The 144,179-nt window shown below is 38.5% G+C and overlaps 1 protein-coding gene across 4 annotated transcripts; it reads right to left on the bottom strand.

Annotated features, from left to right (window-relative positions):
- Positions 1-29,200: 29,200 nt before the first annotated feature.
- LOC149015797 (CLEC16A-like protein) lies at positions 29,201-127,570 on the bottom strand. 4 transcript variants are annotated; one of them, XM_089155673.1, is made up of 21 exons: positions 127,260-127,570; positions 119,737-119,788; positions 115,663-115,739; positions 115,435-115,568; positions 115,243-115,339; positions 115,076-115,133; positions 106,211-106,319; positions 105,993-106,116; positions 105,669-105,855; positions 105,215-105,537; positions 96,300-96,388; positions 96,152-96,222; positions 87,356-87,466; positions 84,378-84,446; positions 83,971-84,108; positions 55,150-55,255; positions 54,980-55,051; positions 54,846-54,892; positions 45,526-45,685; positions 45,208-45,374; positions 29,201-30,305 (listed from the first exon to the last, which is right to left on the bottom strand). In XM_089155673.1, exons 1-21 carry the CDS (start codon positions 127,310-127,312, stop codon positions 30,183-30,185), a joined length of 2,367 nt encoding a protein of 788 aa, XP_089011799.1. In that variant the 5' UTR covers positions 127,313-127,570; the 3' UTR covers positions 29,201-30,182. The 4 variants fall into 4 exon arrangements, with proteins under 4 accessions (XP_089011799.1, XP_089011798.1, XP_089011800.1 ...); XM_089155672.1 differs by lacking the exon at positions 29,201-30,305 and adding an exon at positions 30,313-31,025 and having other exon boundaries at positions 127,260-127,569; XM_089155674.1 differs by lacking the exon at positions 29,201-30,305 and having other exon boundaries at positions 45,287-45,374; positions 45,526-45,606; positions 127,260-127,567.
- Positions 127,571-144,179: the final 16,609 nt, after the last annotated feature.

Genomic DNA, 144,179 nt, shown 5'->3' with positions numbered 1-144,179 from the left:
CCTTTCGGGTAATGTTTCGGATCCTTTAGCTCCGACTTTCCAACTGTCCGTTCCAGTCGCCGAATCTTCTCCCTGGCATCATCCAAATCTGACCGAAGACGACCAATCATTGAATTCTTTTCTCCTGCCACCTCCCAAGCTAGATTCCGAAGGCGAGCAATCTCAACATCTTTAGCTTCAGAGATTCCCTGAAGCCTAGAAACTTCATTGCTCAACCTACTGAGTCTAGTAACCGCTTCCACTTGGTTGTGGAAGTTACCAAGCAAGACTCCTGCAAACAACTTTCGAGTTAGCGAGGAGCGAGAAAAGTAATTTTTCAAAATCGGAGGATAATGAAGAAAGACTTACATCACCAGGTGACTTCGTAAAGACTTCATCTGGAAGTTTGGAAAGAAGCTGCGCTCTCGAAGTCATTCGAGCAGCAAGACACCATTCCAACGCTCTGTCAAACTCATTTGACACTAATTCGAGCGAAGGATGAGAAGGACGAACTACACCAAGAGAAGGATGAGCTTCATCACTTGTCATCCGACGGCGCTTCCTGGTAGAAAAATCCTCCAACTCAGAAGGAGAGGAGGAGGATGCCAAACAAGCACCGGAGTTAGAAATAGGAGCAGCACCTGCTGGGCCACACCTTCATCGGACACCAACATAATTGCCTCGGATGCCCGAAGAGTCTCCTTCGGGGGTGCACCGACTGTGCTCACCAACAAAGCTCACCGAGCCGGGATTGCCGCCGGGACCATCGGCAACGGAGTGATCAAGATCTTCCTGGGAAAGACGAGCGGTCACTTCGGGCAAAGGAGGCGCAGGGACGGCATCAACGAAGCTGCGGGGAATCGACTTGAAGATTCACCACCAGCGATCGCCTTACGCTTGGAGGATTCACTAGCTGAAACCACCGCACGGCCCCAATCACCACGGACGGAACGCTATTCTTGCGAGATTTTGCTCGATAAAGTCGGGTTGATCTTGGGAGCCACTATACAAAAAAAAAAAAAAAAAAAAAAAAGGAACAGCCGTATCAGTACAGAAATAAAAGACAGCAACAATGGGGAAACCCTAGTTTTCTAAAGCATCCGATGCACCAACAAACTAAACCCCAAGTATAACTACTGTGCGCAGTTTACTTTGGGGGGAAGAGGGGAAAGAGATGAGAAATAAAAAAACTCACTTGTTCAGAAATGGATAGAGCTGTCGTCGAAGTACGAGGAATACGGAGGCAGGCCGAAGGACGAAAGGTTGCTTTGGCACTTTAGCAAATCTATCTTGCAGAAGTTAGGATAGATGGAGAGTACCCACGAAGGCTTTAAATAGCCTCAGGTATAAGACGACGGTTGAAGGCTAAGGACAACCGACGACCCAGATCGAAACGACGCTTCGAAATCCGTAAAAAGCAATATCAACGGTCGAAGGGATGCCACATGGGAACATGTGGAAGCGAGTACCTGGTGCAGAGAAACCTCCAATCGTCACACTGCCATTAAAATAATGGAGGTATTTCCGATTCATTGGAAACAGTGAATGGTACACAAAAGCAGGAAAACGTTTGAACTTCGCAGAAGGGAAACGTGCGGACTTTGCAATAAATGAAGTGGTGGGGAAGATTAACGCATCTTCCCGAAACGCATCTTCACAACATTTCTACAAGACCATTATTCGGCGAAGAATGAAGAGTTAAGTGATAAGTTTTATCATTAATACTTTGATATTCAAGGCAATACTTCGGCAAGAGATGGGGAAATTTTGAGGCCAACATGAGTAAAGAAATGTCTATTCATTAAAAGGAGGGTACATCTTTACAAAGGAACAACACCCTAAGCCTTTTCTTCATTGTTGCCTGAGGGACCCTGGTCGGGATGACTTTTCTCAGGATCCTGAGAAGAGCCTTCTGAATAGCATTGGCTGAATCCTCTACAGCAACAACTTGAGACTCGGCTTGTGATTTCTCCTCTGGAAGTGCCGGCTCGTCATCTAGATATGCCTCATACTGAGGGTCAGCTGAAAAAGGATCATCTACTCCCTGGGCCCAGTCTGGGAGATCCATACCAACTTTCCGGAAGACCTCCGGGTAGCATACCTCACGAAAAGGAGCAGTGTCAAAGTCAGGGATCGTTCCAAGGATCTGCTCCCAAACGTCGTTCTGCCCCATGCGATAAGCCTGAATGTTGTAGAAACCTAGCAATTCGGAGAAAGGTACGCTGTCCAGGTATTTCCGGATGCACTCCTTCCGAAGGTTTGGCTTTATATGCTCAGGCTTGCTAGGGATTGCCAACTTCAGATGTTCTTCGAGATCCCTACTCTTAATTTCAAGGCTGTCACCAAACAACGTGGCAGCTGCCTTTTGCTTCCTGGCCTCGCGCTCGGCAGCAGAGACACGAATTCTTGAAGCTTCAAGGGCTTCCTTGAGGGAGGTGACTTCTTCCTCATGCTTTTTTTGCAGCTCTACAGTAGCTGCAGTCAGCTGGTCTATTTCAGAATTGGCCTTGGCCAATTTCTCTTCACAAGTTTGCAGCAAGGAGCTGGTGCGACCAACACGGCTCAATGCTTCCATGTGTTGATAAAAGCTCAACACAGCATTCCTGGGAAGATGGAAGACATCAGAAGAAGTCATAAGAAATTATGAAAACATAAATAAGCAAGAAGACCGTTACCTTGTAGATTGACTCACAAGGGAGGTGTCATCCAGGGCTTCAAACTCCTGGCGATCAGAAGGAGCAAGACTGAGAGAGCTCCACTCTGCAGCTTTCTCAGGATCCCGAGTGACCCTGTCGATCATCTTCAGGGTCCACTGGGGGAGGAAGACTTCCTCACCATCCGTTGAAGCTTTGGATTTTTTGTTGGAGGGAGCATCAATTGTGTCATGCCTCCTCTTGGTTCGGACGGAGGAGGAGACGGTGGCCCTCTCCACCATTGGTTTCTTTCCTTTACCCGAAGCATCAGCTACAGGCCTGATATTCCTGATACCCCTGTAAGAGGGGTCGGGAGAGGGAAGAGAAGCCTCTTGATCTACAGTCAAGACCCTGGGCGATCGTTGCTCGGCTGTCACAACGGCTCTAGCGGCCTTCACCCGCAGGCTTTCAGGGGTCGTTCTGGGAGGCACTACAAAAAGAAAAGACCAGTAAACTTACTGATTCAGTGAGACGGAAGCTTGAGAGCAGGAAGGCGCAAAGCAGAGGACAAAGGTTCAAATTCTAGACAGGAAGAATGAAACCTACGAAGACAACGAACCGCTTTTAAAACTCCCGCACGAGTGTTCGGGAATCTGAACGATCGAGATTGATTCAAAATTGACGATCAAGATTCAAAGACGTTTTGAAAGTTTGAACTCACGAATCCGAAATAGGCATTCGGAAACCGTCGCTTGGATGACGTGAGCCACGACAGATCAACTACAACAAAGACATGTGGCCTTACACTCACAACGCTCGAGGAAAAGTGACCACCGCATTAAATGTGATATGACATTTAATTAAGCACGCAGAGATCATCACCTGACAACGAACCCAGTTAAAAACCAAGCCCTTGGGATCGACCGAACGCTTGGTCCTGGGGGCTCGTGATATGGAGAGTTTATGATCAGACCGGGTTCATACCTGGTCCGACCCCCGACCCCGGTCGAGACGGAGAAAACCGAATCGCTCCCGAGCGAACCGGATCCAGAAGATGGCTTGCTGAAGAAGAAAGATTATTCGGCTGCAAGCGTGCCCTAATCTTACTTATGGATTAGGGTAATCACCCTGATGATAGCAGACTCAAACTGACGGCTGCGGATAATCATCATCAAAGGGATAACTATCGCATAACCTAACGGTTATCTCAGGAGTCCTCTACTAGCCCAAACTAGTAGAAGTCTATCGCTCAACGGATCTTACTAATGAGATCCAACGACTACCCGAAGAAGGCTCGAGTACATCCAACGAAGGAGATTCGAAGGTACACTCTATATAAACCTCACTACTATACAAGGTGAGGGACGGATCAATCGATCAAGGAGAATACTATCTGAGACTCAGGTTCAGATACATACTGATAGACCTAAACTATCAGCGTCCTGCTATCTAGATCACCTTTCCCGTTTCTTCATTCATTAGCTCTGTGCTTCTAGCAGAGCCGTTTGTGATTAAGTTCATCAACTGACTTAGCCTTCGGAGGTGGACTCCCGACCCCAGCGGTCGGGCCACATCTGACGCTTTCGTTTTGCAGGACATCACGTGGAGATCCAAGGGCTGAGCAGATTTTGGACGCATCAATTACTAATGGCTATATTGAGTTATGATGTTTTAGTTCAAGATGAGAACAAGTGGACCAACTCCAAGTCAAAGCCATATGCAAGTCAAAGCCAAGATCATGCCAAGACAGACATGAAGATGGACATGAAGTCTAAGTCAAGATGACCATGCCAAGATGGACATGAAGACCGTTGCACAAGATCAAGTCAAAGACCAAGTCAAAGATCAAGACTTAGGCTAAATCAGGGCTTAGGACACCTTTGCATACACACACATGTAAATACATCCATAATATGTAATCCATGTTACTAGAGTGACCTAGGACATGTTAGTAAGGTGTACAACGCTTAGGATTGTCAAAACGATCCAAAAATCCAAGCCATATCCCAGCCCAAAGTTGTTTAGAAAAACAGAGCCCAGACGGATGTCCGTCTGAGCAGACGGACGTCCGTCTGTTTTCATAACTCTGTTTCTCAGGAAACAACAGAAGGCCAGACGGAATTTCCGTCTGGCAGACGGATGTCCGTCTGAGCCAGTCCAGGCCAGACGGATGACCGTCTGGGCAGATGGATGTCCGTCTGAGCCAGTCCAGACGGATGTCCGTCTGGCCCAGATTTGACTATAACGGCTAGTTTAAAGAGAATATCCTCTACAGCTGTTTGCAACGGATACTTTTGAGACGGATGACCGTCTGACTAGACGGACGTCCGTCTGGGCTGAAAAACAGGACAAAAATGTGTCCGTTTTCTATCCGTTGGGGATTGGGTTTTGGCACTCAAAGGTGCTCTATATAAACCCAATTCACCTCATTTGAGAGGTACAACACTCACACTTGATCACCCACTCCCCAAGTGATCCTAAAGCTCTCAAATTGCAAGAAAGCCTTGTGCTTTGCCTTTCACCTTCTCCCTAACCTTGAAGAACATACCAAGGTGTTAAAGTAAGCTTGTGGAAGTCAAGCTTGAGGTGATTGAAGGCTTTGGTGGTGCATGCATTTCATATCTTGAGCATACAACTCTTATTGCATCACACACACACAAGAGGTAAAGTGTCACACCTCTTGTTAAGGTAACATCCTTCTCTTGTAACTGTTTTCAATTCTAGTCTAGGTAGATTAGAATTGGTTTTGGGTACTCTTGCCCGTGAACAAAGATTGGTTGGGTGCTCTTGCCCGTGAACAAAGATTGAAGAGGGTGCTCTTGCCCTAAGATAAACAAAGATTGTAAAGGGTGCTCTTGCCCCGTAACAAAGATTGTAAAGGGTTTGATCTCTACCCATTGTATTGAAAGAGAATCGATAGTGGAATACTCCCTTGAGGCCAAGAGAGGAGTGGACGTAGACTTGCAAAGTCGAACCACTATAAAATACTTGTCTTGTGGTTGATTGTATTGTTTAATTTCATTTGAATTGTCAATTTACCTTGTATTTCCGCATAAACCGAAAAATTGGGACAATCCACTAGTTGGAACCTAATCACCCCCCTCTAGGTTGCACCAACATTACTCATTTGAGAAATAGTGTCTTATTTAATTCTTTTGACACACTTAGATCCAATAAAATTTGTGACGCTTGCCAACTTGGCAAACATCACAAATTACCCTTTTCTATTTCAGTTAGTAAAACTACTCGACCATTACAGCTTATTCATTGTGATTTGTGGGTTCCCACTAAAACTCTGTCAATTAGTGGATTCAATTCATATATTATTTTTGTTGATGATTTCAGTCGATTTACTTGGTTCTATCCTTTGCGATTTAAATCTGATGCAATTTATTGTTTCAAGCATTTTAAAAATATGGCTGAAAACTTGCTTTCTACTTCTATTAATTTTTTTCAAAGTGATGGAGCCTTAGAGTAAACAAGGGGAGCTTTCAAAAACTATCTTGATGAATGTGGCATTGTATCCAGGATTTCATGTCCTCATACTCCATAACAAAATGGAGTTTTAGAAAGAAAACACAGACACATTACAGAGATGGGTTTATCCCTTCTATTCCAAGCTCACATGCCCAAAGAATATTGGTTAGAAGCCTTTACTGCTGCTGTCTATTTAATAAACCGGTTACCTACACCAGTATTGCAGGGAAAATCTCCTCATGAAGCACTGTTTGGCTTCAAACTAGATTATTGTTTATTGAGAGTTTTTGGCTGCCTTTGTTACCCCAACTTGACACCCTACAGAGAAGACAAATTATCGCCAAAGTCCAAGGCTTGTGTCTTTCTTGGTTACAGTCTCTATCACAAGGGTTATAGATGCTTAGATAAGGACACTGGCAAGATATATTTATCCAGACATGTTATTTTTGAAGAAAAGGAATTTCCCTTTTCAAATCCCCCATCACACCAATCATCAAACAAACCATCAGTTGAACTTATTTCTCTACCTGTTTTTATCCCACACACCCCACCAAATGTGCCTCCAGTCACTTCTCATTCTTCTTCACCTATTTCAAACAACCAACCATCACAAACAACCCCTACAACATCATCACCAGCCATATCAATGGCAAATCCAACCCAAGATGTTAATCAATCCCCACCAACAATAGACCAACCACAGCCCCAACCATCTCATCATATGATTACTAGGAGTAAAACAAATTCCGCCAAACCAAAAACCCCCCTCTCTTTACTCACTATTAGACACCCAATACTTCAAACCTTTCTTACCACCATCTCCAACATCCCAATTGAACCTAAAACCTATAAATCAGCCTCAAAAGACCCAAAGTGGATTGATGCAATGCAAAAAGAATACAAAGCCTTGATAGACAATCAGACTTGGAACTTGGTGCCTTATTCCAAGGGTATGAATATTGTAGGCTGTAAGTGGGTGTACAGGATCAAGACAAAAAGTGATGGTTCCATTGAGAGATATAAGGCACGATTAGTTGCCAAGGGGTTCAACCAGCAGGCAGGAGTGGACTTTCATGAAACATTTAGTCCAGTTGTAAAGCCAGCCACCATTCGGACAATATTAACCATTGCACTCTCAAAGTCATGGCCAATACATCAACTTGATGTGAAAAATGCTTTCTTGAATGGCAACTTAGCAGAAGATGTTTACATGGAACAACCATAGGGGTTTGTTTCCACATCTAAATCAATACATATTTGTCATCTACGAAAAACAATTTATGGTCTCAAGCAAGCTCCACGAGCTTGGTTTCACAGATTCAAAACATACCTACAAGGAGAAGGTTTCAAGCAAAGCGTCGCAGATTCTTCCATGTTTACACGCAAAACCCGAGGTACAATAATAGTATTATTGTTATATGTAGATGATATAATATTGACAGGAGCCAATGAAGCTGCAATTCAAGAGGTTATTCAAAGCCTGAGCAAAGAATTTGCAATGATAGATTTGGAACACTTGCATTACTTCTTGGGAATTGAGGCTAATCGAAGTTCAGATGGTCTTTTACTCACTCAAAGTAAATACTCCATTGATTTATTAAAGTCTACATGAATGGAGACTTCAAAGCCATGCACAACCCCAATTGCAGTTGGAACAAAGTTATCATCAACAACAGGTTATCCTCTACCTGATCCAACACCATACAGACAATTAGTAGGAGCCTTACAATATCTGACGATCACTAGACCAGATATCTCCTATGCAGTCAATCATGTGTGTCAGTTCATGCAATCTCCCATAGAAGATCATCTACAAGCAGCAAAATGTATTTTACGTTATGTCAAGCACACTATTGGTGCTGGTGTTCTCTTGAAACCAACCCAACTTTCTTTCATAGCTGCTTATACTGATGCAGATTGGGCAGGATGTCCAGACACACGCCGATCAACTAGTGGGTTTTGCACTTTTCTTGGGGATAATTTGTTATCATGGTCTTCCAAGAAACAACCTTGAGTATCTAGATCAAGTACGAAAGCTGAGTACAAATCCCTTGCTGTCACAGCATCTAAGTTACTATGGCTTTCTTATGTTCTACGTGATTTGCAAGTACAACTTCCAAGAGGAATGGACATTTATTGTGATAATGTGTCTGTAACACAAATGGCTGCAAATCCAGTGCTACATGCTCGCACAAAACATATAGAAGTGGACTATCATTTTGTCCGAGACTTGGTTCAGAACAACACCATAAAAGTGCACTTTGTTCGGTCAGATGATCAAATTGCAGATGTATTTACTAAGGGCTTAACATCACAAGCTTTCTTCAAGCATAGAGACAAACTCTTGCACCTGCCAATGCATAGTTTGAGGGGGGATGAAAGACCATAACGGATCTGTTATGGTTTGAATTTGATTTTTGAATTTAAGTTTTTTAAATTTGAATTCAAGTTTTTAATTTTGAATTCAAATTTGAATATTGTAAACGAATCTTGTACAACAACCATGTTTATTTATAAATACATAAGACTTACCCATCAAGGTAAGCAACCTACTTATCAAAAACAAAGTTTTATTTGCATTCTTTTAATGGATGATTGTAAACTTAATATTTCAGATTTTATGATTTTATATTTAAACTTTATTTACTTTTGTCTTTGGATTGATGCTATATAATATGTTTATATGGAATTGTCACTGAACCTTGATCATGTAATGTATCACCCCCATAGGTATTCAGGTATGACCAGATCCGGCTGGGTGGGGTGTGACAATAATTATTTTGTCTTTTGCTTCGTCCACGCCCATAGTCATGACCACGATTATAATTGTCTTCTTTCATACGTATCATGAATTGTTGCATTTACTTCAAGGAATAGAACATAATCAGTAAGACAAGTTTCATGATTTTTCATTAATAATTTATTATTTTGCTCAGCCACAAGTAAGCATGCGATCAATTAAGAATATCTTTTAAAACATTTTTCATGTTACTGTTGTAATATCACATATGAAGCATGAAGCCACAAGTAAACATTTTTTTTTAGTAAGTCTTCATCAACAATATTTTCTCCACATAATTTTAATTGAAAACTAATTTTAAAAACTGCAGAACTGTATCTATTTACAGTTTTCAAATCTTGCAACTTCACATGCATCTGCAGAATTGTACTCATTTATAGTTTCAAATCTTGCAATTTCATGTGTATCCAACAATATTTGTGGTGCAAAACTAACAACCTCTATATATAATAAATAAAACCATCATGTTGAGATTGATTAATGATAAACCACAATTGTCAAAACAACCTAAAGTGTTGCACGACTGCATATGCTACTATAAGTAATACACAATACAATTTTATATGATTGCGTTTATAAGCAATATAGATTCCATGCCAATAAATAAATTACTGAATATTATGCTAGTGCAAATCTAATAGGATTGAATCAACATATTATAAAATTTAGCATGAGATATAAATTATATGTCAAAATACATACAGATACAACCAGGGGCGGACCCAGGATGTAATATTTTTTTTTGGGGGGGGGGGACGAAGAATAAAAGCCAGATAACCTTTCCGTTGGAGCAACACTAATGTTTTTTTGCCACACATATTGTGTAGGCCTTTATAAGACCCATTTGGGGTCCCACCTCTAAATTATTTTATTATGTTAAAGAATAGACCCACATATATTTTGAGGGGTCCACACGTATTTGGAAAAAAAGGTAAATTATTGATAATTATATTTTTGTCCGATAAAATATAGGTAAAATTAAAGCAACAATATAAAAAAATATATACACATAACTTCAACCTAAAAAGTTAGATGCAAGCCAAAATTTTCTTTGGTAATAAATGTAAACCATGTTTTTTTTAGGTAAGATACAAACTAATAGTAGTTAGTTACCTACTAATATAGACATTTTATTCACAATACAAAATTAAATAACGAAAATATTGTAGAAGAAATAAAGAAACACAAATATAAAATCAAATAAAAATAATAAAAAAAAAAAGAGAAAAAGATAAACCATAAATAAATTGAGAAAAAGAAAGAGTACCTAATTGTGGAGTAGATTTTTTTTTCTAAATTTTCTTAACCCATGCTTATAGAGAGGGAAGAGAATAAATAGGAATCACAATACAAAATCAAATAACAAAAATTGCATAAGAAATAAAGAATCATAGAATATAAAATCAAATAAAAAGAATAACCAAAAAAAAAAGATAAATGATAAATAAATTGAGAAAGAGAAAGAATACCTAATTGTGGAGTAAATTTTTTTCAAATTTTCTTAACCCATGCTTATAGAAAGAGAAGAGAATAAATAGAAAGAAAAGAAAAGAGAGGAGAGAATACATAGGAGAGAATAAATAGGTATTGAAGAGTTAGTTTCTAATTATGAATGACATTTTGATTTTTGAATACCTAATAAAAAAAAATTTCTTCTAAAATTTACTTTAACCCACATCTATAGAAACATAAGAGAATAAATAGGAAGAAAAGATGAGAGAGAAAATAGGGGATAATAAATAGGGATTGAGGAGTTAGCTTTTAATTAGGAATGACATTTATACCTATTATTTTACTTTAAAAACTTGTTCTCACATGTGGAAAGAGAAAAGACTGAAAAAATTAAAGAAATTAAGGGAATTGTATAAAATTTTAAAAAATCGGGGGGGGGGCGTCCCCCTCAGCCCCTCTTTAGGTCCACCCTTGTATACAACTAATAATTACCATGACACTTACCAAAAAAAGTGTCTAAAAACATAAAGAAAACGTAAGAAATGATAATAGCAAACATTTAACTACTATAGAAAAATTTAAAAATTTAAACCTTGAATCATATACCATATCTAGGGGTGTAATTAGTAATTCGAACCATTAAAACCGAATCGCACCAGCCCGTTATAGCTGGAACCAGCCCCAACCGTACCTTAATGTATGTGTTTGAGCTGAGGGTGGCAAAGCCTGCACCAGCTTGAACCCAAACTGCAACCTGTTATAATCCGTTTTACAATCCATTTTATTGTTTATATTAAAATATTGTTTGAATCATCCTAGTACCACTAGGTAGTTGGTATAGACTATTAGAAAAATTGAGCATGAATTCAAAGATCAAATAGTCATTCTACTACTTATAAGAGACAATTGGAAGGATTAAGTATGAATGTCCAATTGAATGTACTAAGTTTGTTTAAATTAAGTAAATATTTATTCATAAAACTCCATAAATAAATACTATTTATAATAATTTTATGGGTAAATATCACTTACCTCTCCTCTTAGCTAAACAAATAGCACTTACACCCCCTCTTAGTTAAATAATATCACTTACCTCCTCTCTTACCTAGCAAATATATCAAATACCTCCCCTCTGTTAACTTTTTCGGTTATATTTTTATTTTAAACCCTAAATTACCGTAATCACCCTAGCAGTTAAAATATTAAATTACCCTCAATTAAAATAATTATTAAAAACCAAAACACTATAGTTAAAACCTAAATTATCTTTAATTATTAAAAGCCCAACATACCCTTTTAAAAAAAATAAAAAATTATCAAATGATTAAGAAGGCATGTACTTCTATCAAGTAAAATTAAAAATGCAATTAAAAATTAAAAAAATGTATGTTGATAAAATTAAACACGTACTACTATTTTGGGTTTTTTAATTGTTTGATAAATTTTTTTTAAAAAAAAAGGCTTGTTGGGCTTTTAATAATTAAAGATAATTTGGGTTTTAATTATAGAGTTTTGGTTTTTAATAATTATTTTAATTGAGGGTAATTTAATATTTTAACTGCTAGGGTGATTACGGTAATTTAGTGTTTTAAATAAAAAAATATTTTTAGCCAAGGGTAGTTTAGGGTTTTAGAAAAATATTTAACGATAAAAGTTAAATTTAACCGAAAAAGTTAACAGAGGGGAGGTGTTTGATATATTTGTTAGGTAAGAGGGGAGATAAGTGATATTATCCAACTAAGAGGGGCGTGTAAGTGCTATTTGTCCAGCTAAGAGGGGAGGTAAGTGATATTTACCCTAATTTTATTTATTTTTGTGCAAGCCAATTTAATATAAGTAAAAATTGAGGTACCAACAGGGGTTGGTCCAAGTGGTAAGCAGCTTGGTTTGCTTAAGCAAGATTCCGGTATCCAATCCTTGTGGATGCAAAAATCCCCGTTGGGAGACTCACCCACCACAGTCAGGTGTGCGACGCGGGTCGAACACCGGTTTATAAACCGGGGTTGGCAAACCAAAAAAAAAATTGAGGTCCATACTTCTTAGTGGAGAGGTCGTGGGTTCGATCATTGTCGATAGCGTCTCCCCCCTGAGGATGTAATCAAGGTGCGTGCAAGCTGGCCTAGATGAACCTCAGGTTCCAAAAAAAAATAAAAATATTAAGGGTATAATAATAAACATAAATACTTTTATTTTATTGTTTTTTCATTTTCTCACTCCTAGACCTATTCTTAATTTTCATAATCATTTTTTTTTTATCAATTTTTTATGTTGACATATCTAACTTATTTTTCATTTCATAATTTATTCTAAATAAAAATTAACAAATAATTTTTTCACATTTGATCAAAAATAAATTATTATAAATATTATTTTAAATAGACAAAATAGAGAATGAGATCTGGAACCAATAAGACATTTAGAGACGGTCACAAATGATTTAATGGAGATCCAAAGCAATACTGCTTGACTGCTTAAATACAAAATGTGATTTCACTTCTTTCCATTTCCCCAGCTTGAGCGGTTGATTACTGCCTGTTTCTCTTAGGCTCTTTTTGGTATCAATTATCATTGTCAATTATGAGAAATTTTCATTATTTTAAATTGTTTGGCATCTATTCTTAATTTTATTTTTATTTAAAATAATAGAAAAACCTCTAAAATCCATAATGAACTTTTTGTCCATTATGGATTATAATGAGAATTTCATTATTTTCATTTGTGTAAGTTTACCTAAAGTTTTATAAGGAAGATGAGGGTAAAATAGTCAATACACATTCTTTTATAACAACCATACTTTTTCCTTCTTTTCTCACTTGTTTACTATCATTTTTTAACAATTTTTTTATCTTAACACCAAACTTATTTTTCATTTCATAATTTATTTTCGATAAAATTCACCAAACCATTTTTCATTCTTGACTAATAATGAATTATTGTACTTATTTATTTTAAATAGGCATAATAGAGAATGAGAATTGATACCAAAAAGAGCCTAAGTGACGAAATCACAACGAAAAAGAGAATCGAGAAGCTACGAAATTTTTTACGTGTCATTATGTATTCTAATTACTTACAAAAAACAATTTATATTCCTCAATTATAAGAAAATCTGATGAAGTGTGAGTATCTCACTTTCTATTTAAAACTAATAGTTTTAGACACAGAGAGACATTTATAATAGGAAAAGTCATGGGGGTTTGTAATATTCCAATAGTATCTACCTGGCCCACATTGCCTTTGAACCTTTCTACCAAAAGAAAACATTGCCTTTGAACCTTAATTAGAAGACTAATGGGTCTCTCTAATCCCTAAACCCAATGTCACCAACGTTCTAATCCATCTAAACGTGTAGCATGATGATGATGTGTCATAAGGTGTGACATTGGATCCAACACTCATCTCTGTCATCAAGTCAAAATTTTCGCTTCAATTCATAAAGTTTTAAAGGTTTTTCAGATAGGATTTGCACATCATGGCCAGGCAAGAAAGCACTATCTGACTCTCCAGGGTTTTCACATGGGAGGTGGTCGATAAGAATATCCAGAGATATCAGAGAAGGTGAGATTTTCACCTTTGCATGGGAACAGGGTCGAACATCTCATTGTCATTGTCATTGTCATTTAGGTTTGCTGTCACAATTCTATTAAGAGTTTTTTTACATGTTATTTACTTAAGTTGGGATAAAATTAATTTACTTAACTTGGGGTGAAATTCTTCTTGCCTCGCTTAAGTGGGTTTTATTACATGTAACTCAATTCAAATTTTATTTAGTCGCCCGGCCTTTACTTGATAGGGCTCCTTCACCAGGATCAATAGCCCAGCTACACTACTACTATTCGTAAGATAGAAGTAGGGCACTTCACTCACCTCAGAGTGAGTGAGGTGATTACAAAAAAGTAGTTTAGTCTGCACTCCCTATTTGTAATCAGTTCAGCTTAGAGTTGTTTGCTGACACATGCTACTATCACTCTGGTTGCTGCTTTCACTAGGATTGGATCAAGGCAGGTGCGGGACAAAGCTGCTTGCGAAAGAACTGATAGTTGCTGGACGGTTGGTTGACAGGTGTCTAGCTAGCGAAGAACCCGAAAAAAACTAGTTAAGTTCCAAAATGAAATAATCAAAGTACCTTTGTAATATTAATTTATTAAGTTGCCCTTGTGTTTCATTCCATACCAACTCTTAGGTGCGTGATTCATTTTCTTCCTACGCCTTGCCAAAAACCACTCATCACCGCTGGAAATCAACACAACCCCTCCCTGTGCCGGCCACTGGCCCCCACCTTTCCCTTGTTGAAAATCACCCACAATCTAGTAGCGACCCAATGAATCCAAGAGGATCGTTGCTTAGTGGTCGACGATTTCCAATAGAAAGAAGGTGGGGGCAGCAGTGGCTAGCAGGGGGAGGCAGTTTGGTGGTTTTAGACAGTGGTGGGTAAATTCTGACAAGATATAGGAAGAAGATCCCTTCATCCACCTCAATGTTTGGTTCCCCCCCCCCCCCCAAAAAAAAAAAAAAAAAGAAAAGAAAAAAAAAACTCCTCTTTTTTCTTCCCTTCTAAATTTTTGAAACGAATGGGTGCTCTAGCATAGTTTTGAGACAAGTTTGAAAACACCAAATTAATGATTCTTGTCTTTTTTACGTTGAAACTTAACCTTCTATTTTGAAACCTAAAAATTCAAAATTTCTTATCAGTTTCATTCATTTTTTATTATAATTTTTATAATTTTTTCCCCATATAATCATGTATAATTTTAGCACCTAGTAATAGTGAGAAAATAATGAAAAAGCATAGAAACATGAAAAACTATTCTTTACCCCGAAACAACGAATCAAAATAGGAACCCTACCATACAACTCCTTGGTAAATACATATGTGCTTGCTAGGCCATGGTAACCACGAAACATTGTCAAAATATTCAATATCTACCAAATGAGGGGGGGGGGGGGGGGAGTACCTTGAACCAGGAAGGTATCAATTGGGACTGGTAGTAGGTGCTAAACATGGATTTAGGAAACCTATTGATGCATTTATGTGTCAATAAAAAATGGTTGTTTTCTTTTCTAGAATTGAGGTGTTTAAGTCAGCTTACACGCACCTCAACTACATATCTTCAGGGGAGATAGCACTATATCCTTAGGGAAATAATTTTATATAGCCATTACTTTAAATACATGGCAAAATTTTACCCCTAACCTTGAAAATTTTTCATTTTTCGGTAGAACAAGAAAGAAATTTTTTAAATCATGAAAGATATCCTGTTTACAGAAAACTTTCAAATATTTACTTTTGTAGATTCTATAGAAATCACAATCACAAATCATAAAAAATCTTATAAGAAACAAATCTCAAAGAAATAAGGAAGAGACTTTTAAAATCAAGATCTAGAAAAAAACTGCATTGTTTACTCCAAATCTCTATATTATTTTTCTTCGTGAATCAAGAAAGAGAATTTTTAAATTGCAGAAAATACTTTATTCCCCAAAAATCTCCCAAAAACATATTTTCAGAAAAAAGAACTTCTGGTTAGCACGTTCATGAGATGAAGATTTGAAATATCAAACGACAGTGTGAACAGGTGAAATTAACGCTACTTGATTTTTTATTTATTGATTTCTTGATTTTTTTTGTTCTATCCAGATGTCGTAGATATTTTTATCAAACCAATAGAATGAGTTCTTTCTCTTTTCTTAAAGAGTAATTTTTTTTATCGCATTCTGCTTCTGTTTTTTTATGTTTGTGATTTGGTATCCAATTTAGCTTCACGAGTAGAGACGCAAAAACTTTAGTTTCAGACCCTAAGGAGAGCTTGTTCTCTCGTTCATTGCTTTGTGGTTTGGCCATGGTATTCATCTTGGGATTTTACCATGGTTTATCAGTGATGGAAGCAAATGTATTATGATTACGTGCCTGATATGGAGAAAATATAACCAAACTTGGTTCAATCTTGGTTCGACCCTTGACTCTGGTCGGGACGAAAGGAATCGACTCGCTTCCGAGTGAGCCGGGTGCAGGAGATAGCTTGCTGAGTGATATGGAGGAAATATGATCGGACCTGGTTCATACCTAGTTCGACCCTCGACCTCGGTCGAGATAGAGGGAATCGACTCGCTCCCGAGCGAACCGGATCCAGAAGATTGCTTATTGAGGAAGCAAACTTATTCAGCTACAATCACACCCTAATTCAACTTATGAATTAGGTTAATTACCCTAATGATGGTATACTCAAATTGACGGCTGCGGATAATCATTATCGAAGGGATAATCATCGCATAACCTAAAGGTTATCTCAGGAGTCCTCTACTAATCCAAACTAGTAGAAGTCTATCGCTAAACGAATCTAACTGTTAAGATCCAACGACTACCCGAAGAAGGCTCAAGTGCATCCAACGAAGGAGATTCGAAGGTACACTCTATATAAACCTCACTGCCATACGAGGTGAGGAGGACACACAATCTGAGACTCAGACTCAGATTTAGATACATACTGATAGACGTAAACTATCAAAGGCTGACGATCTAGATCACCTTTCCCAGTTCTTCATTCCTTAGCTCTGTGCTTCTAGCAGAGCCGTTTGTGATTAAGTTCATCAACTGACTTAGCCTTCGGAGGTGGACTCCCGACCCCCACGGTCAGGCCACATCTGACGCTTTCGTTTTGCAGGTCATCGAGAGGAGATCTAAGGGCTTAGCAGATTTTGGACGCATCACTGAGGAAGAAAACTAACTCAGTCACAAGCACGCCCTAATCCGATACTATCGTAATAGGCTAATCAACCTAAAGACGGCTAGCAATATTTGGCGGCTGTCACTCATCGCTATTATATGGATAACTACCATATAACGATCGTATTACCAAAGGAGTCATCTACTAGTCTAACCTAGTAGAGATCTATCACTCAACGGATTTATCTCAAATACATCCAACGAAGGAGATTCAGAGGTACACTCTATACAAGACATTACCTACTCACAAGATAAAAGGACACACACACGGATACAATCTGAATCGTATTCTCGTTATTCATTCATTAGCTCTGTGCTCTAGAGCCGTTTGTGATTAAGTTCATCAACTGACTTAACCTTCGGAGATGGACTCCCGATCCCAGCGGTCGGGCCACATTTGACGTTCGTTTTTGCAGGTCATTCTTATGAGATCTAAGGGCTGAGTAGATTTTGGACGCATCAGTGCCCAACCATGCCATCTCTGGCTTCACTCCTCAACTTGGAAGTTCAATTCCCATTTTTCTGTTTTAATTGTTTTAACAATATTTCTCTATTTCAATTTGTTTTCTCATTCCGATCAACAAAGAGAAATTTTGTTTCAACTAACAACCTTGTTCTCCTATACATACTAGAATTGCATTCAGATTTATCGGTGAATTTCCGTATTGAGTGATCGGACCAAAGACGCTTTGACTGGAATCCCTGCACTATTATGTTAGTTCACTTAGCCCTAGTTGTTGAATTCTTTCAGTCTGTATCATTACCTATTTCGTCACATGTGCGATGAATAAAATTGTATTTTCTCCCTTAGGTTACAATCAGGTGGATTTTCTTAGTTATTTTAAATATGATTTTCTTCTCCTAACTTTTTATTTTATTTTTTTGTTTATTTTTTTTTCTTTCTCTTATTTCTCATTCTTTTTTTCAAGACAAGAGCTGAGTTCCTTACTAAATATTCCCTTTCTTCGAATAAATTTTGAATTCTAGATGGTGATGACATGTTTCTAATCGAGCTTATATATTGATGCCATCTTGGATACAAAGTTACTCTTGAAGACTCATTTCCTCACCCTAAATTTTGGATATATATTGGTGTCAACATACATTTAGTTGCTATTGATTCTAGACTGTTTGAAGATTCAATAAAACTACCAGAAGTGCTTGTTGAACTAGAATTTCACAGTATAGTCACTTTTATTGGTGATCATAAATTCATCTATAATTATAAAAAGTACTTTTGAATGCAAGACACTTAGCAACTATGTCATATGTAACGTTTACATATCGATGCACTGGGAAAAAAAATCTTTCACTTTTTTAGTATTAAGGACCCAAGCACTGGTTATCAAGTCTTTGAATCAAATCCTGACTCCACCTGTTGGGCTTATTGGGTTTGGGTGTCTTGTATTCTGTGGGTCCATGTAATTATGGTTTTAGATTGTATTTGTAATTGAAACAAGGTTTGGGTCAATTACTAGTATTTAGGTAAAATTGTAATTACATTGGGATTAGGATTTTAAGTTTTCCTATAAATAATCTCTGTGGGATAATCTATAGGCATCAATCCCTGTAGGGGATTGGGGGTAAGCAAATGGTAGCACTTTGTAGGTGTGAGAGTGGTGTGAGGTTTCTTGGAAATTGTGGAACTCCTTTTCTCTCGGGTGGACGTAGGCAGAGTTTTGCCGAACCACGTTAAATTCTACTTGTGTGCTTTACTTGTGTTCTTCTCTGTTCGTGGTTGTTTAGACTTCAGATACAACTTTATACGTACGACAATATTATAGTGTATTAGTAGTATCATAAATACATAAGTTTTGATAAAATCATCAATCGTTTCTTTACCTTGGTCAAATAGTAGTTTTTTAACCCATGGATCTAAGTGTGTCAATTTCATTCTTAGGGATTACTATACTCTAAATTACGACAAAAACAAGTACTACCCTTTTAAGTGTATAGCTATAGAAAATGTAAGTTAGTTAATAGATAAATTTCTACATTATTGCTGAAAAACCAACTTAATTTTATAATATTTAATATATCTGTTTGCTACACACATTGAAAACTATGTGGAATAATGTGCAAATTTGTAAGACCAAAGATTTAATCAGATCAACTTCTAGCGTTAAGTTGACATTTGGTGAATGACGTATATATACAACTGTTGGAATTTATTAATATAATTAATAAATTAAATGACCAAGGGCAAATTTGGAAACTCACTATTAGGGCGGTTACAAAATAGGGTTATATATTTTGGTAACCACCGCATAATAGAGTGTGATTGCATTACGTAAGTTTTCCAGAAATGGCGTCTCCCATCTCTCTCCATTTCTCCAAGAAACGCAGGAAGGAGAAACCCATTGGAGGTTTACTTCCTTTGCTTTAGATCACTATCCCATCCTTTTCACACGGCATTTAGGTTGTGGAAATACTTCCCTTTCCTTGTGATTGTGGAATCATCCCGGTAGAGCTTTGGAGGTGGAACAAGAACGTGGATCCAGATTTACTTCCGCTGCGAATACTTCTTAAAAGGATAAGCGAATCCAGGTAAGGAATCTTTTCCCCGTCAATTAAACAATATTGATATATATGGAGTATTACCAACATTGGTATCAGAGCCATTGGTTCCCACGATTCTCGATTCCTCCCCATTGTTTATTTTCGTTGTATGGATCCAATGGGGAGGATCAAGGGTTTACGGAGAATCCAGGGTTTAATACGAAACCCATGGGAGAATTGATAGGGTTTTTGGAAACCCTTATGTTTTGGGTTTGGATCCCAATGGGAGGATCCTTGTGAATTTCCCTAATGAAGATTTGCACGAATTGATAATCCATGATGATAATTATTTTTGTTTCGTAATTAATGCTGGATTTTTTTCATGTATTTTTTGGATGATTTTTTTGGGTGAAAAAACGTGTTTTCCTTTTTTTGAAAAAAATTTCGTTCAAGAAAAATTGAAAAATCGCCGTTTTTTGGTCATGGTCAGACGGTCGTCTGTCTATTATCAGACAGGTCACAATGACCCAGACGGAATTTCCGTCTGGGAGACGGTCATCCGTCTGGGCCAGACGGTCGTCCGTCTGGTCACAGAATGCCAGACGGAATTTCCGTCTGGGCATAAAAGGCAGACGGAATTCAGTCTAGGAGATGGATTTTTTTTTGGATATTGGTCTGTCCATTTCAGAATGTGTTTCTAACTTACTGGACACCAATGGCCCGACAATCTGTGTGATGTTTGGGCATTAAGGGCCTAATGGGGCCTAGTGGGAGCTAATGAGGTGGAAGTGTTCTGTGTGAACCACCTCATAGCTTTAACATGATTGCATGTTTTATTTTAATAAAACTGTTTTTTATGGGTCTATCAATCATGTTTCTTGCACAGAATGAAACTAGTGTATAAGTCTATGTGGGTTTGCATGAGAATTTGATTGAATGTTTGTTAGCATCTCTTTTGGTTTAAATGCTTATCCCATAGGTTGACTATGCTAGTGTGATTTGCTGTTGCTTGAGTTGTGTTTTATGCTAGAATAGTTGAACTCATCCTAGTATGTAATGTCTCTAGAATAAATGGCTGCTACCAAGAGCATTGTTGCTAACTTCGCGAAAAGAGATAAACCGAATAAGAGGTATTATGACATTTGGCACCGAAAGGTGCAGTATCTCCCAAAAGAACAGAACATGCTGGAACCATAAACTAGACCATGTCCCCATCTAAGGAAGGTACCACTGCACAGTATTGCAGGAACCTTGAGCTTTACAATGCCTGGAAGAGGAAATACCAGGTAGCTAGGATTAGTATCCTAAGCACCATGAGGAATGACCTGATGCTTCGGTTTGAGAAGCATAGGACTGCAAAGTCTTTGTGGGAGGCTGTAAAGTTTTAGTATGGAGGGACTTCCACCACAAGAGGCTGCCAGCTTAGACTCACATTTGACGGTTATAAGATGCGCCAGGGTCACACCATGAGGCACAATATAACCATCATGTCTAACATGATTAGTGAGTTGAGCGCATGTGGGCGCCAGAAGACTGATGAGGAGCAAGTCTCTGCGTCATCAGGTCATTGCCTAAGTCTTGGGAGCAAATGAAGATCTTCTTGAACTCATGTTGATGAGGTCAAGACATTTGATCAAGCTGCCAAGCACCTTGAGCTAGAGGAGGATCGGATGTTGGCCGATGTCCCTCACACTGAAGTAGTTGCTGCTGAAGCAAGCACTAGTAAGGGTGCAGGCTTCAAGTGCAAGAAGGAGAGAGCTCAACCTCAGTGGTCTAGGCAAAGTAACAGAGGTGGGAACAGAAACAAGAGTGGTTTATGAGACATGGTTTTAGAGTTGTATTTGAAAACAATTCTTTGGTTTTGTATTTGGGTGATACAGTTTATGGTTATGGTTTTTTTCTGAATGGTTTCATTGTATTGGATACAATTGATTATTCATTTAATTCTAGAAGTGCTTTTGTTTGCCAAGATACTGTGTGTATTGTTTCTAATTTGTGGCATGCTAGACTAAGACATATTGGTTTAGATAGGATGAACAGGTTGGCAAGAGAAGGTCTCTTAGGCCAAGGTTCACTATTTGATTTGCCAACCTGTGAGTCATGTCTAGCAGGAAAAACAACTAGAAAACCATTTAAAAGGGCTTTGAGAGCCTCTCTTCCTTTAGAACTTATCCATTCAGATGTGTGTGGACCCATGAATGTGCATACTAGAAAAGGACATTCTTATTTCATCACATTCATAGATGACTATACAAGGTATGGTCACATTTATCTAATTTCTCATAAGTCAGAAGCTCTGGAATGTTTTAAGAAATTCATGAGTTAAGTTGAGAATCAGTTAGATAAAAGGATTAAAACTCTTAGAACGGATAGAGGTAAAGAGTATCTCTCCGATATGTTCAAAGGGTTATGATGAAAAGGGGATATCTAGACAACTTACTATTCCAGGGACTCCACAACAAAATGGGGTTGCTGAGAGGAGGAATAGAACCTTGCTAGACATGGTGAGATCCATGATGGCGCAGGCAAATCTACCCATCTCTTATTGGGGAGATGCTTTGCTGACTACGGCCTATATCCTCAACAGAGTTCCAACTAAATCGGTTCCTTCCACACCATATGAGTTGTGGATTGGAAGGAAGCCAGATTTGAGTTACTTGCGCGCATGGGGATGTGCAGCATATGTTCACTTTAATTCTCACCAATATGGAAAGCTTGGACCCAAAGAAAAAAAGTGTATCTTTGTGAGATATTCTGAACCCTCAAAGGGCCATGTCTTCATTGGACTAGATCAGAGTGAGAGGAGAACAGAACTTGAGTCTAGGGATGCAACATTCTTGGAGAATGATTTTCCATCTCTTTCAGGAGTTAACAAAGAATCATCGAAATTCTTTGAGATACAAGATAGTGGTCTTGTCACTCCAGGGATTCGGATTCTGGATAATGAACCTGGGGTTCATCCAGAAGATCCTAGTGGGAGTGGGAGTGCATATGTGATAGCTACCTTAGACGGTGAGCAATCTGACATGCACTTGCGCCGTAGTGGGCGCGGGCTAGTTCCTCGTTGACGTTTCGACATAGAGGATGAAGCCTACATGGTAACTCCTGAAGAGATCGACTGTGAGATGACTTCAGTCGATGAGCATGAACCAAAGAGCGTGCAGAAGCTCTTGCGGGGTCAAGCTCAAAGGAATGGTTGAAAGCAATAAAGGAAGAGTTGGAGTCGATGAAAGTTAATCATGTCTGGGACTTGGTTGACTTGCCGCCAGGCCGAAAGAAAATTGGGAACAAGTGGGTTCTCAAGATCAAAAGAAAGGCGGATGGATCTATTGAGAGATTCAAGGCTCGTTTAGTGGCTAAGGGCTACACCCAACGAGAGGGCGTTGATTATGAGGAAACTTTTTCCCCTGTGGTTACGTTTGCCTCGATTCGCCTCATACTAGCCATTGTTGCTCAGTTGGACTTGGAGCTTTATCAGATGGATGTAAAAACTGTTTTTCTCAATGGAGAACTTGAGGAAGAGATCTATATAGATCAACCTCAAGGCTTTGAAGCAAATGGACTTGAGCGCAAAGTGTGCAAGCTTAAGAAGTCCATATATGGCTTAAAACAAGCATCTAGACAGTGGAATGTGCGCTTCCACCAAGCTATGATGGAAAATGGTTTTTCCATACTTGAGGAAGACCACTGTGTATACACCAAGAGATCTGATAATAATTATGTCATTTTGACACTGTACGTAGATGACATACTTATGGCTAGCAATAGCAAGGAGCTATTGGAAACCATTAAGAAATGGTTGTCCTCCGTATTTGATATGAAGGACATGGGTGAAGCAAGCTATGTGCTTGGTGTCAAGATTGTCAGAAATAGGCAAAAGAGATTACTGGGTTTATCTCAAGAGACCTATATTGACAATGTCTTGACGAGATACCAAATGCACAACTGCAAACCAATTAATACTCCAGTGGAGAAGGGTTTGCATTTGAGCGTTGATATGGGTCCTAAGACTCCAGAGGAGAAAACCAAGATGGAAAGAGTTCCATATTCCAGTGCAGTGGATAGCCTTATGCACGCTATGATGTATACTAGGCCGGATATTTGTTATGCAGTGGGTTTGGTTAGTCGATACCAATCAAACCCAGGCATAGAGCACTGGAAAGCAATCAAGAGGATATTGAGATATCTCAGAGGAACGAGTAACTACATGGTGTGTTACCAAGGATTGTATTTGCGCTTAGTTGGCTATAGTGATGCCGACTGGGCTGGAGACATTGATGAGCGCAAATCAACCTCTGGATATGCTTTCTTGCTGAATGGCGGGGCCATTTCATGGTGTAGCAAGAAGCAGACTTGTATATCCCTCTCGACCATGGAAGCAGAGTATGTGGCATGCTCAGCTGCGGTTCAAGAGGCTGTTTGGTTGAGGAGATTCTTCGACATACTGGAATTTTCATGACATCCAAAGAGGCTTCCCTTGTCTACTGTGATAGTACGGCAGCTCTTAGCTATGTCAAGGACCTCAAGTATCATGGGAAGACCAAACATATACAGTCGAGATATCACTTTGTTAGAGACATTACATCAAGGAAGAAAATTGTACTTAAGCACATATCTACTAGTCAGATGGTAGCTGACCCTATTACCAAACCTATAGCCAATGATGTTTTTATTTCTCATGTAAAATCCTTGGGCTTGCGTAGATTGTGACTTATTTTTGTACTGAGACTTTCTTATTATCGAGTAATGTGAGTTCATTCCAGCATTTATTTTTTATTCACTTTCTGTGTGATTGTGTTTCTTCTAGCATAAAACAAGATATGTCAATAGGCAAGAGAATGGCTCACTCACACGAGCATTTGCCTCTGGCGCCTTGGAGGCGAGCAGAGATGAGACGGATTATGAATGACTTTGTGTAGGTCAATTCATAACCATGATGTCACCTTGATTTGGAATCAAGATGAGTTTCTCTATTGTGAAGAGAATCGATATGAATGTTCCCACTATTCATGTTGCCTATAGGAGCCAGGTGCGAGTACTTTATGTGGCGCTAGGGTGGCGACAATAAAGAAACTCGGGTTAGGCGCAAGGGGTTGCGACTGGACTAAGACCTGTATGGTGTTGAGATGGACATACGTTCTATTGTATATAGAATGCTCCACCATAGCACGTATATCATACTATGTGTGCTTAGCAATCATTAGAAATGAGAGGATGGATCCCTGCTCCTCTCATTGTGTGAGTCTTGGACCTTATGGTCCATTAGTGTTCTTAGTGACTTTTGACGACATCATGAAACGAAGGGTTGATGTGGCTACTTTGGGGTGTTACCTATGGTCATGATTGATTCGACCTAAAGGGACACTACCGGGAAAGGAGTCAATCCTAAGTGTAGTGATGGTCTGGGGCGAAAGGAAATGTTTGATTCAACTGCACCCTAAAAGTGTTTGCTGGCGCAAACTGTATGTGTTACAGTAGTGAACATTTTAATGACAAGAAGGTGATCTCTCAGAGGGATCGAGATACCTTTAGTCTGGTGAGTTTGAATAAACCTAGGACACTGTGTTATACTAATGATTATTTGATTTGTTTCTATGAGTGATGTGTCATTCGGCCTTCTTGGGAAGGTTTCTAGTTTGGGGCTCACGTGTGCAGGTATATCACCGGTCGCACAACCCATTTGCCAGTATGACTTGTGGATATTAGTGTCTGGGACACAGGTGGTCTATGTATCTGGGATACATAGAAAAGATATCAATATGTATATCTGGGATATACATGTGTGTCTGGGACACAAGAGGTCTATGTATCTGGGATACATAGCAGAGAGATTGAATATGTATATCTGGGATATACATGTGTGTCTGGGACATAAGAGGTCTATGTATCTGGGATACATAGCAGAGAGATTGAATGTGTATATCTGGGATATACATGTGTGTTTGGGACACATTGAAAAATTAACACTTGCCCTTGTGCAAGTGGGAGTTGTTGGAATTTATTAATATAATTAATAAATTAAATGCCCAAGAGCAAATTTGGAAACTCACTATTAGGGCGGTTACAAAATAGGGTTATATATTTTGGTAACCACCGCATAATAGAGTGTGATTGCATTACGTAAGTTTTCCAGAAACGGCGTCTCCCATCTCTCTCCCTTTCTCCAAGAAACGCAAGAAGGAGAAACCCATTGGAGGTTTACTTTCTTTGCTTTAGATCACTATCCCATCCTTTCCACACGGCATTTGGGTTGTGGAAATACTTCCCTTTCCTTGTGATTGTGGAATCATCCCGGTAGAGCTTTGGAGGTGGAACAAGAACGTGGATCCAGATTTACTTCCGCTGCGAATACTTCTTAAAAGGGAAAGCGAATCCAAGTAAGGAATCTTTTCCCCGTCAATTAAACAATATTGATATATATGGAGTATTACCAACAACAACCCTACCTGTTATAAGTTCTGAAATTATGAGCCATCAGAGACAACAACACAAATAAGACGACTAACAAAGATAACTCACACCTAACACTGATATATGTACAACTAGACATAACGTTCCTTCATCTACAGACCAATTTATCGACGACTATTTAAAAGAGTAGAGAGAGTGACATACATTTGCACGTGCATGTTCTAACTAGTATATATATATTATATGGAGTATTACCAACAACAACCCTACCTGTTATAAGTTCTGAAATTATGAGCCATCAGAGACAACAACACAAATAAGACGACTAACAAAGATAACTCACACCTAACACTGATATATGTACAACTAGACATAACGTTCCTTCATCTACAGACCAATTTATCGACGACTATTTAAAAGAGTAGAGAGAGTGACATACATTTGCACGTGCATGTTCTAACTAGTATATATATTATATGGAGTATTACCAACAACAACCCTACCTGTTATAAGTTCTGAAATTATGAGCCATCAGAGACAACAACACAAATAAGATGGCTAACAAAGATAACTCACACCTAACATTGATATATGTACAACTAGACATAACGTTCCTTCATCTCAAGACCAATTTATCGACGACTATTTAAAAGAGTAGAAGAGAGTGACATACATTTGCACGTGCATGTTCTAAATATATATATAGTATTAGAGCAATGGATTTTAATTAAACATGATTTTTAAAGATAATAGAAATGAATCCATTAGGGCCTCAAAATATTATTAAAATCTATAACCAAACAAAAAGAATGCTAGTTTGACCAAGACTATGTTTTCACGGAAATCACCCATATTCCATACAAATAGTACCACACACTCTGGAATTAAAGCTACTTGTTATGGTAATCATTCTCCTATATCCCACAAGAAATAAGAAAATGAAAATCATTGAAGTACCTCTTTTTAGGATGGTTGAAAAGAAAGACTTGACTTTCCCCCAACCTTTTAAGTAGTCTTAGGGGTTGAAATGGAAGACCATAATACACTTATTAATGCTTCAATAATTTAGAAAAGATCCCCCTCAGTATAATAAAGGTACAAACAAGATGTCATTGGGGGCAGTTATGTTCCCTTGTGTGGATAAGATAATATCAAAGTTGCCAATTAAAAAACAAGCATAATACCATAGTAATCATGAGGAATTTAGAAAATTTGACAATAAGAATAAGAATAAGAGAATGATTCTCTTCTTTTTGGACGGCTGAGAATGAGGTGGAAGTGCTTGAATTTGTTGTAGAAAAGCAAAGATTAAAAACTGGCTATAAGGATCTGAGGACAATAGAAATGGAAAGTAAAAAAAGCAACCGAAACCAAAGAGTCGCTCTTACTTTTCTTCAAGAATCTTTTTTCCTACTAAAATAATTTTGCCATATGGAAATCAAGGATATTGATTATTCAAGGAGATAAAAACAATTATTAAAAGAATAGCTTCGAATCCTTAATCCCTTATTTTAGACAATTTCTAATATCATCCGAATCTGCAAATGGTCGTCTCTATTAATTTAAAAAAGACGAATTGATGCCAAAAATTTCCGCACAAGCAGGTTCCAAGAAGGATTAGAAAATGGTTATCGGATTCAGGACAATAAAATGTAAAAGACCACTCAGAAAACCAACAATCCTTTTTTTTTTTTTCCCTAAAGAACTATGTTTTTTTTTTTTCTTTTTCGCTACAAGAATATATAAACCAAATGAATTCGATTGCTCAAGAAGATAAAGGCAAAGAAATATTAAAACAACAGCCTTCAATCCTCAACCCCCTTAATTTCCATAATTTCCACGATGCCCAAGGTTCCCATATAAGTAAGGGTGTCCGTTTTTTTTGGGGCCAAAAGTAAGGGTGTTAATCGGTATAGTTTTGGTAATTTGGTACGGTTTCGATACGGTACCAACTTTGAATACCGAAAACCAGAATCGTACTGTACCGAATTTACACAGTACAATACGGTTTCGGTATTTGCAAAAACGGTTCGGTACGGTTTCGGTATTTGCAAAAACGGTTCGGTATGGTTTCGGTATTAAATCGGTGCGGGAAAACAGTTTAAACATAATATCTAGTGCAATACAATTTTGATACGAACTAATCTATGCCACTTTTGTTATTAGTTCATTAAGATCCTAATGAAATTGCGATCAAACAATGGATAGAAAATAGAGATAAAGCACGTAAATCTAATTAATAGAGACGAAACAAGTAAATCTAATTAAGGATAGTACATTGATATCCCTTAAGTTGGTACGGTACCAATTTAGTACGGTTTCGGTACATACTGATTGTATGAGTACCTAAACTGGAACCGTACTGAAGAAATTCGGTTTCAGTACGTACTATACTGAATTTTGAACAGTGTGGTTCGATACGGTTAAACGGTTTCGGTACACAATTGACACCTTTACGTATAAGTAGATATCATGGAGATAATTTTCTATGCAGGTTACCTAGTAGATTATGCTAAGCAGCTGTTTCGATGCTTTGATCAATTTTGAAGTTGGTACAATACGATATCTCAAGGTTTGAAATTTTTTTGGACTATGAGTTTCAACCTGAATTATCCAAACCATGGTACAATGGTTTACCATACTTCAAATGATAGTCTCAGGGGATTTTAGGTATTTCTCCTAATATTACCTAATATATTGCTAATAAACACAATGTGAACGCTATATATGTTTTTTTTTTTCTTTCTACTATTTCGTCAGATTGGGTCAGCCGGGGTCCGGCCATGAAACTATAGGGGTCGATTGGGGGTTCGACCCCACGTGGTCTAAAACCATGGAGTAAACCACGAGAAGGAATCCTTGGTTGTCAAGGAACCAAACATGGGGATTCCTAGCGAGATTCACAGGACGTATCCACCATGTATAAGGAAACCTAATCCTATGACGGTTGGGACTAAGAGGTTGAAAAGACAATTTCGTTATTTGGAGAGGATTTGGAATCTAGAGTCCTATCAGGAATTGAACGATCCATGGTAAAGCAAGCCATTTCCATCCGACGATCAACATTTACTAGTTAACCTATATACCCAAAACCTTTAGTCTAGCGGTTAAAGACCCACCCTCTCATGGGGAGGTCCTGAGTTCGCACTCATTCGACGGCATATATACATATATAAGTAATTTAGTTCCCACCCTATGGTAAAAAGCTACCTTTCAAAAAAAACAAAAAAAACCCTCGCTTGTCCTAGATATTTCCTAAATGAAAACTTCAGTACTATTATCCCATTCTATTGGATGTTTAAAAAAAGAACACAGAGAATTAATGTAGTTTACACACCAATGCGGAATACTATGTTCACAGGCGAAGGAGAACTTTGCGCTGTATAAAGACCTTTCAAACAATCACCATAATGACGTTATTCTCACCCAAAACCCCAAGGCAAAATCCAAATCTCTCAATAACTTAATAAGTATATATTTCTAGCTTTTAATCGGGTAAACATATCAATCTATTGTCCCAAGCCCTTTGCTACCATTATGTGTCTCCTGACTCAGGTCATTTAGGTCACCCAAATATGTCGGTGCATGTCCATCTTTGAAATCCGTACAATAATTGGGGTAACAATATAGCATCCTAATATTATAACTTAAATTGGACTGCTGATTAAAAACAAATTGAAATTGAACAAAGTAGGTCAAATCAAATAAAATCGGAAGGCATAAAATAATACCTCACATAATCAAGCATGAATAGTTTTCGTCCTCAATCTAGTACACCCATGTTTTAGTAGACAAAGTTGATCGATAACCAGAGAAATCCAGCACATTATTGTCCAATCCATATACTACTATTAAATCTAGATTACTCTCTTAGAAGAAAGGTCTTCCTAATCCAACAACACATTAAGGTCCAACCCATATAATATTCTTCACCCCACGTTACTCACTTGGAAGAGAGAGAAGGTCTTCTTACGTGCCAGATACCGTAACGGGTGATCTTTAGATCCCAGCTACTGAGAAATATTCCACTCTACATGACAAAACTAAATGTAAAAGATTAACATTTAATTTCCCTTCCCTTCTCTTCTCTTTTGTTCGTTTTGTCTGAAAACAAGGTTTTTGACCAAATTATGTCCAACAGAGCAACTCGATTCAATTGGTCAACGGAAGATCATGTTAGAATCAGCACTGGGTAACACTGAAGATTTTACCGTAATTGACAAACAAAAGAATGGTGGATAGAGAGGATCAGAGGACTAAAAAGAGGCAATCGGCAGAGTTTGCAGGTTTCCCTTTGTTTTCTTTTCAAGCAGTGAAAGTCAAGAAAACCCTGCAGTGTATCCGGTGGACAAATTTACAAAATCGCATGGATAAAGATTCTTTGAACAGATGCACAAAAAGATTGCAATTTTACTCAGATAATCTCAAATATACATTTATGTTACAGAAATTACATTACAAAATGAAAAGAAAAACCCTGTGCAGGGACTGTTAAAGAATAACATATAAAAAGAAAAAGAAAAGAAAAAGAAAAAGAAAAAGAAAAAAAATTCATTGTGAAGGGGGGAAGCCTAGTGTACAAAGAATGACTTGGATCATCCCTGCTTCAATGGCTGAAGTGCTATTCTACATCTCTCTGTTTCTATGGCCAACTTAAAAGGAAACTACTAATATACAACAGGTAGCACATGATCCCCATTCTACCATGCAGTAAAACCTAGCATTCAAAAACAACCTATGAAGTATGTGTATATCTTGTGGATGAAGCTTTTGAACAAGTCTATGAGACATCTAGAGGTCTTTCCAAGTTGAGCAAAGGCTTTAATCTTCTCTCTACTTCACTACATTGCAAATCCATCTCCTCAAGTATCATAGACAAGGCAGACTTGCAAGCTTCCTCATCCCTGAATGCAAGGACCCACCTCCCATCAACCAAAGATTTTGTTTTCACTCTTCCAGGGGCTTCACTCTTGGAGGCTTCCATGAAGGGCAGAGTAGATGGACGGATGCGTAAGTGTAACCATTTTGAATGCTTATCATCTATTCTGGGCTGAAGCAAATAGATAGATAATATGAGTGAAGTGTGATCCTTGAATACTTGATATTTGTATTTCAGACAAAATGAAGGTTTCAGTGGGCCTCTCTTTCATATGAACTAGTTAATAAACAGAAACATAAGAAAGCAATAAATATCATTTCAAATCCCTAGAAAGGCCGAAGTTGATGAATTCTACTCGTAAAAAACATAACGTTCATTCACCAATAGAAAAGGAATATGCCACTACCCAAACTGAGAATCTGTATGTTGACTTAAAATGTAACAAGTTCCTAAAAAAAAACAAATAAAGAATATACAAAGAAATTCTGCAACATCATTGTCCTTCCTAGAAACGGGCATCAATACATGCAACCAGAAACTCAATTATAGAAAATCCTATCCAGGCATTTAAACCAAACTTCAATCCCTGTTGGGGCCCAATTGGTAACCTAAATTTCAGTCCAATAAGTGACCTTTAGTTTGTAACTTCGTAAACTTATGTTATGTTTTGCAAGTACAAGTTGTATCAATTTTAAGTCTACTCATTTAACTTGTCCCCAGTTCCGCTTTGTTATGACTGTTATACATTGACAACCTTGTTTTGTAAAAGTTTCTAAACTAGAAATGGTTAAAAAATGATTTGATAAGATAGATACTCCCAGAGGGGAATTGGTGACCTACCTCACTGGATGTCTGTCCTCCTAAATGCTTTCAGAGGCTGGATAGACGAATAACATGGAAGCAGGACCAATAGACCAGACCAGCTCAAGCCAGTCCATTCAGGCCAGCTGGTCTTCTAGGAGGACCTAAAGAGGCCAATCACTGTTGATGTTACTGTTCAAATCAACAATGCACAGCCCATGGACTTTAGTGGAAATACTCTTAGAAGATTTGGGGCGCCCTAAATCAGATTACATGAAGATTTTGTTCTTAGGATATCTATGAGCTCAGTTTGGTCTCAATATTGGTAGTTTCCATTTTAGTAATTTACACACGTGGCTGAAACATAAAGCCTAGTAGTTTACACTTTTAATCAGTTTCTATTTTCCACATATTCTATTGTAACTAATTACTAGGTTATAAATTTACCATTTTAACCTACTAAGTTTCTATTTCTTGTAAAGCTTTAACCAACCTACAAAATAATAGAAAAAGATTTTTGGAGAAATTAAATTGTTACTGATAGACTCAATTATGGAGTAAAATCCATGTTCAACAGCTGAGTCAGCTGTGAGGCTGAGATAATGCATCTGCCTATCCCCCTCCTTATTCATTTATGTTATTTCTTATGTGAAAAAGTTCTAATCATGGAGTAAATTCACAGGCAGCTGCTAATCAAGCCCATTTGGAAGACACTAGTTCTCCAACCCCTCTTTCCTCAGATAAGCTCCAGCATCTCCATGAGTTGATGACCAGACTCGAAATATCTTCCTCCATGCCGACCTCTAGTGCCAATGTTGCCACTGCCAATTACCCCTTCCACTTCAGGCATTTTCAGTTCCCATAGCATGTCCTCGAGCTCTTCCTTATGGATAATTGACTATGGAGCAAGCGATCACATGACTTGTTCATCCTATTTATTTCACAAAAATCTTCTGTCTACTAGTAGTAACACTCGGTACTTAACTGCAAAAAAACTTTCTTCCCTTCTCATTACATTTTTTAGGACTCGAAAATGGGGGCAAACGATTGGCAGTGACAGATGAATAGGGGCTTTACTTACTGGATAGTTGTCCATTGGTGTTGGCTACAGTCTCCAGTTCCTCTTCTCTTGTCTTATTTACTTTACTTCAGTGGCATCGTTGTCTTGGCCACCCTGCTTTATCTACTTCAGTTTTTTCCTAGATTTGGTTAGATGTTGTAATTTGAATGATTTTCAATTTAGCAAAGCAAAGCAAACATAGTTATCCTATTTCTGATGTTTGGGCTCCAACCCATGTTGTTTCTTCCTCTGGATATTGTTGGTTTGTTATTTTTATTACTTGTTGCACTAGAACCATGTGAGTTTATTTGCTTTACCAGAAGAGTGATGTTTTCTCTTGTTTTCAAGATTCTCACAAAATGGTTATCACACAGTTTAAGGCATCCGTGAAAATTCTTCGTAACAATAATGGGACTGAGTAGACAGTTGGAAAATTCCAGACTATTTAACTAATCATAGCATCATTCACCAAACTAGTTGCGCTAACACTCCACCTCAAAATGTGGTGGTTGATCACAAGAATAATCATCTCCTTGAGGTTGCTAGTCGTTGATGTTTCCTATGTGTGTTTCAGCTCATTTTTGGGAGATGCTGATGTGAACCAAAATCGGTCCTTGGCTGAAACCCTGGAGTGGACCCCCAAGGCCACTCCAAAGTGGCGCATCTAGGGCTAGCCAATCCCTCGTGGGGGGTAATTTGGTCAACCCAGCCCTAATTATTTGTAGATTCTAATTTTCAGAATTTTCATTTTATTTTTGGAAGAGTATTAGTCAGTTAGGAGTCCAGTTTGAGTCAAAGATGAGTTCTTGAGTCTTTGGGACTCTTCCTTAAAGATAGGCTTTTATCAGCCTTCATTTACAAGAAGAGTTCCTTTAGTATTTAAGTCTTTTGGGGAATTTATTCTCAAGGAGATTCCATTAGTTCTTTATTTCTTTATTTGGATGGTTGAGATTAATTGTAGGGGGATCCTAATTTATAAAGAAAACCCACTAAGGATGGTCTTTTAGTAGGTTATAAATGTACCTATTTTTCCTTGGTAATTTTCTTTTAAGTCTGAGTTTTGAACAAGAATATTTGAGTTGGAGACAATGGTTACTATTTGAGGGAGCCACGGTGGATTTAAGTAAGCTTCTTCGAAGATTAGCAATACACTGTCTAGCACTCTTCTTGCAGAAAGTCAAGCAAGTTTCCAAGTAAAGCAACCCCAGCCCCTCCCTCACCTCCCCCAAGCAAGGCCCTACCCCACCTCTTATGTTCTGCGCAGTCCTAATTCCCCCTTCCCAATGCTGCCGCACCTTGGCAGGTGCCTCCCTAGGACTCCATAACTGTACTATCCATTTGATTGCTAAAAGATATTGGGCAAACCCTCAATTTTAGGAAAATCATCAAGAAGCCCTAAGCCTAAAATTGGGTTTACATCAGATGTTCTTGCAACTGCCTATCTAATCAATTGGATGCCATCCCGTATACCGCAACAATGCTGTCCCCTTGAAGTCCTTTTAGGTTTTACCTCATTTAAAGTCCCTCCTAAGGTCTTTGGGTGTGTTGCCTTTGCTAGAAACCATTATGTTCATGGTACACTTAATTCTTGTGGGTAACAGTGCATTTTCCTTGGTTATTGCTACTCAAAAGGGTTACAAGTGTTCTCATCCACTCTCCATACAAATGCTCGTTATCATGGATGTAGATTTCCAGGAACACACACCCTATTTTACCCCTACATCCCTTCAGGGGGAGACTGAGTCTAGTGAAGACGTTTCAATTATTCTTCTTTCCATGGAAATTCCTTTTGATATTCCTGCTAATGATGCTCACTTGGAAGATGGAGTAATTGGATAGGAACAACGGCCAGTGGACAAGGACAATGACATGCAAGGGGAGCGACAGCTTACATTGTAATCTCCCCTCAAAAACTTATTAAAGAAGGGCAGCACTGGAAATTCCCACTACCATTCCCAGCCAATTGGAAGCTCCACTTCCTGGTCCTATAGGGACTAATCCAGGTCTATTCTTGACTCAATTTCTGATCCTTCATTAGACTTATTGATTGCACCAAGAAAGCAACCACGAGGATGCACTAAGCACACCCTATTTCTAACTTTGTCTCATATCAATCACTATCCCCAGTATTCAAAGCTTTGTTTCTTCTTTATCATCTGCTTCGACTCCTAACACTTGGCAAGAAGCATCAGCTCATTCCCACTAGAAAGAAACTATACATGAAGAGATGAGAGCCCTTGAAAAAAACAAACGTGGGATCTGGTGACCTTATCTACAGGGAAAAAGTCTAGGTGCAAGTGGATGTTTGTTATAAAGCACAAAGCTGATGGCACCATAAAAAGATACAAAGCCAAACAAGTGGCCAAGGGGTCCACTCAGACTTATGGGATTGATTACCAGGAGTCCTTTGTTTTAGTTGTGAAGATGAACATAATAAGGGTGGTGCTCTCAAGTGTGGTAAATCAGGGATGTAATCTTCAACAACTTGATGTGAACATGCCTTTCTTCATGGGGAAAATCAAGAGGAAGTGTATATGGATGTGCCACCAGAGTATACTTACTGCTAAAACTCACACGAAGGCGTGTAAACTTAAGTGTTCTTTGTATGGGTTGAACTAATCACTAAGAGCATAGTTTGAAAGATTCCACAGAGCTATGGTGTCCATTGGTCATAAACAAAGTAATGCTGATCACACCTGGTTCATCAAGAGGATATACTCTCATGTAACTGAAGTGTTGCTATACTTGGATCACATTGTCATCACAACGAGCAGTGCGGTAGAGATTTTGGCTCTAAAGGTATTCTTGGGGGCTGACTTTGAAATCAAAGGCATGGGGAAATTAAGATATTTCTCGTGGGCATGGAACCAGCAAATTCAGCTAATGGCATCTTTTTCTCAAAAGAATTACACTTTGGATTATTAACAGAGAGGAATATTAGGATGCAAACCAATTGAAACACCTATTGAGCCTAACTCACACTTGAAGGCCAAAGAAGGGTTACTCATGGACAAGTCCAACTATCAAAGACTAGTAGGGAAGTTGATTTATCAATCTCACACTAGACCAGACATCAGTTTTTGAGTTAGCCTGGTGAATCAGTACTTGCATGATGCTTACTTCACACATGTAGACGTTGTCTACCAAATTATAAGATATTTAAAGGCTGCCATAAGAAAAGGAAATTTGATTTCTCTTCATGGGCACTTGAACATTGAGACATTCATAGATGTCGATTTGGTAGGATGTATAGATGATAGAAAGTCTACTTCAAGGTGCAGCACTTATGTGGGAGGAAACTTAGTAACTTGGAGGAGTAAGAAAAAAGCAATAGTTGCTAGGTTCAGTGCTAAAGCAGAATTTAAAGCAATGGAACAGGGTATTTATGAAGTACTATGGTTAAAAGGGTTACTTCAAGACCTAAGTACAGAATCAAACATCCATACAGTTGTTTCCAGACAGTAAATTAGCAATCAACAACCAACGATTGTATAATTAGGCTCTTTTTGGTATCAATTCTCATTTTCTGTTATGCCTATTTAAAAGAAATAAGTACAAGAATTCATTATTGGTCAAAAATGAAAAAATGATATGTGAAATATGTAAAAACTTAATTATGGAATGAAAAATAAGTTTGGTATGTCAAAATAAAAAATTGCTTGAAAATGACAGTGAGCAAGTGAGAAAAGAAAAAAGAGAAAAAAAGTATGTTTTATTTTTTATTTTTTATAAAAGAATGTGTATTGACTATTTTACCCTCATATTAACTATAAATTTTAAGTAAACCTTTGCATAAATGAAGATAATGAAATTCTCACCATAATCCATAATAGATAAAAAGTCTATTATGGATTTTGGAGGTTTTTCTGTTATTTTAAATAAAAATAAAAATGATAATAGATGCCAACAATTTAAAATAATGAAAAATTCTCATAATTGAGAATGATAATTGATACCAAAAAGAGCCTTGGAGGAGTAAGAAAAAAGCAATAGTTGCTAGGTCCACTGCTAAAGTAGAATTTAAAGCGATGGCACAAGGTATTTGTGAAGTACTATGGTTAAAAGGGTTACTTCAAGACCTAAGTACAGAATCAAACATCCATACAGTTGTTTCCAGACAGTAAATTAGCAATCAACAACCAACATGACCCATAATCCAGTTCAGCATGATAGGCTCAAGCATATAGAGATTAACAGACACTTTATTAAGAAGTTTTGATCTAGACTGATTAACATTTCCTTCATTTCATCTGACAACCAGAAGGCTGATGTCTTTATAAAGAGTCTTTTAAGGTTTTTGGCAACATTACTAGGAAGTTGGGAACTAAAGATATCTATGCACCAACATGAGTGTTGTAACTATTAAGAATATTCTTAAGGGTAAAATTGTCGCTAGGATATTATTTGTAATAATCCCACATTGGGAGTTTCTCTTTTTTGTACTCTCATATTATTATTGTAACACCACCAAAATCCTCTACTGAGGTGCAACAATGGCCACAGGAAAAGAAGAAGAATAAGAGAATCAGGAGTAAGAAGAGAAGAAGAAACAACAACAATGGGCCATGGTTCTAGCTTAGAACTCTTATAATCGTAGCCTCTTATTTATAGGTCTGAATTGTCTAGATTACAACTTCAGAAGCAAGCCAGCTTGCCCTCTAAAAATGGAAATAATAATTAAACCATATGGACTCATTAATCTGTCCTAAATAGAAAGAACCAAAAAGGAAAGTAGATGAAATTAGAAAGAACTTGAAAATAGAAACTATAATTTCTAATTCTCCTAAGCTTTGATCACCAATGAAGCTTTTCCAAAGAAAAGAAAGTATGTAACTCAAATTCTCCAAAACTTATGAACCAAGTCACCATATGTAAAATTCGAAACTCAATAACTTGAACGCCCAGGCAGCACAACTCTCAACACTTCCCCTCAAGCTAAAGTATACAGAAAGAAAACTCTGGCTTGGACAATAATAATAAACATCAAAGGCAACACCAATATTGAACTTATGGAAAAATATTCGATCGAAATGGTCGAAATTTCGACCGAAATGCTTGCAAAATTCCAAATCGAAACGAAATACAGGTATAGGCACGAGATGTATCCTGTATCGATTCGTATCGGGCCGAAATGATACCTGCGTAAGTTATAAAATACCTTGTCTCGACCCAGTTTCGACATACCGACGGAATTTCGACCTACCGAGCCATATCGCCAGAGCCATTTCGAGTTGTGTTTGAATTTTTTTCTCATTTCTCTTGTTTTCATCCCCTTCTACACCTAATTTCTAGTATGCCATTTCCATCAAACACTTGATTTGCTCCTCCATTTGTGCATTTTCTCAAATCTTGCAAGGTGAGTAACCAACTTCCTCATTTTTTTATTTTTGTTTCATTTGTGCCTTAAATCATTTTAGATTGCTTCCAAATTTATATATGTTTACTTTAGAGTGTTGATCTATGAATTTGTAGTGTCAAAATTATTTTTTGATTCTTCCTACTATTTTTTTATTTTTCTGTTATTAAAAATTATTTACTAAATTATGTATATTGCTATAAATGTATATGTATAGTACATGTATAAGCTTCAAATGAATGTATGTGAGAGTTGAGACACCATATTGCTGTGATGGTGTTGAATTAATTTTTTTTCTTTTTTTAATTATGTAATTTTACTGTATTTATATTTAAATAATAAAAAATTATTTAAATATTAAAAAAACTAATTAATTTCTGTTTTAAATTTTAAAATAGCGAAGTATTAGTGGAAGCATGTATGCAATTTTTGGAGCATGTTGTGGATATTTTTAAGATAGTTTGTGTATTTTATATATTTTAAAATTATTTATACATTAAAAAAATACTTATATAGTTATACATATATTTTTTTCTATTTAAAAATAGGAGGTTATTATTAGAAGCATGTATGTCATTTTGGAGCATATTGTGGAGCTTTTCAAGATACTTAGTGTGTGTTTCTTGTATCAGGCACTCTATTTTAAAGATATCAGACATAGCTTGGGAACATGGGAGGCCACTAACAGTTGATAGGAGGAAGAGCGAGTGTAATTATTGTAAGAAACAAATAGGAAGAGGTGAAACCACTAGATTGAAGATGCATCTAGTTGGTGGCAACAGGGATGTAACAAGGTGCCCAAAGGTGCTCGTAAAGGTCAAGAGGGCAATGGCCTCATATATTACTGGTACAAAGCAAAAGAGGAAAGAGAAGAGAACACAGCGGGATGAGTTCGAGGATGCCTGCTTAGATGACCTTCCAGATCTTGAGGGTTATGGTAGGGATGAGCCAGGAGACAATGACCTGATCCAGAGGCCGATCAGCTGAGGAGGGCGATGATGATGAGTAGGGAGCAACAGAGGATTGATGACATGAGGAGGCAATAGAGGGGTCTGGGTCCTCTAGAGAGCCAGTAGGTATGGGAGGCACAGGTGGCTCCCAAGTCCCTATGAGGAGGTCTCAGAGTGTGAGGTAGGAGGCTCCTATCCCACGGGCCCCTACAAGGGGTCCAGCTTCCTCAGCACATCCTACAAATCCGGATCTTAAGATTCTTCGCAATGATCCGGCCCTATTTGTGAGGCCTGAGTATAAACAGAGAAAGTTGAAGCACATATGGGGGAGTGTGAAGGAGAAAGTGGGATGGCTTTCTCCAAATGGGCGCATTACCATAGTGTTCCAGCACATATAGCCCAGGGGCCCTACTACAGAGATATGATTGAGCAGATAAGCAGGGTTGGGAGTGGTGTACAGGGCCCCACTCCATATGAGATATATAATGTGTATTTGCCTAAGCATAAAGAGGACATAAATGAGTATATTAAGGGATTAAAGCCCATGTGGAATCATTATGGAGTGATGGCTGATGGTTGGACTGGTCCCACTAGATAGTCCATCATCAATTTCATGTTGAATTGTGATGGGAGGACAGTGTTCCTCAAGTCAGTAGATGCATCAGGTAGAGAAGAAGGATGCAAATACATTTACAAATTATTGAAGCAAGTGGTGAAGGAGGTTGGAGTGGAAAATGTGGTTCAAATTGTGACTGATAATGGCTCCAACTACAAGAAAGTTGGGTTGAAGATGCAGGAGAACTCCAGGTATCTAAACATATAGTATTAATTTTCATTTGTAAATACATATATTTACATTACACATATACATGTACACTTAATAAATTATAACTTTGTATTGATGGCTTGATGGATGGACAGATATAGGCTCTTTTGGACTCCTTGTTCAAGCTTGTGAAGAATACCATGGAGCAAGCTCGACATGTTAGCACCTTCATATATAACCACACCTATGCATTAAGGATGATGAGGGACAAGTGTTAGGGTGAGTAGTGAGGCCAGGCATAACTAGATTTGCTACTAATTGGATAGCACTGCAGAGCTTTGAGAGTAGGAAGACTGGCCTTAGGAGTATGTTTGCATCAGAGGAGTGGTTTAACTGGGAGGGTTCTTCATCAGTGGGAGAAACGAGAGCATAGTTGACCATCCTAGATGAGACTTTCTGGCACAATGTGAGGATAGTGGTGAAGATGCTTGAGCCTGTGGTGAATGTGTTGAGGATGGTAGATCAGCAGAGAAAACCTACTCTACCACACATATTTGTTGTAGTAGATAGGATGAAGCAACAAGTAGCTCAGGTCCACCCACGCGGCAACAAGAAAGTCCTTCAAATCATCAACAGTAGATGGGAGTCTATGTTGCAGCATCCACTGCATAAGGCTAGTGAGTTGTTAAGTCTAGTATTTAATTTAATTTTCATTATGTTATCACACTATTAAGCATTAACTATTCCCTTTTATGACATACTTTTTCTTACACAGCATACTATTTAAATCCCAAGTACCATTACAAGGACAATCTTGGGATGAGGCAAGATTTGATGGATGCTGTCCAAACTGTAGTGGAGAAGTTCGAACCGGATACAGCTAAACAAGCAACTATCCTTATGGAGGTGAGATAGTGATTTGAATCATTTGATATTCACAATTCGTAGTTTTATACTAAGTCATTAACCTAGTAACTAGTTATTGTTTTTTCTCTTTATATATTAGATAAAGGCTTTTAGGGATGCCAATGGGAGCTTCGGTCGTGCTGTGGCAATATCGGGACGGGAAACCGCCCCTGTGGATAAGTTCATTCATTTATTTCATTATACATTTAATTATTATATTTTATCTTTAATTTAGTTATTTAAGTATTAAAATGACTTGGAGTCTATGTTTGTTGCAGCTAAGTGGTGGTTGCAATTTGGACGTGACTCACACCACTTGAGTGTGATTGCAAGCAAAGTGCTCTCCCAGACATGTTCTGCCACTGGTTGTGAGCGAAATTGGAGCACCTTCAGCCTCATTCACTCGAAGAGGCGCAACCGATTGGGTGTGAAGCGTCTAGAGGACCTTGTTTACCTACACTATAATATGAGACTGAGAGAGGATCATATTAGATAGGGGATGGATAGAGAGAGCACCAATATCGAGTTGGCCGACATATTTAAGATGGATGATGATGATAACCCAGTAGTTGACTGGATCAGGGACAGTGGAGACGGATTGCTGGATGAGGAGGGAGGTCTTCCCAATAGACAGTTGCCAGAGGAGATGGGGGCTAATGTGGGGGACTTTATGGCCCAGGAGGGGAGGCCACATGCAGAGCCCGCCCGTCCCTTCGTGCCATACCCTAGTGCATCCACCCAGAGTGAGGATTTGATTCTCTGGTCCGACACTGAGGATGAGGTGACAATGATGGTGGTGATGATGACGATGGCGATGGCGGTGATGATGGAGGGGATGAGGAGGGTGTGGGACCTCGTGATCAGGATTCAGCTGATCTTAGGGATAGACCACCACCACCACGACGTGCGAGTCAAGGGAGGGGAGGACAACCACCGAGATTCACAGGCGAGAGTCAGTTCACCCACGCGACACAGGATTCAGACCATACTGGAACTGCATCTCGAGGCAAAAATGTTTCCTCTACATATTCAAGGAAGGGGAAGGGGAGACATCACGGCTGGAGCACAGAGGACACGCCATCATATGGGTCCTACCGTCCATTCGATGCCGAGAGCTTGGTGGGACCTATGAGATCGATGAGCATTGATGATGCTAGAGACTCCTCCACCTCCAAAGGATTCGGATGGCATAGGCCTGCAGAGTCCTCATATGATTCAACACATCCTGAGTAGACATAGAAAGTCTCAATCTCCCCCCACCCCCACGTGTAGCATTACACGATGACAGTTAATGACAACTAATATCCAGTATGAGAAATTCCCAAACGAATGAGAATGACTTATAAAGGAAAAGAATGTCAAATCTGTAAATATCACAAAATTAAAACGAGAATGGCACGAATGTAATTAGAGAAATCTCCAGAAGGAAACATTGACTCCAAAAAAAAAAGAGGCAATGATTAGAGCACTCCATTATATCATTCAGATAGATGGGGGTAAACTAATGAGTTGGATGGTCATAATAAAGTTTACAAGTCGTTTTCAGATGTAATTGAAGGCAAAGAAGGAAGATTTCGCGAGACTCTACATGGAGCCCAAAATAAAGCAAGTTTAGGAATCAGGAAACAATCAGAAACCAGAATCAGGAACAAGATCCGAAAACTGAATCAGAAACCAGAATCAAGAACAAAACCAGAGAACACAATCATAAACCATAATCAGGAACAAAAGAAGAAACTAGAATTAGGAATAGAATAGAGTTAGAAAACAGACCAGGATTTGAACTACAGTTGAACCCAAAAAGTAAATCAGAATTAGAACCAAAAGCTGAACCCTTATCCAATCTCTATTCTTAAATCAGCAAACCAAACCACACTTGAACCACTGAATAATTTATTATTAATTTTTTTTTTGGGGGGGGGGGGGGGGGGGGAACCACCACATATCAATAACCAACAATTAATCCCTTTTTGTTAGGTTCTGTAAATTAGAAGTAAACCTCTATGAGATGATGCACAAGTTAAAGAAGATGCAGATTCAACAATTGACACAACTCTATCATGCAATTGACTCCATCAAAGCTTCCTCATTCTTCTTGTTCTTCTTCTTTAACCTTTATCTTTTATTTTTTATTTTTTATAAATCAAGAAAACACCAACCAAGAAGACGACCAAGAACAAACTTCAACATAGAAAAGATCGCAAATCCAAATCTCAGAACCAGGTTGCAGATCTCTCAATGAGCCCAGATTAGAGGTGCAAATCACAGAAGATCTAAAAAATCTCAAAAATCAAAGCACAATGAAGCATATATTGCACAGTACTGCAGAAATATCCAAATCATATATTGCAGGATTTTTTTTTCTCCCTCCTCCTTTGAAGAACTTCGAAAATAAAAAATTCAAAATCACCAAGGCCAAGTGAAACCGCAAGGCAAACTTCTGAAACCTCCAAAACACAGCTCCAAAAACTGCAAATGAAGTACTGATATTTTTTTATTTTAATTTTTTTTTTCTGGCATCTTTATGGGAACCCTAGTTCAATGAATAGTATATCGTCTTCATTGAACTAGGGTTCTGTTCTTCAAACTAAAAAACAACTCTCAAAATAGCAATAAATTATGGCTCAGATACCATCTGACAACATCAAAATCCTCTACGGAGGTGCAGCCGTGGGAAAGAAAGAAGTAAGAAGAGAAGAAGAAAGAGATGAAGCAGCAACAATGCGATGCGGCTTTCACTTAGAACTTCTAGAATCGTGGCCTCTTATTTATAGATCTCAATTGTCTAGATTACAACTTGAGAAGCAAGCCATCATGCCCTCTAAAAAGGGAAATAATAAATACATCTCATGGACTTATGAATCTGTCAAAAATTGAAAGAACCAACAAGGAAAGTACATGAAATTAGAAAGAATTTGAAAATAGAATCTCTGTTGAAAATATAAACCATACTTTCTAACTTTCCTAAGCTTTGATCACCAAGGGACCTTTTCCAAGAAAGGAAAGTTTGTGACTCAAATTCTCCAAAACTTCTGAACCAATTCACCATCTTTAAAATTAGAAACTCAACAACTTGAGCACCAAGGCAGCACAATTCTCAATAATTGTTGAGAATAAAGACTGACCATGTCTCTCTAACACAAGTTAGAAGTTCTCAATATCATGGGCAAACTAGAATTGAAGGTTTTTGTTGTTGTTGGCTAGGCAGGATCAACAACCGGATATTGCATATTCGTTGGAGGAAAAAGCAGAGCGCGCTTGCTCATTGTAGTTCTGAATTAGAATATAAACCAATGACCCAATTGACTTGTGAATTGATGTGGGTATATGAACGTTTATCTGAGTTGGGCTTTATAGTGCCTATACTTATGCAATTGTGGTGCTATAATCAAGTAGTAATTCATATTTGCTTACAATCTATTGTTCCATAAGAAAAGAAGCACAATGAAATTGACTATCACTTGGTCTAAGAGAAGATGCAAAATGAGTTGACTCTTCCAAGCCAAGTCATAACTAGAGAATGACTCGCAGATACTATTACCATTGTTTGAGATTTCATGAAATCTCATGAGATATCTTGCTTTTTTAGCCAAGAGAAAAGAGCCGATTGGTGAGAGAAATTAACAAATCTCACTGAGATTTCAATCATATCTTGGTTATATTTTGGGTATCTTAATAATATCTCAGCTACCTTGGTCATACTTCGGTACCCCAATCAAATTTCGGAAAGATCTTGCTCACATCTAAGCAAGATCTCAATATATCTTGGAATTGTATCATAATTTATTGCTTCCCACTCAAATTTGGCTTTGGTTTCTCCAAAAGGAAATTATCCAACTCAGAGAGATCTCATCCCAACTCACTTTTTCAAGGGAGCAAGTTGGGCATCAAGATTGAGATCTTGGACCATGGTTTTTACTAAGTCGGTAATCAGAGGACTGAACATACTTTTAAAAAGCTGGGCATGAAAATTATATATGCTACAGCTTGAGGGAGAAGTGTTAGCATATGTATCTCTAGAAAAGGATTAATTTCAGGTGCTATTCCTGAGATTCCTCTTTGCGGGTATTTTGGTCTATATGGTCTATCCCTAACCCTTTTTATGTGTTCTCCCTTTATTTTCTCGAAATTAATTGAAGACTACAGGTTTGGCTGCAACTAGTTCTTTTTTCTCCCATGCTATCTTCATTCTCAACTCTTATTTCCATTATAAATGAAAGATGCTACCGTGGGAGAGTTCAGTGTCTATTCTTTCATTAAAAAGTCTTCTCCTCCATCTCTTTCTTCCTGTCCTTGCTGTCTTTAGCAAATTTGTCTTCTTTATTTTGTAACATTTCGCACAAAAATTATATATGCAAAAAGGAAGGGAAAAAAATAAAAGAAGGAAATATTACTAAATTTCGTTCATGGTTTCAGTGACTGTTAACATGGAACAGAGGAAACTGTGGTTGAACAAGCACCAGAGAGAACCACACTGCATATAGAAACTCAGAATTGTAGACAGACATACATACCATAGAGCCAGCCAAAGGCGCAGCAACACGGATAATTCCAAAATTCTGCTTGAGGGGTAATTCTTCTACAAGTAAAACCCAGCCGAGTGTTCCCCTTGATATTGCTAAAAAGCAAAAATGACGTTCTTTTCCCCGCTCAAATGCAATTCTACACGGCACAGCATCAACTGCATATGGCCACAAGCAGCATGATTTATAAGTGAAAGACCTTAATAAAAAAACCCTTTGCAAAAATAGAAGACATTTTCAAGAAATAACTCTTTTGTTGTTCATTCAATTCGTAGTAAGTTGAATGATCAATTAACACAAAAAACTGACCTAATTTTATCTCAGTGCCAGGTTTTGGACTCAAGGCATCCAGTCCAGCAGTTTTAGCCCGAGAGGTTGTTGGGAGATCAGCTGGAGAAAGAATAGAGGGCTGATCAGGTAATGTCCTTCCAAGGGAGAAGACTTGAAGTTGATGAAGAAGTACAAAAACCTATATGTGAAAAAGAAAAAAAGAAAAAATGTTAGCTACAGACCTGTGGATAAGTATAGTTGAATATCCACCAATTCAAGGTATAGAAATAATGTGCATGTAATAACATTAAGAAATGCCCCATTGAGACTCATTTCAGATAGAAAAATACAAGGGGCAGACCCATCTTCCCCATTTTGCACTTTATACACGGAATGGTGAGGAATGGCCATCCCCATTTTGTACTTTATAAACGGAATTGGAAGGAACGGCCATAAGTAACTGATGCATATGCGTATATAAAGAATCAAAGGTTCTAATATGTTGGTTGGGGCTGGCATTCTTTACTTTCTGTGCTTCATTTAGGAGAGAGAATCCACTATCTGTTGTCTTCTTAGAAGGATTTTTGTTAGCATGTCTAGATTTACCAATGGAAAATAAAGGACAGACTAGAATTTTGTAAGCAACCCTTTTATAGTTTCGTTCGATATTGGGTAAGTATACCATATTCTCTTATTGTTTTGTCACTCATTTTGTCTGTTGATTTGAATTTCATACCCTCTAAGATTAGACTATTGTTTCGCTATTATCTTTTTGTTGGCTATTAAATTTAATACCTATTACTCAATGTTATTACTGTTTGTTACTAATCTTGCCCATCCACCTACGGAACATACTACTATTTGTTCTCGGTCCAATCTCTGTTCATCTCCTAGAAATATAACAAATTTGTAACTTAATTTGCTAAAATTATTATATATCTGATTAACTGCACATATCCAGCTGTTTTATTGTGTTTGGCATGACGCATTGTTGCCTTGATAACACTAATCATCGCTATTTGTTCAGTTTGATGGATTTTTGTACCATACAGCTACCTTGCATTAGTAGTTTATACCCTTTTGTAAATCTATCTACTATGTATCAAGTTTCTTCTAGTGGTAAAACAGATGTGGCACCAGCACTCTATATTCAGCCGGAAAATGTATGCATTGGTTTGCATCTACGGAAAGGTGTACAAAGTGTTCTCGTCCTTCCCCAGCTAGGGCATCCCCCTCATTTGACGCATTCCGTTGACAACTGGATGTGGGAATTAAGTAGGCAAGGGAAAGTTAGAGGTACTATGCCAACCCAGAATCATAGAATTGATTACCGTCCTAGAACATTAAATCAATAATGGGTAAGATCCTACAGTTGATAGATGCTATAAGGATACGAAGTATTAGCATAGCATGTATCCAAGAGACTAGATGAAAGGGAAACAAAGGTAAACTGATGGACGACTTCGAACATTTGTATCTGGGAGACCAAAGTAATAGAAATGATTTGGAGATAATGGGTGGATAAAGATCTAAAGGAAGATTAGTGAAGGTCAAAAGAATGGTGACAGGATTATAGACTCACATTAGTGTTGGAGAAAGAGGTTGTCAGCGGAGCTTGTGCTTGCAAAACCAGATCCAATTGGATGAAAGTATCAGTTTGATTTTGAGACGTCACAGATGATCTATTATGGAGTTTTGCACAGGACGAATCAATTATTATTGGAGGTAACATGAACAGCCACGTCGGGAGCAATTACAAAGGATATGAAGGTTTATACATGGAGGCTTAAAGGTTGGGGAGACGAATGAGGGGACCACAATCCTAGACTTTACAGTAGCCTGTGATCTAGCAATTGTGAACCCTTTGTTTCCTTTTGTTACCTGCAAAAATGGGAACAGTCAAATAGATTTCTTCTTAACTGAAAGGACAGGCAGAATGTTGTGTAAAGATTACAAGGTTATTCCCAGAGAGACTTAAAGAACCTAGATTGACTGGTGGTCTTGGATATGTGCCTTAGTCCACAGAAGCATACGAGGAGGGACAATGCACCCTAAGATATGATGGTGGAGACTAAACTAGGAGTTTGTAGGCACAAATGTGCTAACAAGGAAAATGGGACTTTGAAGGAAACACAAACTTTATGCGGATCAAGATGATGACTTGTACAAATAGGGTAGAAGTTCTAGCAAAGGCAAAAGGGTAGCCATTAGAACCCCAGGAAGACTTGGTGATGGGATGAGTGATTGAAGGACAAAACTTCCCCCTGGCCGAAAAGGCCCAACCAAGATGGCACAATTAGGGGCTGGCCGAACCCCTATGAGGCCAATTTGATTCCATCAAGAAGTTCTACAAGGGCTTGGTGGGTATCGAATGGAATAGGGGCTAGATCAAGTAACTCTCCTAGTGTCACTTTGAAAATTGTGAGCAGCAACTCTCTATCTTCCAACGTTAAGGACATGGTGAGCTTCTAGTAGAGAAGGTATTTCTTTGAGCACATCTCTAGCTGGTGTTATAGTTCCAGCCATGTCCTTGTACGCTTTGGTAGCACCTTCTTCAACTGCCATGGCCTTGTCATCTAGGGCTTGAGTCAATTATTGATCCTTCACTACTTTAGCATTGTTATCCTTGTCAGTCTCTTCTGGCACTAACTTCAAAAGGAGCTTCTGGATAGGTGGAGAGGGTCCATCCTCTGGTCATGGAGTTAAGCTCTGGTTGCTTTATTGGTTAGATTCTTTAGGTGGAACTACCAAGTACTGTGGTTGGGTATTGGAGTCCTTCTGACAGGTTTGGCCCATTCTTTTTAATCTCTTCAGGAAGGTTTAGAGGATGGAGGACAATTTTCTGGCCCTTATGAACAATTTACAAGTATTTTCCCTATCCATGATGGTGTGACTCATTACCCTACAACCAAGGCTCTATATGATAACATCAGACAACCTCATTGGAACCACATGTCACCAGATCTCCTTAGTAGGAAATGGAGACTAATGGGCACTAGGGATCTCAATTTAACTTTTAGTTGGTCATCATTGGGGAGAGATACTTGATAAGGTTGGGAATGGTCTTCAGTTCTGAGTTTAGCTCCCCGTTAAAGAAATTTTCAAATACTATGTAACACCACAACCACTGTCCACAATTACCTTGGTTGGGAATTCTCTTGATTAGAGTCTGGGATAGAAGACGCAGCTTCTTCTCCAGTCTTCTACTTCAGTTTCCGCTACCAGGATTTTAGACTATCCAAAGTACTTTTCTTCATGATCCTCCAGTTCTTTTCTGTAGTTGTATGTTTATTCACCCATGGCTCTAGCTATTGCTAACTCAATCTAGCTTTGATACCATATTGATGTGAACCAGGGATCTAGCCATCTAGGGTGTAATTGATTGATAAAAGCCCTAAATTCAAGCTCACCTCAGGATCCTCTTCTAAGAAAATCAGCAGTAAACTAAGGTTTAATAACCTTTTAATAGGGTCTTTCAAGGTATACATCGCTCAAGACATAATACACCTTGCAATTACGGTTTCTTGAGGACTAGTATTATGGTTTAGGGGAAGGGAGAATAGGGTTTGGTCAAGCTGAATAAGGATGGGGAGTCAAGGGGTTTAGTCAGTCTAAAACTTAACTGTATCTAAGAGATGTAAACCTAAACCCAAACCTTGGTCAACACTATCTGGGCTTAATAAGCCCCATTATCTCAATCCATATCATTTTGAGGTTCTTCCAAGCTTGACTTGCACGCATTGATTTAATTACCCTAACCAAACCCTGATTTTTAACCCATTGAAAACTGAACACGTAGCATAAGTTAGTGGCCACAAGAAGATCTAAAATCCAAATGCAGCATAAGTTTGTGCCCTGATACCTTAGGGTTGTTAGTGGAATACTTGATTAATTACTTATCAATTTATAAATAATTCTAATTTAACTAAGTTAACATATGGTCTAGTAGCCCCAGCAGGGTCTAGTAGGGTTTCTTAAGTTCAAGGGTTTCTAGGGGTTGAGCTAGGACTAGGGTTAGGTTCGAGTGTCAAGTAGGGTTAGGGAAGATCATCCTAAAAGGGGGTTAGGTTTGGATGAGAGGATAAGGAGAATCAAGGGTTTCCAGTTTTAGGGTTTCTAAAGAAGAAGATGAAGATTAGGGATTTCAAGGGTTTATGGGAACGGAGGGGGCTGCCTTGAAGATCGAAGGGAGGGTAGGGGAAGGGTGGTCTAATTCATAAAGGAGCTGGGTATTTGGTAAGGGGTTAGAGAAATCTAGATCATTGGTTTCCTATGCTGCCACAAGCTAGGAGGAGGAAGAAGAAAAGAAAGAAGAGAGGGGCTGGGAGTGATAAACTAACATTGGGGATTGGGTGAGGGAAATAGTGTTGAGGGAGGGCTAGGCTTGCTGCCACATGGTGGGGGGATGGGGAGGGATGATTTTCCATGGGAGAATAATGCTGTACTTACAGGATTTAGGGTTTGGGCAGGGAGCTTGTGGATGGGAGAAAAGGAAGAGAAAAGACTAGGACTGGGGTTGGGTTTATCATAAGAGTTACATATATCTGCAGAAAACTCTCTCAAACAGTAGCTAAAAGTTCCCCTCTAGGGAACCTGTGACTTTGACTTTGCTCCAAAATCTCAATTTCATTCATTAATCAATATCTGCCTTTTACAAGCTTGTAAGGCTTTTATTTATAGCCTTACATGTGTGTAATTATATTAGGGCTCAACAAAAGAAGGTGACTCTATAACTAGACTTGAGACTCACATTCAAACAAAGATTCTATCATATCTCATCCTAGGATGATCCAAATTGCCAAACAAGCATAGATCTGGAAACCATTTAAGAAGTGGACTGTAACTAGGGGAATGCCTCTGTAATTGGGACACCAAACCTAATTGGGACCTTCAATAACTTGACCAAAACAAAACCAAATTCAAAAACCAAAGTAGGAATTGGGATCTTACTAACATATTGGATCCAATTAAAGGAATCTTTCTATAATTAGGACTCCTAACTAGACTAGGACACTTTTTACATAACAACCAATGACCCAAATTTAAAAATAGAAACAGATCTAAACTCCTAACAGGACTCTGAATCAAACTAGGTCAGATTAGGTTTGACTAGGGGACCAAATATGACCAAAATACCTCTATGCTGGCCGAAATTTCTGGGGTTGCTGTTAGGGATTTAGGGGATTAGTAACCTCCCTGGGCCTTCTTTCGGTGGTCCTGAATTCAGTTCACATCATTTTAGGATTACACCAAATAAGCCCAAAGCTACAGTAATCCATCCCTAGGACCTGTACATCATTATCACCATCAAAACCTTAAAACAGTCACTTCTTTGAGATTTGAATCCCCTTGTGTTTGGTTCTGGTTTATTATGAAGCATTCGGCCTTGGTTGACCCTCAATCCATGGGTACATTAGGAGGCCAACTTGGCAGACTAGAAAATTGAGTTGGACCTCGATCTTGCCAAGTAACGGTAATTTTCTTTTTCCGTCAAAATTGCAGCCAAATAAAGGTAGGAAGCATAAAAACTACAGTAAAATTCCAACAAAAAGCACACCAAGACTCAACTGAGAATCTGAGATCACCAAAAATCCAGAATAGGACCAAGATATCCAAGACATTACTGAGATATCCAAGACCTCAGTTGGGTTGGGGAAATGTAAGGTTTATAACTTCATCTCCTCTTCATATCTAAAACTATTGAGATATTATCAAGATCTTGACAAGTCTTGGATCCATGATCAATAGTGAAATGCTAGATGAATGGAGGAGAAGTGTTGTAGTTCCTATTTACACAAATTGGGCTGTTGTCTAAGGCTACAATAACTATAGAAGGACAAGGAATGAGATATACTATGGAACTTCAGAAGAAGGTTATTGAAGCATGATTGAGAAGACAAATTTAAATCTCAACAAACCAATTTGGTTTTATGCCAAGTGGATCTACAGCAAAAGGTACCATCTACCTCTTGGGTAGGCTCATAGAAAAACATAGAGGTAGCAGGAAGGATCTCCATGCAGTTCCTATGACAAAGTTCCTGGAAGTATATAATCCAGCAGGTTCTAGTGAACAGAAGGGTGAAGAATACTGATATAGATGAAATTAAAAATAGACACCTTAATGCATTGGCACGTCTTTTTCAGTTTCAAAAGCATCCGTCCCCTTTTCTGTTAGAATGGTTAGAAACAGAGACGATAAAACCATTCTACCCTTCCACAGAAGGGTTATGACTAAATATAAAGACCATATGCCCTCTTCTGTTTCTTCTTCTTCTTCTTCTTCTTCTTCTTCTTTTTCCCCCTTTTTAATTAAAAAAAGGGATAATTACTATTGCCCCCTTGTACTTTGGTTTTATTACTAATCAAACCTCTTTCTTTTTGAAATTACTATTGCCCCCCTCACTTCTAACGGTGTTAAGTGGCTGTTAACATCAAATATGTAATGTCTATTTTGCCCTTCATTAAAATTAAGAAGTCAAAAATATGACATTACCCTCATTTATAAAAACTATATAGAATGTCAATTATATCCTTAAAATCTTGTATTTTAGAATCAATTTTGGATTTGGTGGGACCTCTCCTATTCCACTTAAAATTTTCACAATCATAATAATGGAAGTTTTACAAATAAATTAGCATACAAGATGTTAATTGATAGAAAATTTGGTAACATGCATAATGGTTAGCATATATCAGGTGATTTTCAATTTTGAATTTTGAATTACATTTGATATTTTCTAATATTTTAGTTTATATTTTAAGTTTTATTTAATCACATATTTCATTTATTCGGTGATTCCTTTTTAGAAAAGAAAAATCAAATCTTTCCTTTATTCAGTGGTTTCTTTTTAGAAAAGAAAAGTTAGTTAAAAGTTAATTTTTCCCCATAGTTAAGGTAGTATTATAACTTGACAAAAGAGTAAATAAAAAAAGAGATAACTGCAGGGTTATATTTGGGATTTTGAAAAAATATATAGATGCCACATCATCAGTAAACTAATTGAGCTTAACGGTAGGGGGGCATTAGTAATTGTAGACAAAGTTAAAGGTTGGATTAGCAATTTTAAAAAGTACAGGGGATAAAGTAGTAATAAAATCAGAGTACAAGGGGGCAACAGTAATTATCCCTTAAAAAAAACATTGGTAGCAGGTTTTTTATTTCTGCAGTAGAAGTAGAAAAGGGGGGGGGGAGGCAATTTCAGACAAGTTAGAGGGTAGTAGAAGAGATATTCTGGAGCAAGTAGCACATTCAACAAGACAGGACATGTTGTGTTCGCAAAGGGATGAGAAGAGATATTCTGGAGCAACCCTGGACCCTTACAACTGCCACCATCTTTGTTGTGAAAAAAGAAAAGAGTTCTCTTAGAGGAAGTGTGGAACGAGCTAAGAAGTGGAATTTCAGTTGATTAAATGCATTCTCTCAATCTCTTTCTCACCTTAGGTTTGTAGCTCTGGCTCTGCCATGTCCAGGTAACAGCTTCAATCTCTATCCATCTAGGCACTTGCAAATGAAGCCGAGACATTTCCATGGAATTTCATGGGGTATTGGGAAATAACTCAAATAAGAACGTAACTCATTAATCTATAGCAAACCTAGTTGAACCAAGCTGTTTCAGCTCAGCAAGTCTGGATATTTTAACTCTCAAAAAGTGCAGAGAAAACTCTCCAGAGGTTGAAGTAGCCCTCTTTGCTTTATACTAGCCTCTTAGGTGGGTAATCTCAAGTCCAATTCTGTGTTGAGAGCAAAATGACAGACTTCTTGTCTTCTATTACAGGATTAATGAACTGTTCCTCGTTCCCTCACAGAGAACACCAGATATTTATTTAAATATGTCAAGCAAACTGTTTCCAGAAGCAGAGAGGAATCAAAAGAAGAAGACAACGTGGCTTCTTATTTATTTTTCTTTTTTCCATTAATTATAAATCCAAGGAGATTAAGGTGAGGGTTGTTTAGGAATTATAAAAAATAAAATGATGGCTTAACGGAAAATGTTAACAGATAGGATCAATGTGTCCAAAGTAAGTTCAACTTTGGGTGACTCTGCTCATGAAACATAAAATAGAGTGTTAGTGTTTTAAGGCCTCTGTTTTAGGGTGTCAGAGCAAGTTGCTCTTAAAAATATGTATGTGATGTGGTGACTAGTTTGAGATCTACATGAAGGCAGAGCAAGAAATTCACAATCATGGCTGAATTGCATCAAGGATCAACCCAAATCCCTTATTCCATTGTGAGTGAACTAACCAAGAAAATCCATGACAAGGTACTATAGTGATTAGTGTATGCTGTTCACTGATGAAATTGTTTTGGTGGATGGAAAACCTAAGTTACAAGGTGTAGAGAGCAACCTAGAAACAAGAGGCTTCAAGATTGGTTGGTCAACAACAGAGTAATAATAAGGTTGACAATAGTATTGTGAGACCACCACATCTCCTAAAAGCTTAATGCAAAATTCTACAGGATTATTGTTGGATCAGCAATGACGTATGGGGCAGAGAATGTTGAGTAGTTAGACAAGTGCCATGCATTGAAGTTTCTGTTGCGCCCCCCACACCGCCTTCCCCTTGGTAATGATTATTTATTCACCCAAAAGAAATTCATGTTGCAAAAATGAGGATGCTAAGGTGGACCCACAATGAACTTCGGAAGGATAAAGTGAGACGAATTTGAGCTGCTAAGGAAGCAGCCCCAATTAGTGGTAAGCTCCAAGAACATCTTCAAAGGTGGTATGGTGATGTACAATTTAGGCCAGGAAATGAGCTAGTAAAGAGGAGTGCTTTAATCACAGGTGAGGACCATAATCTTGTGAAGAATGACACATTGTTTGGGTCTGGTATCAAATGATCTAGAATAAAGACCATCAAGGAACCACATCATTGATACCATGTAGTTAATGTTTTGCTGATTTTCTTGGCTATCCTCTTTTGTCTTACCTTCATCCTTCAGTTTTCATGATTCATTTCTCATGGTATGTATTTCTTTCATCATTTTTATGGAAGTATCCAAGCAGCTGACACCTTACAGTAGTGAATAGGCTGAGTTCTTCAGTAACTAGGCAAATCAAAAGGGGAAAGACTGAATGCAGTCCAGTCATCACTGGCTCAGTTGGTGCTTGCTTTATGTTGTCGGCCAATTTCTACTGCTTTACTGATCAATCAACTCAAGGGAGTTAGTTCATGGAGCATATTGGTAATGGGATATACTGGATGGCAATAGAAAAGCAACAGTTGTGCTCCTAGCGGATTCATTGTGCGAACGACAAAACTGAATGGGCTTTTAAGATACTTAGAGCGTTATTACATGAAGGAAATAGTTTAACACATTTCAACCAAGAATTAATTGAAGTCAGTGTGAAAGTCACCTTCACCATTTCACACATTCTTTCTCCCAGAGAAACTGACGATTCACCTGAACAAAATCCTCTTATTAGACAACATCATTAAATTTCTAGAAAGAGCAGGACAAAATTTACAAATACAAATTTGATGATAGAACCTTGTATATCACTCTTTTCTGATGGCAAGAGGATGTGCCTTGGTTCTTTTAGTGGAGATGAGGCCTCTATTGCTGCAATTAGAAGTCAGGAAAACCAATAAGCATGAACACAAAGCAAACCAAGAAATGTGTTTGAATCTACCAGAACAATATGAAATTTAGTTATGCACCTCTTTTGCATTTCTTCCACTCATCAATGAGGACTGTTATAAGTAAATCTGGCCATGTCCCCCTAATCTCCAGGAGAAGACCATTAATGCAATTCTTATAGGTGTCCTGTCAATTAAAAATGTCCTTGTTATTCCATACTATCATATCGTGGTTATCAAAGCAATTAGGCAACCATGACATATAAGGGCTGCCATAAGCGCTTTGTTGATTAGGTGGCTGCATGGCATCGCTTTGGCAAAACTGCATTGTCATTAACAACCATTTTATGTGGCACAAATAGCATAATAAAGTCAGAATTCTACTTATAAGCTAAACAAACATTAAAGAGTCATAGTTATGCAAAATTATCATAAAGAAAAAACAAATTAAAGTAAGTTCATCTCCTTCATAATAAGACTCAAATCAATTTTATCCTTTTTAGGATTAGGTCTTTTTCTTCTTTTAATGTTAAAATAATAACATACTTGATGAAAGCAAAGTGAACCACCGATAATATGTTGTGTAGGGGAATAAATTTTGATAATGTAAAAGAACCCCCCCCCCCCCAAAAAAAAAAAAAAAAAGAAGAGCTAAATACAAGATGTTATAAGAGTGACTGCCAAGCCCATAAGGCCATGATAAGCTGTACAAAGTGTCCCCTGGCTTCGCCTAGAAACACAAAGTGTACATGTTTTTTTTTCTTTTGCGCAATAAATAAATAAATAAAATGGATGAATGACAACCAATGTATTGCAGCGATGTTTAATAACAATGTATCATATATCACATCAGCAAGAAATATGTTTTTAGAATCAAAATGGATGAAAACAACCAATGACCAATATGTTATTCATGTTACCCACACAACAAGAATCATTGACATGTTTGTTATGCATAAAATGTCTACATCGCATGACAATTAACTTTGCAATGCTGACAGTCAACATTAAAACCAGAAAAACAGAATCAACTGTATTGTAAAACTAAATATCATTGCACTGAAGCTGATAGATGGAGCTAAATTTTAATATGTTTAATATTTAAAAAACTAATAATAACCCCAACAGCGTAGTTGGGTTGGCAAGGAATCATAGCCTAAGGAAGCGTGAGATCCTGAGTTTGACTCCAATTGGGTTCTGTTTAACATGTAACCATAATGACCTTGAACATAGGTAATTAGGTTGAGTACAAAAGTAGCTTCTTCATCTTTGAAACGATAAGTGGTTAAATTAGGTTGAGTGCTATTACCTCTTTTGTGATTCATATTGTTTGTCTTCAGAAGACGAGGCAAATTACAAGTGATATGAAAATTATTACTAAAAATCAATTGAAAGAAAAGTAGCCAGACCAGCCTGGTCCTATTTTCCCATCTCCATCTATGCCTCCTGAGGTAGATACCTGCCACAACATGATAATCTATGCCTCATCTGGTAATATCTCCTCTGCATCTGGTTCTGGTGATGATGGCTTTCTCGTTGCTATTAGCAAAGGCATCAGATCATGTATCTTGCAATCGATTCTGATTTTTGTGTCCAATGAGTCAATTATCATCTTAGTATTGTGCCTCTATGTCCTCATTATCCTCTTTATCTATTCCACATGACAGGAATGAATCTATCTTAGAACCAAATTGAAAGAAGTTAAGGTTCAAGAAATGCATGCCTTTAAGAGGAATGATATACTTTGCAACTGGTTTCTTGTCTTGATGAGAAAAGAACCACTAGGCTGCAAATGGGTTTTTACCATCAGACAAAAGGTATATGGTACCACAGTACTGAGACGAAACCTGTGGTGAATCGAAACCTACGAGATTTCGGACGTTTTAACTCGAGGCTTTCGCGAAGGTTGTTTTGACCCCAGCCCCTTTTTTGTTGATTTTTTGTGCTTTCAAAACATTTTTCAACCCAATTTCAGTCACTCCTTTGCCTTCCATCACACGATTTGCTACTCTTTCGGGTATTTTGGAAGGTTTTTGCAAGGTTTGTTCCAAACTTCCCCCTTTCTTTTTTTGCTTTGTTAGGCTTAAATGATCTTGTATGGCTATGAGAATAATATATGTTTAGTCTAAGACTATGATTTACGATTGTGAGTTTTTCAATTTTACAAAGTTTGTATTTCTCAGAACCTTTCATGTGTTAAAAACGAAAAAAGCATAATGAGAAGATTTTTCAAAATAATTTGTTCTTTAATCAGAATCCACTAGTCCACTAGGGGTATTTATAGAGTTACACCTGAGGAAATAAAAGCAGAATTAAACTAGAACAAAAGGGGTTCAACCACAGAAAGAAAAGGAAAAAGGACAGGGAATCATCCCTCTCAAAGACTTAACACTAGCACTAGCTAGTACAATCCTAGGAGGGATTTTTCCCTCCTAAACTACCCTTCACAACAATACAATACAATACAAGGCCAAATTGGTGGCCAAGATGCCTTTAGTATTGTTGCGAAAATGAACTACGTTTTAGCAAGACTAACTTGTGCTACTCCTACAAACCTGGTGACATCCTCCCACGGTCAATAATTTATACCTGGTATCATTATACTTGAGACATTATTCAAAACTAGCAAAAAAAAATCCAAGTCTAATATAAATTACTTATAAAACAAATTCTAAAAAGGAAAAAAAGTCAACCCCCAGGTAAAGAACAAAAGCTGGACTTTCAATGGTAAGTTCATTTTTCAATTTTCTAATGTTGTTGAATTTAAAATATTCATAAGTCTTAATACAGTAAAACATTGCTAAAACCCAAATGTGTGAAAATATTCACAAGTTTTTTTATGTATAAAAGAATACAATCATTTAGAGTGATTCTACATGGTATTGCGCACACTAAATTGAGTTCTATTGGAAAATAACTCCTTCAATATTATAAATGAAATTCAACCAATCTTAGATTTGTTGGAAAACCTTCCAAACAAGCTTTTACAGAAATCAAGATTAGTTAAATCTAACTTATATTTATGGAGTTATATTCCATTCAAATATTAACCACACCATGCCCCAAAAAAATATACAATATTAAATTGAGTCAAACAAGAATTATTTTGAGTATTTTCTATGAGATTATTTCATGGATATGGTCAAACATAAAAAACAAGTAGCAAAACAAGAAGAAATACCTAAAAATATAGACACACATACAAGCCCCAAAATTCTATATTTTAACCAACCAAGACTTTCTCAGTCTCTGGCTGGTCAGAAACAGTGTTGAAACTGAGATTTATAACTTCAATCATGCTCTACTAGGCGTAGTTCAATGATAGCAGCAATATTATTACTAAATCTAGTACTAGTTATCTCATTACCCCAATCATGTTTGCCATGATTCCCCTAAAACGTATGAATAGTATGGTTTTGCTTTCCACAATACGTGCAATGGCAAGGGGACTTATCAAACTGCTGTCCTAAGCTTTATCTAGCAACTCCACACTTACCATCTACATTGATAGGTCCCAATAGATCTAATGCCACTCATGATGACTATGCTATGCTTCTCAATCTCTTCAACAACCTGAAGCCCCTAAGGCTTCCACTACACTACTACTTAGTCCACACAAATAACTCTGCTTTCACTTCATCTATTACCACTCTGTGGATCATTGATTTTGGCTGTTTCTGTCATATGATGATTAACCTTAGCCTGTTTTATTTATGTGAAACCTCACTAACTCTTCCTTAGTATTCTCGCAGACGAGTTGACCACTAAGCCTATTTTGGTAGCTAAGAGAAGAAAAGAAAGGGGAAAAATATTAAGACAAAAGATGATGATTCAGTGATTGTCTAATGTATCTACCTCTACTCCATGATTCTCTCTCTAATTCCATGAAATTCTTCCCTTTTATTCTGCTTCTTAGGATCTGCAGAGCAGGATGAAGATTGGTGGAGGGCTTGGACAGTCAAAGCATATAATACTTAATTGGCACTGAAGCATCTAGTTGCATATTTTACTAGCACTCCTCTTTGGTAGCATTTCATCTTGTGGACATTGTCCTCTATCCAAACTTCAGCTCATGATTTCAAGTTCTGGGTCTATGATTACCTTGCAACATGAAGCATGTGAATTGGAAAAGCATCATATATCTTCATTCTCTAGTCATAGTATAGCCTGTAATTTCTCTTTAATTTTATTAGTTCATTTTAATTTTTGGGGTCCTTTTTGTGTTAGATATAGATTAGGCAATTCTTACTCTGTCAATTTGGTAGATGATCATTCCATGATGACTTGTGATGTAGATCCAGCAACAAAGATGACTTCTATTCTCAGAAAAAGACCTAGGTTCTTATATGAAAGGGATGGGCCTTCATTGACTGAGTTTACCTTGTAATCAGCCAACTTCATGGACACAAAACAAGGGTACATCGATAGGATACCAAACATTTCCCACAATCAGTTTAATTTTTTAGGTCTTACTTAAAAGCCTTTTATGTTAGCTGGTTGGACAACCCTGTTGGTATAGGTTAAACTAATCTTGGGTCCAATTTAAGCTGTAGTAGGATTGTCAAATCATTTAAAATTAGTAATATTTAGGACTTCTGGTTGCACTCCATGCAAGAGAAGTTACATAATAATCTTATAAGTTCTTTTGGAGTCCAAAATTATTTTGGTCAACTAGTGATATAGTATCAAATCAATGAGGGGGCCAAGGGGCAACTACAAAGATTGTTTCAGAGAACCAACTAAAATGGGTCCAAGAAAGGTTTTTTTTTCTAAATTTTGTTTATGGGGTCTCTATAGTGAACATAGGAAGTAATCTAAATGGGTTCCTAGGATGTATGTGCATTGAGTATCCAACGGCATGTTTGTATCGTAATCTGTAATTTGTGAACAATTTGGGGTCAATCCAAAAACTGGTACGGGGAAATGGGTGCACCTTAGAAATATAGGAAGAATACTTTGGGGAAGAGGAACAAGGGTCCACAGTGGTCAGAGTGGGCTAGAACTTTGAGGGAATGTAGATAATGATATAATCATCCTCTAGGTTTGGTAGGTTTAGATGGCTAAACTGGATGGTAGGAGGTTTCCAGGTTTTAAGGAGTACGGAAATTTGTGAAAATGTTTATAGCTTAAAATTAGATGCTCATAACTTGGGTTGGGAGGATGATGTGCCTAAAGTTTGGAATAGATCTAATGGTTAGATTGGTGTAGATTTGACCTCAAGGTTGTCAAGGCGATTGGGGCTTTGTCTAGGCGATTAGGTGACAAAGTGGCGCCTAGGCGACAATAAGGTGACCAAAGCAGTTGGGTCAAAAATTTTCAATACAATTAGTTTTAAACTACTTTTTATAATAAGCTAAACAAGAATTCAATAGTCACATTTATCCAAAAAAAAAGTATTCAAGAATCATTATTATGAAAAATTATCCAAAAAATGAACACAAACATAAGTTCATCTCATCAAGCATCATAACAATGAATATATACTAATAGGGCCAACATGATAAATTAATAGATCTCATTATTCCAATTTCAAAGTCATTGTCCATTTAATAATTCATTGATTCTCGATGTTGAGCATGACTCATGCTTCACATACTGTTGTCAACAGGCACGAGGTCCTGCTCCTTGATGAATGGGCGAGGGTTTAGAGAGGCTGCCCCGACGAGGGTATGGTCCAGTGCCCCTGGAGCTTGTAGAGGTCCTATGTCACTTTGGGCCTTGGAGTTCCTTTGCAATTTAGGCCTCGATTCCGAAATGACTAAGCTATTAAATTTATATACAGCTTTGTAGTATAAATTTTGATTTAAAAAAAGAGTTCTGAAAAAAAAATATTATGTACAAAATGTCAAATAAGCAGCTACTTCAGCGTCTAAGCAACAATAAGGCACACAAGGCGACAAAGTAATAGAGCTGAGGCGAAAAGGTGGGAAAAAAGCGAGTAAATTAAGCGGTTCAAACAAGGCGGTTGAAAAACCGCCGAGGCGGACGCTTTAACAACACTGTCTGACCTTGAATCTACATTGTCATGACTTATCAATTCACATGCTTCATGTTGTACTTGAGATACATCTACATTGTCACTTAACTCATCTAAACGCAGCATATAGGATCTTTTGGTATTTAAAGTCCTCTCGAACAGAACGTGTTGTTTTTTCTCCTCAAAATCACTTACGAATTGAGGCTTCTACCCATGTAAAGGTCCAGAGGGTTGGCATCCACCTCAAGTTATTGCACCTTTTTAGAGGCAACTTGGTTACTTGTTGGAGCAAGAAGCAAGGTGTAGTTGCTCAGCATGGTACATGTGAAGAATTCCTTTGGCTTCAGGTACTCCTTCTAGGTTTAGGTGTTCATGTTGAACTACCTATGGGAATCCATTGTAAAAGTAATTCAGCAATCAACATATGAAATAATCCAGTCCAACATGATCGCACAAAGCATGATGGGATGATGATCACTTCATCAAGAAAAAACTGGAACAATTAGGTGATATACTCACAAAGTGAATTCATACTAAAAGTTTTCTGTCGCAAGTAAGTTGGACATTTTTTATATTTTTCATTAACTTGTCTGGAACTACGGTGATATGGGTACAGGCATAATTTTATCCTTGTAGTATTCTTGAAACCTAGCAAAAGAGAGCTCGAACTCAAGGATAATTTGGCGACTTTAAAAAAGCGAGTAGGCTTGAGCATGGTGGGAGATCTCGCGAGATCTCGTGAGATATCTCGTTTTTTTAGCTTGGCGAGACGAGATGGAGGGCGAAAGCAGCGAGTTGGGATATCTCGCTCGAGATCTCGCCATATCTCACTGGAACTCTCAATTTTTACCTTTTTTGTGGATTTTGGCTGAATTTTCACTTGCAACTACTCTTAGCACATCTACAACAAGGAAGATCAATCATTCTCTACTTGTCTTATGAATTTATGATTTAATGACTTATATAGAACTTCTAATGGTTGTATAATTATTTTATTCTTGAAAATTGAGATTGTGATACTCATATGGATGGAATTTTATAACATTTAAGTTAGTTGATGCATTTGATATACTTGCTTTTCATTTATATGCCTTAAAGGTTCTATATTACATGTTGTATAACATTGCATTCCCTAATCCTACTAGATTTCGGTTTCACACTATGGGTAGAATTAGAAATTATACATAGGGTTGTTTCTAACAAATCCAAGGCCACCAACGTGTTCAAAAGGCCTTAAATAAGCTAAATACCAAGTTTCAACTCAATTGGGACCCTAAAACCCACCGAGATGGGCCACCGAGTTGACGCCAAAAAGTTGTATATCTCGACCGAGATCTCACCGAGATGGTCCAGATCTCTCTTTTTCATGGTGGCGAGATCTCTCTCGAGAGTGAGATCTTCTACCATGGGCTTGAGATCCCAAAGAGATCTCACTAAATGATGTAGCCTTAATTAAATGAGGACCGGCCAAGCTGCCAAGACTTTCATGTCAGAATTAACACAAGGTTCCAAAAAGAGGGTTAGGGTAAAATTCACATGTGCCTTATGGGATGGCTTATGGGATGTGGCTTCATCTAGATTGGAACTGTGGACCTCTAAATCTATGGTTGTTGTATCAGAGTGAAGTGAACAAGGGTTCCCCCTGCCAAAACCCTGGAGTGGGCCCAAAGGCCACTCCAAAGTGGCACCGCTACAACTGGCCAAACCATCATCCTAAGGGGGGTATTTTGGTCAATTCTAGCACAAAAAATTGCTGGATTTAATTTTCAGAATTTTTTCTTTTATATGTTCAAGAGTCTTGTTTAGTTTACAAGTCCTATTCTGGGGTTGAGTTCTTGAGTCCTTAGGAGTCTTCTTTAAAGGACTCTTACAAATCTTTATTTACAAGAAGAGTTCCTTTTCTCATGTTGGGATCTTAGTGTCTTAGAAGCAATCTATTTTCAAGAGGATTCCTTAGTTGTTTAGTTTAAAATAAAATCTTTATTTCTATGACTCAGTGATGTGAACACAGATTAACCCCCCCCCCCCTGTCCTAAACCCAAGGTAGGCCCAAGGCACACCCAAGCAAGCTGGTTGAACCCTATGACAGGGGTAGTTTGGGTGTTTTAGGCCTTATTTTATTGCTTGAATCTAAATTCCAGAATTCTAGCTTGATTAGAAGAGTCCTTGTCCATTTTTTGTTTCAGTTGTGATTTGAGTTATTTTCCATTAGTTAAGTTGTAGATAAGATAAAACTCTTTTATAAGAAGAGTTCCTATCTCTTAGGAGTTTGCATTTGATTGGAATTTGTCTTTACTACTGGTTGTAATTTGCTTAGGTAGTGAGTCTTTCTTTAAAGAGGACTCTAATAGATAAATCAGTCTTCTATTTCAAGAAGAATTCTTTTATTTAGGTGGTTGTTAATTAACTATAAAAGGGTCTCCTAACTTGTCGATCTAGTACTTGGGCCATAAGTTACTTGTAGAGCAAGTCAGCAGTTTTGGGATATTAGTATTTGGCTACTTTTTATTGAAATTTGGAATGATATTTACTTTCCAAAATAGTTTAGAATTGTATCTCTCTATTAGAAATAAAGGATTACAAGAGGAGGAGAGGACACACACAAGACCTCTCTCTCCATCTTCTCTTTCTCTCCCACCATCGTCTCTTGATTGAATTCTGTTCTAGACTGCTTCATGGCATCAGAACTGTAGTTTGATCTAGGGAGTCCTCTCTCTCTCTCTCTCTTCTGATCGACTTCAAAGTTCTTGTTGTTCTCTTGGATGCAGCACCACAAAGCTGCCTACTACGCTGGTTTGGTGCTATTAAGATACAAAAAATACCGATAGGTGTTTTTTATGCACCATTAAATCTTCTGTAACCTACCTCTTATCTCTACCCCATGTTTGAAACTACAAAAGTCGAATCGTTTTAGATTCAAATCACCACCAACAAACTGAATGGCGTCGGTAACCATTTACCAATGTCCCAATTGGAGCTTCCCTTCATACGTGCAAAAGGAAAAGAAAAACATCTGACATGAGACCCACCAAAATTGGAGACATCGAATGAGAAATCTGCTACAGAATTAGAAACGTGGAATAGAGACGATTCCACCATTAAAATCTGCATATAGAACAGTGTTGAGCCACAGATTGCTAACAACAGCATGTTTCATGCCACTGCCAAGAATACCTAGGATGATATGAAGGAAACCTACTCTGCTGAGAAAAATATTTTCAGTGTCTACCATCTCTATGAAAAGTGGTTCAATATTATACTAGGAGTCTAGGAGATGAATCCCTATTCCCTAGTTGACTACTATAGTGCATACAAAGGGATACTGGAAGAATTGGCTGTCTACAAGCCTTTCACTACAAATGCTGAAAAATTACGAGAACAAATGGCTGAAATACAATTGGCAAAATTCCTAGCTGGTCTTAACGCAGATTATCATCCCGTTAGCAACAAAATTCTGACAAGCGAAAAGGTACCATCTCTATCTGTAAGCTTCTTCAGATTACAACGCATGACTCCTGTAGGGAATATTGCTGCCCCACCTAAAGACAATTCAGCAATGGTGGCTAGTCGCAGGTGAGGGTTCACATCTAGAGGTAGAGGAGAGGAGCCTCAGTCTGTGGATGTGGTAGGGGAAGAAATTCAGCATACTCTGAAAGAGCATCAAGGACATGTACCCACTGTGGCAAACAAAATCATACCGAAGAAACATGTTGGGCAAAGCATAGTAGCCCAGGTTGGGCAGACAATCATAACAATTCGTATTGGTCTGAAGCTGCAAACACTGTTGAAGCACCTTCAACTTCAAATCCAAGTAGTTCGGCTACTAAAGACGAGATAACTCAGATTCTTCAACGCCTTCAACAAATTGAAACCTCTCTTCAATCTACCTCAACTGCAACATTGACACACTCAGGTAACCTTGTTTTCCTTTCTTCTAGTCCTAATTCTTGGTTGATAGACTCTGGAGCCTACTCTCATATGACAGGAAATTCCACCCTACTTTCTAACCCCAATGAAATTTCACCGATTATATTGGCCAATGTCACTACCATACCTGCCACAGGAATTGGAGATGTATCTCCTCATCCCAATTTCACCCTAATATCTGTACTTTCCATACCTAATTTTCCTGTCAACCTTTTATCTATTAGTAAGCTTTCCCGTGCTTTTAATTGCATTGTTGTTTTTAATCAAGCTTTCTTTGAGTTTCAAGACAACGGGACAGCGAGAATGATTGGTTTAGGAGATGAACGAGATGGATTATACTATCTGGAATCATCTGCCTTAAGTTTTATCACTGCTAATTCTGTGTCAGAACCGAGTGCCTTTACAATGGCATAGACGTTTATGTCACTTATCTTTATCAAGACTTAACTTGAAGTTCCCTTTTGCAAAGATGTTACATCTCTCGAATGTGAAGCTTGCGAGTTAGGAAAACACTATATAAGTTCCTTTCCTTTGCTTTCTAGTCATCCAAAGTTTTTTGATTTAGTGCATTTGGACATATAGGGCCCCCCTGTAAGATTTCAAATCGATTCAATTATGAAAATTTTGTGACTTTTGTTGATTATCATTCTCAAATGACATGGTTATATTTAATAAAATCCAGATCTTGATTTATGATGATTTTTCAACAATTTTTTACAGAAATTCAAACACAATTTGGCAAAACAATTAAAAAAAATTGATCAAATAATGCTCTAGAGTATACCAAAAATGAGACTTTTGTGTTATGTGCTTCAAAAGGGACCATCCATCAAACAAATTGCTTTAACACTCCACAACAAAGAGGAGTCGCCGAGAGGAAAAACTTACACCTCCTAGAGGTTATGCGGTCACTTTTGCTGCACATGAACATTCCCAAAAGGTTTTGGTCTAATGTCGTTTTAATAGCCTATAAACTGATTAATTCCATGCCCTCATCGGTTCTTCAAAACAAAATCCACTTTCAAGTGGTTTATCCAGATAGTCCACTGTTTAGTCGCTTACCTTGACTTTTTGGGTGCATCTATTTTGCTCATATTTTTCATCCATCAGATAAACTGAGTCCTCAGGCTATCAAATGTATGTTTTTTAGGTTACTCTAAAACCCAAAAAGGATATAAATGTTTTGATCCTAGTACCGGTCATCAATATATTTATGCAGGTGTCAACTTTTTCGAAATACTCCATATTATTATTCCCAACCTAATTCTGAAAGATTTGATCTTCCTCTTCCTGTGATACCTATACCTCATGAGCCACCGGCTGAGACACATCCAGTTCCTATACAGACTTATCAAAGAGAGAAGAAAATGGCAAATGGTCCTAAGGCAGAATGATCAATCACATGTACCTGCACCAACTGCACTTCATGTTACTAACAGTTCTGCAGACCTACCGATCGCTCTTTGGAAACATAAGAGATTTTGCACTCAGAAAAATACAACCAATGTCTCCTACCCCATAACCAACTTTGTAGCTACCTCTCATTTACCTTTGGCCTATTAAGTCTTGATAAATCCCTTAATGATCACCCTATACCCACTCCTGTAACCGTAGCCCTAAATAATCCTGGTTGGAAGGTTGTGATGGACACTAAGATGGATGCTATGCATTCTTGTAACACTTGGACATTAGTGGACCTACCTCCAGGAAAAGAAAGTGTGGGGTGTCGATGAGTGTATGTAGTTAAATACAATGCTGACAGGACAGTTGAGCACTTAAAAGCGCGTCTTTTGGCCAAAGGATATATCCAAACATATAGCCTAGACTATTTTGAGACCTTCTCAACAGTGGCAAGATTAAATTCAGTTCGCATTCTTCTTTCACTTGCTGCGAATTTGGATTGGCCCTTGTACCATTTACATGTCAAAACAACATTCCTATACGGTGATCTTACAGAAGAAGTGTATATGGAGTAATCTCTTGGGTATGTTGCTCAAGGGGGGAATGCTACCAAGATATGTAAACTCCATCGCTCCATCTATGGCTTAAAACAATCACCAAGAGCATGGTATGATGAGTTTGTTTCCTTAGTTTCAAAAATTAGCTTCCAAACATGCTACTCAGATCATTCAGTGATGGTAAAGAAGGACGAAGACAAAATTTTGGTTTTAGTTGTCTATGTAGAGGACATCATCATATCCGAAATGATAGGGAAGGCATTGATAAAGTAAAAACTTATTTACAGTAGCAATTGCAGATCACCGATTTGAGCCAACTAACCTATTTCCTGGGAATTAAGGTGGTGAGAAGTCAAAAAGGAATAAGCCTCTCCCAGAGAAAATATGTCCTTGATTTACTGGTTGAAACTAGCAAACTTGAGTGTAAAGTAGACTAACCAGTTGAAACCCCAATGGATGGAAAATTTAGCCTTGATGATGATAATGAGGAGGACTACGAAGACCCCATAGAAATCGGAAGCTTATGGGAAAGTTAATTTATTTAACAGTCACGTGGCCGGATATTCCTCATGTAGTAGGGGTGGTGAGTAGGTATATGCAGTCACACAACCAGTTATTTCTTATGCAGTGGGGGTGGTGAGTAGGTATACGCAAAAACCTTAGAAGAAACACTAGGGAGCTATATGTAAGATCTTGAGTTATTTAGTGGATGCTCTAGGAAAAGGGTTAATTTACAAACCCAATGCAAGTATTGAAGTTCAAGCATACTTAGATGCAGACTGGGTAGGTCCAACAGATGATCAAAAATCTAACATAGGTTATTGTACTTGGTGGAAATCTCATCAATTGGCGGAGCAAGAAAGAAACCATGGTGGCACTTTTTAGTGCAGAAGCTGAACACAGAGCAATAGCTCATACAATGTCAGAATTACCTTGGATTAATGGGCTTGTGCAGGAACTTGGATTTAGAATGCAAGAACCTATAAAACTATTCTGTGACAACCAAATGGCAACCTACATAGCCAGAAATCCAGTCTTTAGGAAGCGCACTAAGCATATTGAAGTGGATCTCCATTATGTCGAGATGAAGTACAAAAAGGCACCATTATTACCATCTAATCCAAACACATGATCAATTGGCAGATTGTTTACTACAACAATTTATGGACCCTCCTTCCAATCTAGATGTGTTAAACTTGACCTTGGTAATGTAGATGCTCTGACTTGGATGGGGGGGGGGCATGGTAGGAGATCTCACGAGATATCTCGCTATCTTGGGATAGCGATACAAGAGGAGAGACAAGAGGGGAGAGATGGGAGATCTCGAGCGGAGAGATCACCAAAGATGGTCCAACCACCTGGTTTAGGGGGTTTTAAAACCCCCTAGCTCGCTCAAGAGAGGCATATCTCACCTCTCTCTCTCGCTACAACCCTCAAAATTTGCCGGAAACTTGATTTTTTTGCCAAAATTCGTTGGGGATTCAACTTCTAAACATCTATAACATCATATTATCATCATTCAAGCCAATTTTCAACTAGATTTTCCCCCAAATTTGAATTTTTTTCAAATAGAATGTTCAACAATGGGTGTGTGAATGTAATATAAATATATGTTGATCTACTAGCTTTGATCTATACTTTCATGGAAACAAATTTAATTTTTTGTTATTAATTTATTTTTTGAATTTTCGTATTTAAAAAATATTTTATCTACAAAATTAAAATTAAAATTAAAAAATATAAAAAAATACTTATAAAAATTATCACTTATGTTAAACTACAATGAGAGGGCTACAACCCCATGTATTCATATTTAGATTATCAAGCTTGCTGTATTTATTTTTATTTTTTTTATTTAAATAATGAAATAAAATAATTATGAAAATAATATTTTATTAAAAATTATATATATATTTTTTAAAATGATGCTCATAATTATGTAGTTTATTTTAAAAATACCAACATGTCTGTTTAAGCATTGTATATACATTATCTTAGAACAAAGTGTGTGTTTTGTTGTTTTATAAATTGTTTTTACATGTTTTTATTTATCTAAAAATTATTCTAATGATTATTTGGGAACATTCATGTATGTATTTCAGTGTTGTAGACTTGTATCTTAAATAAAAACCAGTGGGAGTCGCGGCATTGGCAGTGGGACTCAAGACATTGCTTGGCAACATGGGGATCCATTGACTGCCGACAATAAAAAATCCCAATGCAAGTATTGCCGCAAGACCTTGAATTCTGGTGGTTCAACTAGATTAAAGGAACACTTGGCTAGTGGTTACAAAGATGTTTCCAAGTGTCCTAAGGTTCCTTATAAAGTGCAAAAAGCAATTGCAGCAACTTTAAAGAGAGGGAGACAAAAAAGGAGGAGATGACACAAAAGCAAAGGGAATTTGAGAATATAGCGCGGGCTAGGCCTTTTGTTGATGTTGATGTTGATGAGGAGTCGGACGACGATGAGGAGAGGAGGAGGGATATGGGTATTGAGTCACAGGCCGAGTGGAGATAGATGAATGTTGCAATGGAAGCTAGCAGACAATCCTTACATTTTGAGAATGTAAGGCAATATGAACAGACAAGAGAAGCAGGTGGTTCGGGGTCAGGGGCATCCATGCCACCTAGACATAGTTTTCATGGAAGTGAGAGGACCAAAAGGAGGAGGAAGACTAGACATTATGACGCCACATTTAAGCAAGACCGCTCCCTCTTCAAGCATCAAGACACCTATCAAAGAAGCATTCCATGCTGGAGGTAGAGAAGGAAGTAGGGAGGAGGAAGCTAGGTTGGCAATCAGCAAATTTATGCTCTACAACAACATTGCAGCAAATGTAGCCAAAAAACCATAATATCAAGGAATGATCAATGCAGTTGCTAGGGCAGGTGTAGGGGTTAAAGGCTCAACAGCTTGGGAAGTAATGAATAAATATTTACCAAAGGTGAAGTAGGAGGTGGAGGAATACATTGGTTCATTGAAGAAAAGATGGACTACATATGCTATTACTATGATGGCTGATGGATGGACTGGTCCTACTAGACAGTCCATCATTAATTTCATGCTAACCTACAATGGAAAGACATCCTTCTTAAGTCAGTGGATGCCTCAGATAAATCAAAGATGTTAACTACCTTCACAAGCTTCATAGGCAGGTGGTCCTCGAGGTAGGGCCAAACAATGTTGTCCAAATTGTCACAGATAACGGAGCTAACTTTGAAAAAACTGGTGAAATGTTGATGAAGAAGAAGAGCAGTACACCTCTTTTGGACACCATGTGCAACACACTCAATTGATCTTATGTTGAAGGACTTAGGGAAAAGAAAGTCAATCAGTGTTGTGGTTGATAGGGCTAGAAGGGTAAGTAATTTTATTTATAACTATGGTTATGTGTTGAAGATGATGAGGAGCCATTGTAAGGGTGATCTAGTCAGACCTGGATTGACTAGATTCGCCACCAACTATGTAGCTCTCAAAAAGCTTCCAAAAGAAAGTGGTGGGTCTACGGCACATGTTTGCAAGTGAGGAGTGGTTTAATTAGCGTGGATCTAGCCATCCTGATGCAGTAGTAGTCCAACAAACTATTGCTGATGATTCCTTTTAGAGGCAGCTGAATAGGACAGTGGGCATTTTAGAGCCTATTGTGTTTTGTTTTAAGGATGGTGGATTCAGAGAAGAAGCCCACAATGCCCCACATATATGCTGCGCTCCAGCAAATGAAAGAGTTGGTTAGAGCTGCTGCCCCTGACTCCTTCAAATCCTACGAGAGGACCATCGATGATAGATGGGAGACGCACTTAATGCATCCTTTGCACTTGGCTGGTGAGTCACTTTTAAGTCTTTAAGTTTTTGTTGCATACTTTAATTTACATTGTTAATTTGTTATAAGTTATAACTTATAATTCATAAACAAGTAAACAACCAAACCACTAACCAAATTTTTTATTTCCACAATACAAGCTTACTACCTCAACCCAAAGTACCATTACAAGAATGATCTGGGGCTTAATGTAAGGTTGATGAATGCGGTGCAAGACGTGGTGGAGAAGCTTGTGTCAAATCTCGTCATGTAAGGGACAATTAATGGAGAGGTGAGAACTTATTCAATTGTTTCTTCAACTTATTGCATCAATGCATATATAGTAGTAAAAGTACAATAATTGAAGAATCGGTGTACAGATCAAGGAATTCAGGGATGCCTCTGGGAGCTTTGGAAAGCCTGTTGCGGTTGCAACTAGGCAAAAAAATGATCCTCGTAAATAGTCCATTACTATAAGTCTACAACTCTGTAAGTGATAAGTTATATAAGTATTAAGATTTACTTGCCTAATGCATTCTTATATTTGGTTATGCAGCTGACTGGTGGGTGCTATACGGAACTAGTTCATCAAATCTCAGGGACATAACAATTAAAGTACTCTCACAGACTTGCTCACCCTCTGGTTGCGAGAGGAATTAGAGCACCTTCTCGCTCATCCATAGTAAGGTACGGAACAGATTGGGGAGTAAGAGGCTCGAGGACTTAGTGTATGTGAATAACAACATAAGATTGAGAGTAGGGCACATAATAGATGATATAGAAGACGAAAATCGGGAACCGATTGAGTTGACTGATATATTCCACAAGCCCCCCCAGAGGATGAGGAAGATGATGTCATATATCAGTGGATTAGGGATTGAGGTGGCCCAGTGCTGGATGGGCAAGGAGGGTAGCCGGATCCTACCATTGCTGCTGCTATGGGCCCAGATGTTGTGGCTTACCACGTGTCTTCTGATGAGGGTCATGCTACAACATCAGTAGGACCAAGTGTACCATTTGTGGGCCACTTGGTCGACTTGAAACAACTGCGGTGACGTTTAGTAGTGGGAGTTCAGATGATGCCATTGATACCAGACGATCAAGTGGCCCAAGTCAGCCATCGAGTCATGGAAGCAATCAGGTTGGTGGTGTTGCTAATGGAAGTCAAGGTCAACAAAGGGAGTCACCTCCACCAGGTCCGAGTCATCCAACATAGGCAAGCCACAGTTCCCCTATCTCCCAGACTCATACTAGAAGTAGGAAGAACAGATCAAACCAGGGGCAAAAGAATGATGATGCGAGCATGCAAGATCTTGAATTGAACATGGAATGATGACGGTCATAATGGTTCACAACAACAAAATTTGGCCAGTTGGCAATCATCGGGGTACCTATCCGGGGATCACAGCACCGGGACAAATTACACTGGGTATTATTCTTATGGAGATCATGCTATTTCTCAAGACCCTACACCTGGAGAGTACACATATGGGAGTGAAGGTGGGTTGTTAACTGACTAGTTTAGAAACCCCTACCCATATATTTAACAGCAACAGCAACAATGGTCTTTCACCAACCCACGATTGACGGTTATCCCAAAGTGTTATTCCTCCAGTATTCTGACATAGAGACATCGGTTCCATATAAACCGATATGTGACATACTACAGTGATGAGTTGACTTGGGAGTCATATGTGGCCACCGTTCGGAATCAGTTGATGCAGAATGCTGAGTGATACTATTGTTGTCTTGTAAGTTGTAAATTATCTTGTACTCTTGTGATTGTGAACCTATATATGGATAATGATTTATGACTTACTAAGGCTCTTTTTGGTATCAATTTTCATTCTCTATTATTCCTATTTAAAAGAAATAAGTACAATAATTCATTATTGGTCAACAATGAAAAATGGTTAGGTGTATTTTGTCGAAAATAAATTATGGAATGAAAAATAACTTTGGTGTCAAAATAAAAAAATTGTTAGTAAATAATAGTGAGCAAGTGATCAAAGAGGGAAAAAGTATGGTTTTATAAAAAAAATGTGTATTGACTATTTTACCCTTTTCTTAACCATAAAATTTTAAGTAAACTTGTGCATAAATGAAGAGATTGAAATTCTCACCATAATTCATAATAGACAAAAAGTTCATTATGGATTCAGGAAGTTTTTCTATTATTTTGAATAAAAATAAAACTGATAATAGATGCCAAACAACTTAAAATAATGAAACAAATTCATAATTGAGAATGATAATTGATGCCAAAAAGAGCCTAAAAGTCTAAAACTTCTTATGGTTGTAAAATTTTGAAGACATTTAAGTTCTTTGATAATTTGATGTGTAATGTTAATGTATTTGATACTTGATAGTTGATAACTTGAATTACTTGATATCTCTACATTACATGTTGTCTAACCTTGCATTTCATAGCATTTCGGTTTTACACATAGGGTCGATATAGAAGACATACTTAGGGTTATTTTCGCACAAATCTAAGGCCACCAATGTGTTCAAAAGGTCTTAAATAGACTAAATACTAGGTTTCAGCCCAACCGGATCCCTAAAACCCACCGAGATGGACACACACAAGACCTCTCTCTCCATCTTCTCTTTCTCTCCCACCATCGTCCCTTGATCGAATTCTGTTCTTGACTGCTTCATAACTTATAAAGTAAACCCTAGTTAAGTTGGTCTCTAAGTATAGGTGACTCAATATACAGTACTCCAATTTGAGTTGAGTTCTCTCTTTTGATTTAAGGATATAAATAAGCCAGCTTATGATTGTAAACTTTGGTTTGCATTTAATAAAGATTGAATATTGCGTGTGGAAGAACAAGTCGGGGTTCTCTTTGGGAGGGCCCAGCGGATTATAGTTATGGATTCAATTGCAGCAGCTTCTCTTCAACAAATCAGTATCTCTCTCTCTCATCACCAATTTCAAGTATACACAGCCCCAGCCATTCCCCTTCCTCCCTAGGCAACCGCACCTTTCCCTTCCCCTCCTCTCTCTTACACAATCCCTAGAAGACACCCCACCCCAACGCAGCCCCTTCCACCCATCTCCCTGCATTTACAGCAATCCCTACCCCTTCCCTATCCCTCCCCAGGCTAACCCAAGTCACTACTGCCTCCCTCCCCTTGCTGCCATAGCTTGGCAGCAAGCATCCCAGGCCCCTACAACCTTCCCAGTCCCCTCTCCCACCCCCACAACCATTCTAGCCCCCCCCCCCCGATCACTATAGGGATGTCCCCCTCCTCCAAACCCAGCGGCACCCCTCCCACCCCCTCTTTGACTTGCGGCAACCTGAAAGAGCAGAAAACAGGAGAGAGAGAGAGAGAGAGAGAGAGAGAGAGAGAGAGAGAGAGAGGGGGGGGGGGGGGAAGGAGAAAGCAAAATGAAGGAAGTAAAAAAAGAAGAAAAGGAGAAGTTGCCCAAGATCTTCAATCCCTTGAATTGCTTTCCCTCCAAAGTTTTCCCAATTTTGCCCTTCAACCCATACCCATCATAAAATCCCTTCTTCAACCCAATTGTGTTTCTTTATTTTCTTTTCAATTTCCATCAATCCATATGATCCCATAAGATTATTGGAATAATTTGCTGGAAGATTCTGGGTGAATCCTTAAATTCTAGCGAATGTTTCCAAGAAACCCTAACCCTAGAGTTGGATTCACAATACTAAGATTAATTGTAAAAGAGATCGTTTACTACAAAGTATTCTTAATTAGATTGAAGTCTTTAGTAGGCTATAAATAAGCCCATCTTTTATTTTAATCTTTAAGTCTGATTATAATCAAATTGAGTTTGACTTAGGGTTGAGGATCGTGGCCTTGTTGAGGATGCCACGGTTGAGTAGTTGAGAGTTCTTATGCAATATCAGCATCTCCTTCAAGATTCCAGCCTCCTTCCAATTTCTAGCATCTTCCAACAGTCACAGCAACTCTCAAGTATGTACAGCAAGCCCCATCGCCTCCCCTCCCCTCCCCTCCTAAACACATCGCACCCCTCCCCAGTCCCAAGTCCCTTCTGCTTCCCAGGCCCTAGAAACCCCTCCCTTCACCCCTAAAGGCCATCCCCCACCCCAAAAAAAAAAAAAAAACTTCCATCTCTCTTGTGACAGCAAGGAACCCTCTCCCAGCCACTACCTCCCCCCTTTCTTTCCCTTTCTTTCCCTTTCGGCCCCCTCTCTCATTTTTTACTGACTTGCAGCAGAACAGAATATAGAAAAGAAGGAAAAAAGAAAGAAAAGAGAAGAAAGAAAGAATGAAAAGAAAGAAGAAAGAAATATCAAAGATTGCCCAAGATCTTTTCCTTCTCTCAGAGATCAAGCCCGTGGTTACCCAAAATCAAACCTAAACCCCTCCAAACCCAATTGCCGAATTACGTAGGCAGTCTGGACATCACATATTCACTCCTATCTTGATTTGATAAAACCCTGATTTTACCCTTCTTCCCAATTAAACCTTACCCATTTGATTTTTGATAACTGAATTTTCCGATCATCCTTGGTACCTTAAGAGTATCCCCGTTGACCTTTAGAGATTAATTGCTAGAAGATTTTGGGCAACCCTAAATTTTAGGAAATCCTTCCAAGAAACCCTGACCCTAAAATTGGGTTTCCATCACAGACGGAGGCTGAAATGAGTATGTACAGGGCAGATTTGTTGAGTTCAAAGGGTTTAAAGTAGGTCTCAAGTTCAAGACAAAAGATGAAGATGGCTGATATGGGGTGAATCTCTTGAGTTGAGTTTGGGGTACATAATAGATTTAGAATGGGACAAATCTCGGACTGAACCTAGTGCTGTCTCCTAGTCTCTAAGAGTTGCATGGATTGATGGAGATGGAGGGTAGAAGGCTATCCTTTAAGTGACAGCACGGATCAAGGCTTGATCTTGCCTTGAACCTTAATGTTTCTTTGATTTTAGAACCATCTCTGACCAAACTGAACAAAACAGCAATTGCAGCAGCAAAGACTCACAATTGGGAACTCAAAGCTGAGAAATTTTATTAATAATCTTACTTGCAGCCTCCATGTAATTGGTTGGCCTAGTAATTGACCAAAAAACACCAGGAAAAAAAAACCAAGAGTTTTAGTAGCACTACTGCAGTATTACTCTTATCGAAGAACTAGGACTCTCAAGTGAGTTAGATTAGGAAAATAAATTAAAGAACTAAGAGGCCTTTAAGTTAGACCCTTACATGGACCAGGACCAAAAACGTGGGCCTCTTTTAGAAACAAAATGCTAGCTCTAAATTAGCTACCTAAGGGATCAACTGCCCCTATGATTTTGCAGAATTACAAAATTGCCACTACCAACCAAACTTCAGTAAACAAGAAAAAAAGGGAAAATTTCTGCTCCCCCAAACACTTTATCTACTCTTACTCCCCTCTCAAAAGTTTCACTTCTGATTCCCCCAAAAAAGTGAACTATTACCTCTCCAAATCCCATGATATTTCAAAATGGCTTAATTACCCTTCATTTTTACCTCTTTAATTATTTATGTTGAATTTTTCATAATATATTTTCTTTGTTTTCTTCTTCCTTTTCTTCCTCTTTTGAGGAATCTAATATACGTGATTAATGTATTTTTATTTCAATTTTTTTTTTTTTCTTCATTTATCTTGAATAGAAACTTTTTATTTTTATTTTTTTCCTTAATAGGAATCCAATAGATGTGGTCAGATGTATCTACTTGTTTTCCTCCATCTTTTATCTGAATCCATCAGACATGGTTAAATGTAAATTTTAATTTCTCCTCTTTTATAAGTATCCAATGAAGGAGAAAGGAAAACAAAAAATAAAAAATTCCTATAAAAGAGGAAAGGGAACAAAATACGCCTAATCAAAAGAAAGAAGAAAACCAAGAAAATAGATATAAAACCAGATTTGTAAAATTGCTTTTAATCAAATAAAGGGACAAAAAGAAAGGGGTGTAATCTGGCCATTTTGAAATACCAGGGGAGAATAAGAGGCAATAGTTCAATCTTTTGGGGGAATCAGAGGTGAAGTTCTTCAGAGGGGGTAAGAGTAAATGGAGAGTAAGTACAGGGGAGAGAGAGAAAATTGAGTAAGTACAGGGGAGAGAGAGAGAGAGAGAAAATTTTCAAATAAAGAACAAAGTATGTACCTAGATCAATAATTCAAGTGCTGATAGGAAGCAGCCTTAGGTGCTAGGCAGCAGCCCTAAGGGTTATTCCTTGTCTTGACCGTTTATTTGGAAAGGATTGTCTACTGCATCAGCCAAGTTTTTATTACTTAAGCCCACCAACTTAAAGGGTATTAATGATCAGTTTTGGCTGAAACTCGATGTCCAGCCTATTCTAGTGCTTTTGAACACATTGGTGACCTCAGATTTATGAAAGAAGTAGCCTAAATCTGAGTTCTAGTTTGGACCAGAAGTCGAAACCCACTCCACTTTCATGAAACCCTAAAGTTACCATTTGTAATACATCATATGCTCTTATATTAATGCTTAAAGTTCAACTTTAACAAGTGTAATAAATTCCTAACAAGTTCATAGTTAATTATGAAGTTCAAATGACATTATAATCTCACACATATAAAAGGTTTGAACAAAAGCTTATTGAAAGAAAATAAAAGGAAAAAAAAAAACAAAAAAGTAGATGTGGAAGAAATGGGAGTTACCTTCTTTGTACATAGCTCAGATAGTGGGCAGAATGAGGTATTGAAGGTCTAGGAATGCTAGCAATCATACCTCCAGTAGAAAAAATTAGGTTAAGTGAAGTGGCAGCAAGAAAAATGCTCTTTTGGGGCAAAACATCCTCGTCTTGACAAGATAGAGTGAGGATACCTCAACAACATCAAGTTGAGGTTTTAGTAAGGTTGGTTTGGTTCGTCATTTCAATCTAACCAAGATCACAACTTAACCGAGATCTCAGCCATTCTACTTTCCTGTCCTGCGTAGGTCTTGTTTCACTCTTCCAAAAAGAAAGATATCTTGTGAGATCTCACCAAACTATGCTTAACCAATAATAAATAAAGAAAGAGTATGACTAGAGTTTTAAGCATCATTTTATATCGTACCATATAGGCCTATACTTGTTGGTATCAGTCACTACTGATACCATATAATGATACCATATATACCAATATGTTTCTTTTGTTTCTATACGATGGCATGTATTGGGTTGTATCAAAATCTATTAGCTGATATGGGCCAGTACAATGCGGCATGGCCAATACTGCTCAACACACTGGGACACTCAATATAGGGTTTTGTTCGTACACTAATATGTATCGATTGTAGCAGTATGTATAGACTGATACAATATGATTCTATCGCAACATAAAGATTACATATAACATACCATTCCTAACTCTGACAGGGAGAGAACTGGAACAAACACACTGGCAATGTCAGTAATGACTGACCAGTTCTCGAGGTTCAATAATGGCCATGCTAGCCTAGGAGTCACCAAGATGGACCACAGACTATGTTCTAACACAATCGTGCAGCAGTCGCCAAAGAAAGCAGTAAGATGATAGAGAAGCATAATGGCACACACACAAAGAAAGGAACGGTACACACAACAGAGGAATGACAACAACATAAAATAAATATCATGCTGGGCCACAACCACTAAGGGATAAGAGCAAAAACAGAGAAGAGAGTAGGACCCCTTGATTAAACAGATCCATTTATCTTTTTATCATTTTTATCTAGGAGTGAGCATAATCTAGAACTTCTTCTTCCTCCCTCCAGTAGGTATTTATTTGTATACTCATCACTCTTCAAGATGATCGATATTAATTTACGTGTTTCAGTCATTTTGGGTGTCCAATCAATAATTATTTGGAAAATGGGCGATCAAAGCTAAAGTGCAGCCTACAAAACCTTGATCAAATGCACCAATAAACCTTTTTGTGAAGTCTTTTCTTAGAGGAAACAATCCAATATTGGATTCTATGGGTAAATTAATATGTATTGATATGGATTAGCCACTACAGTTTGGTAACCCAGGATATATCCCTATTCATCTCAAGACATACTGATGATTTAGTATACACATGATACATCTAATAACAAAACTTTTTTGATGCAGGTCTAGCATTGGATTGGCCTATTCCCTCTGAAATCAACCAAGGGTTGATAGACATGAGGGTTAGGCCTTTGTTTAATACGCTTTTGTGGTTATGGGCCCTATGGGCCTAGGAGTTTAACATCTAGGCCAAGTATGAAAATAGGCTCATTTATTAAGTTTAATTGGTCAAATTATGTAAATTTTGCCCAACGTAAGTTAGAAGGGCAGAAAAATCTCCTCTTTCTGTCATATTTTAGTTGTAGGAGTCTACATCCACTAGGAAGGTACATAGGCAAGCTCGAAAAGAGCCCCAGTCAAAAATTCCCCCACACCTAGTCTAAGTCAGTTTCTAAGTTTACTAGGACTTCTTATGTAAGGCTCTAAATAGAAGGCCTGTGCATGCAAGTATGTAACAGAACAGAGATTTCAGAATACAATTAATAAAGAAAGTGTTGATGCCTTAAAGAATGGTCTTAGAGCTTCTCATCAGTGGTAAGGAACCTCCATGTGATCTAGTAAGCAACCTCATTTGAAGGATGCTCCTTCAGCATTGCTTGCAGCTGCCTTCACTACTGCATCATCATCACAACCATTACTAGACTTGTGTTACAGCTAAGTAACTGTTATAAGGCAGATTGAGTAGTAGATTTAGATTAACTTTCCATATTGAGGGTAGATTTGTTAGGATCTTTGATAGGATCTTTCAAGATCTTTTAGTATAAATAAAGCTCCTGCTTTGACCTTTAGACACAACAGAAGTAAGGATTTCTCAAACTCTTTCAACAGAAACAAGTCAGAAAATATTCCATTCTGCTTCTACCCTTCTGATTTTCTGTTTTGAAAACCCTACCCACTCAACCACTTCTGCTTCTTCATAAACCCTAGAATTCATATTTGCTAATAACTTCACCAGAATTCTACCATGTTGCAGATTTATTATCCCTCTACCTCCACTGTCACTCAATTCCAAGCACAGCCCCGACCACCCTTCAAAAACCCTAATTCCTTGTGGTCCTATATTCCCAAACCCCAACCCTAGATCTTTAAAAGTTAAAACCCTGACACTAAATCTATAAACCCTAGTCCTAGATCTCCAATACCCAATCCTAAGACCCTGATGCTGAAACTATAACCCTAACTCTGTATTTTCAGAAAAGTAGCTCCACAATTACAAAGCATGCTTTCTAGGACCATAACACTTTAACCCCAACCCTGAAACCATAATCAGTCCCCTTTACAGCACAACTGAGATCTCTAAGAAACCTAAAACAGAGGACACATGAATCCCCTTTAACCCTAATCCTGAAACCCAGATTAAGAATATCAGGTCAGAAATTTGCAATACCAGCAAGTCAGAAACAGAACATATTTGAAAAAATAAGTACAGATTTATAAAAAACTCCACCAGTGTTTTGCTGCCGGTCCCAAGCCCGGGTAAAGGAGGAGGGTTGGTGCGTCAGGTCGGCAGCCGGCACCGGAAAAAATCTAGCCAAACCTTTTTTCATGGATTCGACCTTATATGATAAAAGCTATGCTAGGGCGTTCCCCGACAAAAGAAGCGACGCGCTACACTATGGCCCGGGTGTAGTGATAAGTGGGCAAGGGTTAGCTAGGGCGTCCCCTGTAAGCGATGAGTCGCATCGGCGTCCGGATGCGGTGATAAGTAGGCAAGGGTTCCCGCGCCGTGGACGAGTGCGGGTAAAGAAGCTAGTCCATAAGCATAGGATTAGATTGGCATCTTGGAACATAGGATCTCTAACTGGTAAGAGCTTAAAATTGATAGATGTTATGAGGAGAAGAAGGATTAATGTAGCTTGCATTCAAGAGACTAGATGGAGGGGTAAAAAAGCCAAAGAGTTGGATGACTTTAAACTTTGGTATACTGGGGATAAAACAAATAAAAATGGAGTGGGTATAATAGTGGATAAAGATTTAAAAAATGATGTGGTGGATGTTAAAAGAGTGGGTGATAGGATTATTGCTATCAAGCTTGTAATGGAGAAAGAGTTCGTAAATATAATTTGTGCATATGCACCTCAAGTAGGACTAGATGAAAGTCTAAAGCTAGAATTTTGGGAAAATATGGGTGGATTACTGCAAGGAATTCGTCAAGGAGAAAAGATTATCATAGGAGGTGATTTAAATGGACATATTGGAAAAGATCAAAGAGGATATGAGAGTGTTCATGGAGGTTATGGTTTTGGAGAAAGGAGTGACGAGGGGATTTCAATTTTGGATTTTGCTACTGCTTTTGATCTATCTATTATAAATACTTACTTCAAAAAGAGAGATGAGCATTTAATTACTTTCAAAAGTGGACAGCATAGAAGCCAAATAGATTTCTTCCTAACTAGAAGGACTGATAGATTGTTGTGCAAGGATTGCAAGGTGATACCGGGGGAAAGCTTAAGCGCACAACATAGACTTGTGGTCTTGGATATGTGCTTAGTCCCAAGAACACATAAAAGGTCTAAGGTAAACTATCCCGAGAATAAGATGGTGGAATTTGAAAGGAGAGTACTCTAAATCCTTCGTTAATGAAGTAGTCAAACAAGGAAAATGGGATTTTAAAGGGGATACCAATGCAATGTGGAATGAGATGGCTATGTGTATTAAGAAGGTGGCTAAAGATGTTCTAGGTGAATCAAAAGGAAAGATCCATTCTTATAGAGAGTCGTGGTGGTGGGATAGTGAGGTTCAAGCTGCCATTAGGAATAAAAAAGCTAGTTTTAAGACATGGCAAAGAACTAAGGATGTTGAGGATCTTCAAAGGTATAGGTTAGATAGAAATGAAGCTAAGAAAATTGCGGGAAAAGCAAGGGAAAGAAAGTATGAAGAGTTATACAATAAGTTGGGCACAAAGGAAGGGGAAAAATCTATTTATAAGATAGCTAAGATGAGGGATAGGAAGAGTAGAGATCTTGACCATGTTAGATGTATTAAAAATGGAGAGGGTAAAGTATTAGTTTGTGAGGAGGATATTAAGAAAAGATGGGAAACCTATTTCTCTAGTTTACTAAATGAGCATTCTTCAAGCACTTATGTTTCAGACGATTACACTTTTCACCAAGGCACTGGTGTCCGAACTTATATACGTAGAATTTCGATGTCCGAAGTAAAAGAAGCTTTAAGGAGGATGAAACTCGGCAAGACACAAGGTCCTGATGAAATCCCAATTGAAGTATGGAAGAGCTTAGGAACCCATGGACTAGTTTGGTTGACTAAGTTGTTTAATAAGATTATGAGCACAGGGAAAATGCCAGATGATTGGAGGAGAAGTGTTGTGGTTCCAATTTACAAAAATAAAGGAGATATTCAAAGTTGTAATAACTATAGAGGCATTAAATTGATGAGCCATATGATGAAATTATGGGAGAGAATAATTGAAACCCGGTTGAGACACTTAACTACAGTTACGGAGAACCAATTTGGGTTTATGCCGGGAAGATCTACAACGGAGGCTATTTACTTAATTAGGAGACTTATGGAAAGGTATAGAAAATGTAGGAAAGACCTTCATATGGTATTTATTGACTTAGAAAAAGCTTATGATAGAGTCCCTAGAGCGTTAATTTGGCAAGTACTAGAGAAAAGAAGTGTTGCAAATAAATATGAAGATATAGTTAAGGATATGTATGATGGTTCGGTGACTAGTGTTAGAACAGTGGGGGGACAAAGTAATGAATTCCCGATAACAGTTGGGCTACATCAAGGGTCAACTTTAAGCCCATATCTATTTGCACTGGTAATGGATGAATTAACCAAAGACATTCAAGATGAGGTCCCCTGGTGTATGCTTTTTGCGGATGATATTGTGTTGATTGATGAGACCCAAGTGGGGATTAATACCAAATTAGAATCATGGAGAGTAGCTTTGGAATCAAAAGGCTTTAAACTTAGTAGATCGAAGACAGAATATCTAGTTTGTAACTTTAGTCATGATCGGGCGAGATGATGAAGTGGTGATACTTGACGATAAAGAGATTCCTCAGAGTGATTGTTTTAGGTACCTAGGTTCAATCATAAGTAAAAGAGGTGATTTAGAAGATGAGGTTTCCCAAAGAATTAAAATAGGGTGGATGAAGTGGAGAGGTGCATCCGGGGTCTTATGTGATCGGCGTATTCCATTAAAGCTTAAAGGAAAATTTTATAGGACCGTTGTCCGACCAGCTATGATGTACGGTGCAGAGTGTTGGGCTGTTAAAAAGAATCATATAGATAAACTCAGTGTAGCAGAAATGAGAATGCTAAGATGGATGAGTGGCAAAACTAGGATGGATAAGATAAGAAACGATCATATTAGAGTTGGTCTGGGAGTTGCTCCCATAAGTGATAAGCTTAGAGAAAGTCGTTTGAGGTGGCACGGCCACGTTCAACGGAGACCTATAAATGCTCCTGTTCGGAGAAGTGATATAATCCATATTGAAGGAACTAGAAGAGCTAGGGGTAGACCTAAGATAACCTTAGGAGAAGTGGTGAGAAAGGATATGTGTAGCTTAGGCCTTGTATCTAGCATGGCCTTGAACAGAACTGATTGGAGGGCAAGAATCCATGTAGCCGACCCCATTTAGTTGGGAAAAGGCTTATTGTTGTTGTTGTTGTTGAAGTACAGATTTATAAATCAGAAAAGAATGCTTTGTTTGGGAGTTCAATTCCCAAGTCGAAATTCTGTTTTGGCCCCAAACAGCAGCTTGATTAAGTCAACCCCAGTTTATTTAGTTCACTCAAATACTTGATACAATTCATATTTTAATGGGAAAACAAATGAAATCACTGAACCAGGAGTCTGAAATCTTCAATTCGACCCAAGTTTCTTCACACTTTTGGTACAAAATGTGAATTAAGGAGTGTTAGATCATCATCCAATATCCTTCATGGCCATAAAAACTATCACAAAATGCATGAAATCTCATCTTTTATTTAACTATCAATTTTATGCACTTGTTTGGTTATATAGCATACATCATAATGTTTATGCATGAAAATTGTCATATATTGTTTTTTGTTCCATAATGTATTTTGAGTATTTCCATGCAATTTTGCCATTTTTGACATGCATCTAAATGGGATACAATACAATATGTCTCCTAAAATCACTTGACAATAAATCTGATGCAAGTACTTTAAACCTCGGTTGGGACCATAATCTCATAAGTTACTCCAAAAATCAACATATATCAGTGCTATGAGATTCTTACTTTCAGCAGTTTAAGATGATGACTGTTGAACTCTGCCTCACTATAAGGAAGAAGCTGACGTAACAGCCACCCACCACACCAGAGTGTCTCTGCAGAAATATTTGACCTGCAAAAGAGGCTCACCAATGCATCGAGCACCTAGAGAAAAATATTGTTACAATTTATAATGGTAAACATTAAGTTTTATGTTCATGTGAAAACAGAAATTCACGCTTTAAATTGCATATAGGCGGTAAAATATCGAAGACTCTGACATAACATGGTTCTAATCATTTCAGAAATTTCAAATGCTCAAAGATCTATTTAAAGTGTATCTCTCTAGAATATGCAACACAAAGTCAACCAAGTTAAGTTCATGGACCATTAATAAAGCAAGACTGCAACAAAATAAACTGTGAAGTAAGGACCTGAAACCTATTTCCACGAGGGCTGGCACCAATTTCACTGCTGCAACAACACAACAATCCATATTGATCCTGCACCAAGCCAAAAGGGGACAAAAAAGAAGCAACAAAAATTAGTCAAGGAAGATACAGAACTGAGTAAAGCTCAAAACCTAACTTGGAGACGTTTATTTACTTAAGAGTTTAGATTCTTTCCAAGGTCAACCCCCAAAGTGATTGCATTGCACTGGTTGAATAAGCATCATCCAGCATGAAGGTCCAGACACAAGCTTGGGTACCCAAGAATGTGAAAGTGGTGGTCCAGCAACATTATTACAGATCACATTATCTATTTTCTTGGGTTTCACTGCGATGAGCCCAATTTTTAAAGCCCATAAAGTGGGGGTCATGTGATTTTCTGAAATAGTTGGTTTCCAGAACCAACTTAGGAAAGCAAGTACCATTTTGCAGAACCAGTTTGTCTGTCTGCTAAGGAAGATCAACAATGACACAGAAATGTAAAAAAGGGTAAGAACTCTCCCATATGGTTTTTATTGACCAAGAAAAGCCTACAGTGGGCATCTACTAAGAAGAAAAGGGTGTCATGTAACTATGTAGGCATATAATTAAGGATATTTATAATGTGATGAACCGATGATATGGTAAGTAGTGACTAGTGAGTACTGAAAGAACTGTGGGACTCAGGGTAGTGAGAACATAATTACAAGTGGGTTTCATCAGGCATCAACCTTAGGACCTTATTTTTCATGATTAAACATTGATGATTTGACCAAAGACAAAATATGAGGTTCCTTGACTGATGATCTGTTGGTGGATGAAACAATAGAAGGCATTAACTCCAAGTTAGACCTGTCACCATTGGGATCGACATTGTAAAAGCTATTAGGATAATTAGAAGTAGAACAAATAAATATCAATGCTCTGTAGCTCAAAGAACAGTTTAGACACTGAGGAGCTGGTGAATGTAGATGAAGGAAGTCCACAAAAGGCTACTCTCTGTAAATAAATAAGGTTATAAAGAGGATCTTTGTAGCTGAACCCATACAGTCGGGATAAGGCTTGATGTTGTTGTTGTGTAAAGGATGATGTTGCCACAAAGAATTAAAATAAGATAGATTACGTGGACAGATATGTTTGTAGTGACCTGTGTACTCCTTTAAAGCTTGAAAGAAAAGTTTAGGGCTGCCATAGAACCAGCTATGACACATGATGCACCATAGCTCTTTTAACTCCTTCAATCAAGACATATCAAAAGTCCCTACAGAGGAATCCTTGGGCATTGGTATAGGAAATGCGACCTCAACTGAGTGTATCTGAGCTTGCCATTGTCAGGCAAACTCCTAACTCTCTAGCACACACATTCCTTACTTTATCCTTCTTGGTTTTTTGACACAACCATCTAAAAATCCATATCTGTACAACACATAGCTTCTCAATACGACAATTCTTGATTGCCCAACATTCTACCCCATACATCGCCGGTCAAACAACAGTCTTACGGTTCCTTTCAGATCTAAGGGAACACATGGATCAAATGATGGCCAAGACACACCACTCCACTTCCAATGTAGCAACGTGCTATCAGTAACTTAGTTAATGCATGCTCAAAAGTGGACCCAAAGATGTTGTATACCATATTTTCAGAAACTTGAAGTTCTCCCCAAAGGAACATTTTATGATAAACACAGCCCCTCAGAAGACTTCAAGATATAGGTTGGCTCGGATGCGATTCAAGATAGGTCAACAAATAGTAATTGCATTTGGAGGAAGTAACCTAATCTCATGGAGAAGAGGGGGGGGGGGGGGAAGAATTAGGAATCCTATTAGTTGGTTGAAATTAGTTTTGAGTCCTTATTTAGTAAGTATTTGTTAACTTAAAAGTCCAAGTAATGAGGTAGTTGGATTGAATCCTTAGTGAAGTCAGTTTGGGCTTTAAAGGCCACAAATAGCCTAATCGATGGTTGTAATTGGTAGTTGATTTTGATAAATAAAATATCAATTGAGAATTGGCTTTGAGAGAAAGTCGTGGCTTGTGGAATCCCTTGGGGTGACCTGCAGCTGGGTAATTTGTCATTGTTTCTGCAATTCTGAAGTTCGTTGGCTCCTTCAAATCTCAGTAGCAGCTACCTCAGACCTCCCTGCAAGTAAGTAAAGCACCCTTCCCTTTCTTCTTTCCTGCGATACAGCACACGCCTCCCCCAGTTCTGCCTTGATTCCCAGCCCCTTTAGCTCCTCTCCAACCTTCCCTAGGATTGCCCCAAGCTTTAGAAACTATTCCTACAGTTAGTTGCCCAATCTGCCATATTTACCATAACCTGGAAAATTCTGCACTCTTCTTCTTTGAGATTTCTGCAAAATCTTAAAACCTTAAGTTTGATTAATTTTTAGACCTAAAACTACCAGTTACAGCGGTATTTTAAGCCTTAGAACAGCCCATAACCACCTGTTTCTGATTTCCTCTTTGGCTGGAAGTTCCTGGGCTAACCCTAAGTCTCGGGAAATTACCAAATTACCCCTAACCCTAGACCCAGGTTACATTATTGGTATCAAAGCTAAAAGAGTCAGCAGTAATCGATTAATTTTCAGACCTAGAACTACCAATTACAGCAGTGTTTTGAGCCTCAGAACAGCCCATAACCACCTATTTTCCGCTTTCCTCTTCGCTGGAAGTTCCTGGCCCAACCCTATCTAGGGAAATTACCAACTTACCCCTAACCCTAGACCCAGGTTGCATTACTTTTACCTCCAGGAAGATGTGTAATTCCCTTCCTTATCATTAGTGAAGTAACATAAGTGTCCTGGAGAAACACCCCAACACACAACATTCGACCAGTCTCCTATTTTCCTGTTCGACTATGTCTTCAACTTCAACACCCCCTACCCAACTTTTTCCCTTCTGTTAATGAAAATTTTTGTTCATAAAAAAAAAAAATTACACAAATAAATTTGGAGAGACATAGGTAGTTTGAGACTCTGAATACCTTCAGTTTTTGGAGATGGCTATGAACCTCACTATGAACACCATCTTTTAGCAAGCTAGCTTCAGAGGAAAAAAGCTGCTCCTCACCTAAGCCTTCACCAACCAAAGCTTGCTGCATGTAGACAAAAATAAGTATCACAATTGAGCAGAACACATCATCCTGGAATACATACAGTTCAGAAGAATAGCAGCTGATCAAATAGGAATCTAAGATAGGTAGTTTCATTATACAGTCTCCTGCGACAAATATCACAACCAAAGAAACAGAACATGGCATGCAGATTATTTCATTGGAAATAAAGTTCAAACCACATTCAGGCATTCATCTTATATAGGAAATTATTAGATGTAGACAGATGTAGTTTCAACATGAAAGCTAGTTTGGTTTGACATTTTGCGAGATATCTCATTTTTTCCAAAAGCTGAGATAAGATATGAGGTGAGACCAGGAGAGTTAAGAACCTCAGCCGAGCTCTCAGTCAAGTCAGGGTCAAATATCTCGGTCAAACCCTTTTCTAAAAGCACCAGATCTCGACTCCATCTTGGCTAGATCTTGGAGTTCTTCCCCCCCCCTCCCCCGCTAACTGGAGAAGCTTAAGCCTTCATCAACAACAACAAGCCTTGTCCCAACTAAATGGCATCGGCTACATGGATTATTGCTTTTCAATCAACATTGTTTCTGGCTATACTTGATACAAGGCCTAAGCTATGCATATCCTTTCAATCTGGATTAAATCACTTTAAAGGACAACTTGTAGGGCAACAATTACAATAAGCAAAAATAAAGAAGTGTAGCCAACAGTCTTACAACTGAGATAGAGAAAACAAGGGGGGTACTATAAAGGAGGGAAAAACAAAACACAACACAAAAAAAAAAAAAAAAAAAAGTGACAGCAAGAGAATAAAAGAAAATTTCTATTGGCAGAAACTGTAGCAGGTTCATATCAAACAGAAGAAAAAAAAAAAAAAAAAGAAACAGTGGAAGAAGAAGCTAAGTGCAAAGGCTTATTGTAGGGAAGCAAGAAAATAGCAGCTGCAGAAAATAAGGTTACAAGAAACAAAAGAACTGAAGAAAGAAGAAGGTCAGCAGGGCTGCAACAAAAACCAAAGAAGAAGGCCAATGGCAGCCAAGATTTCTGGCAGAAGAAGAGAAACTCAGAAAAGAATTAGGCAGTAAGAGAGAAGAATGGATGTCGCTAATCCAGGAGAGACTGCCGCTGTTTCATCCTTTTTTTCTTTTTTCTTGTTTTTTTGATTCATGCGATACTCATTAATAATACTCTTGTGTGTGTTCAAATAGCAAATAAAAGAAAACCCCATGCCCAAGATACCCCTAATGAATTAAAGAAGAACATCCCTAAACTACTCTTACAACGAAATAAGATCAAAAACATAAACCAATGTAATAAAAAAATAAAGAGAACAAAAATTCTCAATCAACCAAACAAAGATTCCAACCTGGTCGCCTACGCCTCTAGTAGTGGCGCACGATGGGTGGACGTGTGGCGCCTCTATGTTCTCTCTTCTCGTGAACTGATTGCGTCGGCTAATATTTTTCATGAAGAAGAGGATATGAAATATCAGTGAGTGAGGGGTCGATGTGCACTAGTGATGGAACAATTTGGAGGGATGCCTTATCCCACAATGGTTGATGTTGTGGACCAAGCTGATGTGGAACTTCAGAGGAAGGTTTAGTACATCCACAAGCAGCAACACAACTTCTTGTTACATTCGAGTAACTGTCTAGCTAACCTGTTAGGCTGTTAACACTAAGAGTTCTAGTGGATCGAGTACAAATGATGAAGATGATGTCCTTACTTGTAGTTAGAGAGCCAATGGTATGAGTCTATGCTGAGTATTGGTTGGGGATCCAGCGTAGAGGGCCAATGCAGTCACAACCAATTGAGCAACGAACAAGTCAAATTTTAGGTCAATTGTAGTTTACCCATGCTACGCAAGATCAAGACCATGGTTCCCCTGCTACTTATGCAAGGTTGAACCGGGACATACACTTTCCAAAGAGCAGAGTGATATCAGCATATGGTTGTCATGCATACTCACCTAGGCAACGCAATGTTGCCTTGCTTGGCGTTGCCTTGGTCTTCATTGCCCTCAATAACCTTGCAACGCCTTGTCGCCTTGACAATCATGGATATGAGTATGCATGATTTGGTTAAAAAATAGTATGTGAAGTATGAGCATCAACACCACTACTATATAGCATCATCAAACATGGCAATCATCATAAAAGTATCCATATAGTGACCAGAGTACAGGTTCTAATTATAGTGCCAACTCTCAGTAGTTAGGCATCAATATCCTTATAAAGCAAACCGACATCAACATGAGAGTGAAGGTGGTTAATTGGGTTACTATTTTAGAAAACCATACCCACTTACTTAGGACAATGGCTTTAAGTCTAGCTTAATGCTCGCCATTGAACATTATAGTTGTTGTTCCTTGAGTTTGCAAATCACAATACATACATAAGCAATATAGACAACAATAGTAGCATCATCATTATCATCACCTGTGGAGGTCCCACTCTCATCTGCTATAACAGGTCGGCCAGGTGGCTACTCAAATGGATCAACTAGTTGTGTAGATGTTTGTGCATCCACCACACCCTCATCAAAAAGTATCTGGCTGACCTGCTGGCTGATCCATAATTAGTCCAACTCGATCCCTAACCCAATGGTATATGATATCATCATCCTCATCCTCTGAGGGTAGCTGGAGGAAAATATTTGATAGCTCGATTGGGACCCAAGCTTCATTGTCCATATCGCCACATATTTGCCCTACTCTCAACCAAATGTCATATTGCACATACATGTATGTCATTTTTGGAGCATATTGTGGAGCTTTTCAAGATACTTAGTGTGTATTTCTTGTATCAGACACTCTCTTTTAAAGATGTCAGACATAGCTTGGCAACACGGGAGGTCACTGACAGCTGATAGAAGGAAGAGCGCGTGTAATTATTGTAAGAAACAAATAGGAGAAGGTGGGGCCACTAGATTGAAGGTGCATCTAGCTGGTCTAGCTGGTGGCAACAGGGATGTAACAGGGTGCCCAAAGGTGCCCGCAGAAGTCAAGAAGGCAATGGCCTCATATATTAGTGGTGGAAGGCAAAAGAGGAAAGAGAAGAGAACACAAAGGGATGAGTTTGAGGATGCATGATTAGATGACCTTCCAGATCCTGAGGATTATGGTATGGATGAGCCAGGAGAGAGTGACCCTGATCTAGAGGCCGATCAGCTGAGGAGGACGATGATGATGAGTAGGGAGAAACAGAGGGTTGGTGACATGAGGGGTTGATGACATGAGGAGGCAACAAAGGGGTCTGGGTTATGGGTCCTCTAGAGAGCAGGAGGCTCCTATCCCACGGGCCCCTATGAGGAGGACTCAGAGCGTGAGGCAGGAAGCTCCTATCCTAAGGGCCCCTACAAGGGGTTGAGCTTCGTCAGCACATCCTACAGATCCGGATCTTGAGATTCTTCGCAATGATCCAGCCCTATTTGCAAGGTCTTAGCATAAACAGAGAAAGTTAAAGCACTTATAGGGGAGTGTGAAGGAAAAAGTGGGGATGGCTTTCTCCAAATGGGCTTATTACCATAGTATTCCAGCACATACAGCCCGGAGGGCCCTACTATGGAGATATGATTGAGGAGATAGGCATTGCTAGGAGTGGTGTACAGGGCCCCACTCCATATAAGATATATCATGTCTATTTTTCTAAGCATAAAGAGGACTTAAATGAGTATATTAAGCGATTAAAGCCCATGTGGAATCATTATGGAGCGACTGTGATGGCTAATGGTTGGACTGTATGGCTGATGGTTGGACTGGTCCCACTAGACAGTCCATCATCAATTTCATGTTGAATTGTGACGGGAGGACAGTGTTCCTCAAGTCAGTAGATGCATCCAGTGAGAAGAAGGATGTAAAATACATTTACAAATTATTGAAGCAAGCGGTGAAGGAGGTTGAAGTGGAAATGTGATTCAAATTGTGACTGATAATGGCTCCAACTACAAGAAAGCTGGGTTGAAGATGCAGGAGAACTCCAGGTATCTAAAGTCTAAACATATAGTATTAATTTTCATTTGCAAATACATATTTTTACATTACATGTACACTTTATAACTTTGTATTGATGCCTTGATGGATGGACATATATAAGCTCTTTTGGACTCCATGTGCTGCTCACTACATTGACCTAATGTTGAAGGACATCGGAAAGGTCAAGCTTGTGAAGAAGACCAAGCAAGCCCGACAAGTTAGCACCTTCATCTATAACCACACTTATGCATTAAGGATGATGAGGGACAAGTGTCAGGGTGAGTTAGTGAGGCCAAGCATAACCAGATTTACTACTAATCGAATAGCATTGCAGAGCTTTGAGAGTAGGAAGACTGGCCTTAGGAGCATGTTTGCATCAGAGGAGTGGTTTAACTAGGAGGGTTCTTCATCAGTGGGAGAAACGAGAGCACAGTTGACCATACTTGATGAGACTTTCTGGCACAATGTGAGGATAGCGGTGAAGATGTTTGAGCCTATAGTGCATGTGTTGAGGATGGTAGATCAACAAAGAAAACCTACTCTACAACACATATTTGCTGCAATAGAGAGGATGAAGCAGCAAATTGCTCAGGTCCACCCACACGGCAACAAGAGAGTCATCCAAATCATCAAACTTAGATGGCAGTCTATGTTGCAACATCCACTGCATAAGGCTGGTGAGTTGTTAAGTCTAGTATTTAATTTAATTTTCACTACGTTATGTTATCACACTATTAAGCATTAACTATTCCCTTTTATGACATACTTTTTCTTACACAGCATACTATTTAAATCCCAAGTACCATTACAAGGACAATCTTGGGATGAGGCAACATTTAATGGATGCCGTCCAAACTGTAGTGGAGAAGTTGGAACCAGATCTAAATAAACAAGCAATAATCCTTATGGAGGTGAGATAGTGATTTGAATAATTTGATATTCACAATTCATATTTTATACTAAGTCATTAACATAGAAAGTAGTAACTAGTAACTAGTAACTAGTTATTGTTTTTTCTCTTTATATATTAGATAAAGGCATTTAGGGATGCCACTAGGAGCTTCGATCGTTCTGTGGCCGTATTGGGACGGGAATCCGCCCCTGCGGGTAAGTTTATTCATTTATTTCATAATACATTTAATTATTATATTTTATCTTTAATTTAGTTATTTAAGTATTAAAATGACTGGTAGTCTATGTTTGTTGTAGTTGAGTGGTGGTTGCAATTTGGATGTGATTCACACCACTTGAGTATGATTGCAAGCAAAGTGCTCTCCCAAACATGTTCTGGTTGTGAGCGAAACTAGAGCACCTTCAGCCTCATTCACTCGAAGAGGCGCAACCGATTGGGTGTGAAGCGTCTAGAGGACCTTGTCTACATACACTATAATATGAGACTAAGAGAGGATCATATTAGACAGGGGATGGACAAAGAGAGTACCAATATTGAGTTGGTCGATATATTTGAGATGGATGATGATGATAACCCAATAGTTGACTGGATCGGGGACAGTGGAGAGCCATTGCTAGATGAGGAGGGAGGTCGTCCTAGTAGATAGATTGTAAAGGAGATGGGGGCTGATGTGGAGGACTTTATGGCGAGGGAGGGGAGTGCACATGCAAAGCCCGTCCGTCCCTTCGTGCCACACCCAAGTGCATCAACCCAGAGTGAGGATTTGATTGTTTGGTCCGACACTGAGGATGAGGTGACTCAGGCCTCCGGCGATGATGACGATGGCGGTGATGGAGGGGATGAGGAGGGTGTGGGACCTCGTGATCAGGATTCAACTAATCCTAGGGACAGAACACCACCACCACCACGTGAGAGTCAAGGGTGGGGAGGACAACCACCGAGATTCACGGGCGAGAGTCAATTCACCCATGTGACACAAGATTCAGACCATACTGGAACTGCATCTTGAAGCCAAAATGTTTCCTCTACATATTCGAGGAAGGGGAAGGGGAGATAGCACGGCTGTAGCATAGAGGACACGCCATCATATGGGTCCTACCGTCCACCCGATGTCGAGAGCTTGGTGGGATCTATGAGATCGATGAGCATTGATGATGCTAGAAACTCCTCCACCTCCAGAGGATTCGGATGGCATAGGCCTGCAAAGTCCTCATATGATACTGTTGTGGAGAGTCTTGGTTCTACCGAGTCGACTTATGGTTATGGACCATATGGTGTCACTGTCCCTCTTGGCTATCAGATTAAGGGTCATGCCAGTCAGCCACTAGGGGAGCCTTATGGATATGGAGTAGCCTATAGAGCTTATGGTGTCCCTCCCACTATCACCTATCAGAGTCAGCCACTAGGACCTTATCATTATGGACCTTATCCTTCTTTTGAGAGACATGATGCTCTTTCATTTGTTGAGCAGATCTTTCACTATATTCCATAACCACAACGCCCACCACCACCAATTCCTTGTTTGGAGATTCACAACTTCCCACCGTCAAGAAATCTTATGCACATGGATGAGGCCACGTACAGAGATGCAGTTGTTGACTACGTCCAAAACCATATGGGTCAAACATCATGGGACTTGTATTGTCATTTGTATGGGGTGCAGACGGAAGAGGGAGATGAATAGAATAGACAGGTAATTAATAACATTCTCGCTTCTTCTCTGATGTACTATATACTTGGAAAGTTGGATGTTACATTTTCAGTGGTTTTTTTAGTAAAGTAGTAGTTCTATAGTGTTTATTATGCTTGAAATAGGTAGTATGCAAAAATCCAAATCAATTTGAGTGCATATGAGGCCCAAAATTGAGGTTCCAAGAGTCAGATAAAAAATGTCCAGTTTCGGCCGAAATTTTCATTTCAACTGAAATTTCTTCCTTGCTCTACACCCATACTCCTCCTTGTAACCACATCATCATCTGACTCCTCATCGACATCCATGATAGGTCTCTGTAAGACTACCTCAACAAACTCCCTCCACTATCTTACCTTCCCTCCTTTTAGATTGGTTGCAATGGCTTGTTGTACTTCATAAGGCACCTCAGCACAGTTGGCCAAATCCATGAATCTCCCACCAAGTGTTGTTTTAATCTGGTTGCACCACCAGAAATTTAACACCATCAAGAAATATTTACAATTTGACTTCTTATTGGTGGTCAGGGCCTCATCATGTTGCCAAGCGGTGTCTTACACCCTAGTAGTTGTACATACTACTATCACTACTAACTCCATGATCAGCCATTTAAATTGATATACATCACAAATTCCCACATATCAATAGAATAATCAAAGTAAACAACTAAACCATTCCATCATACTAATATATTCAACTCTAAACTATTATACTAATATAATAACATATCCAACATCCAAAAACACTAAACCAAAGGAAAAATATTTTTTGATTAATTAAAAATATAAATTATATATACATATATATTATATATATATATATATATATATATATATACACACACACACACACACACTTTGTTCTAAGAACACAAACATAGAATGCTTATATATTAACATGATCATACTTCTAAAATACACAACAAAACATAAGAATCCCCTTCCAATGGAGTCTAACATATATTAGAATGAGTTTTATAACCTAATTGTGTTTCAATATTTTTATTTTAAAATCCTAGAAAATAAATTTTACTTACAACAATTCAAAATAATAATAATAATAGAGAATTAAATATTTTTCCATGAGAGTGTAAATCAGCAAGATGTTGAACCGTGAAATTTGATTACATGAGTTTGCAACCCTTCCAATGGGTCAAAATTTCACCTTATTTGAACTACTCCTTCAAATGGCCTTGATTAATCTTCTTTTCATGATGTAGACATGAAAAGAAGTGTTGCAGGTCAAGATCCAGCAAGAATCCGGCAAAAGATCTAGATAAAATCCAACTTGGGAATCTCTCAGCGAGATGGAAGCCGAAAGAGGCAAGACAGGGTTGAGATAAGACTGACTCTCGCCCTGTCTTGATAGAAATGTGATTTCTCAATTGAGATTTCTGGCTTTTTTGAACCCAACCAGAGTCTCATCTCGACATGGCCAAAAATCAAGATCTTGTGAGATCTCTAACCATGCATACAATGGTACAAGAACCATCATCTAGAGCAAGCAGAGGTAAAACAAATTGGTGGCAACAGAAAATCAATGATTGGTGACAGACTGAAACTAGAGCCAGGGTACTTATTGGGCAAACTTCTGTGGTGTGACGAAGATTTTGCATCACGGGTAATGGGTAAGAGAAAAAGCACAACTCAGGGCCTAATCCACAATTGTAGAAAAAGGACAATGGGTATGGTTCCAATCAAGAAATTAATCATGGATTTTGAGATTGATAAGAAATGTTATTTTCTGTAAAACCATTAATGACTGGCAACCCAGGAAATTTGTGGTCACTAAGCTTAATCAAGGAATTTTCGGACTTTTAACTTGTCAAAGCAACTACTAAAGTAACAAAACTAAAAAAGGTTATCCACCTACTTTAACGAATATGTTTGTGTTCTTGATTATTTTCTACCAAAGTGATTAAAAACCAAATACTATTAATGCACACTGTTACAAAACCACAAGAGATCATAAAAATAAGCTGTGTTCAAACTAAATCCTAGTGCAGTGATTCAAACAGATAACCTGCAAGTTCCAATCACAGAACATTTAATAGTAATGAGACATTAATAAATACTATATACAGAAACAAAACTTGGAACTGGAGATGAATAACTGTCAATATCACCCACCAGTAAGAGTTTTTTATGTTGTTTTCTTTGTGGAAGAATTCCAAGTGCATCCAGCATGGATTCGTCAAGTTCTACAAAAAGAAAGAGAAACTTCTAAAATATGAAAATGCACAGAGTACTAAAGTCATTGACGTTCAGTAATATTAACCTTTTGTTTGCAGCAGCGTAGCCAACACGCACAAAGAACTCAAAACTTGTGTGTCACTCCCACTAAAGATGTATGATAGCAATGATTCCCTACACAAAAGATGAGTGAATCACAACAAAGAATCATTCAGGCAGATAAAAATGAAGATGTTGATTAGATATAAAACTAGGAGGTAAAGAGGTTGAAGAATGGAATGGAGAAAAGAATTTCCAATCAAGCAGTCATCTTTAAATCATCATAAACATCCAATAGAAAAGGGGCGAGCAGTGACACTCTTAAAGTCCACTGAACACTGAGTCATTCACTAGTATTAGAGAGAGAAACAGGAAAACAGCCAATGAAGTCTCCAAATTTCTATCTGGCTCAGACCAGCAGCTGAATTGGGGATTGCAACTAAGTTTTGATATATCAAGTAGCATACGTAGTAACATAGAACAAAATTCGGTCGAAACTCGCGAAATTTCAGTCCCATTTTGAGAACCTCAAAACAAAAACTTGGGGACCCAAAAAAATTCCAAGTTTCAATCGAAACCGTCAAAATTTCGTCGAAACCTAGTTCAACCCAGCTGGACCAGCTGGTTCATGAGAAAAAAAAATTCCCAAATTTCGTGGAAACCTGAGACTTTTTCTTGCAAGTTTCGTAGCTTTCCCAAATTCTACTTAGTTTAAAGCCTCTTGATTCCAAAGATGCTCTCCATGATTCTAATTTGGTATTAATCCCCACTTGAGTCTCATCAATTAACATAATATCATCAACAAAAAGCATACACCAGGGGACCTCATCTTAAATGTCTTTTGTTAATTCATCCATTACACGTGCGAATAAATATGGTTAAAGTTGATCTTTGATGTAGCCCAACTATAATTTGGAATTCACTACTTTGTCCCCCCACTATTCATACACTTGTCACCAAACCATCATACATATCCTTAACTATGTCTACACATTTACTTGCAACACTTGTTTTCTTTAGTACTTGCCAAATTAACGCTCTAAGAACTCTATCATAAGCTTTGTCTAGGTCAATAAATACCATATGAAGGTCTTTCCTAAATTCTCTATACCTTTCCATAAGTCTCATAATTAGGTGAACAGCCTCCGTTGTAGATGTTCCCAGCATAAACCCAAATTGGTTCTCCATAATTATAGTTGAGTGTCTCAAACGGGTTTCAATTACTCTCTTCCATAATTTTATAGTATGGCTCATAAATTTAATGCTCCTATAGTTATTACAACTTTGAATATCTGCCTTACTTTTGTAAATTGGAACCACGATATTTCTCCTCCATTCATCCGGCATTTCCCTGTGCTCATAATCTTATTAAACAACTTAGTCAACCAAACTAGTCTATGGGTTCCTAAGCTCTTCCATACCTCTATTGGGATTTCATCAGGACCTTGTCTTGCCGAATTTCATCCTCCTTAGTGCTTCTTTTACTTCGAACATCGAAATTCTCCGTATATAAGTTTGAAAATTGGTGCCTTGGTGAATGGTGTAATCATCTAAATCTTAGGTGCTTGAAGTATGCTCATTTAGTAGAATAAAGAAATAGATTTTTCATCTTTTCTTAATGTCCTCATCACATACTAGTACTTTACCATCTCCATTTTTAATACATCTAACATGGTCAAGATCTCTACACTTCCTATCCCTCATTATAGTTATCTTATAAATAGATTTTTCCCATTCCTTCATGCCCAACTTATTGTATAACTCTTTAAACTTCTTTTTCCTTGTTTTTCCCGCAATTTTCTTAGTTTTATTTATATCCAACCTCTACCTTTAAAGATCATCCAACATCCATGATTCTTTGCCATGTCTTAAAATTAGCTTTCTTATTCCTAATGGCAGCTTGAACCTCACTATCCCACCAAGTCTCTCTATAAGAATGGAGCTTTCCTTTTAATTAACCTAGGACATCTTTAGCCACCTTTTTTATACACATAGCCATCTCATTCCACATCACATTAGTATCCCCCTTAAAATCCCACTTTCCTTGTTTGAATACTTCATTAGCGAAGGATTTCAAGCACTCTACTTTCAAGTTCCACCATTTTATCCTGGGATAGTTAACCTTGCACTTTTTATGAGTTTTTGAGGTTAGGAACATATCCAAGACCACAAGTCTATGTTATACAATTAAGCTTTCCCCTAGTATCACCTTGCAATCTTTGCACATCAATTTATCAATCCTTCTAGTTAGGAAGAAATCTATTTGGCTTCTATGATGTCTACATTTGGAAGTAATTAAATGTTCCACTCTGTTTTTTAAGTAAGTATTTACAATAGATAGATCAAAAGCAACAACAAAATCTAAAATTGAGATCCATTCCTCATTCCTCTCTCCAAAACTGTATCAACCATGTACACTCTCATAGCCTCTTTGATCTTTTCCAATATATCCATTTAGATCACCTCCTATGATAATCTTTTCTCCTTGACGAATTCCTTGAATTAATCCATCCATATTTTCCCAAAATTCTAGCTTTAGACTTTCATCCAATCCTACTTGAGGTGCATATGCACAAATTATATTTATGAACTCTTTCTCCATTACATGCTTGATAGCAATAATCCTATCACCCACTCTTTTAACATCCACCTCATCATTTTTAAAATCTTTATCCACTATTATACCTGCTCTATTTTTATTAATTTTATCCTCAGTATACCAAAGTTTAAAGTCATCCAACTCTTTAGCTTCTTTTAACCTTCCAACCAAAAAAAAAAGAAAATTCCAACGCATAAAGACTCAATGAAATAGGGGCAACAGCAATATAAGTGGATCAAACAGGAGTCCAAATAATATCTTTTCTATTTACCAGAAGATAATACCTCGCAGCCAATTCCAGTTATTAGGTAACCGATAGCAGCAAATTAAACCCAATTCAAACCTCTATTTACCAAAAGAATAAGGGGTTGAGGTCGATTCCAGTAAATAGGGTATCATCCATCTAGAATAGCGAAGGCAATAATTGGACAGCAGTAGGGACTTATCCATCTAGAACAGTAAAAGCAGTAATAGGACCATAGAAAAAAATTTGAGGGAAACTCAAGTTTCGACAAGGTGAAAATGGGAAACCTAGGTGGGAAATTGGGAAATTTCGAGGAAACTTTGGACTTTTTTGTGCAAATTTCGACAGGTTTTAGGGAGTATTTTAGGGTGGGACTCTGCATTTAAGCTAATTAGAGTACAAAGAAGACATTGGTTGTATTTTGCTAAAAAAATCAATGTAGATATGTCATTTAATGTACATAACATCAATGTAAAGTTGTCCGAAAAGTACACAATAAACTTAACTACTTAAGTACATAACATTCAATATATAATTTCTAACTTCAAAACATCAAATAGAAAGTAACTGACAATAAAAGGAAAGTACAACTCAGTGCCAAGAGAAGTGCCTTGGTGGATCCATCCTATGAGCCGAGCAGTACTATGCCTATAACATCCTCTCCTCCAACCAACAAACTTAGACATCCCATAACATTGTATGCCTATGGTTTTCAAGGTAATCGACAACTATAACTTTATATGTCTGGTCATCAACATGCCTAAGAGAACCAGTCTGAGGGAATACACAATTTGGATAGGAAAATCCTGATGGAGGGGGTATTTGGGGAAACATGAAAGAAACAAAAAAAAAATTGAAAATATGGGAAAGCTACGAAACTTACAGGAAAAAGTCCCAGGTTTCCACGAAATTTCCCAGGATTCCACGAAACTTCCCATGTTTCCACGAAATTTCCTAGGTTTCCACAAAATTTCTCATGTTTCCCATAAAAGTTGGGAATTTTTGTTTCTCATGAACCAGCTGGTCTAGCTAGCTGGTCTAGCTAGGTTGAACCGGTTTCGAGGTTTCGACAAGTTTTGACAATTTTGACAGTTTCAATCGAAACTTGGGATTTTTTTCGATCCCCTAGTTTTTCATTTCAAGGTTCCCAAAATGGGAAATTTAGGTAGAAATTTCGCAAGTTTCGACGGAATTTTGTTCTATAAATAGGACAGCAGTAATCATGACAATAAATCAGGCATCCAAACAGATCCTTAAACAAGTAATCCAATGAATATCATAACCCAGAGAGCTAAAAGAAGAGAACACAGGCAAGTTGCAATAATTGTAAAACCAAAAATAAACCAACTTATCTGAAGAAACATCAGCACAAAATCCTTCGCAATTGTGAGAGAAAAAGAACAGAGATAGGTTGTGTGGTGGTAATGATAGGTAATTCGGTAGCTCCTTTAGGGTCTTAGGTTGTTGCAGAAACAAGATCACTTCATGCTTTTATTTGAAGAAGGATCGAAAATATCATTAATGCAGCAAAGAGTTGTTGCACACCAGGTAGAGAGAGGGGAAAGAGAGAGAGAGAGAGAGAGAGAGAGAGAGAGAGAGAGAGAGAGAGAGAGAGAGAGAGAATATTGAGAGAGACCTAGGCTGATTAAACCTATTATGATACCGTGATAGATTTTCAGCCTAAGGGTTGAAAGGAAATTCAGAAAGAAGAATAGAAGAAGAATGAAGAAAAAGGAGAGGAAGAGAAGAGGGAAGGAGCTTGCATTTATATTTTGGCTCTCCCCTGATACTTTATTTATAATGTAAAATCAAGTCTCAATTTAGGAAAGTTTCCTAAACTGAATTACAGCAAAAAGAAAATTAAATATTGCATAAAATCTCACAAATCTACTAAAAAAAGAAACCAAGAAGAACAATAAAGAAAAAGGAGAAGAGGGAGAGGGAGAGAGCTTGCATTTATATTTTGACTCTCCCTTGAGACTTCATTTATAATGTAAAATCAAGTATTAGTTACTTTCCTAAACTGAGTTACAACAAAAAGAAAATTACATATTGCATAAAATCTCACAAATCTACTAAAAAAAAAATCATCCTAGGAAGATTACTTGTCAAACCAAGCAACAAGAAAACTAGAAAGTAACCAAAATAGCAAGCAGCTAAAATAGAAACAAAAGGAAAATATAAAGTATCCGAAAAGGAAACTCCATGCTGCAGCTCCAAAACTTGAGCAAATCTCAACAATTTCAACCCCAAATATTAGTACAGTGATCGTTTTGGGCTTAAACAAGGCGCTGCTTGAGGCCATGATGATATGGTTGCAAAGTTGGAGCCAGACTCAACATTTTAATCGTTGTGTAACAATGAGGTAAGATAGTAGGGAATTAGGACTTCAGACTTGCATTGGATTCTTGCAAAAATTTGGCTAACCATCATCATAAATGATTGTAAATAACGAACTTTTGGGACGCATTTAGGTCCTTTGGTTCAGATGCTGTTGTGAAGTGACGGGCTATCAGTAATCTAGTTTAGATGCATAACTCATATATAATTATTACATTTTATAAACTTATGGATTATCTATTCACTTAATGTTTTTCTCATAATGCACCTGAGTGTTGGGTTCTCTATAGTTCGAGTGCATCGAAGTTCAGGAAAGTGGCAATCAGGGTCCTCTCCCAGACGTGCTATGCCTCTAGATGGAAAAAGAATTGGAGCACATTTAACTTGATCCACTCAAAGAATAGGAACAGATTTGGGATTCAGTGCTTGAATGATCGAGTGTTCGTCCACTATATCATTTCGATTGAAGATGCAATATATAAAGGACCAGGAGGAGAGTAGGGGGCAGCAAGAGACCATCAAGCACTCTGATATCTTCAAGGTGGAATCAGATGATGAGGATCCCCTCACTGATTGGGTGAGGGATATGGTGGAGGGAGGCTTGACCCAAAGATTGTCGTCATTCGAGGGTTGATGTTGATGCATTCATGGCATCCATGGAGGGGCAAGTACATGTACAACAGGTAGCTGGTTTTGTGGATTAGAATTGGATGATGCCACACACAACAATGATTTTGTGCCTTCCACAAAGGCATGGGATCTGGATGAGTGGCTCCTAGTCAAACTCAACACAAGGATGATGATGATGGTGGTGGTGATAATGGGGATGGAGGGAATGATGAGGCTACAGATGATGATGATGATTGGATGATGATGGTCATGTGGTGGATGAGCACTGCCAAAGCATATGGCAATTCCACTACCAGAGACACAGGTGCCCCCTAACGATACACTAGGGAGACACAGTTCAGCCAAGCCATACAAAAGGATGTAGATCATGGTGGAGTAGCATCTTGTGGTCGTACTTCGACCTACTGCTGGAAGCGGAAGGGAACACATCATCAACGTGGATATGAGGATGACACATCATCATACGGGTCTTACCATCCTATGGATGTGGGCAGTTTGGCAGGCCCGATAGGATCCATGAACTTGGATGAGTCCAGAGGCTCCACAGCTAGAGTATTTGGAACTTGGAGACCTAATGATTCCAAGTTCCACGACAATGGTATGGAGAGCGCCGGATCTACATATGGGCCTTATGGTTATGGACCTTATGGTACCCCTCCTTGTTATCAAGCATTGATGGTTGTAGCTGACAGAGGTGGAAAAGTGGGTGGTCAGTCCAGTAATAAAGTCAAGAAGAAAGAGGTGAAAAGTTGGCCGGTTATCTAGGCTAAGCAGAAAGAAATGTAGTGATGGATGGCGGTGAGTCTGTGGCTTCAAACATTCCTTCAACACTACCACAAGAATAACTGCTCTAGCATGATGCAAACTACCCTTATTCATAATGGAAGAGTGAGTACAAGGATTACAGAAATACCAATAGGGCAACACAAAATAAATACCTATAGACAATTCTACCTTTATATTCAAATCATACATCAAGAACTCAAACATGAGGGCCAACCAGTCCCTCTAGGAGCTGCGTTGGCCCAAGATCTAGGGGAGTTATTTTAATTTCTTTTTCCAGCTCAATGTCCATCTTGGAGAAATATTTGATGGCTATTAGCGCTGGAACTTGCTGTCTACCTATTTAAGGCCTTTAGAACGATGTATACTGTCTTCACAGAAAATATACTCATACAAAGTAACCAACTCATAAATTCATCTTCAAACAAATAAAATAAACAGTACAAGAGTCAAAACTTAAATTCATGTTCAAACAAATATAACAAACAGTACAAGAGTTCAAAACTTCAAACCACAATTAGGTGGTGTGGTGGAGTGTGCATTCAAGAATCCAGCCAAAAAATTCGAAGAAAGTTGAAGAATGGAGCTTCCACCAGAGAACTAGGTGAAATGTGCAGATATCGGCAAGATCGAGAAGAGGCTGTTTTTATACTGCAGTTTGGTTGGCCCTTTTTATGTTGCGCGTTGGTTCAAACCTAGTTGAACTGAGAACTTGGTTCAAGATCTTGCATCAGTTGAATTTTGACTGGGTTATTTCATTTCCCTATTTCGACCATAATGTCATCTATCTATCTGAAAATTGAGATAGGATCATAAGTTCAGGATATCTGACCCCACTCAAATTACCATAAAAATATATGAATACTTTTCCATACTTTCGCCTTTTAGCATTGTTTTACAATTTTATATTTCAGAACTTTCTAGATAAAAAATAATAAAAATAAAAATAAAATAAAATACAGTATTAAAAAGTTGAAAGCTGCACCAACTGACAAAAAGCCAATGTTTGTTCTCGAACTAGGATGTGCACTTTTTAACCTTTTCGAGATTTAGTTTTTTTCAGCCACTTTTATTGGTTTCAAACATGAAAGCAAATGGCAATCCAAAACCACTGGTTTTGACCAAAACAACTTGGTTTTTTAGATCACCAAGATGAGTCAAGGGCTGAAAAATGCTTGGGTTACACCTTGTTTCTCAAATTTTAACCATATTTTGATGCTTTCGACCCTACAAACCTACATATGTTTGATCGATCCCATTGGAGACTTATAGAGACCTGACGGGAAGTGTCAAATGTACCCATTGGCCCTTAGTTATGCTTAACATCATTAAAGTAAATGCATTTGTATTTGTACTTCATTTCTATTATATTTGTATTTCATTTACTTAAAATACTATTTGTAAATAGGAAACAACCACTCATATAAATCCAATAAAAATAGTTACAAAATCAAATTCTAAAGGAAAAAAAAAAGAAGAAGAAGAAGAAGAAGAAGAAGAAAAAGAAAGAACGAAAGAAAGAGAGAGAGAAAGAAAGAAGTCAACCTCCCAATTCAAGATCTAGATTTTTTTATGCTTTTTTTTTAACGGTAGGTACAATTTTCAACTTTTAAATGCTGGAGATTTTACCAAATATAAAGATTTCATAAATCTTAATTTGGTAAAGCATTGCTAAAAGCCATAGTAGTAATATATTCATTTGTACCAATATATGAGAAAAATATTTTCATTGAGATCAAGATATCTTCCCCCTATAAAAATAGTTACAAAATCAAATTCTAAAGGAAAACAACAAATAAAAAAAAATAAAAAATAAAAATAAAAAAAGAGGAAAGAAAGAAAGAAAGAAAGAAAGTCAACCTCCCAATTCAAGATCTAGATTTTTTTATGCTTTTTTTTTAACGGTAGGTACAATTTTCAACTTTTAAATGCTGGAGATTTTACTAAATATAAAGATTGCATAAATCTTAATTTGGTAAAGCATTGCTAAAAGCCATAGTAGTAATATATTCATTTGTACCAATATATGAGAAAAATATTTTCATTGAGATCAAGATATCTTCCCCCTACTCGATCAAGGTCTTACGTTTTGTCAAAAGGAGGTATGTTCAACTCAATTGGTTGAACAACCGAGATCTTGAGTGGACCATGAATTCCACTGAAATGGGGTAGTTTTTTAATTCGGCCTATATCCCCCTTTTAGAAAAACTGAGATATCTTGTGAGTTCTTGACCTAGATATGAGGTAACCAGAGAAGCATCCGTACCAACTGAAAAAGGAAACTAGAGCTATCAAAATGGATCAAGATACATTAAACAAACAAAAGATGAAATTCAACTACTAGCGACTACCAAAATTAACCTACCTCAAAGTCAAATGTGGATTATCACAAGAATACTGCAAGCCGTCTCCAGGATGAATTTGAGAACTAGATGAGTTTGCTACAACTATTCTTAGACATTGAGTACCTGCCTCTGAGTGACAAGCATCATTATCAAGCTGTTCGTTTTCATGTGCAGAAACATGATCCAACATACAGCCATTGGGTTTAGTTTCAGGAATTGGAGAAAACACATCCACGGGGCAGAAAAGAGCAGCCGCAATACTATTTGCCAAATCCTTAGCTTTAACAATGTGCAAGATGCAACAAAGTAAATAAAGAGATGTAGAACGACTCATGCATGTTCCCTATATATGCAAAGCCAAAAAAGGGTAAGAAGATATGCATAGACTCAATATACTAGAACAGTTACACCAGAAAAAAATAATTCACATAAACAAAATGTGTGCAAGTAGAGGCAGATGGTAAAGAAGGATACATTAGTATGGTCCATATTCAGGGAAGTGAGAAGCAAAGGAAATATCAGAATCTGCAAAATGTTTTCTGTTATTGATCTTCCAATATCAGGAATCCCTGCAGAAATGACATCACTAAAATAATACAAATAATCTTCAATTTCTTCTACAGCAACAAGAATGCAAGAGGTTGATTCTGGACCAGGATTCCTGTCACAGTAGCCAAAGAGTGCTTATCAGGTGATAACAACGAAAAAGAACATAAGAAAACATGGTTAAGCCAAAAAAGTCTGAAGGAAAATGATGCAACTGTTCACATCAATATTTATCAGCACCACAACACATACGTTGAAGCTTCAGATGCCCATCTATCCAAGCCGATGCACTGCTCCCGGAAGTATGAAATCAAATTCGAAAAATAATCTGATTGAGGCGGACTATTGACATATTTGTTCACAGATTCATCTCCAACTGAGAAGTAAACATGATAAAGATTGGATGCAATTGCAACTTAACTGCGGCTCAATAAACGAAAGAATGATAGTAAACAAAATCAGGAACTTACGATGGTAGATATTCAATGTCAAAGCACGTACAGCAATACGAACCATGTTCTCTTCATGAAAAGCAAACCTTATTGCCTCAATGTACAATGGGAAAGAAACTACCTCATCCTAGATGTACAAAACGGCAGTTAGTTACACAAGCGGAAAAGCAAATGGAAGGAAGAAACAAAGAATGGATGTGTCCAATTGCCAAGCAAAGAAAAGAGGAAAGGACTCATTATTTGATCTCCTCAGCCACTATTAAAGGGAAGCTTGACCAACCTAACAAACAGTACAACATCCATCAAAGAATTATTAACATGTCAAGGGGCATTTATCACTACTGTTAAACCATGTGACAACTGGGGAAGCCCCTTTAGTGGGTTATCTTATTGCTTATTTGTTTTCTTATTCCTAATCTACTTCAGCTTTATTTATTCTTCCCAGATGCTTAAGTGGCCCCCTAGACACACCCCAATGACTAGGAAATGCTTAACAACTAATCTGATACTCTGATATCAGCAAATAAAAAGAAATCCAAGAGTTGACATTGCAGGACGATTCTTAATTCTAGAGACCCAACTAGACTGAAGCAGGATTTGGCTGAAGGCTACAGTGATATTGCCTATTGCACCAAGGTTCCTTATGAGGTGCAGCATGCTATTGCAGAAAATAAAGAGGAAGATTAAAGAAAGTCAAATGGAAATGGTAACAACAAGAGTTATGATGAGCCCATATTAGAAGGGGCACCCGTAGAAGTAGATATAGATTCTCTGACAGAAATTGTAGACCAACTTTTGAGTTCCAGTTAGTGAATAAGTGGAAACAGTACAGGCAAGGATTAGTTGCTACTCAAAAATCTTTCCATCTCCAAGAGCATGAGCATAGATACCATAGTTGTCAAGGCAAATAGGCAAAACAAGGCACTGGAGAAGGTTAAAAATTAAAATACAAGGCAGAACCAATGAAGCAAGCAGGCACTCTGCCTAGGTGATCAAGGTGCTCAGGTCAACCAAAGCACCTACAGACTAGGTGATGCCTTGACAACTATGACAGCTATTACTAGTGAGTCTTAGTGTGGGTCATGGAATACGTATCAGCCTCAAAATGACCATGATTATGGCCAGAAGAGCACCTGTTCTGGATATAGGGCAGTAAATCTGAAAGCAGATTTTAATGGAAAAGAAAATAGAGCAGGCAATAGACAAAGGAAGAAGAAAACAACCAAGAAGGGCCAACGAGGCTATGCTGTTTCGTGTGTACCTCCTATGGCCATAACCTTTATTATAATATTATATGCCCAACTACAAAATGAATAGGAAACGAATCCTATTCAAAAGAAGAAAGCCAGCACTATCGAGTTAGTGCCTCCCTATCTCCCCTTTTTTCTTTTCCAATTTTGCCCTCTCACGGTGCCTATAGTCAATTTTGAGAGCTGCAACCACAATATGATGTAAATCCAAACACTGGGTCAGGTTGTTTTTATGATTTATTCAGTCTCAACCCTGTATACATACAGACGGAAGTTCAACAGCGTGGTGGCAATAGCAGTAGGTCAACCTCATTGCAACCAAAGTATGTTCAACTTGTTGAAGACCCACTTTGGGCTCTGTGGAAGAGTACAACCGAATTTTCAGTAGTATCCTGATATTGGAATCCTAGGTACGCATAGAGAGGCTCACTTGCTTTGGATTTTGGATTGCCATATTTGCATTTCATATAGGAACTAGAAGTGATGTATTAATAATTTAGTATTTGATAATTGAGTACAATTGAGAAATGACAAGTGAGATGGTAACTATGCTAAGGTTGATGTATTTTACAGTTTCACATTTTCTAATTCTTATTCAATTTGTTTTATGTTCCAACTATAATTTGATTGCTTTCTACTTCTAAAGTATGTGTGGAGCATTTCAGCACATCGTAACCTCAAACACAAGGGTCTGAAGTGAAACTCCTATTTGGACTTTCTTTTTACAAAACCTGGTGGTGTGATATTGTTTAGATGGCCATACACCAAGTTCCAGGCGCAAACTAGGTCAAAACCTACTGAAATCATCGAGCTCCTAGAAAAGGGGGGTAGCGGGGAGTTGAACCAATTGCAAGATCTCAATAATGTGGTCTACCCAATTGAACTCCAAAACCAAGCTCTTGAACCATCTATTACTACCGGCCTGCGTCACTACTGCAGCTGCTCCTTGGAATGAAATGTTGAATACTTTCAGTTGATTCTGATGTAACCCCCACCAGATTGAGGGCCAGTCTCCAGGATTAAGTCAATTGAACTAGCAGTACAACCAGGGCTCTGGACACCTTGCAATTAGGTTTTCTAGGGCAATTTGGAGTGGACAACCCTGTGGTTAGGGTTTCTAGAGGTCTAGGGGACTTAGGGTTGATGGAGAAGAAGAATAGGGTTCGGCCAAATGGTTTAGGGTTAGGGTTTTGATAAAATTAAATCTGATTTCTGCAACTTTAATGTTCAGATTTAACTCTAGGAATTCTTGGGTCCAAACAACTAAGGCTTTCTCAATTTCTAGGGTTTAGGGATGGGAAGGTAGAGTAGAAGGGAAAGATGATCCTAAAGTGGAATGGGATTGGGATGAGGCATTTGTAAAGTATGATTTGCAAACTAAGAGTTAGGATTGCTAGGGCTTTAAGAGAAAAGAGGAAATTAGGTTTTCATAGGGTTTTGGGGAAAGGGAAAGGGCTCAGATGGGGATCAAAGATAGGGAAAGGGTAGGGGAGTTTGGTTTCTAATGGGGAGCAGGTATTGAATAAAAGTGTTTGGGGAGGCATTAGGGTCGGGAAATTCTGGTTTTTAGAAATCTGGAGACCCTTATGCTGCAGCAAGGAGAAAAGAAGAAGAAGAAATAGGGTAGGGAGGTCTGGGGAAAGGTTGCCGTAGGAATTGGAGGAAGGGGCTTGCGAAAGGGATTGGGGCCGGGACTTGCAGAATTTAACGAAACTCCTAATTTAAGAAAGAATCCAATTTGAAATGGGATTCCAACTTTACCCTCCTACTTGGAATGGGACTCTAAATAAAAACTCAAATAACAAAATAAAAGTAGTGTAATAAAACCAGGACCTCCTACTGAGGTGCAGCCGCAGAAGAGAACCAGAAGAGAAGAGGAGACAGAGACGATTCTCTCTGTAGTAGTGTTGTCTCTCACCTCAAGTGTCTTTATTTATAGTAGAAGATTACAGCCCTAAACCAGACCCAAAAACCCATGGGAATCCATCCTACAAATTCTAGAAAAAAAACTGGAGAGTATTGATCACCAACTCCCAGCTTGCAGCATCCTTCCACACAGGCTGGACCAATTAAGGACTGAGCGAAGATGTCTCCAACTTGTTCAGCAAAAGCTACATTGGGAGTAGCTATGACTCCTCTCATGATTGTGTCTCGCACAAAATGCAAATCCACCTCAACATGTTTGGTCCTCTCGTGAAACACTGGATTACTGGCGATGTAGATCGCTGCCTGATTACCATAAAACATTTCAACTGGCTCTTCAACTTCAATACCAACTTCTTTCAGGAAGGACTTGACCCAAAAAAATTCTGAAACCATGTGAGCCATAGCATTATACTCTGCTTCAGCACAAGACAAGGCCACTGTAACTTGCTTCTTACTCCTCCGAGTGACCAAATTCCTTCTAAGGAAAGTACAATAACCAGAAGTGGATCTCCGATCATCTTGTGAACCTGCCCAATCTGCGTCTAAACAAGCACGCCACTTTAAATGTGCATTTCAGTTGTACACAAACCCTTGACGTGGAGCCTTTTTCAAATAGAGTAAGACATGCATAACATCATCCCAATGAGGCTTCTTAGGTGAGTCATGAGTACATGAAATGGCTAACAATCCCTATAGTATATGACAAATCTGGACGACTCCCAGTAAGATATATAGCTTTCCTACCAACCGTCTATATCTCTGAGAGTTCACAAAACCTATCCTCGGTCCTTGGTGAGTTTGAAATGAGGGTCCATGGGTGTATGAACAGGCTAACACCCAAGCAAACCAGTTTCAGTCACAAGTCCAGCACATATTCTCGTTGAGAAAGGCTAATCTCGTAAATGCTCCGAAGAATTTCAATTCCAAAAAAATATTGCAAATTCCCTAAATCCTTTATCTGGAACCCGGTACTCAAAAATTTCTTTACTTCATCAACGCAGGCATTATCATAACAATTATGTCATCCACATCAACAATTAGTAACACAATTCTAGACTTTATCTTTCTTTCATAGACAAAATTATCCAAATAATATTGGGAAAACCACTTCACATAGTACTCAATTGAACTTTTCAAACCATGCTCTTAGGGACTGTTTCGGTCCATGGATTGACTTGTGAAGTCAATATACTTTAGTAGAATCCCCCCCTCCCCTCAGCAACAAATCAAATAGGTTGCTGTATATACGCTTCTTCAGCCAATCTCTATACAAAAAGGCATCTTTGATGTCTAACTGATGAAGAGGCCACCCTAAGTTAGCTGTCAATGACAATAAAATATGCAAAAATTCAAACAGGCTACGGGGGATAAGTATCAAAAAAAAAAATGTACACCATAAGTCTAAGTATACCCCTTTGCAACCAATTGAGCTTTAAGGCGCTCCACAAATCAATCAAACTCATGTTTAATCACAAATACCCAACGAAATCTAACAAGGTCCTTACCTAGAGGCAAATTGACAAGAGCCAAGTATGCCTAAAACGTAGAGCCTCAATTTCAAACTCCATAGCAACTTTCCAACCCGAATTAGAGGGGGGGGTCAAACTTATCATCTTCAGACATTTGATTAGGATCCCAATACGAGGTATCCTCAAATAAAGTAACCTCTGCTGTGATAAATTGACACTTAGCCAGAGGGTCAAAAACTTTGTATCCTTTTTGGTATTGAGAATAACCTAGAAAAATACACTTATGAGCCTTGGTAGAAAACTTATCTTTAGTTGAGGTAAAACATGTGCATAACATACATAGCCCAAAATTTGGGTGAGATAGAAAATAGAGAACTCTAGATAAACAGCTCGAAATGGTGTTGCTGAAAGAAAAAAATCAAACAAACAAAAAAACTACCAAGTATCACTTTGACGGCTCCATTGAGTGGCTCAAAGCCCATTTAGTTGCCAAAGGATACACTCAAACATGGAGTTGATTATTTTGAGACCTACTATATTGTTAACTAATAAATTTGGGTTTGTCTAATCGTTTCTTTTGCAGTTAATTTTGATTAGCCTTGCTACATCTTGACAACAAGCATACCTTTTTATATGGGGGACCATCAGGAGGTCAAGGGTGTTTACATGGAATAACCTCCAGGGTATGTTACTCGGGGAGAATCAACACCTGGTGTGCAAACTGCATTAAGCTACCTATGGTCTCAAACAGTTTTCTCAACACCTGGATTGAAAAATTCATTAAAACTGTTCCTACTTGTGGGTTTAATTGCTGCTACTCGGACCATGAAGTGTTTGTCCTCTGTCAAAAGGACAAGGCCGTTATTATAGTTGTGTACCTAGATGACAAGATTATTTTTGGGAATGACAGTGCTGGCATGGAAGAGGCAATGACGAAACTACAGTCTCATTTTTAAGCCAAGGGCCATAATACAAAATCAGTCGAAACATGTGAAATTTCGACCAAAGATTCGATTTTTTAGATAATTGACACAAAATCCATTGTGAATAGGAGCAAGTACTAGGTTTCAACTAAGATGGGTCGATACCTAGTTTTGGCCCAAGCCGGTTGGTTTTTTAAATAAAACTATGCCCTCAACCATCGTTTTAGAGCCTACGAGCCTAATCCCATTCCATATGCAACTTAACCATAAATGATATGCCGGTAATACTTTGTCTCCTCACGGCTCTCAACCGTCTTTGGATGCCCACAAGTCACCCACCACTACCATAGGTCATTGACTTCAATACACATGAGATGCATGTGGAATCCTAACCATGCATCTAATGACACACACATACACGTACTCGTATAATTATGACTACACAAGATGCATAAGGAGTCAACAGCAATGACCTAAGCTACAACCCCCTGACATATTTAAACATGGCAATATGTCATAACCCAGCCCAACATGCTTCAGAGTTATCGATAGTTAAGCAATGAAATAAACATCCACCCAACATAAACCCAATGCGTGCATGTCCTAAACAGCATACTATTCTAGAACATACCAACATATCACAATGATAAATACAAAAGCATTTGAAAAGTAAGAATACTGAACCCTAAGTCTACAATCCCCTCAGTTAAACAGCATTCCAAAACCTTGAATTTAAATTCAAATTTCACGAATAAGATGTCCACAATCTTCAAAGACTCCTATTAACATGTGGGTTAAGTTAGATTCGAAATTGGAAATCAAACTGAACCAAAACAGAACTTAGTTCCTTGACAGCAAGCCAAGCGGTCAACTGCTTGGGGACTAGGCAGTCGCTTGGCAATCGGCCGCCCCCAATTGACTTCCCAAGTTGCCAAACAGCAACGCAACCTGAATTTTACACCTTTAAATCCACGAATGACAGGGGGTTTGGGGCCATTCTCAAGCATGAATTCTGACTCCAAGACATGGCCCAACACCCACAAATCAACCAAGCAACAAACACAACCCTAGATCTACAAATAAATTCAATCTGATCTGAGAAACTCAGAAATTGGGGAGATAGATCTCTCATTCCTCTTGTTGGATCTAATTAGAGACAATTGGAAAATATAGGTTCTCCAGCCAGATCTGAATTTCCCAAATCATGCCTTCGATCACAACATCAATCCCTCCTAATAATCGAATAAAATTAAATAGGATGAAAGGGAAAGAATATCTCACCTTCAAGACTGATGATCAAAGTGAGATCCAAGCAATCTGCCACAACCATCTCCCTCTTTCATACCTTACCTCTAGAACCCCTCAGCAGCCTAATGAGAGAGAACCATGAAAATTAGGGTTTAAACCATTAAATATGGGCTTAGGGAACATTAAACCCTGATATTCCTAAAACTCCCACCAACCAGGTCCCTAGGCGTTGGTAGCCATCCAACCGCTTGGTACTAGGGGTGTAAACGGATCGGATTCGGATCGGATAGTGGTAATACCATATCCGCATCCTATTATATTCAGACGGATTCGGACAATATCCTATCGGTTTTTGGATGGATTCTGTCGGATTCGGATGATAATAGGATAGTTATTTTCTTAAGTAGATTCTTCTAAATGGGCATGAATACAAATTCAATACAAGTTTTCGACTACCTGTTGACATCTTTACCATTTTATTTGTGAGGTTAGATTCAAAATTTAAGAACTTAGCAACTTTGGTCATTATTTTAGTAAGAAATCTACAAAAAAAGTCACAAAAATAAGAAAAATAAATCCAAATAAGAAACTTAATTGGATAATTTTATCAGACGGATAATAATCGGTTTTAAAGGGGTATACCATATCCACATCCTATTAGTAATTGGATGGAATCGGATACCGCTAAACGTATGCAAATGCGAATTCGGGAGCAGATTTTGGTTATCCATTTACACCCCTACTTGGTACCAACCGCCCTGTTGTCAATAAACCAGAAGAGTTGATTGATCCATGGTGTTTCCAAACATGAGAGAGATCTTTTGGGAATCACCAATGCTCATACCTGGACTTGGGTATCCTACAACTCAATTTCTAGAAGCTGGCAATCCATCTTCCGATTCTATCTGAGGGTGAGTCCTTCCTTCCATCACTCTCTGATACAACGGCATAACCTTGATCTCCACCGTCCAAATCTACAGATCTAGATTCCAATCCAATAATCTCTAGTTGGATGGTCCAAAACTTCCTAGCGATCTACAAGTCCTCGGACCTACAATTAGGGTTTCAAGTTACGATCCTAGAGGATATCACATTAGTACCTTCAAACTATCATGGTTCATGATCTCGATCTCAAGGCCCACCTTGCCAACTCAAAAAAGAGAGTTGGCTTGAGATCACTATGAGATTTTGTTGAGTTGGTGCAACTTTTTTCCCCAACTCAAGGCTATTTCAGCCCTTCCAAACAAATTGGTGACCTAAAATTTATTAAAGAAAAATAGTCTAAATGTTAATTCCACTTTGGACCCCAAGTAGGAAACAACTATGCTGAAGTGAAAAACCTTAACATGGCCTATTGTCACATCATATACTCATATTCATGCTCAAAATTTAAAATCAAAAAAGTCCAATTCATTATGCATGCCCATAGTTCAGATTATAAAGTTCAAATGATGATTCAATCATCAAAGTTACAACTTGCGAGTCAAGCATTGAGACCCAATGTGCCAAGCACGTCTTCTCATCTCGCTAAATGAAAAAGGAGAGGTATCTTGCCAGATATCAGTGAGATCTCGAGAGTTCTACCATACGAACAATGAGGATGATTGATGTTTGATCTCTACAAGATTTAAGGGGAAAAACCTTGATGAATCTTCTATGTCCTTTTTTAGCGTAGATGGAAGCCACTTGGCTTTTAACCCCCAAAAAAAAAGGAAAATAAGTTTTTTCATAAACTGGGATTTTATTTTTTTTTTTTTTTCCTGTTTTGACAGCCAGGGTATTGAGTGTATTGGTCTGTATCAGTTTGTGTTGTCCCACATTTGGTATCAGTTCATATTAACACTGTAACAATTCAGTATATATGAATACATTCATATCATATAGACATGGCCAATCTCGATGTGAAAATAGATAAAGAATAATTAGAGTTGTAACAAGCCTACACCATGAAAAGACAGCTACAAGAAAACAAAGAGAGTTGTCACTGGGAAGTGAAAGATCAGATAACAAATAACAGAAATGCAAATTGAACTATCGTGCATAAGTTATATATTTAAACTAACATACATTTTTAGTCTTCACAAGCAGAGAAATGGTACTTTTGTTCAGCTTCCCACTTATTGCCCTTCGTCATCAAATGGCAGAAATTCATAAACTTAGTGAATATTTAAAGAAAGAGCAGATAATGAGTTAAACCAAGGTAAATTTTCCAAGGAACAAATTAGTTCACAAACCTTAGGAAGGATACATAGTATGACAGTAGCTCCTCATTATGGAAGTCAAAAGAATATGTTATAAGGGTGTTTATATGTTCATTACTGAAAATGTAATCTGCAAAATTTTCAAGGAGAACAAGTCAAGACAAAACTCAGAACTGAAAAAGAAAAGGATCTGCTGAAAGTGGTTAGGCTCCCAAATCGACTTACAAATAGAATGTTCACTTTTTAAGTTCTGGATCATGATGCTCACTGTCTGTAACAACTGAAGAGGAACACTCAAAGTTCTACTAACATTTAATATACGTACAAACTGCCCCATGACCTGCTTCTCCATAAAAAAACTGCGCAATAGAGAAAGAAAAAGGCAGAAAAAATTAGACTTGTTCTGATCCTCAAAAAACAAAACAAAAAGGCTAACAATTGAGCAAGTCTCACTCAAAATAGGCTGGATCATGCTGATCACCATATGTCACCAACTCTGCAATCGATCTCAGAGCCTCAATAACATAGTCCTTCATGACAAAGTGTCAAAAAAATTATTCTAAATAAATTCAAAGAGAAATAAAAAATTTATCAGTCTTTCTCTTGATATAAAAAGGAATTTTATCAAGGAAACAGAATATGATAAACCAACAACAGACCAGTTGATGTAACCAGGGAGGACCCAATCCCTTTTTCCCGCCCCCTTCAAGAAGGCTGAATCTGACCAGGGGCAAATTGGTCATTTGTCCTATCATTTGGGGTCCTATTGGATGCAAAGTACTGTTAGGAGTCCATATCTACTTTTATTTTTGAATTTGAGTAAGTCTTCGATTAGTTATGGAAGAGTCCTAGTCAGGTTAGGAGTCCAAGTTAGAGAGGGAACTCTTAGTTGCATTCCACCTGCTACAAGGTTCTAGTCCTGTTATGTAATTTGAATCATCCTAGGATGAGTTATGTGAGAGTCCTTATAATGTAATACTGTATTTGATTGATCAAAACAGTAGCCAAATAGGACCTTTCACAGGGAATCAAGTTCAGATTTGATGGACGTAAGATGAAACAGAATTTAGATGTGAAAGAGGGCTGAAACTAGAGTGGTATTATAAGGATAAAAGCATAACAATATGGGCTGAATAGATCTTTAAAACAGGGGCAGAACCATGATGAAGGAATTGAAAGGACAATATGAAGGAATTAAAAATAAAAATGTAGCACCCAAACTTCACACCACAAGGTGGATCGATTGAATCAAACACCAACCTACCTTGATCAAACACAAGGAGTCTCCATAGAGAGGAATGCTAACAAAGCAATATGATTTCAATAGATGAGTTGTGTCTTCACCACTTACATAAGTCTCTTTATATAGCATTCTAAAGAGAAATAAACATTAATGGTAACATCTAACCACTAGCTAACACAACATATTACAAGCATTAATGGAAACATCCAACTACTACCCAACACCACTAGTCAAAACAACAACGGAAACATCCAACTACTACCCAATACCACTAGTCAAAACAATAATGGAAACATCCACCTACTACACCCCACCACTAACCAACACCACCTACTAGCTCCTTTGCTGACTTTTCAAAGCTAGACTTGGGCTTAGTTCAAAATAGTGGGCTGATATTCTCTCTAAAGTAATCCAAGCCCATGAAACCATGGGCTCATATTATCCCACTACAATAGCCCTAGCCCATGCAAGCCATGGGCTGTTTTGGATCATATCCTTAGGCTTTGATGGGCTTGACCATTGGGCTTTTCTCTTTTTTTGTATATGCTGCCAATTCTGCATCACCTTAGTAGAGTGGGAATCCCAAGTCAAGTAGAAGGCCTTCTTTGTTTTGTTTTATAAGTTGGAGTCCAATCATAAAACGGACTCCTCCTTAATTAGAAGTCTTATGTGTTAGCACTTTATTTAAGAGTCCTCGTTTGTTTTCCGATTTGAGCCCAAGTAGAAGTGCTAGTTTGAAAACACCTTCTAATGAGTCTATTCATGTAAGGAAATATAGCCCCAAAGCCTGTAATGAGATAGTTGGGAGATTAATAAAATTTTATTGAAGGAGATATCAAGTGGAGGCATGGGTTTCCAAGGAAACCTGCAGCAGCTTTGGCTTTTACATTCTTTCAGTAAATTCAGCATTCTAGTCCCCAAGAACCAGTAAGTTATTATCCCTAACAGCCTCATAACTAGTAAGCAAAATCCTTGGCCCTCAATCTTCTTCCTCCTTCCATTGCACCCTTCTCATTTTATTTTCTTGAATTTTTGGACTTTTCTAGAGACCCAAATATCAAGGTCAAACCTACGCCAATCTAACTGTTAGATCTGTCCCAAACTTTAGAAGCCTCATCCCCCCAACCTTCTGACCTTAGATCCCAGTTTGACCCTCCGATTTTAAGATATAATTATTCTCCTGAATTTTTATACTTCCCAAAACCCTAAAACAAGAACCTTCATATTTTTATAGTAATCCAAACACCACCAAAATGGGGGATCATATTCCCATATCACCTACATTCCTCCAAGTTTCAACCTCATAAGCCCCTCATAACTCGAGTGTACAAACGCAAGAATAGAGGGAGAAACGCAGAATCACCCTCAGCAGCTCCAAGGGATCAGTCTCAAAAGATAGAAGGGACAGGTGGCCAACTTCTATTGGACAGCAACCAATACCCTGCTGTTGGCAGAGAAGCAAAGGAGATAATACATGTGCCAAGAGAGGATTGGAGAGAGGTGTAAGAGACTGTTAGAAATATTCTGTTATGTAAAGGGGGAAAGGCAGGGAATTGAGGTTATGCGAAAAGTTATGGAGTAAGGAGCAAGCAGAGCTTGCTGGGAAAGGGGTCTCTCGGGTAAGGCTTTTGGTAGGAGTTTGTTACTGTTTTTTGATTGTGCTGGTTTTTCATTTGGTTGTTAGTGAATCATTGAGTAGAAAGGGGTTGTAATCATCTGATAGTGTTAGTTCTTTGTTCAATGAAATAAGCCATCATTATGCTGCTGTTTATGTAAATTTGGAATGGCAATTTCTGGTGAAATTTATCTTGTTCATTGTGTTTGGGGAGATTGGTGGTGAGACTTAAGGGTTCTTATCACAACCCATTCTGACACCTATAGACACCAGTTTCCCATCTCAAGGAATTTATACCATATCTCCCATTGGATGGACTACATATCTTTAAGATCCTAAGTATCATCCTAGAGCATATCATGTTTGACCACAAAGCATTAATATATATATATATATATATATATATATATATATATATATATATATATAGAGAGAGAGAGAGAGAGAGAGAGAGAGAGAGAGAAAACCCTTCTACCTAAGAAGTCATCCCTTCACAGCCCATATCACAAAGGATCTCCATATCCCCTAAACTAAATACCCCCTAATCCCACAACCGCAGGGTTCGAAGACCCCCAATTTTACTACAAATTCAATCGAATTGATCCTGAAAACTGGCCCTCGATTAGGGGGTTACATCATCAGTGCTCTCAAGAAAATGCAAGGGCAGCCCTGGCAGAAAAGAAGAAAATAATAGTGAGGATTACATAAATGCTAGTGAACCTAAAAGGCTATCCCTCTTGATCCCTTTTCACCTAGCCAGAAGAAACACAGAATCATTAAACTATTAGCTATGTAACTGAAAAGCAACCCAAGTACCTGGTTAACCATTCAATAAGTTTCGCTGTGAAAACTGACATGTTTGTTTGTAGCTAATCTAGGACATGCCCTTCCCATCCAATGGTTGGATGTTGCCATTCCATGTGAACATCAGAAGGTCAGTGCATGAGAAGCTCCCATGGGGAAACAACCACAGGAAACTTCACATCAGCACAAAAGAGGAAAAAGCAGAGCGTAACAAAGGCAATGGTCTGTTCCCATTGCAGTCAGACAGAGATTGTAACAAAAAAAGTATTCTGCTCTGCTGTGATACACTGCATCTGCCTCCAGTGTGCTCTTTCTTCTATTTCTCCTCCTTTTCCTTCTGCTTCTGTTGTTACATCTCTCTTGCACAGCAGCGGGTGGTATCATGATACCTAGTTGGGTGTGTGGAGCATTGGAGCAATATAGGAAAGGATGTTCACTAGCAGTGCCATTTAAAAACAGTACAACGGCACAGAAATGGCAAGGAGAGTAGGTTCTATATGGAGGACCCTTTTGGTTCCATAGTTTTGTTGGATTTGGGAAATATGAATCTTATATACAAAATAAATAGGTGACAGCAAGGACCCAGAGGTTTGAAGACTTCCTTTGCTGTTACATTTGCGTACACTAAATTGAGGTGGTCCTCCTACCTCCCACGCCACAACATTAGAGGAATTTCAACGCACAGCTGGATGATCAAGTAGTTTTGAATGATTTAGATAAAATTATTTGATTCTCAAAACCAACCAATCCACTAACATGTATGGGACAACCAGTCTAACCAGATAACCCTGTAAGTGTCAGAAAACTGAGATGCAACAAGACTAAATTAAGAATATTGATCTATGAAGGCATATCAATACATTACCTTGTTACTTTCATTAACGATTTGAACTTTTTCCAGCTGGTCAGTTAAATATCTGCAGCCAGTGAAACACCAGTTAAAAATACCATCTCTAGCATCAGCCAAATAAAATTGAGAATCTGAGATCATAGCAGTAATGATGGTATTTTTTTTACAATGGTAGTGATAATTCAAAAGCATGGATAGAAGAATTAAAGCATGCAAACAAACTTCTGTATATCCAAGTAAAAACGCATTACAATTTTGGATTTTTTATCACTTCTCTTTGAATAAATTTTTGGAAATTGCAACATCTAATTTGAAAACCTCTTCCTATTGTAATTTGTTTGGGAAACAAGATAGCAGCTAGTAAGTTCCTAGTTTTAGTTTAAGTATTGACAATATTAGTTGAACTGAAAAGAGTAAAAATTGCAATAACAATTCAAATCTTGAAGTAGGATTCTAGTAACTTAACATAACCCATTTTCTTTCTGGATTCATTTTCTACTTTTTGGTAAGTCGTAAGTAGTTAATATCCTCACAGAATAGGGAAAAACAGTCAATGAAGTTGTCCAATTGATTTGTGCTGCCAGAGCTCCCCTAGAAAAGGAAGTATAACAAGTCTGGACAGATCATGGTGAAGATAAAACATAGGGATTAACCAGTTACACACTCATGTTGGATTCTTGACTAAACTTCAGTATTCAAATTTAATAATTAGAAAATGAGAAGTCCTCATACAGTTTTATAATAAATAGGCAATAAGCGTTGTCACGAAAAATAGATTCTTTGAAATAAAATCAGCAGAAATAAGGATCCAGCCATTTCAAAACCCTGAAATCAAAGTACTTTCCTAACACATGTCTGTTTGATCCAGTCATTTAAAATCAGGAACTCGAATTTGGTTGGACATTAGAGGATCAATACAACCTTTGAAAGAACGAGCTGTTTGCAATATTGGTATAGGAAGTTCTGCCTCATTTGCATTCAAACCTTGGCTAACAACAATTCCTGGCCACTTCTAGCCATCAGCTTTTACTTCTTTCAAATCAAATAGTTGGTCAGTTTCCTCATGATGACAAATGGAATTTCTCCTCTTATTTATATGATCTTCCAACCCATTTCATTTCAGCAATTGTAGATATAAGGGTTTCCTCTTGGGGGGCACATGCTCTACCCTTCTAAAACAGTCACTTTTACAACCAAATCTGCATATTTGTCCTTTTGACCGAAACCATCATCCGCATGCCCAATCATCAAGAAATGGTGGAATTTACTTTGGCATCTGCGGATACTGCCTCGTTATAAAGTTTTTTCCCCTGGAGAATGATTAATAATGGCCTTTATCTAAAAGATGTGGTTGCAAGTTGGTTATCTTGTTCACTTCTGTGTTCCTTTTGCAACAATGAGCAGGAATTTGAACTCCATTTATTCTTCCAATGTCCATGGATGGGCCAAGTTTGGAGATGTGGACCCTTGGGTCTGGGTCTGGGATGAAACAAAAGATGGGAGGTTTCTAGGAGACCTGCGGTTGGGTATGTGAGGCTTTTAGGGGAATTCTTGGGCAGGGCTTGAAGATCTTAGAAGAGGATTCTTGGATTCTTTACATTCTTTTTGATTTCTTCTCTTTCTTTCTTTTCTATTTTCTTTCTTTTCTTTTTTTCTTTTCTATTTTCGTTCTTTTCTTTTTTTCTTTTCTATTTTCGTTCTTTTCTTTTTTTTTTCTTTCTTCTCTTTCTTTCGTTCATTTCTCTTTTCTTTCGTTCATTTCTCTTTTCTTTCGTTCATTTCTCTTTTCTTTCGTTCATTTCTCTTTTCTTTCTTTTGTTCATTTCTCTTTTCTTTCTTTGTTCTTTTTCTGAAATTTCAAGACTGCTGCAAGATCCAAGAACATAAAAAATATAAAATAAAAAAACAGAAATAAAAGGGGGAAAGGAGGTGCCATAGGGTATGGGGAGGTGGGGGAGAGGCCTTGATGTTGCCACAAGGGTGGGGGAGGGTTTCTTAGAGATTCCTGGGTGTTTATTGAATTTGAAACAGCAGGGCATTAGTTGTCGCAGGGTAGGGGAAAACGAAAAGAAGAAGTGGGGCTGGGGTTGGGGAAGGATTACTTGCTGGTTTGCAGAAAATTCTTGAAGGATGCTTACTGGAATTTCTTGCTGGATCACATGGAAGACTTGGCTGAAACAAGAGAACTCGATAACCGCAAGGTCCTACCCAAATAGGACCCTGCCGCAACTTTCTTGGCTGCAATTCTTTAATAAATTCCAGATGAGAATTGAGAAATTTACAAAGAAAGAGTGGGCTTATTTATAGCCTACTAAAAGACTCTCAACCTGAGTGGGCTTCCATCATAGATTAGAATCCCCTAACAATTTATCTCAATCATCCAAATAATCAATTTATTTCATTTAAAATGCCCCCCGCCTCAAAAGCACCTCGGAGGGCGCCTCGTCGACTCATCAGCCACAACTAGCCTAAACCGCCTCGCATCACCTCGTCATCGTGAAATATATGCCAAAGACTCAAGAACTCATGTTTGACTCAAACTAGACTCCTAATTCACAAAGACTCTTCTAAAAACAAAAAAGAAAACACTGAAAATTAGAATCAGCAATAATTAGGCCTCGATTGACCAACCTACCGTCTAAAAGGGTTAGGCCAGCCCTAGGTGCACCACTTTGGAGTGGCCTTGAGGCCCACTCCAAGGTTTCGGTCAGACGCTAAATCTTGGTTCACATCACATTGGTTTGGGATTTCCTTTGTAATTGTGTGGAGATGATTAAAGATATATCAAGTTTTTATTGGCTGATTCTTTTAAGATTTAGTCATTAATTACCCAGGTGTAATGCTACCATGAGGGGGAGGTTGAAGATTTACCTCTCTATCTACTCAAGACTTTTATCTTAAGATGGTATTCTAAAACAACAAAAACTGCTTACTTGGTCTGCAAACTACTTTTTACCTACCACATGGTCTGCTATAAACCATACTATCCTTTACCTACATACTTGGACCGTAGTAACCGATACAGCCCTATACCTTCCCTATTTGGTCTACAATAACCAATACTACCTTTTTACCCACCTACTTGGCCCCTACTGCTTTTTACCTACCTTTTGGTCTACAGTAACCCAAACAACCTTTGCCTACTATTTTGTTCTCAGTAACCTATATTTGACTTGTAGAAACCTTTTATTGAGGCTCTATTGCTGCCTTTGGTTGAGCAGAATTACTACCCACTACCTAGTACTTGTTTTCTCACGAAGAGCTTATATGCGAACATAGGAAATGTATTTCTTATCTACTAATGTGGGCACTAGAGCTGCAATTTATCTTCTCTTGTGGAGATTCCCGCTTAATATCTGCCTCTTGTTGTGTAGCTAGAGAAGTTGCACTTTTAAGACTACAATTGGCATCATTTGGATGGTGCTTATAATATTATTGTTAATACTAAGCTTATAGATGCAAATCATGTTCACTACCGCCTATTATTCTCATTGTTGGATGGTTCATTCTACATGATGATTATTTATTGAAGTTGTTGTTGATTATCTCCTAGGTGAAGTTCTCTCAAAGTTTATTGGCGTCTGCTAATGCTACTTGCACTGAAGATTTATGAAGTTCTTTAACATATGTTCCAGTTATTCAAAGTTGGAGCCTTTGATATGTATGCTCCAGCTTGAGGGGAGTGTTAGCAGATGTTACTGTGAAGGGGCATTGACCCTGGTGTACCATAGGGGTGTACATTAGTAATGCATGCTCATTGTTCCTTTATTCTTTGGTTTCTTTCTTTTTCAGTTTGTTTCCCTTCCTTCTTATTGCTTGGGTGTCAAGCAAGTTTATTTTAGGGTAGTAATATTTGAAAATATTTGAAGATCTTGTAATCAAATTTAAGGATATTTGGGAACCAAATCTGGAAACTTTTTTTAGTAGTTTCTATTCTTTGAGTGAATGTCTAATTTTCCTTTTTATGCAACTTGATAGGACCTTACTATAATCTTAACAGCAAGAACAGCTAGAACAACAATGGAGCAACAGCTGAAGTCATTAAGTAATATCAAATAGATAATACTGAAGAACACAAGCTGCTTCTACCAACTGATACTTAAAAACAACAAAGCAAACTAATCTCTCTGATAACCAGAGTAGCCCCAACATACAGAGCCCCTCCGAGAGGTCTCCCCTCTCCCACAAGCATCGCTTGCCACTTTCTTCCTCCCCTCTCCTTCTCTCCCCTTCCTTACATACCCTAACAGTCCTAACAAACTCTTACATCTCTTCCCATTAATCTCCTGCCACCTGGACTGTCTCTTCTGCAGCACTGCTGTGAGCAGAAATGACTGCAGTCCAATAGAATGTTGCCAACTGTCCCTTCCTTACTTTTGTTCCCTTCAGCCACTGGAAGTGATATTGTGCTCTTCCCCTTATTCTTGCGCTTGTACACCCGAGTTATGAGGGGCCTATCACAACTCAATTTAGGAAAGTATTCCTAGACTGTTATTGGATCTTTGACTATTTAATAAAGCACATGCAGGTTTCATGAGAACACTCTCCTGCTCTCCTCATTCTCTTCGCCTTCTTCTTCACTCTTCTCTTCATTGTCTCTATCTCTCTCTCTGACCTTCTAAACTGCAAGTTCTGTTACAAATCTGTTGAACCAATAGTTCAATTTTGATTCAATTTAAGTTAGTATGTAACTAGCACATGACTGCTTCGTAGAATGCAATTAGAACATTATTTTGAGTATATTCTACATTCCTAGTCAATTCAAGTTACACAATACATTAAGGATTGGGTTACACCTTTCCTTTTTTAGTATAAGAATCTAACTTTAAACCATTAATGTAATATTGTATTAGGTGACTAGGTCTACAACCAAGGACGAATTTGTCCGCAGCAAGCATATCAAGCAGAAGTGATTGAATAAACAGATGATGATGATAGCATCAAGCAATTGATAGCTAGGCCTTGTAAAGGAACGATTGCAAGAGAGCAATCAGGTAGACCTTGAGTCTTTACAACCTACCTGTTATCACTGAAGCATACAGAGAAGACAAAGACGCATATTAGGGGATTAACTAATTGCATTGTAAGTCTTTGCTGCTTTTTGGTTCATTTGCTTAACCATTTCATGCAAGCTGTTGTTGCCTAGTTCCTCCTTGTGAGAACTCAGTTTAGTGTGTGATCTGAACTCCAGAGAAATTGGTGTTTGACCAATCAACTCCTTGTAATGAAGTGTTCAGGAGGTTCATCAGTGGGATCCGATGGATCAATTGATTCCTTGACGGTGTGATTCCAAGGAGCCAGGAGGTTCAAACCAAAGCTTCCCCTTCAACTAGGTTAAAGAAAACCTTTAAGATTCAGGCTTCAGATTTGAGTCTTCATCAGTTTCGGCCATCAATAAGCTGCTGCCAAGCTAATTCAGCACAATAGTGAATTAATTGCATTAGTCCTATCTTTGGTTCTAATTCCCCAGACCCCAGCTTTCCCTTTTCTAATTTTTATCATTGGAAATCCTAAATAAACAAAGCCTGCCAACCATCCAAATTCACAATTAGATTCCTTCCAAATTCAACTCACAGCTAACATACTTAATCCCTTTTGCTGCACATGAATTCCATTAAAACCCTAATATCTTCATAACCCTAATATCTGCATACCCACTTTTATTCAAGTTTCAAGTTCAAATAGGCTACTGCTTTGAAAACCTGCAATTGACTTCTATAAGCAGCCAACATACATAATCCCTTTTGCTGCACATGAATTCCATTAAAACCCTAATATCTGCATACCCACTTTTGTTCAAGTTTCAAGTTCAAATACGCTACTGCTTTGAAAACCTGCAATTAACTTCTAGAAGCAGATACACAAGGTGTTCTGAAAATTCTGCCTAATCAATCTAACTGTCAAAACTTTCTGAAATCTTGATTGAATCTTCTCATAACCTTAAGGGACTCTTGGTCGAGTTTTATACCAATCCAACTAACCAATTACACAGAATTGTATTTACCCCTAACTCCAAGTTGTACTAGGAATCCCCCATAACTCCAGATTTAACATCCTGATTTAGTTGTAAATTTCAACATATATTCTCCTCCCTCATTTACTTGACATAACCCTCATCCTTAACTCTCAAGTGGGCCCCAGACTCAGTTTTGGCCTACTCGAATTGGCTTGCTCATACAAGATCCTGGATAATTGGTCCCTACTTGAACCTATTCAACCTAGGGCTGAGTCAACGCTAATTCATAAATGTTGAAACCTATTCTGTGCCACCTCTCTAAGTATAATTCTTCTCTTTTTTACTGTCTAAGCCACTCATTTTAAGTCATACAGCTGACCAATGAGCACCTAGTGGTAGTAGTTTTGTGGGATTTATTGAATCTTTCCTTCTTTCTATTTGTTCCGGTAAATAATTGATAAGTGGGTAATTTATATTCATCCATCAATACATACTTGGGGCTTTTTGAGTCAAATCCCAGATCCGATAGGCAGTGCCAACCTGCCTTAGCCTTTTCCCTCCAAATAGCCCAAAGCTAGTAGGCTAGTACAGTTCTATCTCCCACAGTGTGGAAGATACAGAGCTAGTGGATCCAACTGAACACTGCTTTATGTGTCCATACTCGAAATCCTGGCCCTAAAAGGAAAATACTACAAGTTCAATTTACAGCTTAAAATCTCAATGCATACAGTATACCCTTTCATACAACCAACCTCTTCCAAGTAAAACTGCACATTCTTACACTACGTCATCTTGAAGCTCAAGAGCTTCTTCTGAAATGAGAGCAATCCCACAGTGAGACCTAAAATGATCTTACACTGCAGAAAATTTGTGGAACCGTGTCCATCTACCACTGATAAAACTGTATAATGCAGTTGGACTCTTGCACATATTATAGTCTCTAAGTTCTTATAATACACCATAAACTTCCTAATAACATGACTTATCTACTGGAAGTTCCCTTTCAGCTATCTCTAATTTGAGAATACAAGTCACGTCCTACATATTGTACTAAACAAGCCACCAGCACAACCAAGTTTTAGGCACTATATTGTGTTCGCATACAAAAATTTAAGAATTAGGGTTTTCTATCAAAGAGCGACGGATGTCTACCACGTGACAGAAAATGAAACAAAATATTTAATTGTAATCAAAATTTGACAAGAAGCTGTCATGTGCTGCACTATTTCAAATAATATTTTAACCGACATGAAACTTTCCCTCAATTTGGAAGAAGGAAGTCCTTCAGCTGAAAGTCTGGCTTATTCACAATGTGGTTCCCCAAAAGGATATGCATTACAGTCTCAATCGGAATGCAAGTAACTGATTAAATTGCAAACCCCATTAAGTTGAAAAAAGAATGATCACGCGGGAATTCTAAAGGACCCGCATGAAAGCAGAAGAATGAACGAAAAATACAGTAGACAACAAAAATTTAAATTTCCAAACAGACCAAAGCTCGACCAGATTCTCTAGCTACACAATCGGAACCAGAATTTTCGGACTACATGCTTGAGACAGAGAGCGAAAGAACAAGACAAACCTGAGTTCTTCCAAGGAGAATCGATTCCTCGATCGCCAGAAAGAAAACCACATGTTTGGATGATCAGAGCAACAATTTAGACATAGTTAGCCTGAAAAATCGCCATGAGAAGGTAAGGTTCAGGCTTCGCTCCCATGACACAGGATCTTCGCCCTAACGTTCAATTGCTGATAGGTTTTCCTCGTGTTCACGATCGGATCAGATCAGACGTTCTTTTTCGATATTCCTTCTCTCTATTTTCCCACCGAAATTTCGATGGGTACAGAAAAGGATACAAAATAATATAAACTCATAACCTTCTCATAAACAGTAAATCTGTCCTCTGTCGAAAGAAAAAAAAAAAAAAGAAAACTATTCTCTTTTGTTTTTTCTCCAAAGTGAAAGCAGAACTGGTGCGTGAATCACAAACGATTACATACTTTCTTCTTGAGCAACGCAAATCAGCCACTAGACAATCTGAGTCGTCAATGTGGAAAAGTCTGTGACTAGGCAATCTGAATCGTCCATATGCAAATTTTTTACGGCCTCCTTGCTTTATCTTATAATTACCCTAACCATTCTAAACTTTTTCTTTTCTGGAAAGACTTCTTATTATAACTTCACTTCTAATAGCCACAAGAGAGATCTATCACCATTTTCTTCCTTGATTGAAAGTTTAGGTTTAACCTAAACGCTCGTATCAAAGTGACAAGTGTCTACTGAAGTATTGAGAAAGACCTGAAAGAAATAACATTGTTACATACAAGAAAGGAGGGGATGGAGATCCCATCCAAACCTTATAAAGATTGCACCTACATGCTCCTATAGCTAAGTGATACAGGAACAAATATCATTGAACCGGGTCCATCCTTGGTTCAATCCTCAACCCCAATTGGGGACGAACCGACCGATTTAAGTTCGAGCAAACCGGGTTCGAAGATAGCCTGTTCAGGAAGAAACCAAACACGATCAGCTAGCAAGCATCAGTCCGAGATTCATGGGAAGAGACGGTTATCAGCACTCGTGGGAGTGGACGATCGTGCCAACTCGGATAACTGCCACACCCTAGCATCAAGATTGTGCAACCAAGGGAGGTTATCCATTACCCCACTAACGGGTCTAACCGTCAAGATCGGACGGTCACCAGAAGAAAGCACGTACGAGTTCAACGAACAGGATTAAGAAGTAAACTCTATATAAGTCAAAACCTACGTACAAAGAAGGTATCTGAATCATATTCCCAGTTATCATATGCTTACTATAGCTCTGCAACTAGTCAGAGCCTTTGTGATCAGTTCATTAACTGATTTAGCCATCGGGGGTGGACTCCCGACCCCCACGATCGGGCCACATCTGACGATTGTTTTGCAGGTCATTCTCAAGTGATCTAAGGGCTGAGCAGATTTTGGACGCATCACTAAGTAATTAGTAGGAGTGTTTATAGCCCTATTGAAAAACTGAAACAGCCAAATAAAAAGTGTTGGGATTTATTAATTATTTTATTAATAAATTAAATGCTCAAAGACAAATCTGGAAAGTCACTTTTAGGGCGGTTACAAAATATAGGTTATATATTTGTAACCACCACATCACTTGAGAGTAAGTGAATGTGATTCATTCGTGCATAAATTTTCCAAAAATAGAGGCAGCTCCCATCTCTCTCTCTCTCCCTCTCTCAAGAAAACGAAGGAAGGGTTTTTAATTTCCTTGCGCCGTATTGGGCGCGGGCTAGTTTCTCGTCGATGTTTCAACATAGAGGATGAAGCCTACATGATAACTCCTGAAGAGATCGACTATGAGATGACTTCAGTTGATGAGCATGAACCGAAGAGCGTGCAGAAAGCTCTTGCGGGGTCAAGCTCAAAGGAATGGTTGAAAGTAATACAAGAAGAGTTGGAGTCGATGAAAGTTAATTATGTCTGGGACTTGGTTGACTTGCCACTGGGCCGAAAGGCAATTGGGAACAAGTGGGTTCTCAAGATCAAGAGAAAGGCAGATAGATCTTTTGAGAGATTCAAGGATCGTTTAGTGGCTAAGGGCTACACCCAATGAGAAGGCGTTGATTATAAGGAAACTTTTCCCCCTGTGGTTAGGTTTGCCTCAATCTGCCTCATACTAGCCATTGTTGCTCAATTGGACTTTGAGCTTTATCAAATGGATGTAAAAATTGCTTTTCTCAATGGAGAACTTGAGGAAGAGATCTATATGGATCAATTTCAAGGCTTTGAAGCTAATGGACTTCAGCGCAAAGTGTGCAAGCTTAAGAAGTTCATATATGGCTTAAAGCAAGCATCTAGACAATGGAATATGCGCTTCTACCAAGCTATGATGGAAAATGGTTTTTCCATGCTTGAGGAAGACCACTGTGTTTACACCAAGAGATCTGATGGTAATTATGTCATTCTGACATTGTACGTAGATGACATACTTATGGGTAGCAATAGTAAGGAGCTATTGGAAACCATTAAGAAATGGTTGTCTTCCGTATTTGATATAAATGACATGGGTGAAGCAAGCTATGTGCTTGGTGTAAAACCCAGCCCTAACCTTGACCCGGAAACCTTGTTATTTGTAGGTCCGATGACCCGAAGTAAAGTAAGAAGTTAGCTTTGGGCCATCCCAGTGGAGGACTTGGTGTCTGGCTTTGAATCCATGAAAGTTGATGATGAAGTTCTATTTATGGAAACTGAATCTTGATGAAGATCGGATTAGTTGATGGACTTGGAGTGCTCTCTATCTTGGTTTGAAGGCATTTCTACCTATTAGGTAAGTCATTTGACATGTGTGCAAAACCCCTTTAGGATTGGATTTGATCTGGGTCTTCAATTCCCTGTTTTGGATTTGTCAGATTGGTCGACTGGACCAGTCGACCAATCCACTCGACCAATGAGTGCTGTCTTTGGCAATTAGGTTTTTCTTGCTCTATTTAAGTCCAATCTCGAGTCCACTTCGTATTTGCTGCCTCCAAACTCTTTGGAACGAACCAAAGACCTCTGCAAGTCATCTCCCTTGCATCCTTGGTGATTTTCTTGACGGATCTTCGTCGAAACTCTTCCTTTTCATCAAAAGGTATGTCTATACTCTCTTCTTCTCCTCTATCTCTTATTTTCTTTCCTTTTTGAGTTGAGACAATAGAGGAGATGCTGCATTCTCTGTTGCAAACATCTCTGGACTTGTCTCTCATGATCATCCTAAGGATTAATGGCTAGAACAATGATCTTAACCATGATCATTGCAAGCTTTTGAAGGAATCATGATCAAACCATGATCTAATCTTTGTTAAACTTCTGATTTGAATTCTGATCTCCTTGGATCTTCTATATTGATCATGTTAGTAGTTAATTACTGTGTTTTCTTTCCATGATCCATGATCTATCAATCTCTAGTTGTTCTCTTCTACCATACTATGTGTTCTTCATGAATCATGGTAGTTACATATATGGTAGGTTTTGTTTCCTTATTTAGATTTATGTTTTTAAGCCTATTTCCTTGAAGATCTAAGTATGTTTTCATGATACCTTTACCTGAAGCAATGATCCATCCTCCTATTGTTCTTGTCTTTGATTTCTATTTCGAATTCATCAAGATCCATGGTTGATCTAATTATGGTAACTTTTTGTTTCCTAATTTGGATCTTGATGTCTTGTTTGGATTAATGTTTTGAGGTCCCCTATATGTTAGAATACTACTAATGTAGTTTACCCCTTGATTAGTACCCTTTTGAACCACCAAATTCGTATTTCATATCTTAAAACTCTGTTTTTTTTGGGCTACTGTCTGCATTGGTCGACTGGACCAGTCGACCAATCCACTCAACCAATGAGTACAGCAACTCCATAATTGGTCTGTGTTGGATGTTTTGGTATCTTTTCTGTTAGGGATCTTTCCTAATATGTTGTATACACTTGTTTAGGACCTTCTTCTCAAGTTTGCCAAGATCTTACTTGATTTCTTAGGATTCCTTTGCGAGTTATAAAAGGTAAGGATGGTTATTTCCTTAATTACATAGATAGCATGAATCTAGTTTCTATATTTGAATATCATTGATATGTTTCCTAAATTAGATTCTTACAATGATATACTACTGTTGCATAACCTTGATTACAGTAGCATTGCTTAAATTGATTCATGTATGATTTACTTACCAATTATATACAAGTGATTGCAATTATTGATTTCTTTCCATATATGAAGTTACCATATATGTGATGATATGAATTGATGCATGTGTATGCTTAAGTATGGTTTGGAAAGGAGAGGTGTCCTTTTGACACTTCTGTCCTTGGACTACTACGGGAATATTATGGGATGTTTCCGGAGATGCCCTCTGGACACCTTCCTAAACTGTTGGATGACATATCTAGGACTGTCTAGTAGTGTTTGGCTAGGATGTCCCGTTATGTCGGACCCTAATCGGAGGGGTATTGAGACCGAACGACCCGTGGTAGCAATGGGGATTCATGGGCGCTCAAGACCGGTAACCAACCCGTGAGAGGACAGGGAATCACATTGTGGGGGCCATTTATTGGTAGGGTTGCATATGGTTAGACTTGGGCTCACGGGCGCTTAAGACCGGTAACCAACCCGTGAGAGGACGTGAGAGCTTCCCGTTTACCATATGTGGATGATCAATAGGGTTGATGAGTCCGTAGTCAGGGACTATGAGGACTCTAGTGTGAAGGATACCGGAAAGGATCGTCGGGGACGAGGAATGGACGTATCTAGATCGACTTGATGTAACTAAGTAGAAGACTTGCATTTGGCTAGGTTTTACCACGACATGCGCCGGTACTTAGACCAATGGTGATGTGAGAGAGTGGTGACTTAACCCCCAGCCATGGAATGTCCCGAGGGATGCCGGACCCATTACCAACTGATGATGAGTGATTGAGACCTTCCTAAAGAAGTACGGTGCTATGACTTAAAGCATGTCTGCCAATAGAGACCAGCATACATAGAGTTAGATTCATTCATTCATTGCTTGTCTCATATCATATTGCATTTATGTTGGTTCTGAAGTCTTGCCATTTATGATATTATGGATTTAACTGCCTTACTGAGTTTCTTTGAAACTCATTCCTTTATTGTACAATGTTTGTTAGACTATCCTGCAGTCTTGAATACTATGACGGCCCCTATGAAGAAGCGCAAGGCGAAGAGGCATATCTCCAGGAAGGTGATTGCGATTACCACAATTACACTGAAGATCCCGCGAGTGGTTATGCTCCGTACGATGCTTAGCCCGACCATTGAGTGGAAGCGTCCTTGTGCCATTTATGAGATTTACACTTATAAGGATGTTGTCTATAAAGTGGAGAACAATTTAGTTACCCAATGTACTTGCTACTGGGATTAGATTTTGTCTAGTTTATTATCTTTTAGAGCTACTTTTCTGCTGGTTGTAGAGTGGGATTTTTGCCTCACTTTACTTATCTGTCTGACACTCTGATTATATCTAGTATTCTGATTTATTTATGATTCATTCTTTCCTTATTGAATCTATGGTTTATCTTCCGCACTTTTATTATGATTGTTCATGATTATGTTATTGTTTATGTGGGAGGTTGATTACTCGATACCTGATCTTCGGGCTGTGGATCACACTCTCGGGTATGCCAGATAGGGTACCGGCTGGGAGGATGTGACACTTGGTGTCAAGATTGTCAGAAATAGGCAAAAGAGATTACTGGGTTTATCTCAGGAAACCTATATTGACAATGTCTTGACGATATACCAGATGCACAACTGCAAACCAATTGATACTCTAGTGGAGAAGGGTTTGCATTTGAGCCTTGATATGGGTCCTAAGACTCCAGAGGAGAAAACCAAGATGGAAATAGTTCCATATTCCAGTGCAGAGGGTAACCTAATGTACGATATGATGTGTACTAGGCCGGATATTTGTTATGCAGTGGGTTTGGTTAGTCGGTACCAATCAAATCCAGGCATAGAGCACCGGAAAGCAGTTAAGAAGATATTGAGATATCTCAGAGAAACGAGTAACTACATGTTGTGTTATCAAGGATCGTATTTGTGGTTAGTTGGATATAGCGATGCTGACTGGGCTGGAGACATTAATGAGCTCAAATCAACCTTTGGATATGCTTTCTTGCTGAATGGCGGGGCCATTTCGTGGTGTAGCAAGAAGCAGACTTACATATTCCTCTCGACTATGGAAGCAAAGTATGTGGCATGCTCAGCTGCGGTTCAAGAGGCTGTTTGGTTGAGGAGATTCCTTCGACATACTGGAATTGTGATGACATCCAAAGAGACTGCCCTTGTCTACTGTGACATTAGGCAGCTCTTAGCTATGTCAAGGACCCCAAGTATCATGGGAAGACCAAACATATACAGTTGAGATATCACTTTGATAGAGACATTATATCGAGGAAGAAAGTTGTACTTAAGCACATATCTACTAGTCAGATGGTAGCTGACCCCCTTACCAAACCTATAGCCAAGGATGTTTTTATTTTTCATGTAAAATCCTTGGGCTTGCGTAGATTGTGACTTACTTTTGTACTGAAACTTTCTTATTATTGAGCAATATGAGTTCATTCTAGCATTTATTTTTATTCACTTTCTGTGTGATTGTGTTTCTTCTAACATAAAAAAAGATATGTTAATAGGCAAGAGAATGGTTAACTCACACGAGCATTCGCCTCTAGTGCCTTGGAGGCGAGCAGAGATGAGATGGATTGTGAATGACTTTGTGTAGGTCAGTTCATAATCATGATGTCGCCTTGATTTGGAATCAAGATGAGTTTCTCTATTGTGAAGAGAATCGACATGAATGTTCCCACTATTGATGTTGCCTATAAGAGCCACGTGCGAGTACTTTATGTGGCGCTAGGGTGGCGATAATAAAGAAACTTGGGTTAGGTGCAAGAGGTTGCGACTAGACTAAGACTTGTATGGTGTTGAGAGGACCTACATACTATTGAGTATAGAATGCTCCACCATAGCACATATATTATACTACGTGTGCTTAGCGATCATTGAAAATGAGAGGATGGATCCCTGTTCCTCTCATTGTGTGAGTCCTGGACTTTATGGTCCGTTAGTGTTCTTAGTGACTTTCGACGACATCATGAAACGAAGGGTTGATGTGGCTACTTTGGGGTGTTACCTATGGTCATGATTGATTTGACCTAAAGGGGCATTACCGGGAAAGGAGTCAATCCTAAGTGTAGTGATGGTCTGGGGCGAAAAGGAAAGGTTTGATTCAACTGAACCCTAAAAGTGTTTGTTGGCGCCAACTGTATGTGTTACAATAGTGAACATTTTAAGGACAAGAAGATGATCTCTCAGAGGGATCGAGATACCTTTAGTCTGGTGAGTTTGAATAAACCTAGAACACTGTGGTATACTAATGCTTATTTGATGTGTTCCTTTGAGTGATGTGCCATTTTGGCCTTCTGGGAAGATTTATAGTTTGGGGCTCACGCATGCAGGTATATCATTAGTCGCACAACCCATTTGCCAGTATGACTTGTGGATGTGAGTGTTTGGGACACAAGTGATCTATGTATCTAGGATACATAGCAAAGAGATCAAGATATGTATATCTGGGACACAAGAGGTCTATGTATCGGGATACATAGCCAGAGAGATTGAATGTGTATATCTAGGATATACATGTGTGTTTAGGACACACTGTGACAGAAAGATTAACACTTGCCCTTGTGCAAGTGGAAGATGTTGGGATTTATTAATTATTATATTAATAAATTAAATGCTCAAGGGCAAATCTGGAAAATCACTTTTAGGGCGGTTACAAAATATGGGTTATATATTTGTAACCACCGCATCACTTGAGAGTAAGTGAGTGTGATTCATTCATGCGTGAGTTTTCCAAAAATAGAGGCGGCTCCCATCTTTCTCTCTCCCTCTCTCCAAGAAAACGAAGGAAGGGTTTTTCCTTTCATTGCTTTAGATATCCTGACCATCCTTTCCACACGGCATTTGGGTTGTGGAATTTGTTCCCTTTCCTAGTGATTGTGGAATCACACCGGTGGAGCTTTGGTGGAGGAACGAAGACGTGGATCCAGTTTACTTCTGCTGCAAGATATTCTATATTAATAGGAAAGCGAATCCATGTAAGGAACTTTCCCCTATCAATTATGGAATTGAAAATTATATGGAATATTACCAACAAAAAGTCCTACACAACTTTCCTATTTCCTCTACGAGTTTATAGTGGCTCAACAGGTTCACAACTTGGGAGCAATCTGACTAGATCAAGTTCAAAGAGAAAGCCCACTAGATGGCATCTCAAATGGTCTTCAGCTTAGTTGCCTCGGCTGAGATATCATTCCCTATTCACAAATAGTATTAGTATGTGTGATAAACATAACGAAATCTTCGTCATTTCATATTATTATTATAATATCTCACCTAGATCCTAATGTAGAGTCATGTTGTAGGACTTGAGCTCGGGAGACCAAACATAGACATGTTATGGTCAATTCGAGTGGACAACATTGCACGGGGATCCGAACCACCAGAGATTGAGGTGGACGACTCTATAAAGGTAGTTATTATTGAAGAAGAGAGAAGGGAAGGCCCTAATACATTGGGTATGGGAAGATGGGTATCATATAATTTAGGGGATGCATATCAACAAGCCTTGTGATAAGGCTAAGTGACATATTTAAAACACTACTGACTATAGTTCATGCAAGTTCGAGAGCAAATAAGGGTACGGTAGAGTCAGAATTGAGTCTCGTCTTCTTCATAAAAAAGGAAGCCCTCTAGTGTACAAACAATGCAAAAAGAATTTGGTCAATTGGTTTTATAATGAGGGTGTTATGGTCAACTAGCCTTCAGGGGTCACTTTATGTTGTTGCCAACAAGGGGATAGTTGATTAGGCCAGTCGATTGTCAATCAACAGCCTAGTGGCCTGGTTGGTTGAATTTAATGCGTAAAAGTTAACCCACATTGACCAAAATGCCCTTGAAGGCTACCTTGAAGCCCTACCTAAAACCTTTAATCTACTTGTAGAACTATTGGGAGCAAGAAGAGGGGAAAGAGGAGGCTAGAGGCAAAAGGAGTTGGAATCTTCTTGTTGGAGCTCAAAGGAGATGGAATCCTCAACTAAATTATACAATCAGGTATGTATTACTTTTGATGAGTTTGGTGAATACTCCCCTTAATGCAAAACCATCAGAGATTCTGATGAATATTCGAGACAAGAAGGCTTTGAGGTGGCCCGGTAAGTTGCGTTCACTACCGGAGGATCGGGACATGACAAAATATTGTCGTTTCCATAAAGACTACGGTCACCACACGGATAGTTGCCGAATTCTGAAATCAGAAATCGAGAAATTAATCCAGCAAGGTAAACTTGGTCAGTATGTAAGAGAATCGGGAAAGTCCCGTGCTGATTCACCGGAATCAAAAAAGAGAGCCCGAACACCTAGCCCGAGAGAAGCTGTCAAAAAGGCAGATAAGGGAAAGGAAAAAGAAGACCGGGAAGAAACACCAGTCTACGTGATCATGGGAGGCCCGACTGTGGAATCAATCTGGAAGGCGAAGCTAAAAGCCCGGTTCGTGGGAGATGTCCACTTACCCAAAAAGAGACCAAATCCGGCATGCCTGGAACCAATAACCTTTATAGATGAGGATTTGAACGGGGTTGTAGCGCCGCATGATGATGCAATAATCATCAAGGTCAAAATAGCTAATCGGGAGGTTCATCGAGTCCTGGTTGACAGAGGGTCATCCTGTCACATCCACCTAGCTGATACCCTATCTTGCATACCCGGGATGTGATCCACAGCCCCGAAGATCCATAGTTCAAAGACCACATCAGCCACATCGACAATAACACAATCATGAACAATCAATATTAAGCTACAATCAATAAAATAGAATTCAGGAATAAGATATCAAGGATAATCAGAGTGCGGAAATAAATATCAAATCAGATAAATTAAGAAGGCAGTGGGCGGAATCCACTCCTTCACCAAGCGGAAGTGAGGTCAAAATTTAGTTAAGTACAAGTCTCAAGTTATGAAGATAAGTTAAAGTTATTACAATTCTTCTAAGTTTAATTGTCACAAAAAGAAGGGGTAACTACTCATAAGTCTCCTCCACAATGGATATGTCCTCTTCAAAGGTGAGGACCATGGAGATCCAACATGACTGCTCCCATACAACTCAGGGGCTAACCCTGAGTACGCCGGGTGATCTTCTTCGGTATGGTCACCGAAGTTTTCAATGTAGCTAGTCTCTGGATAGTAGTATGAGGTATCCGGGTCCGCCTCAGGGAGTGTGCCATCAAAGTAATCACCTGTAGAATAGCCTAACAAAATATTGCAACAGAAAAGGAATGAGTTCAAAAGAACTCAGCAAGGAAGTTATTCCACCACACAAAAACCACAAGATAATCATAACATGATGCAGATGATATGAGGCATATAATGCAATATGATTTTATTCTAAGTATGCTGGTCATCTATGGTAGACATGCTTTAAGTCATAGCACCATACTTCTGTAGGTAGTCTCAGTCACTCATCACCGGGGGAAATTGGGTCCTGCATCCCTCTTGGACAAATCCATGGTTGGGGGTTTCGGTCACCACTCTCTCACATTACCGTTTGGTCTAAGTATTGGCGCATGTCAAGGTATAGCCTAGCCCAATGCAAGTCATCTACTTAATCATATCATGTCAGTTCCAGATACGTCCATTCCTCCCCTCTCGGGATCCTTTCCGGTATCCTTCACACTAGAGTCACGGATATTACTCACCGGACTCATCAACCCTACTGGTCATCCACAAATGGTAAACGGGAAGCTCTCACGTCCCTCTCACGGATCATTTCACCGGTCTTGAGTGCCCGTGAACCCAAGTCTAGCCATTTGCAACCCTACCAATAAATGGCCCCTTTCGGGTAACCGTAATGCAATTTATGTCCTCTCACGGAGTGGATACCGGTCTTGAGCGCCCACAAATCCACACTACTATCGCAGGTTGTTCGGTCTCAATGCCCTTCCGAATCGGGTCTGATATGATAGGGACATCCTAGCCATACATCTAGACAAGTCCTATGTATGTCATTCAATAACCCGGGAAGTGTCGATGGACACCTTCGGAGAACATCCCATACTATTCCCTTCGATGTCCAAGGACAGAAGCACCAGTAGGGTACCCCTCAATCCCGAGTTATACTTAAGCAATCACATGCCCAAGTTCATCATATCAGTTCACAAGATAGAACATCATAATAAACATTCAATTCATGACATTGACATAAGTCATCATATATTGAAATTGATAAACATAATAAGACATTGAAATAACATAATGTAAACACAAAGCTACTGTTGAAAGACATATGTAGCAAGTCTAACATGATAAGAATATGAATTAGAAACTATATTTACTAAGTTAGGGATACCAAGTCAAAATTCCATATCTTAGGTAATTATATCGATAACTATCCTTACCTTGAATCGGAGAGAAGAATGGTCCAAGATCACAAGCAAGTGGCCCAAATAGCCTTAACGTCCTAAACAAGCATATATGAAAGGTTAGAGAAGAAATCAGAACAATTGGAGATCAAATGAATCAGAACTAGGCAAAAGTTGCTGACAGCAACTCTATTGGTCGATACATTTGGTCGATAGTATCGACCAAATAAATTTTCGGACAGCAAGTTGGCTTTTTGGATTCTTGCCCAGATTTGGTCTTCCGGGTCTCGGATCAACATGAAACTTGGAGGATAGTCTAAGCACAACATAGGGTCACTAATTATCAAGAAATCATCATAATCCAATGGTCCATTTGGAAATCCCCAAATTGACATATCAAGGTTAAGAGTTGTAGATCATGGCATTGGCTACATCTTAATGCAAATTGGGGAAAAACATGGGGAATTAGGTAGGGAATCATTTAGAAGTAACATTGAACTCATATGCAAGGTATAGATTAGGTTAATCATAAGCTTCATCTCAGTTTTGGTAAATAAAGCAAGTTGGTAAGCAATAAATCATGGAAATGTGTAGTTAATGATCATGAGGTGAAGCAATCATAGTCATATCGGTGAAAACATCATTGTATGGGGTTTAGAAGGTTCATGGCAAGGTGTTTGCAAGGTTGTAGCACCTTGGCCATGGTCCCAACAGTGAAATAGAGGAAAGATGAGTGAGAAAGTGATTAGGAGAGAGAGAGTCATACCTTTAAAGTGGAACAAGAAAGTAGGAATGAGTGGTTGGCAATGATTGATGAAGAAGATGCTTCACCACTACCAAGGAGGAGTTCTTGAGAGGCTCTCTCACATTCCTAGATGTTAACAACGCGAGAATAGGGCTCCAGTCTCGAGGAATAAATAAATAGAAAAGAATATTCCAAGAATCTTTAAATCTGGGTTTAGCAACCCTGTTGGTCGATACATTTGGTCGATAGTATCGACCAAAACATGTTTCTGCAGAATTTTACAGAATAGTTCAGCAACTTTAGGTGCGGACTTGGAGGGCTATACAAGGTCAAATTGCATAGGGTTTTCTCCTACAGTTCACTAAAGAGGTCTAGTTTTAGGAAGTACCTTCGGATTATGCACAGGAGTCCGTTCGATATTTCAACTGTCTCACTCTTCATCAGTGCGCAAATTCTAACTTAACACTGCTAATGTGCTCAAGGAAGGAGCAACATCATCAATGTCCATAAACTGGAGTTCCGACATTACGTCATCAACCAGTAGGGCCCATAAGTCCCTCCTACCACCACTTCGGGTCTTCGGACCTACAAACACAACAATGACCGGGTCGGGTCGGGTCGGGTCAAGGTTAGGTAAAAGCTGGATTTTACACATCCGTTGACCTGATCTCATACGAGGCTTTCAAAAGGCTGAAACTGGCTGATGATTTACTAAGCCCTTCATCAACTCCATTATATCGTTTTGCAGGATCCTCAGCAGTGGCCGAAGGAACGATCCATTTGGATCTCAAGATTGGGAAGTCACCCCGAGACATGCTGGTTCGAGTCAACTTTATGGTTGTAAAGGATTTGTCGGCATATAATGTGATCCTGGGACGTCCGACACTCAATGCACTTGAGGTAGATGTATCCCCAAGGCACATGAAATTGAAGTTCCCGACCGACGCTGGAGTAGGAGAATGCTGCTCAGATCAATCAACCTCCCGGCAATGCTATGCCAACTACCTGAAAGATAAATGGAGGTCTGAGTGTTCGGGAACAGCTCTGACTATTGAAGTTCGAGACGACCGGGACGAAGAAAACATGCAAAGAGCAGAACCAGTAGAAAAGCTGGAGAGAATACAACTTAGTCAGTCTCTACCCGAGAGAGGGACATTTATCTGGTCAGAGCAACCGGACGACTTCAAAAAGGAGCTTACTCAGTTCCTATATGATAATGCAGATATTTTTGCATGGTCAGCAAGCAACATGCCCGGGATAGACAGGCGGGAAGCAGAGCATAAACTCTGGATCCAGAAGGATGCTACCCCGATCATCCAAAGGCGAAGAAACTTCGCAATAGAAAAGCACGAAGCAATCAGAGTCGAAGTGGAAAATTGGAGAAGTCGGGTTTCATAGAACCGATTGAATGTCCAACTTGGCTGGCCAACGTAGTGATGGTCAAAAAGGCGAATGAGAAGTGGAGAATGTGTACCGACTACACAGATTTGAATAAAGCTTGCCCGAAGGACTGTTACCCACTCCCGAGGATTGACCTCCTGATTGATGCAATTGCTGGGCATGAAGTCCTTAGCTTTATGGACCCCTATTTAGGATACAACCAGATCTTGATGAGTCGGGAGGATGAGAAGCATACCTCATTCATGACTGATTGGGAGAGTTACTACTACCGAGTGATGCCCTTTGGTTTAAAAAAATGAAGGGGCAACTTATCGAGAGCCAGTCAACAAAATTTTCCAACAACAGATCGGGAAAAACATGGAAGTTTACATTGATGACATGCTAGTGAAGAGTCTTGTTCGGGCAAGACATTTGGTAGACCTAGAAGAAACATTTGGCGTACTGAGAACGTACCAAATGCGCCTGAACCTTGAAAAATGTGCCTTTGAAGTTTCGTTTAAGAAGTTCCTCGGCTTCATGGTTTCCCAAAGGGGAATAGAAGCCAACCCGGAGAAGATCCAGGCACTGATCGAGATTACACCGCCTGTCACGGTGAAGGAGATCCAGTGTTTAACGGGAAGGGTAGCCGCTTTGAACTGGTTCATTTCCCAAGCTGGAGAAAAGTGCAATTCTTTTTTCAAGGCATTGAAAACTACATTCAGTTCTGGAACGATCACTAGGACGGAAGAATGCCAACAGACATTGGAGCAATTGAAAACGTCACTCGGGACGACACCTGTCTTAGCCCGACTAGTAACCGGGGAACCTCTCACAGTTTATCTTGCCATTTCACTAATTACAGTCAGTGATGTACTGGTGAAAGGGGAAACGATCCAGAACCCGGTCTATTATGTGAGTCATGTACTCATAGATGCTGAAACAAGATACCCGGACGTTGATAAACAAGGCTTTAGCGCTTCGGTGGCATCATGAAAGCTAAGGCCTTATTTTCAAGCACACCCAATAATAGTCTCGACCAACTTCCCACTAAAAAAAATACTTCAAAGACCTGATGTGGCCGGAAGGATGGTCGGATGGGCGGTGGAGCTTAGCGAGTACCAGATCGAGTTCAAACTTATGACGGCCATAAAAGCTCAGGTATTGGCCGATTTCATTGTGGAAAGCACCCTACCACAAAATGAGATTCGAGCAGCTACTACTGAAAACATCAAACTTATGGATTCTACATGTTGATGGCTCAAGTAGTGCTTCAGGATCGGGAGCAGGCTTGACGCTCAGCAGTCCTGAGGACTTCACTATCATCTATGCTTTGAGATTTAATTTCCCGGCTTCAAATAATGAAGCTATCATAGCAGGTTTACGAGTGGCCCGAGCACTCAGGGTTTGGGTGTCACGCCCTCCCAGCCGGTACCCTATCCGGCATACCCGAGAGTGTGATCCACAGCCCGAAGATCGGGCGGGGGGCCACCCACCCCAAAAAAAAAAAAAAAAAATCCCATGAACAATCAAAACAAGAGTGCGGAAGATAAATCATAGATCCAATAAAGAAAGAATGAATCATAAATGAATCGAATAATAGATATAATCGAGTATCAAACGATAAGTAAAGTGAAGCAAAATCCCACTTTACATCCGCGGAAAGTAGCTCTAAAGAATAAACTAGACAAAATCTAATCCCGAGCAAGTACATTGGGTAACTAAATTGTTCTCCACTTTATAGACAACATCCTTGTAAGTGTAAATCTCATAAATGGCACAAGGACGCCCACTCAATGGTCGGACTAAGCATCGACGGAGCATAACCACGTGGGATCTTCGAGTAATTGTGGTAACCGCAATCACCTTCCCCGGAGATATGCCTCTTCGCCTTGCGCTTCTTCATAGGGACCGCATAGTACCGCACTGCAGGATAGTCTAACAACATTGTACAATAAAGGAATGAGTTTCAAAGAAACTCGAAGGCGCTTAAAAATCCATAATAACATAAATGGCAGGATTCCGAACAAACATAAATGCAAATGATATGAGACAAACAATGAGTGAATGAATCTAACTCTATGTATGCTGGTCTCTATTGGCAGACATGCTTTAAGTCATAGCACCGACCTCTTTAGGAAAGTCCACTCACATCCTCAACCATTTAAGATATCTTGGATTCTCTCACGGATCATTTCACCGGTCTTGAGCAGCCGATTGGTAATGGGTCCTTCATCCCTCAGACAAACCATGGCAGGGGGTTAAGTCAACACACCTCTCACAACCATTTGGTATAAGCACCGGCGCATGTCGGAAAACCTAGCCAAATGCAAGTCTTCTACTTAGTTACATCAAGTCGATCCGATACCCATTCCTCGTCCCCGACGATCCTTTCCGGTATCCTTCACACTAGAGTCCTCATAGTCCCCGACTACGGACTCATCAACCCTATTGATCATCCACATATGGTAAACGGGAAGCTCTCACGCCTCTCACGGGTTGGTTACCGGTCTTAAGCGCCCGTGAGCCCAAGTCTAACCATATGCAACCCTACCAATAAATGGCCCCCACAATGTGATTCCTGTCCTCTCACGGGTTGGTTACCGGTCTTGAGCGCCCATGAATCCCCATTGCTACCACGGGTCGTCGGTCCAATACCCCTCCGATTAGGGTCCGACATAACAGGACATCCTAGCCAAACACTACTAGACAAATCCTAGATATGTCATCCAACAGTTTAGGAAGGTGTCCAGAGGGCATCTCCGGAAACATCCCATAATATTCCCGTAGTAGTCCAAGGACAGAAGTGTCAAAAGGACACCTCTCCTTTCCAAACCATACTTAAGCATACACATGCATCAAATCATATCATCACATATATGGTAACTTCATATATGGAAAGAAATCAATAATTACAATCACTTGTATAACATTGGTAAGTAAATCATACATGAATCAATTTAATATGAATAAGTAATGCTACCGTAATCAAAGTTAAGCAACAATAGTATATCATTGTAAGAATCTAATTTAGGAATCATATCTATGATATTCAAATATAGAAACTAGATTCATGCTATCTATGTAATTAAGGAAATAACCATCCTTACCTTTTATAACTCGCAAAGGAATCCTAAGAAATCAAGTAAGATCTCGGCAAACTTGAGAAGAAGGTCCTAAACAAGTATATACAACATATTAGGAAAGATCCCTAACGAAAAGATACCAAAACATCCAACATAGACCAACGAGTTGCGACTCATTGGGAGTGGATTGGCGAGTGGTCCACACCAACAACACCAAGCAGAAGAGAGCCTAAAAAAACAGAGTTAAGATATGAAATCCGAATGGTGGCAAAAGGGTACTAATCAAGGGGTAGACTACATCAGTAGTATTCTAACA

The sequence above is a fragment of the Hakea prostrata genome, chromosome 5 (genome assembly GCF_041222555.1).
Source record: "Hakea prostrata isolate BN-2017 chromosome 5, UWA_Hpros_2, whole genome shotgun sequence".
NCBI lineage: Eukaryota > Viridiplantae > Streptophyta > Magnoliopsida > Proteales > Proteaceae > Hakea > Hakea prostrata.
The sequence above is the reverse complement of the archived record's forward strand: the minus strand, read 5'-3'. Positions and strand labels throughout refer to the sequence as shown.

Coding starts and splice junctions, on each gene's coding strand:
- LOC149015797 (XM_089155672.1), bottom strand. CDS start 127,312: ATGTGGTTTTCTTTCTGGCGATCGAGGAATCGATTCTCCTTGGAAGAA. Junction 87,467..96,151: donor AACATAAAAAACTCTTACTG/GTGGGTGATATT, acceptor GTCTACATGCAG/CAAGCTTTGGTTGGTGAAGG. Junction 45,375..45,525: donor TGGCACTGAGATAAAATTAG/GTCAGTTTTTTG, acceptor GGCCATATGCAG/TTGATGCTGTGCCGTGTAGA.